The following is a 113,471-nucleotide window of genomic DNA, read 5'->3' as shown; positions in this document are numbered from 1 at the left end:
AGTTCAGTAGTTACCATTTCTAGAATCAGTGTTAGATTTTGAATCATATTCATACATTTTTGTCAACTAGCAACATCAAATTGAAAAAAATTCGAATGGGTTGGGTCGAACGATTATCTTTAGCCCTCCTGTATGTAATTAGGCTCGTGGCACTTATAAAAATTAGGGTCTCACAGGCCTAATTCATTCCCCATAGACTCATGTGTTAAATTGGCACTTTAAAAAATTCATAAAAAATAAGGATGAAATTCGGGGGTCGAATGTTTACTACCAGTGGATAGGATTTATATCTGGCAATCCATATCTGACCAGAAAAGGGTCCCTCGACCGGCTCATTTTAAAAATAAATTGGCGTGTTTGAAGACACCGTCGGGGGGAGCAGATTCATCAACTCAAACAGCAAAATAGCCGTAATCCTTCCGCCAGTCAAAATATAGTCCAAAATTGGTGATATTTCTTCCCAATTAGGGAAAAGGAAGTTCAGTAATTACCAAAAATAGAATCAGTGTTAGATGGACAATCATATGCATACACTTTGTCAATCAGCCATATCAAAATAAAAAAATAGCAATGGGTTGGCTTGAATGAATATCTAGGGCCTGCCACTAGTGATTAGGCCCGTGAGACCATAGGGTAATTGGCACTGATTAGAGATTAGGAGTCATGTTCCCTCTATGTCAGCTTTGGGAAAGGGCACTTCCAAACAACAAGGTCCAATCTGGACTAGCGTATTATGTGCTCGCCCCAGCGACACTCTTGTTGAAGTCTTTACATATTAACACTTAATTGCTACTGATTTTGGTTTTCAAAAATGTTCATAAAGATTGTGGAGTAAACTGACAATTAGGTAGCAACGCTATACAGTTGATAACCCTGTTTGGTTGCCGAATTGACGTTGGTATATATATTCTCAGCGATATATCCTCACGGAGCCATAGCTGCAAGGTCTCATCAGCAAAACCTTTGCACTAAAAGTAATTGGTGAGAAAGATGGGTCGAATATTATAGGAGGGCTAGATTTAGGGATTGGGGTTATTGTAAGGCTTTCCATTGTGATGGTAAACCACCCAGTCTGAACTTTCGGGATCATGATCCGTAAGGTCGGGGTATCTCTGTCTTTATTATAGCTCAACTGAGGCAAACTCCGGGCGATTGGGTGTAAGTCATTGATGGTTCCTGCTTCATATGAAGTTTCAGATTACGTGCGATCGAGCTCGGGGATGGATTGATATTCATGCAGACCTGAAAACGAGGTATAGTTTAACTTTTGAATTATAAAAGTAGGACTCTACTACTGTAGCATTGTGAAGATTAATGTCGAGTGTGAACACACCAAAATGCATCTGAACCCCAGAAAAGGGCAATTTGAAGGTGAAGGATTCCTAAGGGATATAGGACCGACAAACAAATATTTTTTCCACAGTTTTTAAATGGTTTTGGAGACTGAATGGCAGAGCAAATGGAGAGATAATGTAAGGTCGAGAATATTGAGCTGTCCTGGATAGAGAATCAATTTTTGTCAATTTTTAGTTACATATTTGTTGATATTTTGAATAAAGGCAGGTATCGGCCTGTCACTAGTTAATTGACTCCGTACGTAGAGCTCAAGCTGTCAGTAGGTTCTCGATAGCAGGAGAGAGTCCAGTGTACCCACGCTGAATGGAGCAAGTCGATCCTACCCCTTGACCAATTAGGACATAGGCGGATCCAGGGGGGCCCGAGGGGCCCGCCCCCCCCCCCCCCCCTATTTGCGGAGCAAAAAAAAAAGAAAAAAGAAAAAGAAGAAAAAGAGAGGAGAAAAGAAGGAAGGCAAGCTTAAGAGGAGGAAGATGAGTGAATAAAATACGATGAGGGGAAGACTTTTATTTTCCTGTATTTCATAAAGTTCTCAAAATATCCCTATTTAGGTCAGATTTTCAAAACGTATCAGCACGCTCGCATTTTGATTAGTGAGTTATGTATATCTCAATATTAATTCTAAAACAAACTACTTAAAATCACCATTAGATGACAATTAATCATAGATTTCTACTTGCGATTTGCGCTCGCATTGATAGATATTAAACTCATGCATCTTATGCATAATTACAAAAGTGCTTTAAATGTCCAGTTTTCAGGCCATAATATTAATAGATTTCGCGCTCTCATGCTTAGGAAGAGAAATAGGAAGATATTCATCATTTTCTTATGACATAATGTCCTTATAGAATATCCCGGTCCTATGTCAAAACTCAAAGTAACAATGATGAAAAATATCACCTCTGTTCACCTCACAATTTTTCCACAAAGTGCTTGCAATACAGAGCTTAAAGTGCCCGGGGGGGGGGGCACTCAGTATATAATGCATAGTGGGTATGTGCCGCGGAGGGGACCCCCATTTTTACACTCAAATTTCCGTTCCAAGGCATAGCATTTTTGCCTTGTTGAGAAAAAGAACACAGAAAGCCGCTCCAAGGTATAGCATTTTCTTCTTATCGAGAAAAAAGAAGAGAGAAATCCGCTCCAAAGCTTCGCATATTTTCGTTACGCCGTTCCGATCGCGTTGAATGAGCTGCAATTTTGGTGAAAAGCGGCCGCAGAGCTCCCCGGCGGAGGCCGCGCTAGCTGCATCATGCACGCATGACCGTTCCGTAGGGAGGCATACGCGCTCACACGCTGGCGATCCGTTCCAAGGACCCCCGTTTTCACAAACATTTGTCGTTCCGAAGCCCGTTCCGAGGACCCTCCTTTTTACAATAAGCCCGCTCCAAGGCCCCCGTTTTTTGTCTCGCCCGCGGCACACCCCCACCACTTTTTTGGTCGAGTGCCCCCCCCCCCGGGTTAAAGTGACCCCTTTTCAGATCGGAATATCATATATTTTTAGCTCGCGCTTTGCGCTCGCTTTATTGATTGTTATGATAAAAAAAAAGGTATTTAAAATACCCAAATTCTAGGTCGAAATCTGAAACACACATTTATTTAGATACGCAGCTTGTTCTCCATTTAAATAATTATCCAGTTTTAGATCACAATATAAAAAATTGTCTGCTCGCGCTTTGTGCTCGCATTATAATGTATGAAAATTTCCAATAACTTAACCTTTTCATGATTTACAAAACATGAATAGAGTGTCCAGAATTTTTCCGCTTGCGCTTCGCTCTCGCATCAGTAATGTTAAGTTTTTGTCTTATCCTTTCCACGATTACAAAAACTGCTTAAGATTTCCATTATTCAGGTAGAAATGTCAAAAATTTTCAGCTCGCTCAGCGCTCGCAATATTTGAATGTTGAAATATGTAACGTCTTCATGGCTAAGTTCAAGCAGTCCATAACAGGTACGTTTTCGATCAGCTCAAAACGTATATAAAAATTTTCCGCTCGCGCTCTGCGCTCGCATTAATAATGTAAGGAAGATCCCCACTTCCTCATCCTTTTCATGATTTACATAACTTGAATAGAGTGTCTCGTTCAGTAGGTCTAAATCTCGATTTTTTTTTTGCTCACGCTTCCCGCTCACATCAATAATTTAGTTATATATACCTATTCTGTTAAGTTACAAAAAGTGCTTAGAATTTCCATTCCTTAGGTAAAAATGTCAAAAAATTTCAGCTCGCGCTTCGCGCTCGCATTATTTGATTTTTTTAAATATGTAACGTCTTCATGGCTAACTGCAAGCAAGTCCTTAACAGTACCTTTTCCATCAGTTCATTTCTGCTCGCGCTTCACGTTCGTAATAATTATTCACTTGCATATACATCTTTTTTCAGAATAACAAACATTGCCCAGAATGTACATAAAAAAAGTACATAAGATTTCCCCCCCCAAAAAAAAAAAAAATAGCTCGCGCTTCGCGCTCGCATTATATGAATAAGGATTATGGTATTATATATGTTTATTCATTAGAATAAAGCTAAGAAGTGAGTAATAGGACTACCCCTTTAAAGACTGTTTCCAGAAGAAGAAGAAAACAAAAATCCCTGCAAATGTCATATTCAAGTGGCCGATCGGAGAAAATATGGCTGAAAAAAAAATTCCGCCCCCCCCCCCCCTATTGGCGAAGGCTGGATCCGCCCCTGTAGGATGCAAGAATGATCTTGGAATTTTAAATGAGTTGAGAGTTGCGTTGAAATATTTTGACCAATGGAAAAGGGTTTTGCCCTGCAGCGGCGTAACAGGGGTCGGTGGCCAGGGGGGGAGGAGGCAAGAGCCAAAAATTTCCCGGTCAAATAGTATACTAACCTCGTACTAGTGAGGGTGGGTCATATCATGGTATGAACAGGCGTAATGGTGTAACGAGGCGACGATTTTTGAGAGGGCCAGATATTGCGTATCGGGCAGAATTTATCTTTAAAAAAATTGCGAGCGAGCAAAAATTTTGACATTTTTATTACAAAAATTCTATTTTGTGATAGATTTTGACATGATATCCAAATAAATTTATTTCAATCTTCTCTCTTTCCATTCCTTTTTTGTTGTTGTTGTCTGTACGCCACGTACTGTAAACAGGATTTTTTGCGGCAGTAGCGTGAAGAGTAAAAAAAAAACGAGGGGCGCAGTATGGCGCATGTGCTAAAAAGCTGCTTAATATAAATCCCGAGCGAGCGAAGCGAGCGAGAAAAAAAATCACCTTTTCATGAGAATCTAACTTTGAGATAGTTTTGACATTATATTCAATAAATAAAATCATAGTCCTACACTTTTCCTTTCGTACTTTTTTTCTTGTTTGCAGAACTTTTGGGGGCCATGGCCCAACCCTTCCATGCTCATATATGGCAGTGCTATGCGGTTGGGGTCCTGGGCGGAGCCCCCGGAACTTCTTAATATCAAAGCCATTTAAACCTCGCAGATTGCCGCTATTTTTAATTAAATCGCGGGTATATACAGGATATAGCTTCTACACAACAAATTTATTCAAGCTAGTTGCGTAATGAACCAAATATTTTGAGAAGGCATATCTTTGCACTTGCATAAATTTTGCCCCCTCTCTTCTTCTTCTTTCTTTCTTTCTTTCTTTCTTCGTCTTCGTATCCAAATGGACTCCCGAGGAACATGTTATTAAAGTTAAATCAAAGTTTGTCCTGCTACAAATTTTTTTTTTTGAATTTTTTTGTCGTCTGTGTCTTCGATTCGCTGAGTGTTAAAAAGAGCAACGAAAGACTATGATTTCGCAAAGCAATAATCTTTAGTTCAAAAGCCTCCAATTTTGTTCTTCTTTACTAATAAGTCCAGTAACGATCTGCAACAAGTTAAAGCGCTCCAAGTGATAGTGAGGAATGAACACATTTTTGTTGATCCTGCATGGTGGAAACCGGAGTGGAAAGGAGCTGGTGAACCGACTGTCGATTGAGATGGAGGAAACGTCCGTTACGTCGTAGCGAGGAACGTCGACCGAGAGAGAGAGAATCCAGAAATCAGCTAAGTAGACAAGTTTCTTCATATAAAAAGCCTTAATCATACAATACAACGATAGACATTAAAAACTTACGGCCCACTGATAATTAAAAAATCTTTCTTTTCTCCTTGTCCCTTTACCTTTTCCCTTACTAACAATTTGTGAGATGGTGTAAATGTACATGTCACTTGTTGAGCTCATAATTCACAGTGTGTCTTGGGTAATGCTATCTAGAAAGTATATGTAAACCATTTTAATGGATTTTGAGGAAACCAACTTTTGAGAAAACCAAAAAAAATGTAAACATAAATTTTTGATATATATATAATAAACAAACGACCAAATTAGACATTTGAATTATTAATGTCGTCTTCGTGTTGACTAATCTCCCCCCATGCAGCTTTTTACCCAAGAAAAGCGCCCCTCGATCATGAACATGTCCCCGTTTACCCGAGAAGCCGTTTAATGCCGTTTTTAGCACGTGCCCATTTGCCATCATATAGGGGCCGGCCGGCTTCTCGGATCATGTGCCCCTTACCCAAGAAAGTGACCCTCGCGAACGTGTTCTGTACCCCTTTTACCTGAGAAGGACCGCTTTTATGTCTGAGCAAGTGCTCCCATGCCTCCTTGTAAGTGCCCTTTTTCGAATCAGTGTATGCCCCTTTTTACCCAATTAGAAAAGTGCTCCTCACGAACAAGTTCTATGTGCCCCTTTCATCTGAGATGAAGAACCTGTTTTATGTGTTAAAGATTGCCCCTTTTCCTTCTCATATAGGTTCCTATACTTCATATCAGATAAGTTGTCCTGAAAACTATTCTCCATGCCCAATGAGCGCCCGATTTCTTTATTTAGCGCTGTTCTGCTATTTAAATTCTGCAAGCCTCCGCGCTGATAATGAAAAAAAATGTAAAAATAATCCTACATGCCTTAATAAGTTTCATGAGTTGTAAGTGGGGGAGATAAGTAATTTTTTCATTTGTTTTTAATTGAGACCATGGTAGAAGGCAGCGGGGGGGGCAGTCCCCCTCCCCCTTCCCCCGAAATTTTGAAAACTCACATTTTTTACTGCAGATTTTCACAAATTCATTCAAGTATACACAAAATCCATCAATTTCACTTAAAGGTCAAGTCCACCCCAGAAAAAAGTTTATTTTGTTAAATAGCGAAAAATCAAACTAGCATAACCATGAAAATTTCAACAAAATTGGATGTAAAATAGGAAAGTTATGGCATTTCGAAGTTTCGCTATTTTTCACAAAACAGTTATGCACAACTTAGTGACATGCAAATGTGTCAGTCGATGTGACTCGATGATGTCCATCACTCACTGTTTCTTTTGTTTTTTATTGTTTAAATTATACAATATTTCAATTTTTACAAATTTGACAATAAGTACCATCTTGGCTGAACTATAAAATATCAAAACAATGGTAATACAACACGTTCAGGGAGGATTAAAACTTTCTTCCATTATGACAACAGGGAGAAAATTTGAATATTTCATATTTCATATAATAAAATACAAAAGAAATAGTGAGTGAGTGGTAAATGTTTTGTGAAATTAAGCGAAACTTAAAAAAGAGTATTTGGCCGGGGATCACAATAAATGCATAAAAAATTACAGTAAATACAGATCTTAAGTTGAAAATGAAAATTGTTGTGACAATAATTATGTATGGAAGCTTAAAAGTGCCACCGAGATGTTGAGATAATTATCTTGGGAAGTCGACATCATGATAGCAAAAGTTCAGATGACAAGATCCTGGATCTCATCATGTCCACATCTTTCAGAAGAGATGATCAGATGACAAGATCCCGGATCTCATCATGTCGACATCTTGTAGAAGAGATGATCAAATGACAAGATCCCGGATCTCGTCATGTCGACATCTTATAGAAGAGATGATCAGATGACATGATCATGCATGGATCGAAGATCTTATCATCTGGTCATCTCTTCTAAAGGATGTCGACATGACCAGATCCGGGATCTTGTCATCTGATCATCTCTTCTACAAGATGTCGACATGACGAGATCCGTGATCTTGTCATCTGATCATGTCTTCTACAAGATGTCGACATGACGAGATCCGGGATCTTGTCATCTGATGATCTCTTCGAAAAGATGTCGATATGATGGGATCCGGGATCTCGTCATCTTATCTCTTGCTATTATGTGTCGACTTCCCAAGATAATTATCTCAACATCTCGGTGGCACTTTTAAGATTCCATAATTATGAGACCGTTTTTTGTGAAATAAAGTCAAATTGTTCTGTAGTTTGTGAAACTCAAAAAGAAGCTGAAAAGGGGGAAGGAAAAGGAGAGGGAGAAGAAGAAGATCGAAGAAGACTGTATGAGAAGGAGACTAAGAAGAAGAAGATCGAAGAAGAAGAAAGAAGAATGAATGAATGAGTCTTTATTTCGTTTCAAATCCGATAACAAACAACAACAACAACAACAGTAAATCAATGTGATACAAGCAAATAGCCAAGAACAAAAAGTAATTATTACAGGATAATATACATAATACATGCATTACTTTTTATATAATATACATGTAAGTAACACCCATGAGAAAAGATGGAAATGGAAGGAGAGATTGGTGGTGATTTTTTTTTTTACTCAAAACGTGGTGACCTACTAAAAAGCTTAGCTTGTGGACCATAAGCCACCAGAATATTAAAAACTTACATTAGCAATCATTTAAAACATCATAGAACAATTAAGGAAACAAAAAATTGTTGTAACCACGGTACAGATATACATATTTACAAAAGATACACTAAAAAGTAACAGAAAGTGAAATGCAGAATGCAAACAAATCCTATTAGACCTAAACTATAAGAATCTAAAATTCAAAAAGAAGAAAGAAAATAGGCAGAGCTCTATTGTGGAAAGAATACAATTTATAAAGTTATAACAAGCTGCTCGTTTACTGATCTAAGTATTTCTTCAGTAAATCGGTATTTAACTTGTTTCTAAAAACACTGAGGCTATACTGATTGCTTCAAAGAAGAAGGGAAGAAGTTCCATGATTTTGGCCCAGTATAAACAAATGTATTTAGCCGAAAACTAGTTTTGACCAATGGCAAGTGGAGAAAGGAAACTTGTACGTCTTGTATAGTAAGAATGGATTTGGTCATTTCTAAGAAGAAGAAGAAGAAGAGAAAAGGAAAAGAAAAAGAAGAGGAGCTTCTCATCCTCTTCCTCCTCGATCCTCTTAATTATTCTGGCGAGCTACTTGAGAAAGAGAAACGATCGACATGCCAGAATGTGCCGGGAGACGGTGTTAATTTCTAGAAGAAGAATTGAGCCGAGATCGGCCTAGGGTCGGTCCACAGTTCAGTAACCCCATCGGTATTCAACATGGCGCAGACCGGTGTACTTCCGTTTGTGAGGGGTGTGGATCTCAGTCGAAACGATTTTCGGGTATGTTATTGTTCTTTGATCACATTTATATAAAAACTAGCATTTATCGACAATATCTTTTGTTGTTTGGTATTACGATTTAGTAAGATTCATCGTGAGGACGTGAAGTATTGCTCGTGATATATCTAATTAGAGATCAAATTACCTTGGGTAGTCCCACATGCTAAAGTTAACGTTAGCTCTAACGTAGACAGCTGGCGCTGGCATGGCAGCCGTCTGCTTGATAATAATAGACAGCTGGCAGCCGTCTGTTTCGAGGAGTTTTTTAAAATTTTTTAATTTCTCCTCGTCGACAGACGGCTCGCTAGCGTGTCCCCGCCATTAGGCTCATCGATTTTTAACTTAATGAAAAAAATATATATAAAAAGAAGCTTACCAAAATGTAGACCAAAAGCTTCGGTCTCTGTTATGTTGGTTGTTCAGCTGAACTTCGTTGGCTTCACTCACCAAATACATAGACCGAAGTTTAACCGTCGTCTGTACGGGGGCTCAATGGCCATGGCTAATTTCTTGTTTTTCTCCTCAATACCGTGATATTTTACACAAACAGTGCATTCATATGCACCTTTAGGTGATAATGTTTAAGTGACGACAGTTTCTTACCCTAAATTCCCGCTTTGAAACTGGCATTCAGAGGATTGTCTCTAAAAGTTGACACTTGCCAACGGTTTTAGAGGGTTGAATTAGTCTGGACGCAACGCGTCCATAGAGGGCGGCAAAATCATGAGCAGTGCCAACCTAGATTTTAAAAGATACTTGCATCGGCTGGTAAATATCATACATTTCATGATTATATTATATTCATACACTTTGGTCAATCAGCAATATCAAATTGAAAAAAAATTGAATGGGTTGGGTGAAACGAATGTCTTTAGCCTTCCTTTTGTAATTAGGCTCATGGAACCATGATTGCAAGGTGTCTGGGGGGGGGGGGCATTGCTTTGTATTGTGTTTGCATGTGCAAGGAAAGGTTATTCCCCATGACATTTTTTTTTTGTACTGTCTAGACTAGCCTGGGGGCTTGTGGAGAGTATCTACTGTACGTAGGCTTACTCTCCATGAAGCCTGGGACGGATTACCATTGCTCCCTATATACCGTAGGTTTTCCCTCGATGAAACTAGACCTAAATCACACATTTTACATATCGTTTTGAGCACAAACTAACGTACATGAGCCAAAACAATATTTACCCCCCTTATTTGATAACGTTGCATATATTTATTCAATAAATAGTAGTAAATTTAAAAAATGATTAAGAGCACGAACATTTACTTACCATTTTACTTACGTCGCCATCTTGCCGTCTTTGTTATCGATACCTAGATACCACACGCGTGTATAGCTGCCAACTTAGATTACAGAAAAACTTGCATCGGCCGATAAATATCATGAACCGTAAAATACTTGCATCGGTCGATAAATATCATAAAGAATGCTCTTTTATATTTATCGACCGATGCAAGTATTCTACGATTCATGATATTTATTGGCCGATGCAAGTATTTTTTTTTGTGATGAAGCGATATTTGCCGACTAGAATAGAAATAGCAGACTAACCTCGTACTTGTGTGAGTGACTATTTGTAAGCTTCTGGCACTAAAGAGACATATTTTATATTAGTGTTAAACATAAAATTATAGAAAAGTAGAGGAGCGTTACTCACAGTCTGTTATTGTCGCCATCTTGCTGTCTTTGTTGTCGTAGCCTAGCTACAAGATGTGTATAGAGGGCAATAATAAAATGAGCAGTACTAACTTACGTAAAAAAAAATACTTGCATTAGCTGATAAATTTCATGAATCTTACCTAAATTTAAGGTAAGATTCATGATATGTAATTTAAGTTCATTTATTTTTCAAGTTCATTTATTACATTCACCATAAAAACATGAATACATACAAAGGAGAAATATTAATTATTATAAACAATTAAAGGTAATAAGAACAAAAGAAAATACAATTACATAACAAAAGGTTTTATGGGAATTGAGGACGACAAAAAGAGCTAAAAGCCTTATAAACGTTGACCTCTTATACAAAGTTAAAGCAATGCATTGTATATATACAGAGTAAGAACAGCAAGAAATAAACAGATGGATGGGGGGGGGGGGGTAAAAACAAGAATTGTATCTATTAAAAAAAGGAATTCTCAAAGTCATGCAAACTCAAAAGATGGGTTTTGAAATGTTTTTTAAAACTCTTTGAAGAAGGGATATTTCTTATATGCATTGGGATATTATTCCAAACTATTGGACCTTTAAAATAAATTGAATTTTTTGCAACATTTGTTCTTATCTTGGGTAAATGAAAATTTGTGGCAATGCGAGTGTTATATTCATGAAAAGTATTATTGAGAGAAAATTTAGAAAGTATATATGGTGGTAATAATCCTTTGGAACACATAAACATAAATGAGGCAATATTGAAAACATTTGTGTCATATACGTTCAACATGTTCAACTGAATAAAAAGAGGTGATGAGTGGGCATTGTAAGGGGCATTACAACTTATACGAATGGCCTTTTTTTTTGAAGTATAAATAATCTAGAAATAAAATAATCATTCCCACTAGCCCATGCAATATTACAGTAATTTATGTGTGATAGAATCATTGAATAATACAACAAAATTAAAATATATCGAGGAAAGTGTTTAAGTCTGTAGAGAACACCCACACATTTTGCAATGCGATTGCACACGACACCAATGTGCTCATGCCAAGTCAGTTTATCGTCAATATACACACCAAGAAATTTAACCACAGAAACACGGGATATGTTTTGACCATTGAATCGTAAAATTGGATTATTAAGGTTAATTTTTCTTTTTGTGAATATAATAAACTGTTTTTTTTTTTACATTTAACGACTAGTTTATTGTTGATCAACCAGTCATTCACATTGATCAATTCATTATTAAATGTATCTATCAATAAATTTAAATTTGGACTTGACATGAACACACTGGTGTGAAGAACTAATTTCCGCCGATTTCTGAGGAGGGTTTCTTTGGCTTTGTATGAAGTCATCTTGACGATGATTGCACGAGGTCGCATTTCTGTAGATCGAGATACCTCAGCATATGAATGACTACCTTCAGTATTAGATGAAGGTCGCCGAGAAACACGGTGAGATCTGTCGATATCTCTTGTGTAAGAGATATTCCGATACTCTTCGCGAGATCACAAATAACCTGATCAGTATTTTCATTCGGTGATTCTTGTATGCCTAGAACTCGAACGTTATTTCTGCGCGAATACTGTTCAAGGTTATTCACTTCACGGGTAACGGGATTCATTTCATTTTTCAACTTTTCCGTGGACTCTATCACAGAACGGAATTCCTGAATTTTTTTATCAACCGAAACTTCCAACTCATGTAGTTGACCAAGCTTCTCAATAATATCGGAAAGCCTAGACTCACGCGTCTCCATGTTGCTTGTAAACCGTAAAATTTCCTTCTCCATTGCCTGCTGAACCGCAGTCTGAACAGCATTGTCGATGCACTTCATGAACTCGGCGCTTTGCAGAAAACGATCTGAAGAAGTACCTGGGGGCGTGTTGGTGGGTGTGTCAGGGGGTGTGTTTGTTGACATATCACGATAGTCGGCTGATGTTCCGGATGAATTATTCGACGGGGTGGCTGGTCTTGTTCCGAGGTTCGGTTTTGGCATTGTAATTGACTAAAGTTACGTAACCTAGCTTTCAACTGAATGAGACGAGTACCAGGGTATCCCAACAATAGAATACGGTAACTAATGCTGTATAGGTATGCCAAAAGAGTAAATTAGGATGAAAAATGCAAGCAAAGTTCATAGTGACGTAGAATTGGAATTTTAATGATTAGCAATCCAGGTCACAGTACGGGCAACAAAGAAATGTAAGATGTGTTGTGGCAAAAGCAAAGACATCGATTCTTGTAGATGGGACCGTTCTGTAAAAACCATCGGAAAAGCTATCCGAATCAAAAACATAAAGCTCAGAAAAAACTTACTGAAGATTGCTGGGTTCGGCAAGAAATGGCTTCCGATGATAAGAAACAGTATCTGCTGCCTAGTCCATTATTGCACACATATTATCACCCACGATATTTCCATCAAGATAAGAAAGATTAAAGAACCAAGTCGGTAGACGCAAGTTGGTCCGACTCCATTCATCGGCAGCAACATTTAGAAATACATGTTTGAGATATGTTTCATGAATTTGATGTCTGATGATGTACCTTTGTTATGGTGTTAATTATTATTTTGAAGATATGAAATAATAAGATAATAGACATAATGAGACAATAATGATAATGAGACAATAATAAAAGTAATAGCGAGACAATAATAACAGACCCCAGTAATAATTAATATTATTGTAATAATCATTATAAAAATAATTATAATAATCATAATTTTAAACAATTATTGAGACAACAGCAATAATAATGACAATGAGACAATGATAATGTTATTGAGACAACAATAATTATTGTTATTACAATAATAATTATTATTAAAAAATAAATTATAATTATATGCCTTATAATTATTGAGACAATAATAATAATTATTATTATAAAAATAATTATGATTATAATGATAATTGTTGAGGCGATAATTATTACAATAATAATGAGACATAATCAATTATCATTACAAAATCATATGCCAAATCAATCTGAGTACTTTTAAGCCATCCAATTTCTTAATTCGCTCATCAATAGCAATGAACCCTAAAAAACACTTTGTGCAATAGATAACCAACTTTCTCATTGGGCACATCCATCGCACCTGATACCATGGTCACCTGTTTGAGGAGACAACACTGAAGGCGGGCGTGCCACCGGGCACAAAACTTGGCCCCATATTTTTTTTTGTGCTTTCAAATGATGTCTTCTCAGACAGCAGCCTAAGATACTGGAAATATGTAGATGACATGACACTGGCAGAATCGAGAAAGAGGGGTGCAGCCAGTAAATTTCAGTCTACCCTAAATTCACTATCAAACTGGTCCACGAGTAATAGTATGAGAGTTTGGAATATATGATCATGTCCCAGTGCAAATGTCTGTAGATAACCAAACGTTGAGTGATGTATCTCTGATGAAAATCCTAGGTATCCTCATTCAGTCAGACTTGAAGTGGGATGCCCAAGTGAACAATATGATTCGCTAATGTAATAAACAAAAGTACATCCTTAGATCATTGATTCCATTCAATGTACCAATCAAAGATCTTGTCATGATCTACAAAGGATGCATTCGCCGCTTCTTGAATATAGCATACCCATTTAAAATATTGTTCATTTTGACTAAGGAATTTGTGCAGTGCCCTTGTAAAGTTTTAGAAGTTTCTTTTGGAACCCAGTTTAGTTATTGATACTAGCAATCAGTTGCAAATTTGTAATTAAGAGCAAGATTAATGATTGATATTGACTTGCAATCAATTGCAAGTTCCTTGCAACACTCCAAAATTCTGATTACTCGTGCGTATACCTTTCTGTGATTGATAATTGATTGGCCATTAAGTGCAGTACATGTTATTTTTCACTAATGATATGCTTGCAGGGAGATGTCTTTCCAAATGCCGTGGCTGACATGTCTGGCCTTCGCTGGCTACGACTCAACCAGACCAACCTTGAAATGCTTCCAGATGAACTATCACAACTCAATAAACTGGTATGTATTAACTAGCCAGTCTACAAGTCACTGAGAACCCCCGTTCCCACCGAAGGCTTTGAGACCAGCTCAAAAATATGATCAGCAGCCTTTCTATTAAACCTACTGAAGCCATGTGTTTTCCATGTGCATCATGTACATATGTGTGATGAATTCTTTCAGCATTCTGAGATCATGCTTTAAAAATATTTCTGTTTCAATAGCAGTTCAAAGACAGATTACCCCAAGGTCTACATTCCATCAGTGAGCTTATGCTTTGAGGATATTGGTGGATACTACCAAGTTGCATCCTTTTGATTGTAACAATGCTCTATCATATTTTGCTCATACATGTATTTCTTGAAATAAAATTTAGCAGTTATCTGGTGCAAACCACTATATGTACATTTACTCTTTTACAAGAAAATATGCAGAGGTTTTTGTAGGTCAGTCCACAGAGTACTTTGTACCCCATATATTTGTTTTAATAATGCCTTGCATTTTGAATTCTCTCCCACATCTCATCAGGAACACCTCCACATGTCGAGGAATAACCTGATCCAGATCCACGGAGACCTTCCCACAATGCAATGCCTGCGCACCTTGAACCTGCGTCACAACAAAATCCGCAACTCTGGGATTCCCAACGATATCTTCATCCTAGAAGACATGACTGTTGTTGTAAGTTATGGGCCAAGTTTTAAACAATTGAAAATTACTGTCTACAGTTTTGAGCTCCTAAAGTGGAGAAATAATAGGCTGAGAGCCAATTTTTCATAAAATGTTAACATATTGGTCCGTATTCTGAAGTCGGGTTTAACTTAAACTCAGGTTTAAAGTTGTGGTTTAAGGATGGAAGGCCAAAAGTATCAAAATTTCATCAAATTGTATGTTTTTTTATGTTTACTGTGCTATTTCCTGATTAATCGATGATGAAGACAATCATTTATTTTATACTTCCTACACAATTAGTAAATGATTTGAGAACCGAATGAGCTGAAGTATGATATCTTTACTATTAGTGATTATGTGACAATTGGCTGTCAATACTTAAACCACAACTTTAAACCTGAGTTTAAGTTACACCCGACTTCAGAATACGGCCCAATGTCTCAAATGATAATGGTTTTGTAGTTCAGAGTGATCAGGCTGCTGAACCTCACATGAAACCTATGATATGAGGTTCATTTGACTACTTTCAGATATATGATAGTTTTAGAAAGAGATATTTTTATACATACCAGTATTAAGTCTTTTGATATTCAAGCTGAATCCTACTACGCTGGGCTGTGTAATTGTCAGAATCTTTCTGAAACAAAGTGATTGTCTTTGCCACAATACCAGTTCATTGGGAGAGGAGGCCCGGAGACCTTCATTACATACACACCCCCTCCCCATGTTTGCGAAATGATATTTCCTCTTTCAAGTCATTTCTTGCTATATATTTCAGCCACAAATTTGTTTCGATTTGTTGTAAATCCGTGAAGAAATCTTCGGAATTCCCTCAATATCTGCCTATTTCTGGAGACTAGTCCTTATTTCTTATATTTTTGGCCACGATGTAGGTAATTAGAACAGATGAACAAAGAAAACACATAACCCTGTACGCGGTAATCTGAAAAATTGCATGGGACAATCATATTGCCTTTTTTGTGAGAAATTTTTTGTAATAATCGTGTAGCCATGTATATTATGCAGCCCTAATTTTTACAAACCTTTAAATAGTAAAATGCATGTTTAGCCTTCAGAAATTCTGTAGATTGCAATCATGTGTTTGTTTGTTTATTTCCAGGATTTTAGCCACAATCAGTTATCAGCCATACCAGAGGATATGGAGAAGGCCAAATCCCTTCTTGTCCTCAATCTCAGCTTTAATAAGTAAGTGCTTATATGAAAAGTGAAAATGCTTATATTTGGCCTCCAATTTGTGCCTTGACATAGCAGCCCCCCCCTTGTCCAATCTTCACAAACTTGTTGCAAAAAAAGATGCATGAGACTTGTGAGATAAAGTTGCTGTAATCAAGATTTTTATGCAGGGGGATGAATTGCCAGCCCACTATTCTATTAGATGCTTTGTTAACATAGAAAAAAAAAATGTAACAAAGAGGGTAGATGACAGAGAGTTTTGTGTTTAACGATAAGGTCTATAAAACAAACATGGACTATTCTGTACTTGATGACATCATTACTCCCGTGGTGCTTTTCATACCTTGTCTTTCTGTCACCCCTCGATGGAAGGGCTTGTATCAAAAGCATTTCAGGTGTGATTCGCAGTTATCCTCTCGAGCAATCAGTATTTGTATAATATAGTGTTTACCTGCATTTGTGCTATGCCAAGGTGAATTAATATTAAAATGGGACTTTCCCAGCGTGAGGGCGACGGGAGATATTGCCCTCATGGCAGCCCAAATCGCCCTTAAAATTCCCCCAAAATTAATGCTTTGGGGGCGACCATTCTTTCTAGAGTCGCCCCAAGATCTGTCATAAACTGTATTCAAGGTTAGTTAGAAAATCAATATTGTAACTTTGGCAGAATATTGTTATTTGCTTTTACTGCATAATTGCTTGTAACGCCTAATAAGTAGTCCTTCAAATGAAAGAAATATCCCCCAGAATTCTGCAATCGCCCCCCCCCAAAAAAAAAAAAAAAAATTTACCCTGGACTTACCCCATCGCTGTCATTTTATTAAAAGTACTATGACTGATCAATCTTTCTCTCGATCAACAGCATCAAGGAAATCCCTTCCCAGTTGTTCATGAACCTGACCGACCTTATCTACATCAATTTCAGCGACAACAAACTGGGTGAGTTCACACTATCAATATCCCAATAGGTGATTTCAAGTACGGTGTTCGATGTTGGTGTTGAGAGCATAAAAAGTCTGCTGAACCGAGCTCCAACACCGAGCTGGGTTCAGAGGAATGATACCGGTTGCGTTTATCAATAGCATATGACGTCACGCCTCTGCGCTGCTAAATCATCTCAACTTCATGCGAGAAGTCTCGACGACGAAAATGAAATCGGAGAGAAATGCATTAAATTCTCATTGTACAGAATACCAATGCTTTAATTAATTCAAGAATTCGAAAGAGTGAACATTATTCTTCATTAAAATATATAAAGCTCAAATAATTTGAACTCATCTTAACTGTAAAAGCTAATTTTACAGGGATGTTTCATCGTGTTCGCCGCCTGTTCACGAGCTCGAGATTGCAAACACCAACACCGAACTTGAAATCATGATTTTCCCAATCCCTGGGGGTTGGTGTTGGTGAATGGGGAAATTGCACGTAGATCGTCAACACCAGCCGCAATGCTGGGTTTAGCAGACGACATTCAGCACCATTCTTCAACTGCCGGAAATACCTCATATTTTTCGAGGTCAATCCCAACAGCCTGATTTCAAGTATGGTGTTGTGGCTGGTGTTGGTGTTGTCACAACACCAACACCAGATTTCAACACCTTACTTGAAATCACCCAATGTCTGCTCAATCACACATTTACAGGGTGTTGCAAGAAAGTATTGCCTCAAATGCAAATTTTCTCTGCCAAATTCACTAGTGAAAGATCAATTTTCACGATAGCGAATCAACTTATCTTCTTGGTTCAAAATCTAGATTTGCAATTAATTACAAAACTTATAATTGAATTTTGTGACCCCAAATAGACCTGCAATTGAATGCAAGTTTCTTGCAATAAATGATTATAAATGTTAAATATATATGATCTCTCTCTCTGGAAATCAAAAACTTCTTGTAGATTTTTCGGAAGATGGAAATTGCTATTTTTTAATCTCTCAGGGCTTTGCTTATTTAAAACTTCACACCTTACTTATACTTTTTTTCAGAATTGACCTTCAGTTTGGTTTTAAATACACTTTTAAGCATATTGAACTATACAGCATTTTATTATTTGTTTTGTTTGTGATTTTGTACATGCCCTTAAAGGATATTAAGGTCTTTCACACAATGCTCATACTGATTTTGTTATTTTACTTTTCCTTGTGCATCTATGGGGATGTAAAAGGATCCGAATCAAATTAGAAAAGAAAACACAATATTTAGAATTAATTTGAAATGTAGATGCATATTTATGCAGTTCTGTTTTTCATTTTTATGATATTGTGTTTTCCAACATCGGTAACCCTCATTGGCAATGCCTCTAATTACATCAAAAACCATAAAATCCCCTTCATGGTGAACAATTACCATCACTGTTGGTAAAAAAAAATTTGGGGAAATTGATGGGTATTGGAGAAAGTATGAGCTTGCCAAACCTCTGAATAAGAACAGGAAATCAATGGGTGAGACTTACAAAGGGGAAGTCCTTGTCATGATACTTGGTTTCCTTCCTTAATATCATTATTGCAAAGCATACACCTCTAGTTATGATAAATACATAGAATTAGATCATCACTCTGCAGTGTTTTGCATTGTCAGGTGATTCCTCTAAATAGCTTTTTAAATCAACTGGGTTTTTTTCCTGAAGATACCTACTGTTTTTGATTCTCTGCAATTTTAATTTCAGAAATTTTACCACCTCAGATGCGAAGGCTGACCAACATCCAGACTCTGATCCTCAACAATAATCCGCTGCTCCACTCACAACTCAGGTGAGAATTTTGTGTTGGTTGAATGTCAATTTTTTTTTTGTTAACTTCCTGTGGCCACATCTACCCTAAACCAGGTGGGTAATTCATAAAGCTGTTCTTATGTTAAGAGCGAATGGTAAACCTTTTTTGCATGCTAAAATAATCACCAATGAACATTTTTAATGGTGAATATTATTTACCACAAGAAAGGATCACTAGTCGTTCTTAAAGTCACTCTTTCTTAACTCACGAACAGCTTTATGAAACGGCCCCCAGCTGTGATTATACATGTATTTGATGATATTATATGTACAGGTGGTTGTTTCATAAAGTTGTTTGTTAGTAATTTGTGAACGACTGGTGATCCATTCTTGTTGTAAATAATTCACACCAGTTTTCCATTGGTGTTGATTTAGCTTCTAAAAAAGTATCACCAGTTGTTCATAAAGTCACTTGTAACTTACAAACAGCTTTGTGACACACCCATCAGGTATCTTTGAAAGGTCAACTTATGCATGTTTAGCAGCACATACACGTACATCCCAAGTCCCTGCTTATTGATACTTGTACACTATAAATGTAGTAGTATTCAGGTATCTTGTCAAAGTGGCATCTTTCCTACAGGAATCCTGCAAGCAGCTTTTCAGTACCATTCCTCACATTTGATCACACAAAGTACCAAAGAATGCAGGAAAGCTCCAATGAAAAGATTCATAGGGGGATTCCTGTGGAGCATTGTGGCCCAGTGGATTAGTCTTCTGACTTTGAAACAGAGGGTCGTGGGTTCGAATCCCACCCACGGCGTAATTTCCTTCAGCAAAAAATTTATCCACATTGTGCTGCACTCAACCCAGGTGAGGTGAATGGGTACCCGGCAGGATTAATTCCTTGAATGCATGAGCGTTGAAAGGCGGCTTGAGCTATGGCCGGGGTAATGATAATAACAACGCGCCTCAGAATAGAATATTTCTAGATATATGGCACTATATACATGCCTATTATTATTATTCCTGCAAAAAGATGGCACAGACTTATGACAAGCTGCCTAACGTTAATTCTGCTTTAAATGTAAGTGATCACTTTCCCCTAAACGACCACTCGTAAAGGATTCATCTTCTAATATTGCCTCTCTCAGGCAATTGACGTCTATGACCCAGCTGCAGACTCTTCACCTTCGCAACACCCAACGGAACCTGACCAACATCCCACCAGTGCTGGATGGTCTGGTAAACCTGGCTGATGTTGACCTTTCATTCAATGACCTTGAGAGCGTACCTGATGCTTTCTATGCTCTCTCCTCTCTGAAGAGACTCAACCTCAGTAATAACTGCATCACAGAGCTGTCGGTGCTAGGTAAAGGATGCCTTTGATTATTTTCTGTTTGTAACAAAAAATTCCAGCCATGGCATGTTTTCCTTCAGCAAAAAATTTACCAACATTGTGCTGCACTCGACTGATTATTTTCCAATTTATTATCCCTAACAGCAAAGGTCTCCAGATGCAATTTGCTCAAGTGTCAGTCTTGTTAATTACCCGCCAATTTGTTCCAACAGGAACATGTGGTCCAGTGGTTAGAGCATTGGACTCATAATCGCAAGGTTGCGAGTTTGAATCCCTTCTCTGCCATTGTCTCCACTTTGATAAAAAAAGGTCCGAGAGTAATTTCTGTCGTTAATAAGGTCAGCCACTAGGATTTATTAACCTACACATAAAATGATTCCCAGGTAATTGGTTATATACCAGCTTGGCGTTTACCAGCAGAGCGCTGTCCTGCCAAGTTCCTATGGGAGTTACCATAATTAGAATCAGAAACAAAGAGAATGACACAATTTCCTGTCGCTTGTATCAGGAGTTACAATTTTGATATAAAAGTAGGGATCCCTACCCTATCATCAAATTTGTTATCTTACAAAGCACTTATTTCCTGTCTTTTTTTTCTGGATATATAAAGAAAAATTGTTGATATTTTCTTCTTCATATTTTCAATCCTTGTAGTATTATGATCTCTTTCTATCTTTCCTCTCTTGGGGTTGCACAGACTCGTGGACGAGGCTGGAAACCCTCAATGTTGCTCGCAACAAGCTGAAGTCCCTCCCTCCTTCCCTGTGCAAGCTCATCTGCATGAAGCGTCTCATCATCAGCGGCAACCAGATAGACTTTGATGGCCTTCCCACTGGTATCAGCAAGTTGATCGCTCTAGAGCAGTTCATAGCCGCGGATAACCGTCTGGAGTCCGTACCCGAGGGGATCTGTCGCTGCCCCAAGATTAAGAAGTTGATCTTGACCAAGAACCATCTATATACTCTACCTGAGGCCATACACTTTATTACAGATCTTGAAGTGAGTTTCCTTTTGAAAGATGCTTGGGAAGATTTATTGTCAACAGTTGGGGGATATTTTTTTTTTTTTTTCATTAAGTTTTTATTGATCGATAAAATGATTACACAAATATCAAAATACAATCGAAATCAAACACAATAATAAATAAAAAAAAAAATAACAATCATAATGAATCAAAACAAAGCAGTATTACATGGAATAAAGGAGCTCAGCTAGTAAACAAGTACATCTAATATACAAGCAGTTTCTTACACAAGTACAGTGTACATCAGAACACATATTTCCACTTCCTAAAGTGGAGTGCAAGAGTACCTTTCTTTTTGGCAATGCGATATTCTGTTTCCTTACAAGTTTTCAAATAGACTTTAAAACCCTGAAATGAAGGAATGTTATTTTTGAATTTACATAAGTAAATATAATATTTGAATATCAGGAAAATATAAGTGATAAATTTGTCATCTTTAACTCCAAAAATCTTTTCAAAGGGGGACGGATTAAAAAGCTTCTTGGTATGTCGAGAAATTTCAAGAACTATTTCGTTCCAAATGATTTTCACAATTTCACAATCAATAAATACATGGATAATGGTTTCTGATAGGGAGTGACAGAATGTACAATTCGGAGAATCCTTCCTTTTAATTTTATGTAAGAAGTCGTTTAAGGAGATAGCTTTATGAAAGAGTTTAAAATAGAAAGAACGTATATGCGAGTCTATTGAACATTTGAAATTTCTCAAATGAATCTTATCCCACTCTTCAGAGTTTGGGGACAAAGACAGTTCTTCCCAGAAATCAGTGTGTTTTGTTGGACTAAAAATCCCGAGCAAAATAGGGTAAACATACTTTGGGACCTTCTTTGCTTGACATAGATTGTTTACCATTTTATGAAAAATTTCTTAATTGTCCCAATCTGACATATTTAACCAAGAATTTGGAATATTTTTCATTAAAAAGTTGAAGTTTTTCCTTCCCCTTGGAGAAATGTCAAAGTCAAGAATAAGTTCTTCAAAAAGCTTGCTTCCTGGGAGTGGGGGGTTCAATAAATCGCTAACAAAATTTATTCCGCAATCAAACCACTCTTGGTTAAAAAAATACTGCTTTGTCTTGGATCTAATATGTTTGTTATACCATAAACATTGGCATGACCCCATATGTGAAAATACTGTATTAAACTCCTTCTTCACTGCTTCCTCCCTGTAAATATACCATGTTCTAATACACTCTGACAGTTGAGAACAACGAAGACTTTTCAAAATGGAATCAGGAGCATGGGATTTCCACAAAATATCTTTGTTTTGATTAAAGTTTTCTAGTACTGACAATTCAATTGTCTTCCACAGACTAACATATTCTTTATCAAGAAGAAGTTTCACCCATGCCATTTTCTGAGACAAAGCAAAAACATAAGGGTCAATCATTCTCAATCCACCTGAACAATAATCATTATAAAAACATTTTCTTTTTACCCTATCTCTCCCACCACTCCAAATAAACTTAAAGAAAATCCTTTCTAACTCCTTGAATAGCTTGGTTGGAGTTTGTATACATAGCACAGAAAAAAGATACAATAGCTGAGGTAATAATAATGTTTTAACGACACAAACTTTACCAACTAAGGATAAGTTTCTACAACGCCAACAGTTAAGGGTTGCCTCTATAGACTTCAGTTTAGGTTTATAATTAAGATCAAACATTGTCCTGGTATCTAATGAAAAAACAATTCCAAGAGTTTTGAATGTATCGGTTTTCCAATTAAGACCGTTTTCAGAATAGGGATTCACTTGTGAGCCCCTTTTAGCCCCCACCCAAACAGCCTCAGATTTAGCTATATTAAGTTTGCAACCAGAACAAGCTGCAAATTTCTTAAGCAAATCAAAAAGATTGTTAAAAGAGTCAAGTGAACCATCAAGAAAGCAGGTAGAATCATCAGCTAATAAGGATATTTTTACCTCTTGACCTTCTACAGGGATCCCTTTTATGTTTACATCTTGTCTTACACTAAGAGCCATTGTTTCAATAACTAATAAAAACAAATAGGGGGAGATTGGACATCCTTGGAAAATTCCTCTTTCCATCATAACAGCTTTAGTAAAAAATCCATTATTAGCAACATAACTCTTGCGGTTACAATATAGAGTTTTAATCCAACCAATGAACTTATCCCCAAAATTGAATTTTTTTAAAACTTTCAACAAAAATTCATGATCCACACTATCAAATGCTTTCTGAATGTCTAATAAAAGAATGGCACCTGGAATGTCATGAAGTTCTGTGTATTCTATCAAATCCATAATCAATCTTATATTATTCCCAATATTGCGACCCTTTAAAAAGCCAGACTGGTCTGGGTGAACAAGATCATTGAGACATTTCTTTAGTCTATTTGCCAGTGTTTTTGCTAAAATCTTATAATCCACAGTTAACAATGATATGGGCCTATAATTTTTCAAATAAAACTGGTCCTTGTCTTTCTTGGGAAGTAAAGTAATAATACCATTTCTTTGTGATGTAGACAAAAGGCCATTTTCTAAAGAAAAATTGAATGAATCCAATAACAGATCAGATAAATCTTTCCAAAAAACAATGTAAAACTCTACCGGTAAACCATCATACCCTGGGGTTTTGTTATGCTTCATAGAGGTGATTGTCTCATATAATTCTTTTTTAGTAAGAGGATGCTCCAAAAATGATTTGTCATTATCGTTTAATTTTGGCATTTCGAAAGACTCCAAAAAGGTGTCTGTACTGTACAAATCTTGTGTATCTTGTTTTCTATACAAGTTTTGGTAAAAGTCATTAATTTCATCTAATATGGATTGGGGATTTGAAATTATTTCATCATCAACATTTTTGATTCTATGAATGGATTTTTTCTCACCATGTCTTTTCTCTAAATTGCAAAAATATTTGGAGCTTTTTTCTCCTTCTTCTACCCAGCGCAATTTTGATCGAATAATTAAGCCTTGAGTTTCATATTCTAATATCTTGTCCAAATCAGTTGGGGGATATTGAAAGCAGACCTTCATTTTTGAGGAGCACGATCGCGCCGGCGCTCCTACCGCGCTCCTTAAAAAAAATAAGGAGAGCAAAAAATCGCGCTCCTCAAAAAAAAAAAAAAAAAAAAAAAAAAAAAAAAAAAAAAAAAATTGCTAAAATTTCACATTTCACATCTTTAAATCCATGAAATGGCCTTCTTTTTTCCATAATTCCTTGAAATTACTTTGATTTAGTTGAAATCTATCAGAAATATGAAGAATATTCATCTCTTTCCCGACTCTGATTTTAATTTAATCTCGATAAATATTGCAGTCCCATGTAGTCCCATATGTAGATTTTCATGGCAACACCATGGAAGTCTACATGTGGGACTACAATATTTACCGAGGTAGTTTCAAATCAGAGTCGGGAAAGTGGTGAATATTCTTCATTTTTCTGATAGTTCTCAACTAATTCAAAGTAATTTCAAGGAGTTATGGAAAAAAGAAGGCCATTTCATGGATTTAAAGATGTAAAATGTGAAATTTTAGCAATTTTTTTTTCAATTTTTTTTTTTTTTTTTTTTTTTTTTTTTTTTTTTTAGCAGGAGCGCGTACGACATCTTGTAAACGTATTGACGTGACCCAGGCCTATTTCCACCACAGATTAATAGCTAACACAGCTATTGCATATATATATATACAATGTTTAGGGACAGTGATTTTCCGTTTCAAAAAATTGCCTTTTCCGTTTCAGAAAATCTCAAATTCCGTTTCAGCACGTCAGGAAACGGAAATCCCGTTTCCCCATAGACTTTGTAAACACGGAAAAGTGACAATTCCGTTTCCACATTGAATAGCAAAATTACACGTACACTCGCACTAGTCCAACTTTGTATCTGCTACTGTACCAACAACACAATAGAATCCGTTCTAATCGGATCTATGCGGGTGTAAATAATATTTTTACAAAGACATTTAGCATGCATACATCCTCACCTCTCATATCATTAGCATTATTTCACGGTGAAATGATTTTTCATCGATAATTTGGGGGTTTTTTTGACATCGTTATCATCTGTCAACGGCTTTTGCCGATCCGCCATCTTGGATTTTAAGACCACGGTATCGTGCTGTTACATCTTCAAACGTAGAGGGCAGCAACGCACGACCGTTCATCGTTGGAACGATCTTTGGTACAGTGCAGTGAAGCCCAACCCGGCCGGCAGGCCGGGTATGTACGGGCGTGGGGTACTGTACAATCGAGTGTGCTGATGTCGGGTGCAGTCATGATTTGTGAATTGTCGTGATTGTAGCGAAGTGAGATCGTGTTTTCTGGGGTTTTGTGGCCATTTAATATTCTCATTTTGTTGTGATTTTGGAGTAATTTCTGTTGCTATTCTGTGTATTTTGAGGGAAAATGCGTTTTCCGTGATTTTCCGTTTGAAATGCCACTTTCCGTTTCAAAAAGCATTTTCCGTGAATTCCGTCCGTTTTCCGCGATCGCGGAAAATCACTGTCCCTAAATGTTAAGAAAAATCTACAATCTATCATACATGTATTGTAATGAATTGATTTGAGCTCCTCACACAGAGCGATTCTGAGGAGCTCAATTGAGCTCCTCAAAAAAATAAGGAGAGCGATTTATTGAGCTCCACGAAATTATAAACGTGAAGGTCTGTGAAAGCTACTATTTCTTTATAAGATTGCGCCACATTCTTGCAATTTTTACTAAATATTCTTGAAGTGCCAGGCTATTCACTGGCAAATTAGTTGTTTCAATATTAAAAGTCAATTACTCTATTTTTAAGTATTTCTATTTTATCATGCTGGTGTGATTTGTTGTTGTTCTCTGGTTTTTATAGTTGCTTTCACTGTATGTTGTATGTAATGTTTTACTCTTTTACATTGTATGATATTGTAATATGTTTGTTAACATTTAACAGGGCTCTCTTGCAAAGCAGTTGTATACTGAAGAGACTACCCTGGGTAAATAAAACAAAATAAATAAATAAATTAATTAATTCATGTATACCGTTTCTTAAACATGTTATTTTTTGTGGCATATTTTACATATATAAACTGATTACATTTCTGCATGTATGCCATGGTCTAAACAGACACTGGATGTCCGGGACAACCCTGACCTGGTGATGCCCCCGAAGCCTATTCCACAGCAGATAGGAAGCGGAGCAGAGTACTACAACATTGACTTCTCCTTGAGCCACCAGCTGAGGCTTGTTGGCGTAGTGCCCCCTTCACAAGCAGGAAGCTCACCAGGTAAAACAGCATTTTTTATCCATTTAGGGGTTTTCCTTTAGTTCCTCCGTCCCGTTTATAGTCTTTCCATGTATAAAGAACCATATGATGGAGCTCCTATAGGAGTAAAATAGTGAATTTGTATTCAATTTTGGTATCGAGGTCCAAGATCACAGAGATCATATACCAGAAAGTGTATCGCTTTCGAGATCAGATAACCATATGTAAAGATTCAAATTTGTGATCTAATAAGATTTGGGGGTCAAAGTGCAGAGTGATATTATTTGAAAATATTAGAGGTTAATGTGTTCCTGATCTGGCAATGGTGGAGGCAGAAATCCTAAATTTCTATTTCATGCAGTTAAGCATCTAGTGGTTTCTGTAGTAAGAGAATTACATGTAATAGTACTGCATATCTGTTCAAAAAACGTTTTTGGTCTAATTATGTAGTCATGGCGTCTTACAAAGTTTTGGCCTGCATATGTGTTTGTCAGTTGTGTTTTGTCATGTGAAGGCACTCAAAGAGCAATCCTTGGCAGTAGAATGATGCGTAGTAATTTGAAAGTTCACAAAACTTTGTTTTCTGCCTATCCCATAACTTAAAGATAAATGCCAGTTGTGGTAACGATCTCAAAATAAATTTGTATGTATGTGTTTTTATTAAAGATAAAGACTGGCTCTTGAAGAAAATGTGTAATTGCTATGAAATTAGCAAAGTAATCATGACATTTCCATTTTCCAACCAATACTGATACACTGTCCCACATATGCTTTTCTGCTTTTATGATTTCAGATTTCATGTTTTTACAAAATTAAATTTACCTTGATATACCAGGGGAGTGTTTCATCAATATTTTTTTCTGACAAGTTGTCAGATCTGATTTCTTTCCTAGATTTTGATTAGCTGAGAAAGCACTGTTACCCTGGAAACTGTCAGGTATTAAAAACAGGACATGTCTGATGAAAAATCCAACAAGATCTTTCATGAAACGCTCCCTAAGTCTAGATACATGATAATATTGTGACAGTTGAGCTTGATTTAAAGATTTTCTTGTGAATTCAGTGTTTATTGCAACTACTTGGGTGATTCTACGTGTCGTACGGGACATTTAGAGAGCATTTGACAGTTTTTGACAAGAAAAACCAAAAAATATTCCAGTAACTATAGGTGGTCATCAACTACTACGAGAGTGTAAGAAAAACCAAGACTTAACATGACTTGAATTCACATCCTGTATAATACAGATTAAAAATAGTAATGTGTCGTACGGACGCAGAAAAAGTGGCTTTTTTAGAAACCTCAAGTTTGTACTCAAAAGTCTGTGAGTTGGGCAGATAAATTTCATAGAAACTGAACTCAAATTGACTCTCAATTACCCACGAACAAACACATTTATAAAAGAAAGCAAAATAAACATTCATAAATAAATAAAGCAAATTATAATTTTCGAGAACATTGTGGCGTACGGGACACTCAAAATGTGTCGTACGGGACATCTCTAAATTGAAGCCAAACTTTCTTACTTTATGTCACTTTGACTTCTTCAATCACATTATTTGGCTGATGATAATGATAATCCTATCAAACTAAGACATTCATTAGGTTAGAAACCGCTATTAGGTGAATATTTCTGTCAATATATCATAAACAAAATAATGTGTCGTACGGGACAATTGTGTGTCGTACTGGACACTTCTGTGTCGTACGGGACACTTGTGTGTTGTACAGGCATTTGCGTGTTGTACTGGGCAGCCTGAATAAATAAATATGAACTTTTTATCAATCAGAAGGAGCATTGCCCCTAAATTCTTGCTTATTTATGAAAAATCTTTTAATAAGTAGTCATTCAGGACAATACAATTAAGTAACCTCAATATATACAATTGGGAGCAATATGTTATAATTTTTCATGATGGGAAATGTACAAGTGTTCACAGCATGTTTACGAGCTGAAAAACTACAGGTTTTGTGTGAAGTTATATTTTAGGGAATTACTTGATGATTTCCAAACACTAAACAATGAATGAATGAATGAAACTTTGTGTAAATTATGGGGCTAAAATGTTATATTCTTTTAAATAAAATGTATATCTACATGATATATGTCACAACTGTCACTTTTTTGGCTTTTTTGGTCACAATTTTTTTTTTTCTAAAGAAATGCGGTTCTACTTTTCAAACCCATCTGCATTTCATGAAACCATATTGTTTGTCTTATTTTCCAGATTTTTTTTACAACTTGAAAAAAGTAAGGAGTTTCAATACTGTATTTAAGAAATAGTGATCATCAAGGGAAGTCCAAATAGATAATCATGATGATTGATATGTATTTTTTTTACATCTTATAATAATTCGACATTAGCATGCAAGAGGAAGTCATCTTCCAGGCTAGGTTGAAATAATTATAAAAGTTTTCTTTTCATGCTCAATGAAAAGAGATTAACCTGCTCTGATCAGTGAAAATCACCAGTTTAGCTGAAGGGATTCACAAAAGAATAAGCCTACATGAAATCAATTAAAATGTTTTAAATCACCTATTTCATGTTCTATGGAGATAAACAAAGTGCTTTTTCAGTTCACTTTATGTTAAATCAATTAAATGAATTTAAATATGCCTACTATTTTTGGTTTCTGAATCCAAATCCTGCAATTAAATGCATTATTATATTGTGTGTCGTACGGGACAACTTTTAATAGGACAATAATTGAAAAATGAAGGGCAGTAATTAGATCCTTATGGGATAAATCGATCACCCATGGGTCAAACAAAGAGAAACTGATTTTATGAAATTGCATCATCAAAAATAAAATTGTAGGAAAAACTTTTGCATTGTCATGTGTCGTACGGGACATTGCCAAAAATAGGTTCGGAAAAATCAGGGCTGCCCCTATTATGGATCATGAAAATGTTGTAGATATTATTTGGAACCATCAATAATATATTATTCTACTGACATGCAATATTTTCAATCTTCTCTTGCTTTGCAAATAATTGTTTCGGCGGAATTTGTACTTGACTATTCAATGAGCAAAATTATTGAAAATTTAAAATTCCATCGTTCTCCCCCCAAAAAAACTATATCTGTCTTCACTTTTGGTTAAAACTCATAATTTTCATAAAATTTAGGTATCATAGTAAAATATTACACTACGTATGACTTACTGAAAGCATGTTGAAATTTATGATGTTTTTGAAGTTCTAGTGTGGAATCGCCCACTTTCATTTATCTTTAATGGTTAGCTTTATTTTGTCCGATATTGTGATGTGTTGCAGCTGCTAAAGACGCTCTTGCACGCAAGCGGAGACTGAGAGAGAAAAGAATCCAGATGCAGACTGCCAAGGCACAAGCTGCAAAGGCTGAACAGGCCAAACAAGATCAAGTGTTGAAGGTGAATATTGATTGGCTTGATAAATGGGAATTATGAATTAAAAATCTGAACTTGCTTTTGTTAAAACTCCACAACATTTCGACAGGCTTAAAGAAGCAATCATAGAAAGCACAGAAAATACTAACTTGATGAAAAAGGTGGACTGCCAGGTTTCCACTCTGAAAGTTAGGTATTAGAGTCAATGGGAGATTAGTCCCTGCTTTATATCACTATGACCTCACCAATGCGGCCAATTTGATGTCTCCCTGGGTTTAGTGATTACAAATTTTTACAGCTTTTAAAAATTCATAATTTTCTTTAATGTTTATCCAATATTGTCCAAAGTGCACCTGTCTGCTTGTCTGATTTTTCCTTTTCCTCTAAAAACAACTTTTTATTTGGGTTGGATTACCCTTTGATTATTAACGACTTGGTGAAATAAGTTTCCAAAACGTGATGTCAAAACATGGTTGAAAGTCAGTTCTGATTTATGATTTGTAACTATCAATTTGTTGAATTTGAACTAAGTGAATGATAATCTTCATCATGCTAATAATTGGCTTGCTCATTCATGGTGAGACAATCTGATCTTTTTAATTTTAAAGTTTAGCAATATTTTGTGAAAACATTTATAGGCATGCCACCATGAATATTCAATAGGTGGGTTCATGATGTGGTGATTGTGTTTTATGGCATTTTACTAATTCTATATTTAAAAAATTATCATTTTACCACTTTCTAGTAGGCAGTGGACTAATCTGTTTACCAATTAATTCTATGATAACCATAAGCTCTGTACTGGAATAACCTAGTTTGAGAAATTAATCCTTTACTCAGTACAGATAATCCATTGAGGCTGAATTTGCTACTTTACACATAGCTCTCCAGGGATAACAATTAAGGGATCCCTCATTTCTAAAGGTGCTGGGTCCATTGTTATCAAGAGTATCCCTGAAAGAAATTAATCTAGGTGTTAAATAGTGACACCTAATCCTTGATCTATTCATCTCAAACCAAAAGGTAACTAGAAACACTGAGTCTATTTCATTGTTTGTGTTGAGAAAGCTGACTGCGGGGACCTGGAAGCTTTTTTCATATCTCAAGTATAATCTCAAAGATACATGTAGGAGTGTGATATGAAAAACTATTTCACTTCTGGAATATTGGAAGTTTGTACAGTATGAAGGTGAGCTTGGGTGGTTTATGATTGACTATCTGTTCATGGATAATTTGTGATTCCACACGAGTGTGGTATGAAATTTTTTTTCACTGCTGGAATATTGAGCTTTGTACATGCTGGTGAGCTTGAACTTTGTTAGGTGATTGTGTTGATGTGTGATTTTGGATTTCACAGACCTGTCAGAAGGCTAGTGTTAAACATACACGTATGAATCATACAAGATAAACAAAGTTTCAACATTTTTTGGCAAACCACAATCTTAAGACAGTGGCGTAGCTCACTTAGTCAGAGCGTGTGTTTTGGATGAGGTTGTATAATCTTGACGTGAGTGGGTTTCAGTCCCACTCATGCCGAAAGATTTTTTTTTTTTAAATGATGCTAAAGCGTTACATGATAAAGAGGCCTCATTGGTGTATTCAGTACAGGTGTGAATGTTGCTGGGAAACACTCTGTCCATTGGACAGGATGCAATTGTTTATAGTCCCGTGTTACAAGAGTTACAACCTACGTGTATGCACTTTAAAATTCAAACTCAGAAGATCAGAATGCAGACAATTTATTCATATTTTACTATCGGGGGTGTTTCATCAATATTTTCATCCGACAAGTTGTCAGATCTGACAACTTTCCTGGATTCTGATTGGTTGAGAAGCACTGTTACTATAGTAACTGTCGGATAAAACAGGACTTGTCTGATAAAACGTCTGACAAGCCCTTTCATGAAACGCTCCCCCGTTCGTTGAGATTGAAGGGATAAATGTTGTACAGTCTAGTACATAGTACATTAACCTTTGACCTTTACATTTGTACATGTAGGGTATGAGTGACCTTGCAAAGGAGAAGAATGAAGGGCCTGCAGCAGATGGGGAGGAATCAGAAGTCAAGTGAGTTCAATCCTAACATTTCTCTGTATTAACAAAAATTAAACGTCTCCAATGTTCATTTACAAATATATATTCAAAGTTTTCTCCGTACTGTACCTTCTCTGACTGACCTCTCTTACAATCAATACATACTAAGCTACATGTACTATTTGTGCAGGATGTCTCTGCTGATCTCCAAAGCTAATGGAGGAAGAAGAAGAAGTTGACATATTAAATCTGTGCTTTAGAGTTTAGACTGGAAAAAAATGAATATGTACCGTGTACATGTACTTGTCAAAGGGATGACTGTAACTTGCAAGTTAGATACAATTCAGCAAATACTTTTGAAATCTGTAATAACTGTTGGTATTAAAGGTTTTCCTGCAGTAAGTGCTGTTTCTTAGATTTTCTGTAATTAATAAGCAAACTTTTCAACTTTTTGCCTGCTTTGTTTGATTAGAGGAATAAAGGAGGTTTCCAACTGTTGATTCCTGTCTGATGTCCCTCACAATTCACATGGAACAAATGTACACATGGTCACCATCCATTGAACCTGTGTTTAACTGATCTGTTTACATATCACATTGTGATTTTTTTTTTAAAGTCCGCTCTTGCAAATATTCTAGCTTGGATAAAATATACCCTTGGATGTGGAATGTATAGTTGAAAATGTCAAATTCTATCACTTTAAATTAAAAAAAGTGATGTTACTGGCAAGGTTATTGATTACTTTACAATATAAGTATGCTAATTTTGTCCATCAAAAGTTAATGCCAATTGAATACATGTAAGCAGAGTATATGAAGATTGCCATGGTGACACCATGCAAGTAAAGGGGTGTGCTGCACTCAACCCAGGTGAAGTGAAAGGGTACCTGGCAGGAAGAAATTCCTCAAATGCTTGAGCACCCGATCAAGCTAGCCATGCTTTAAAAGTCAGGGTAATAATAACATTGTCATGTTAAGCAGGGCCACTTCATTGTTTGGAACTGAAGTGGTTAACCAGGGTAAAATATGACATTATTGTTGTTATCATTAAAATGGCACAAGAGGGATCATGCATACATGGCTAGCAAAGAGTTAAAAGTGTATTTATTTATGTCTTTCATTATATTCATAACTATCAGTTTTGAAAAAAAAATCTTAAAAATTTGGATTTCAAATAATTTGTCTGTTTCCTAATACCTGTGACATAGAGCTTTTTTATTAGTGGCTTTACATGTAAGTTGGCCACTTTTTCCTGAGATACACAAGCATTCCTTACATCTAGTACAGTCCGACCTCTCTTATCTAGACACGTTGGGACCAACACCAATCCGGATAAGGGATTTATCTGGATCTGGGAGACCCAATATTAAATTCACGCAGCTGCCTCCGCAATGGTACACGTAGCTGCACATAATCTATTGTAGGGGGCGTACACAGACAGTATTCACACAGTGTCAGTGCAAATTATAGGCAGTATTTTTATGGAAATTAAATCAATTGGTGGCCAAAACTCTTAATGATTAAGGTATAGATCAAGCCTACCTCGAAAGAAAGAGGATGACTTGATGAAATAATTTGATCATTGCAGCGGGTATCGCAGCTTCACAAAGTCAGCCATTGTTAGGCTGTAGGCTCAAACATGAAAGATGGCATTGTGGTTTGAGGCCTGGTGCTAGCTAGCGAGACATGTGTTGTTTTTCCTGGAAATAAAAGAGAATGTGATTAAATGGTTATTGCGCTGCACCCTGATTTACTGGAAAATTATCTTAAGTTCTTTTGGTGATTTGGGTGAGATATTTTCATAAAAAAAAATTTGGTTGTAGGTAGACTACATTGGAAAATGTATGTAATCAAAGTGAGTTTCCGTAGGATCTTTGAGTATATATTGAAATCTCATATTCCCACGTACGAGATGAAAAAAAATTTGGCAAGTGTGCGTCCAGATAATGGAGAGATCGGTTAGAGGAGGCTGGATATTAAAGAGAGGTCAGACTGTAATCAAATTGAAATAGTGACATACATATACATGTACACATTTGGGGGAGATTTAACAAAACTAAAGATATACTTTAACGCATTGTGTTGAGTACACTGTTGTCAACAATCTCTCCGGGAAAATATTACGAGATTAAATGATTACTTAACAAGTGTATTCTTCATTGTGAGTTTGTAATTGTTGGACATTGTAATGAGTTTATCACTGTAATTCTGTCGCTTTCCAAATAATCTACCAATCCTTCATAAGGATGCGAAGAAGACGCTCAGAGCAGGTTGTAGTTTTCAGAAGGTAACTAATATGCATGAAAGTGTTCAGATTGTTCCACAGTGGAGCTTGAAATATTTTCAAATATTTGCACAACTGCACAAAGAGATACGAGCTAGTCATTATCTTGTACTAAGGCTGCACGATATGAGAATGATACTGGAATATGGAGGAACCTTACAGAAAAGCAAATATTGTCGTGTCAGTGAAAAAGCGCCCTTAGGAAATATTTTCACGCACTGCATCGGTGCAAAAACACCCTTACGCACTGCCGTTATGTGTGCTGCTATTAAGGACGTTTTTGCACACAATATGCCCAAAAGTGTGGTGTTAAGGGTGTTTTCACTGACACAAAGATATTGGGTGCTGTGTCACCTCTAAAAGAATTAAAGAAAATTGTTTAAGACAAGAATGAAGATTGTCAACCTACATGTAGACTAACTCTTTCATCTCTATACATTAACATACTTTGTTAGGTTTTGCTTTAAATAGAGTGGCATTGCTCTTACAAATTTTATTCTTGGAGGATAATACATCTATCACTTTTTTCACGGTATTAAAACTGGTGATAATATCGCAATATCGTGCAGCCTTGTGTTGTACAGGGTTTATCCACAAAATTGTGTTGGTGCCTAAACTATTTACTTTTGGTCAGTTCTAAATATATTTGCAAGGATGATGAAATACAAGTGGCATCCCTTCTAAATGTTGCAAATTGCTCTGTGTACCATTATTGTAAAATAAGTTGTTTGAATTGAAATTCATGAGCAAAATTTGAATGTATGCAAGAATTCTGTGTAAGTATATGATATCTTGTGTTTTTTTTTCTCCTAGTGTACATGACTTGTATTTTTAATCAGCTACATACTGTATGTATAAGAATTTTCCGTACTTTTTTTTCGTTAATTTTTTTTTCAGAAAGTATTTCCAGCTTTCATGTATGTTGTTGTTGCTTTCATTTAAAAAAAATGCATTTTGTGTTGTACTTTTTGTATTGTATATTTGTTTCACTTTTGTAATTATTCCACATGTATATTGTCTCAGTCAATATTGTATACTTGCATGACTGAGTAGTTGCCAAACTGCATGATAAATTGTATTGTATTATATTAAAAGCATTTGCCTCACATGGGCAATCTTCAGTGCTAAAACATATCATGTCTGATGTTCAAGAATATTTTTGATAGAAGTAAGGTTCACAAAACATATTTTTATAGGGAATAGAATTAACCCGAAACCAAATAGAGGGGTCCCCCCCCCCTCTGCATAAATCTGTACCTAATTACTATGCAACCTTACATGGAGGGGGGGGGCTTTATGTATAAATTGATTGAAAATATTAATACCTTAAAGAAATTAAATCCAAATACACATTTACACCAATTGCTGAAAAACTTAATTTACTTCAATAACTCCATACATCTACTTGATTTGCTAGTTCAGCCCTCTGGACTGCCATACCCGAATAGAACTCCCAAGGATTTAAAAAGCGCGAGCGCGCCCTCTCCCGTTCAGGCTTACTACCCATGATCACCGCGCAACTAGCGTCCATCTTCCTCTTTTGCTTTCGGCAAGCCACCTGTCAAGACGTGCTCAGATAAGTCTCCTAAGAGCTCAAATCTTTTTGAGCTTTGGTATATTATTTTCGCTTATCTGTGGTGCATTCTCCCTTTTAATTTCAATCTTTCCATTTGTGTGTAAGATTGTGTTCAGAATTTACACTTGGCGTGACTTTTTAGACGTGTTTTTGGTGACACTTAAATTGTTTTCTAACGTTTGAGTTCTCGTCGCGCCGCATCGCTAGCGCGTTCGCGAGGCACCGGGCTTGGCCTGCCTACGTGGCAGCAAGCCTTCACCACCTGTCATGGTTATTGTTCTTCACGTTCAAAGCGTGGTGGCTTTTGGTGCCGTTTTTTAATTAAATTCTAGACAGCCTCTACACTTTGTTGTCGAGGGTGTTATTGTTATTTCTTTTTGCAGGTTGGGATCTTCAACTCTGTTCCTTCCTTGCTTTCTGGAATTGATTTATTAAGATTTTCGATTGATTATTGATTGATTAATTCTTCAATTCTCTTTCCTTTCTGTTCTGAATAAATTTCTTAATTGATATTTTATTCACAGGCGGATCTTAAAGCTCAATTCCTTTTTCCTTCTGTTCTGAATAAATTTCTTGATTGATATTTTATTCACAGGCGGATCTTAAAGCTCAATTCCTTTTCCTTCTGTTCTGAATAAATTTCTTGATTGATATTTTATTCACAGGCGGATCCTAAAGCTCAATTCCTTTTCCTTTCTGTTCTGAATAAAATTCTTGATTAATATTTTATTCACAGACGCTTCGGGGATTGTTTAATTCGGCTTACGCAATTATACCTGATGATTGTTTGGTTATTCAATCCCCCCTAAAAAAAAAAAAAAAAATTTTTTTTGTTCTTTACAGGTGGGGTCTCCTTCCTGTTAGAATTTTTTTTTGACCTGTCCCGGAATTGTTTTCTTCGTTCAATTCCCTCTTCCCTCCTAGTCTTATATATTTTTTTATTTCGACAGGCGGGCTCTACGATTCCCTTTGAGGATTTACTGTGTCGTTCTTCCTCTTGGAATCGTTACTAGAGACGTTCCTCCTTCCTCCTGTTCTGAATTTCTTTACCTTTCCACAGGAGGTTACTTTTTTTTTTTTTCCTCTTGGAAATTATCGTAAAATTTCTCTTATCTAGGAATTATTTGTCTCTCAATCCCTTTTCTTCCTGCTCTGAAATGCTTGTTTTTGTGTTTCTTCGCAGGTGGAAACTTCTTTCTCTTCTGAACTTGCATTCATTTTTGAATTTTTGTTTCGAATTTTTCCTTCGGGCACAAAAAAAAAAAAAGAGAATATAGTAGGGGAACCTTGTAGGAGTTCTTTTTTCAAAGTCTCCGACCTCCTTTTATTTTCTTACAGGCAGATACCTAAACTATTCTTAGGTTCTTCTTCCTCCCTACCCCTCCCCTCTTGTTTTGTTCTGTTTGCTCAAACAAACTCCTTTTAGGAGGAGGGAAAGACCACTCCGGTCTCCACTTTTAATCTAAGCGAGATCTTTGTAAAAAAAAAAAAAAGAAAAAGAAAAATTCTTGTTTTTCCTTTTTCAGGGTAGAGAGAGGTATCTTTGAATGGGACTAACACAGCCCCAGAGGACCTGGTGCCCTCCACGGGGACCGTCCCGATTGCAAGTTACAGAAGTCGGCCGCCTCCAGGCGAGCAGGAGGGACGCCGCGGTGAGCGCCCAGCGGCGGTGAGTATGAGGGTGCGTCGATCAGCATTCCGAATTTGCGGTCGGATGCTAAGAGAAGGAAGGCCAAGACTGTGGTGCCACGGTCTCGGACAAAGGAAAAAGTGGTAGCCAAGGCTTCCAAGCCTAAACTAGGTCCTGCCGCCGCAGCACCCATAGGGCTATGCGACCCACCGGCTACCGGGTCACCAGAAGTCCGGAGGGAGAGTGCGGTTCTCTCCCCCGGCACAGGTCAGGATCTCTGCCGTATAAGTCGTCCTCCGTTGACAGCATCGGGAGAGATCGCCCAGCCCCTGACCGCGAGAGGCGTCACACAGACTGTAACCACAATCTGATCGTGACCACAATCTGACCCCGTCAGATTCGGGTGAAGTTTCGTTGTTGGCGGCCGCCCTGCCAGGGGCGGCAAATCGTAAGAGATCACCCGTGCCTCTTGTGCCTTCTTCTGCTCCGGCCACGCCGGCGGAGCCCGCAAAATAAGAAGAAGAAGAAGAGGTCGAAGGAGAGGTCGGCCAGCCCTGTTGCCATGGGCATTCCTCCTTCAGACCCTCTTATCGGTGGCCAGATGTTACAGTCATACATGTTATGCTGCTATATTCTGCTACCGCGAGAGGCGTCACACATCGGGCTGTGACCACAATCTGACCCCGTCAGATTCGGGTGAAGTTTCATTGTCGGCGGCCGCCCTGCCAGGGGCGGCAAATCGTAAGAAATCACCCGTGCCTCTCATGCCTTCTTCTGCCCCGGCCACGCCGGCGGAGCCCGCAGAAAGAGAAGAAGAAGAAGAGGTCGAAGGAGAGGTTGGCCAGCCCTGCTGCCATGGGCGTTCCTCCTTCAGACCCTTGTGTCGGTGGTCAGATGTTACAGCTATTCATGCTGCTACATTCTGCTACCGCGAGAGGCGTCACACATCAGACTGTGACCACAATCTGACCCCGTCAGATTCGGGTGAAGTTTCGTTGTTGACGGCCGCCCTGCCAGGGGCGGCAAATCGTAAGAAATCACCCGTGCCTCTTGTGCCTTCTTCTGCCCCGGCCACACCGGCGGAGGCCGCGAAGAAGAAGAGGTCGAAGGTGAGGTCGGCCAGCCCTGTTGCCATGGGCGTCCCTCCTTCAGACCCTTGTGTCGGTGGTCAGATGTCACAGCTATTCATGCTGCTACATTCTGCTTTCGAGTAGTGCGGGTTCACCCCACCCTCGACGTCTACTCACCCCGCTGATGCCCCTGAGCATCAAGCGAGACAAGTGGGCAATAACCACCAGACACCCGGGAAATCCTCGAGCGATTCTGTTAAATCGCCAGCCAGTGCACCGACTAACCGGGTGCCCCAAGATCGCGTGTGCTTTCCAGCATTTTCGTCGATCTCAGAGCACGTGTCCCAGCCGACACGCGGGGCCACCCCGGCGCTTACTGGACAACCTCCCGGTTCAGTCCATAGAGCGAGACTCCCTTTACGAGGACAACCCCTATCCCGCGGGCGACTTTTCAGTAAGCGCTCAGGCGCTGCTTGACAAGTATCTACCTCACATCTACCCTCCGAGCGGGGGTATTGATGAAGCAAGGGAGTCCATATTTTCTCGCCCCGCCTCTTCAGGCGCTCCGAGCTCAATCGGCCGAATTGGGGGTCTCGGAGAGTGACGGGGTCGCTCTAGACGAGGCGGCTCCTACGACGAGGAAGCCGCCAGCTCCGTGGGTGTAAACCCACCCCCGCTCTGCTGCTGCCCGGAAGCGCCAGGCTCCGGCGCCGCCGTCTCGAAATTTTCAAGCCTCTCGAGGCTAGCGAGAAGGCAGAGGCAGGGGGGGGGGCGATTATTATGCAGGTACTCCCGAATTCGCCCTCTACGTCAAGCTCACATACGGCGACGACTCCTTCAGCGGTAACCCTCTCCATTCTTCCCCCTAAGCGGGCCCGTAGATTGGAGGTATGAATCTCTTACATACCGCATGCCGCACTTCTCTCGTGAGAATGTTTGGCTGCTTTGAGAGGACAACCTATCACGTCCGCGGACCGTCCGCCCAGGCGACGGGACCGTCGCTTTTCTGGCCTGAACCTCACTTTCTATTCGAAAGTAAGGGTGCCCTGTCTTACTTAGCTCCTACCCTTGCAACGCCAGAGTCAGGGCTATAGTACAGACACCCGTTCTCCAGCGATCGCCGCTGAAGAGAGGGCGACTCTGATATGAGCACCATCACCGCTCAGCGGTATGTCTCACTATCTCATAGCTCTCCGAGCTTATGAGTATGTATATCGGATCTGAATGTCACGGCGATTAAAAGTTCTCCTGTGCTTAATAATCGCTATGCCTTCACCACCCGATGCATTATGGTTATGTTAACCTATTTGTCTCGTATTCGGGCGGCTCGTACGAACCCTGCCCGAGCTGCCATCACCGGTCGTCCCCCCGGACACCGCCGGCAGCACCCGCACCGAATACGTGGAAGGAATCAGCTTTTCATATGCTAGATATCCCTCCTGTTGACATTCACAGCTGTTCCCCGAGTCTTTCCCGGTTGGGTAAACATCATCTCGGAGGAAAGTAACCGCCGTACATCTCATGAGATTGTTGGCTATGTACGTGCGTTCAAACTTGTTTAAAGCCCCAGGATTCTCTGTCGGCATTCTATGCCTACTTTCTGGGCACACCCACCGTACCGGGTCGGCGAGTTCACACCAAACTGTACACCGCCAGACCATCGGTCGAGCTCTAACTGTCTATCTTATAGACTGCCCTCTATGTGGGTCAATCTTGCGGGCGTCTCCGCCGCTCCCTCCTTGTGCGGAGTGGTCTACGGTGGATGTCTTTACCGTGCCCGTTAGTCGAATCGGCTTCTTTCTTAGAAATTTTTTCACGGCACACTCGAGTCGCCCCGCATGCTGCTTTCATCCTCCTTCCATGCAAGGCATGTGGCCAGGGTCACCGCACGACCGAGGATGATGTAACAGTGGATGGATGTATGCTTATGCCTTCCTAACCACGATCACTACGACCCGCCTTCTCTCGGGCCGACTGTGGATGAGCCTCTCCATGTAAGTGATTTACTTCACTGGAGTTCTTCTTTTAGAAATTTAGATTCTCATCCCCCGCTGCTTAGGGCGTCATTTTTGCCGCCCCCCCCCGCAGCTTTTTGGAGCTCCTTATCTTACCGATATCGGACTGTTCCACGCTGCCGCAACCGGCGCCGGCGGTGCTCGCTCTTACGATCACCTGAGAAACAGGCCTTGTGACTGTTTTCATAAACAACTGGTTCTCACCGCAGACTGATGGAAATTTTGTGATTACTTCCTCAAGTCTCCTTCGCTTGTTTCTTCAAGCGAGAACTTCGACACTCTTAGCCAGTTTCCGTCCCTAACTTGATAGGACAGGGCCGTTGCTACCTCATTCGATTCCGTTGGGAATGTAACGGTTGAGGTATCATATCTGGCGTTGTCTGTTCGTTTAGAGCATCTCTTGATGGTCGTTTACACGTAATATCGTGACAGATTTTTTTTCGCCAGCTCCCTCTGGCGTACACTTGCTGCTGCTAGGGATTCCCCCGCCCAGCGGACAGCCATCGCAGCCTAGCCTCACGGGCTCTCTCGGCGATGGTGGCTTGAGCCAAGCCACCTCTTCCACCGCGGGCACTGCACCCTCAGATGGGTGCTTCAATCAGTATGGGAGAAAGGGGATCCTGAGTTCTCTCTCGATCACTCGGTCTAACACACTTTTGTCGTGATGTGTACCGCGCTGTATCCCTGACACGCCCGGTTGAGCTGTTTTGACCAGACTGCTCTATTCTACATAGGCAACATGTCCGCGGCATTCCTTATTAACAGGATGGCACTCAGTCGCTTTCTCGACCCTTGTCTGCCTTACGAGTGGTTTTCTTCCTAAATCCCTACTGTCCGTCGTTCCTGGTCCCCTTCGGACCGCTAGTAACTTTTTACCACAGCTCTCTATCAGAATTCTGCAGATTTCTGCCCTCACGCATTTGAGACAGATATCGAATTCTGGGCGTTTTCTCCCACGCGGAGGCTTCCCCTACAGAAATTTCCAAGCTTGCAGGAAGCGTGCGACTAGCTTGCGCAAGCTTGCGGCATGCTAGTAACTAGTAACTAGCATGCGGTTAGCTTAATAAGTGTGTGATATGCGTGCAGAGTAATAGTTAAGCGATCTTTTAGCGAGCAGGGACTGTTCGCTAGCATGCACTCGCTTATTAAGCGAGTGCCCTGCTAGTCGCATGCTAGTTACTAGCAAGCGGCACGCTTAAATTTCGGTAGGGGTTCTGAGATATCTCGCCTTCTCAGGTTGGTCGATTGATCACTTACTGAGCCTTAAAAGCTTCAGTTTTCCGATCACGATTCTTGTTGAAATTTTCAACAAATTTCGATTCTTACGCTCTAGTCAGCAGGTGATGTTGTTCTCCTGACACTAGGCCGAGGGCCCATGATACTTAGTATTCCTGAGTATACAGGGCATTCCTCTCGAGGACATTTTTGAGGGCCGCCTTTTGGCGCTCAACTAACTCCTTCACTTCTTTCTACTTGAAGGACATTCCGTCCAGCGAGGCGAGATTTGCTGCTTCGGCGCTTAAAGCAGCTGCGGCTTTTTCCCCCTCTCCCTAAATTTCGTTGTTTTTGTTTTTTCTTTTAAATTTTCTTAGGCTTACAATTGAAAACATGCCTCCCTACGGCAGTGTTGTAGTGCCTTGATGCTCGGCCTTGGCCTTGAGGCGCCTTAAGGCCTATTTTTTCAAAGCCTTGGCCTTGAACATTCAAGCCTTGGCCTTGAGAGGGCCTTGGCCTTGGCCTTGAGGATTTTGAGCCTTGAAATTTCAAGGCATTTTCAAGGCATTTTCAAGGCTTTTTCAAGGCATTTTGTATTTTGTACTTTCATTTGTTTTATAAAAGTAATTACAAATGTTTCAATTGTTCTGTACATCTACTGACACTAAATACTACCAGTCAGCAGCAGCAGAAGCAGTAAGTGTACTTAGCAGTGCCATCAGTTGCAATTATCATCACATAATTATGTAACAAAGAGAAGTGATGAAAATTAATATTGTTTATTGGTAATATGATGTAATCATGACTAATAAGGATAATGACAATATCAATAATAATGATAATAATTATGATTATGATTATAGTCAGTGGCGTAACTACAGGGGGAGCATGGGGGCACGTGCCCCCCCCCCCCCATCGGCTGACTAAAAAAAAGGAGGAAAAGAGGGAGAAAGGAAGAGAAACGTAGTGGGAAAGAAAACATTAATGTTCATTATAATGTTATAATTATGTTATGTTACATTACATAAGAAACATTTTTTTCATATAAATGAAACATAATTGGCTCAGGGCATATATGTCTTCATTGTTCCTGGTGCTCCCATTTTCTGTTTACCGAGATATATAATCCTGCTATACTAAAACCTCCCGTTTTCAAGTCAATATACACCAAACTACCAAATATATTTCCTCGCACTTCGAGTTATTCTTTTACATGTACAATAGTATGCTTTTTTTTCATGAATACTTTAAGTGATTGTCCCATTTTAAGGTCTTAATATAAAACATTTCCTGTCTGTGCTTACGTTCGCAGTAGTGGATTGGTGAAAGATGTCTGCTCTCCATCAATTCCTAGAATGATTCCTTAAAATGTCCCTTTTTCTGTTTTCTGATCTGAATATCAAAAATTTTCAGCTCGCGCTTTGCGCTCGCATCATTTGGTTAGTGAACTACGTAAGGTCTTCTTGAATTCTTACAAACAAGCCTCAAAATGCCCCTCTTCAGGTCTGAATTTCCTAAATTTTCAGCTCGCGCTTCGCGCTCGCAAGATTTGATTAGTGAGATGGGTATGTTAATCATGATTACAAGTGCTTTATGTGCATGTTTAGATGTAATTCTAACAAAATCAGCAAGTGCTTATTGGCACTCCCATTATATGACTATGGTGAGATGTGTATAATCTTAATAGATAAAATATTCCTAAAATATAGTCCTTAAAATCTTCCTGTTTGGGGTCAATATTTACAAAAATTTCAGTTCGCGCTCGCATTATTTAGCGAGACAGGTACGTATCATGATTACAAGAGATTGATTGTAATGTCCCTTTTTATGTTTGAATATCAAAAATTTTAAGCTCGCGCTTTGCGCTCGCATTATTTGACTAGTGAGATACATGTCCGTACATTGGCACTGTCCTTATAAAAATCTCTATTAGGTCAGTATACCTGGCAACTGGGCGTGCTTCGCGAGCTCACTAGGCAGTTCCAGGTTTTTGCTGGTGCCCCCAATGCCGTGACCCACGGTACGCCACTGATTATAGTGATTTTATGACAGGAATAATTCTGACAGATCTGACTGCAATTTTGACAACAATTTTCATACTTTAAAAATAGCTTACTTACTAAAGAATGATAACAAGGTTGATTTCTATTCCATTAGGTTTTCCTTGTATTATTTTCTTTGACCAACAAGAATGTTTTAAGTCTTAATGATATTCTGAAAAGATTCGGTAAACTTGAACACAAACTTCAATTTCGTCATTTCCAAATGGGCTATGGCATCAATGGCATGATGAGCCAAAAATTTTGAGGGGCCAAGCATGGCATACAGAGCAAAATTTTAGGTTTCAAAATCAACAAATTTTGGATTGTGCTTGCATAAATTATTGTTAAGTAAGGTTCGCATTCAATTTACACCAAAAAAAAAATGCTTAGAATGTCTAGTTTTTAGGTCGGAATATTACAAATTTTTGAGCTCGCGCTTTGCGCTCGCATTGTTTGATTGGTGAGTTATGTATCCTATTTATGAGTCACTAAATGCAGTCCAGAACAGCTTCCTTTTCTGGTCAGTAAAAATTTCAGCTTGTGTTTTGTGCTCGCATTAATTTGTTTAGTAAGTTGCACACCTTTTTCATGATTACGAAAACAGCTTGAAATATTTAAATTTCATTTCTTATTACATCTTATTACAGCATCTCGCAAGGATGCCCTTTTAACAGTGATTAGCACCATAATTGACCCAAAATCGAGTTTTACAACTTCAAAGTTGATTTTTTTTTCAAAACCACTTGCTCGCTATGCTTTCTATATAAGCCTAAATCAAAATACCTGTCTTATCAATTATAAATCACTTAAAAAAGCTTTGCTGAACTGCACCAAAATTCTCATTTTGACTTATATTGTAAGTGCATATTTGGCTTTGACCTCCCCCCCCAAAAAAAAAAAATACATTCTGCCTCCCCTGTACCAGGTAGAGGAGAAAGACATATGTTGAGAATGGGCATGCCAGGATCAGATCACCTTGGTAATAATAATTATTGCAATGTGAATCGCCTAGAACAATAATTAAATGTTTTATGTCTAAATCTAATACAGGATCTATCATGAAATTATTTTCGTTTTAAATGTACAAGGGTCAAAAATTTTGCTCGCTCACACCTTTTATAAATTTGGTCCTGTGTGTCATGTATGCTGCCTAAGCATTGTTGTCTAATTTTTTTTCCATATATTGTACAATTGAAATGCCTTGGCCTTGGCCTTGGCCTTGAGGTTTTCAGGCCTTGGCCTTGGCCTTGGGTTTCCATGCCTTGGCATCAGCCTTGGTTATTGAAGCCTTGGCCTTGGGTATTAAAGCCTTGGCCTTGGCCTTGGCCTTGGCCTTGGAGGTTTGAGCCTTGACTACAACACTGCCCTACGGTTTGAGTCCGTGCTGGTCTAGCAAATCAAGTAGATGTATGGAGTTATTGAAGTAAATTATGAAAATACTTACCTGATTTTCTTATTTACGAGATAACTCATACATCTACTTGATACCCTCCCACCGACCCTCCGCCTTGCGTAGCAACATGTTTCAACGTATGGGCTTGCGAAAGGTGAGGAAGATGGACGCTAGTTGCGCGGTGATCATGGGTAGTAAGCCTGAACGGGAGAGGGCGCGCTCGCGCTTTTTAAATCCTTGGGAGTTCTATTCGGGTATGGCAGTCCAGAGGGCTGAACTAGCAAATCAAGTAGATGTATGAGTTATCTCGTAAATAAGAAAATCAGGTAAGTATTTTCATATTTCAAACCTTGTGAGAATAATCAGAATAAATATGTGATTTGTTTTCTGCTGAACCCTAGTTCAATCTATTCACATTCATAGGGAAGATAAATGTAGATGAAATTCAGCCATTTTTCTTCGCAATTTGCTCTTTAATAAACAACTTGAGTATCTTATTAAATTGGAAATTGCACTGCAGTGTATCTCTTTTCCTATATGTATGTATACATTTAAATGTACATGCAATTGTGCCACATTTATATTTTTTCCCTATAAACACAATCAAGATGTATATACATTTTCTCTTATTATATAAATAATTCCATTTTTGATTTCATGATTTCCTCCTTGTTTAGGCCCAAGAGCTGGATGGATGCCTTGGAGAGGCCTCAGCTAGATTACACTGATTTCTTTGCAGCCAATTGTGGAACCGAACCAGGGCTACATATCTGGCAAATTGAGAACTTTATCCCAATACAGGTAGAAGAAGGTAAGTTGAAACCAAAGTGGGATATGTTTGGTTTTAAAAGATTTCTAAAGGGGCAGTCATTCGGGGGCCCTGTCTTGCAAAGAGTTATTATGCATCCAATCAATCGCAATTGTGGAAAGCCAGCAACATCTAAAATGCATGTTTGTTCAAGATATTTCCCGATATATGCTGTATATTCATGCACTTATCCTTTTCTGGAATATTCAGTGTGTGTCTCTTTGTTTAGAAAAAATTATTACACTGATCGATTTCCATAGAGTTGCGATTGATCGGATCAATTGTAACTCTTTGTCAGATGGGGCCCAGGGTTCCATCTTACAAAGAGGTGCAATTGATCCAATCATTCGTAACTATGGAAAGCCAGCAACGTTACCATCTAAAATGCATCCTTTAAGATATTTTCTACATAAGATGTGTATTAATGCATTTGTTTTCTTAACATTTCAGTGTGCTTTGTTTACAAAGTACATTGTGTAAATTTCTTGTAGAAGGAATTATGACGTTGATGGAGTACCATACAGTTGAGTTTGATTAACTCGTAACTCTTTGTAAGACAGGGCCCTGTACCAACTGCACGGAATCATTGTTAGTGCTGACATAGCCCTAACAGTAGGCCCAGTTAATCTTTCAAATTGTGATGTTTAACATTAATCCAACGTGTAAAGAACATGTTCTTGTGACATTAGGCATCGCTGCAACATTCAACGGTCTAAAAGCCTGTTTTAGTGCGGCAGTAAGGGATGTTTTAGCCAGCGTATGCCAATAAATTTCCTCATTATATCCCTTCCCTTAATAATTAGAACTGCCTTTTCTTAAGAACGCAGAGTAATTTCTTGACATGAAGAATTTGCCTTTTTTTGTGTGTGTAAAATTGATACTATTTAAAAGTTTTTGTCTATTTACACATACAGTTTTCGTATCAAAGATTATATGCAAATGAGTGAAATATTTCCCTTTCTCTCCTACAATTTGAATTAAATTTATTTTATGATTAAGTATAATTGAAAATATAACAACTTCATAAGCAAACAACTTACAAATGAATCAAGAGAATTCTGACTAGTAATAAAAATCAAATGATTTGACTACTCTATAAACTTATAATAAACTATTGAGAGCTTGTTTCTTATCAAATTACATGTAAATTGGTCATAGTATTAAATACACATAGAGTAAAGTACAACAGAAATAGTGTATCACATGGATTTGGTTTTAAATCTACTCTCTCTCTCTCTCTGTCTGGTGTAGCCTTGTACGGCAAGTTTTACGAAGCTGACTGCTATATCATCCTCCAGACCTTTCTTGATAGCTCCCAGAATTTGAACTGGCAGATCTTTTACTGGATTGGACAATCCTCATCGGTGAGATTTTAATGTAGTTTGAGTCGTATAGATATCGATCAGTTACTTAGATCTTGTTAAGAAAGAAAAAAACCCAATATATTTGAACACGCAAATACCGTTTTTACTGTGCTCCGTACCTCTGATGGAAAATTGGAAAAGGCTAATTTTATTTAATAGGTGATAAAGAGGGATGTAACTGTTTGCCCATTTTATGATGGAGCTGTCTAGTTTTTATTTCTTGTGCAATTTAAACCATGGCCCTCACACAAAGACCAGATACGGTGAGCATGCGTTTTCTGTTGTTGTCCCTGCCCTGTGGAACAAGCTCCCAACCTACATTCAAAATACTCCCTCTATTGAAATGCTCAAATCCTCATCATCTTTTTTCAACACTAGCATAGTGGTTTTTTTTTAATGTTATGTTATGGATTCATTGTTTACATTAGTCATCTTAACTGTGCGCTTTGAAACTCCTGCATGAAGTGCCCTATAAATATTATTGTTATTATTAATATTATTATTATTAACATAACAGGATAGATGGAATAGTTTGCTCATTTAACGTCAAGCGTCTGTAAACAAGAGAGATTTAATTGTTTACCTATTTATGATTGAGGTGTCTAATTTTGATTTCTTGTGCAAAGTGACAAGAGAGATGATTATGTTTGGCCATTAAATCTCAAGCTGATCTCTGACAATCAAGGCTGGATGGTAAAGCAGGGTTCCCAGTCCATCAAGGAAATCAGGGAAAATTTTAAAAAAATTCCAGTCAAGTAAAAGTCAGGGAATTGATAAAAAAATACCTCAAATCAGGGGAAAATGCCTCAAATAAAGGAAAAATCAGGGAATTTTGATCGTCCCCAAAGTCGAAAGCATGGTAATCAGTCGGACTGTGTTATATTTTGTTGCATATCATAACATCATCCATTGAATGACTGGTTATGGTTGTTTTTTTTTTGTAGGTTTTTTTTACATGTAATTCACTGCAGCATCTTAGAAAACATGCACTGGGACTGGGTTTGAATAATTAGGCAATTGTTATCCTTCATCAGGGAAAAATCAGGGAATTTTGTTTTCTTGAAAAGCTGGGAACCCTGTTAAAAGGAATAAACAAGTACACCTCTCTTGTAAGAAATCAATATGATTTTAAATCGAGCTGTCTAATTTTGATTTTGGTGCTGCTTAACCAGAGAGATTCAAAATATTTTTTCCTATTTATGATGGAGCTGTCTGATTTTTATATCTGGTGCAGCTTGACAAGAAAGATGATTACACTGTATCTTTGCCCATAAAAAATCGAGATGTGTAATTTTGATTCCTGACAACCAGCTGGATTATAAAGCGGTTAAAAAGTACATCTGTCTTGTCAGAAATCCATATCATTTATTATTGAGCTTATGTTGATGTTTGTGCTGCATAACAAGAGGGATTCATCATATTTTTTGCTCATTTACGATTGAGCCGTCTGATTTTGATTTCTGTTGCAGCTTGACAAGAAGGCCTGCTCCGCCATGCATGCTGTCAACCTGCGTAACATGCTGGGAGCCAGGACACGATCCATCCGGGAGGAGATGGGTGACGAGAGCGATGAATTCATGGAGCTCTTCGATCACGACATCGCCTACATCGAGGGCGGTACAGCCAGCGGCTTCTACTCTGTGGAAGAGAATACCTACATTGCTAGAATGTACAGGGCGTCAGGCACGCAAAGTCTGCACCTTGAAGCGGTAAGACCAGAGACCTCAGTTTTGTCTACAGGCGCCGCTTTTCCAACATATATACAGTGCTTCAACTAGTACTGATTTTCAGTATTTAGTACTGAGAATGAGAAGAATACTGTGGGTTCATGCAAAATACAGATTTTCAGAACTTCGAACTGTAACTGATTTTCAGTAGTTAGTAGGGGAAGGCGGGGTAAGTTGTGACAGTTTTTGCTGTTTGCATGTTAGAATTGATATGATTAATAATCTTGTCGAAATAAGTACCTTGCCTTGAAATTTAATTCTTCTGAAATATTTTCCACCTATATATAACTTTCTATCCCCAAACTGAAAGTCATCGTGACCTTTGAAAAAAACGATGTCAAATGGCTCAACTTGCCCCATATATGGGGTAAGTTTGAGCCACCTTCTGGGGTAAGTTGAGCCACAAAAACTATGTACAAAATGTATGGGGGAGAACCAGCATGTCAGTTTTTTGTTTAAAGTCTTTTCACTTGCTAATTCTCTATAAATACTAACATCCTGTAAAAGGAAAAGAGCAGTCATGTAAATTTGCTCATTTTAGCCTGCATTTCAATCAATTTTTATGGTTTGTTTGTTTTGCCATAGGAATTACCATGGCTCAATTTGCCCCATGCTGTTTGGCTCAACTTACCCCAGTCCGAACTTAGTGCGATAATTTTGTATCCACACATTTATTATACATCCATCATATAAAAGACTATGACAAGAACGACGATCCATACCTGGACTAATAATGTTGTTATCATGTCTTTATTATATTTAAAGACGTGTGTGTTTATAAAGCACTTATCTATTTCACACTCTTTTTTACTTTTTTGGCTGAAATTCATATTTTTCCCTCTAAAAAACTACTTTTTGTTTCAAAGTTGGAAACAATGTGGTGGGGTTAGGGGTTATGCTATGGGTCATCAATACATGACACCACCACAATGTCTGACTCATTCATTATTGGCCTGGGGCTGGTGGCTCAACTTGCCCCTATGCTCAACTTACCCCGCCTTCCCCTACTGAGAATGAGAAGAATACTGATGGTTTCATGCAAAATAGTGATTTCTAAAATTTCAGTTTATGTGTTGTCCTATGGTCCATGGTATTTTCTTAAAATACTGATTTCCTCAACAAAGTACTGATTTTCAGATTTTAAAATAGTGAAATGTTCTTGTTCATGTTGGCAGCTCTGTACATAGGCATATTTTTGTGTACCATTATTGAGGTTATTTTCATATCACCATTAATCTACTGCAAAAATATGACTCTCCAACCTTGATACATGTCATTATAATTCCATAATATTGATTATTTACCCTTGTATTAAAATTCACATGTCATGTTATTGATAATCTCAGTTTATCCTTCATCTCAGGTTCCAATGGATCATGAATCGTTAGATACCAAATATGTGTTTGTCCTGGATAATGGGATGGACATCTACATCTGGTACGGTCAGAAATCAAATCCTATCACAAGGTCAAAGGCCAGGTATGTTCATCTAAGATTAAATAAGATTAAATTAAAAAGTGAAACGAATGCTAAAAGAGACCTCTCCACTCCAACATCAAGTAAGTTCTACTGAAAACGTAGGAGAGGAATTGATCAATGGATTTTCGAAAAATACAAATATTTTGTCTATTTTCAATGAATTATTCTAATCACTTAAGTCATGTGATCTTTACTTACGCCTGTCCGACAAGCTTGGCGCGCAGATGAATTACTCTCATGTGCCCTATGCTGGCCAGATATGAGTAGATGAGGACTTGAGGTGGCGCTATTAAGGCGGCTGCTTGTTGTTGCTTTAAACTAAATAACTGTTTGAGGGATGATCAAATTCTTACCTTGCTTACATGTATGTCTGCTTATGAAATGAGAATGAATTGATAAGGTTGTTGGGTTACAAGGTCAAAGTTCACAGACGCCATCATTTGAATATGATTACCATTAGGAGTAGCTGGGAAAGTGATTTTTATTTTGAACCCATGTTAAAGTGACCAACAGCCTGTAATGTTCATCCCCTTTCCTATTCATCTATGTACAGGTTGATGTGTGAGAAAATCAACAAGATGGAACGCAAGAACAATGCTAAGATCACCATGATGTATCAAGGTAGTGAGGTGGAGGATTTCTGGGAACCTCTTGGAGGCTACAGGGAAGACTTTGTACCACAGGTAAGGTTTAGTGAAGGATTTAAATGTAGGGAGGATTAGATCTAGTAAGGGAGAGCATTTAGGCACAAGAGATTTAATATCACCTAAGTTCGCGCGCGTTCGGAATGCGCTCTGAACGGGGATTAAAAAAGTAGACAATAGACCCCGTTCGTTCAAGTTCACTCACGTTCAGAATTCTACTGAAGGAGTGAGCCGAGAAGAGTATTGATTTTCATTGTCTTCTCGCACAAAAGGGGGTGTCACTGAACGGCAAAGCGAACGGTCGGATTATTAATGAATGAATACATGCGAACGTGGTGATTAATTCAAGCCTTGATAGAGATTTCTTACTACAACGCTGAGCATTTCCCGAATAAAAAGGGATGATCAAACTTTGAGCACTTCTTAAGTTGGACGAATAAACACGCATCCTTGTATTTATTCATTCATATTGAAAGTTTATTATCAACCTTCCCCTTTTTAATTTCGACGGGCGTATTTGTTCATTTATAACAATTTTGACATTCAGTACAGATCGTTTGTCGAGAATTTTAAGACATTTCCCGTGTATAAAGGAGTGTCCAAACTTTGCGCTTTTTTATTTTGACGGACTATATTTTTTTCATTTATATTTAAAGTCAATAAATCATACATTCCTTACAAATCGTCTAACAATGATTTTAAGACATTTCTCGAGTTAGAAGGGATGTCCAAACTTTGCGCTTTTTAATTTTGACGAACGTATTTCATTTTATTAAAAGTTGATAGTCAGACAACTTAACGATGTCGGCGCTATCTCTGCGACACCAGGTCCGACGAGAAAGTCGGCCGCTAGTTCATCCTTGACATTTTTCTTCCCGTGGGTATCATTTATTTCATACTCTGACATCGTTTACGTGATCATAAAATAGGTTCTGACGTCAGACAACTTAACGATGTCAACGCTATCTCTCCGACATTAGATCAGGCTCGGAGGTCGTCCGCTAGTTTATTCTTGATATTTTTCTTCCCGGGGGTACCATTTATTTCATACCCTTACATCGTTTACGTGATCATAAAATAGGTTCTGACGTCAGACAACTTAACGATGTCGGCGCTCTCTCCGACATTAGATCAGGCGCGGAGGTCGTCCGCTAGTTTTTCCTTGATATTTTTATTCCCGTGGGTATCATTTATTTCATACTCTGACATCGTTTACGTGATTATAAAATAGGTTCTGACGTCAGACAAAACGATGTCGGCGCTATCTCTCCGACATTAGATCAGGCTATCTCTCCGACATTAGATCAGGCTCGGAGGTCGTCCGCTAGTTTATTCTTGATATTTTTCTTCCCGTGGGTACCATTTATTTCATACCCTGACATCGTTTACGTGATCATAAAATAGGTTCTGACGTCAGACAACTTAACGATGTCGGCGCTCTCTCCGATATTAGATCAGGCGCGGAGGTCGTCCGCTAGTTTTTCCTTGATATTTTTATTCCCGTGGGTATCATTTATTTCATACTCTGACATCGTTTACGTGATCATAAAATAGGTTCTGACGTCAGACAACTTAACGATGTCAACGCTATCTCTCCGACATTAGATCAGGCTCGGAGGTCGTCCGCTAGTTTATTCTTGATATTTTTCTTCCCGTGGGTACCATTTATTTCATACCCTGACATCGTTTACGTGATCATAAAATAGGTTCTGACGTCAGACAACTTAACGATGTCGGCGCTCTCTCCGATATTAGATCAGGCGCGGAGGTCGTCCGCTAGTTTTTCCTTGATATTTTTCTTCCCGTGGGTACCATTTATTTCATACCCTGACATCGTTTACGTGATCATAAAATAGGTTCTGACGTCAGACAACTTAACGATGTCGGCGCTCTCTCCGACATTAGATCAGGCGCGGAGGTCGTCCGCTAGTTTTTCCTTGATATTTTTATTCCCGTGGGTATCATTTATTTCATACTCTGACATCGTTTACGTGATTATAAAATAGGTTCTGACGTCAGACAAAACGATGTCGGCGCTATCTCTCCGACATTAGATCAGGAGAACAATATCATACTGCTAAAGGCGACCTCCCCCTTTAACAATTAAGTGCCCAAATCTAGTTACCAACAATGTGTATAGCTTTTTCATTTATTTGAATGCAGGATAAAAGAACACTGCGGATTAAATGCCTTGCTCACGAACATAGGTGCCGCGGCCGGGGATTTGTAGTGATTCTTAAAGGTATAAATGAAATCAAAGTGTATGTTATTGTGAGCGAACATATGAATCTCCTTTGACGCGGATTCGGGTCATAATTGTTTGGGTTTTAACAGAACTTCTAATCCAGTGGGTAGAAGGGGGGGGGTCGAATATATTTGAGCAGGATAAATCCCACTAATAACAAGTATACAGAGAAAAGCGAGGGAGTAGGAGATAATGATCACTCATTTATACATAGGCATATCATTGTGACCAATGTTTTTTTCTTGGGATTTTCATAACCATGATCGTTGTTGAATGAAACCATTTCCCCCCAAAACCCTAAAATTCGACATTGCTGTTTTGATAAATTCTTACTCCGACATCGGAGGATATTTTAACGACATGTAATTTGCATTGGGAAATCATAGTCATCTTCCATCCAAATATGAGTCTCGCTTTAAGTCTCGTTAAGTTGTCTGACGTCAGAACCTATTTCATGATCATGTAAACGATGTTAGGGTGTGAAATAAATGAGTACCACGGGAAGAAAAATATCAAGGATAAAGTAGCGGACGACCTCCGCGTCTGATCCGATGTCGTAGAGAGAGCGCTAATATTGTTAAGTTATCTGACGTCATAACGATCATGTAAATATTGTCAGAGTATGAAATAAATGATGACCACAGAAAAAAAAATGAAAAGGATGAAATAGCGGACGACCTCCGCGCCTGATCCGATGTCGTAGAGATAGCGCCAACATCGTGAAATTCTCTGACGTCAAAACCTATTTTATGATCACGTAAACGATGTCAGGGTATGAAATAAAGGATACCCACGGGAAGAAAAATATCGAGGATAAACTAGCAGACGACCTCCGCGTCTGATCCGATGTCGTAGAGAGAGCGCCGACATCGTTAAGTTGTCTGACGTCAGAACCTATTTCATGATCATGTAAACGATGTTAGGGTGTGAAATAAATGAGTACCACGGGAAGAAAAATATCAAGGATAAAGTAGCGGACGACCTCCGCGTCTGATCCGATGTCGTAGAGAGAGCGCTAATATTGTTAAGTTATCTGACGTCATAACGATCATGTAAATATTGTCAGAGTATGAAATAAATGATGACCACAGAAAAAAAAAATGAAAAGGATGAAATAGCGGACGACCTCCGCGCCTGATCCGATGTCGTAGAGATAGCGCCTACATCATTAAGTTGTCTGACGTCAAAACCTATTTTATGATCACGTAAACGATGTTAGGGTGTGAAATAAATGATTACCACGGGAAGAAAAATATCATGGATAAAGTAGCGGACGACCTCCGCGTCTTATCCGATGTCGTAGAGAGAGCGCTAATATCGTTAAGTTATCTGACGTCATAACGATCATGTAAATATTGTCAGAGTATGAAATAAATGATGACCACAGAAAAAAAATGAAAAGGATGAAATAGCGGACGACCTCCGCGCCTGATCCGATGTCGTAGAGATAGCGCCAACATCGTGAAATTCTCTGACGTCAAAACCTATTTTATGATCACGTAAACGATGTCAGGGTATGAAATAAAGGATACCCACGGGAAGAAAAATGTCAAGGATAAACTAGCGGACTACCTCCGTGCCTGATCCGATGTCGTAGAGATAGCGACTACATCATTAAGTTGTCTGACGTTAGAACCTATTTTATGATTACGTAAACGTGTCAAAGTATGAAATAAATGATACCCACGGGAAGAAAAATATCAAGGATAAACGAGCGGATGCCCTCCGTGCCTCATCTAATGTCGGAGAGATAGCGCCGACATCGTTTTGTCCGACGTCAGAACCTATTTTATGATCACGAAAACGATGTCAGAGTATGAAATAAATGATACCCACGGGAAGAAAAATGTCAAGGATAAACTAGCGGACGACCTCCTCGCCTTGTCTGATTTCGTAGAGATTTAGCCGACACCGTTAGTTTTCTGACGTCAGAACATATTTAACAATCATGTAAACGATGTCGTGGTATGAAATAAAGGATGACTTAAGGAAGAAAAATGTAAAGGATATTACTAGCGGACGACTTCCACTCTTGATCCGATGTCGAAGAAATAGCGCAGACATCGTTAAGTTCTCTGACGATTAACTTTTAATTAAATGAAATACGTTCGTCAAAATTAAAAAGCGCAATGTTTGAACATCCCTTCTGACTCGAGAAATGTTTTAAAATTATTGTTAGACGATTTGTAACGAATGTCTAATTTATTGACTTTCAATATAAATTACAAAAATGTATATATATATATCGTCCGTAAAAATTAAAAAGCGCAACGTTTGGACATCCCTTCACACACGGGAAATTTCTTATCATGAACTCAAAACATCTGTAATTGATCACCTTTTAAAAAAAAAAATGAAGAAATACGTCCGTCAGAATTAAAATGCGGGAAGTTTTGACTCGGGATATTTCTCAAAATGATCACCAACGATCTGCAATGAATCCCAAATCCATACACCGGCAAACTGCTTTTTTTCGTCACATTAATCACTTGGGAAAATCCCCCTGGACCCGGCTGTATCTGTTTCTAGCTGAGCAGAACCATTCTCCGTTCTGAACGGAGTACTTAAGCGCTTTCTATTGACTCCTTTGTTATTAGTAATCCTTGCGTTCGTGGGTAACGTGAACGGAGTACTTCAGCGCTTTCTATTGACTTCTTTGTTTACAGTAATCCTTGCGTTCAGGTGTATGCAGGGGGCACTACGAATGCGTTCGTTATGGGGATTAGCAAGACAATAGAGCATTCCGAACGCGCGCGAACTTAGGTGATATTAAATCTCTTGTGCCTTAGGAGGCTAAGGTCTGCGGTCAGGGAAGACTTTTCTACCACAGGTAACGGTTAGTGGAGGATTTAAAGATAAATTCCAGTTTTGGTAACGATCTCAAAATGACTTTTGACAGAATCTAATATAATGACCACCCAAGTGTCTGTTTGTATGAATAAAAAATATGTGCCAAAGGATTCTGGAAGAAATTGTGTAATTGCTGAGAAATAAGCGGATTCGGTCACTTCCGTCGGGGCTTTATTCCAGCAATATTAATACACTGTCCCACGTGTGCCTATCTGTGTTGGTGATCTTCAGTGTGAACAATTTTCAGCGTAGATTTCTGGATTTCACAAAGTTCAGCTTATGTAAATGTACTAGATCTAGATCCTCGATGATATTCTGACAATTAAACCTGGTCTTACAGACTTTCTCATGAAATCAGTGTTTACTGCAAAATAAGCGGATTCGGTCACTTCCGTCGGGGCTTTATTCCAGCAATATTAATACACTGTCCCACGTGTGCCTATCTGTGTTGGTGATCTTCAGTGTGAACAATTTTCAGCGTAGATTTCTGGATTTCACAAAGTTCAGCTTATGTAAATGTACTAGATCTAGATCCTCGATGATATTCTGACAATTAAACCTGGTCTTACAGACTTTCTCATGAAATCAGTGTTTACTGCAACTACTGGCATTTCTCTTTAAATGTAGGGAGGATTAGATCTAGTAAGGGAGGGCCTTTAGGAGGCTACAGGGAAGACTTTGTACCACAGGTAAGGGTTAGTGGAGGATTTAAATGTAGGGAGGGTTTAGTGTGGTTTGATGAGTTTTTAGGAGGCTACAATGAAGACTTTGTACCAAAGATATGGATTAAGTGGATGGATTGGAAATGTAGGTGAGTTTGGCACACCTTTCGGATGCTACGGGGAAGACTTTGTGCTGTACCACAGGATAAGTGGAGGATAGAAAACTTAGGGGGATTAGATATTGGAAGGGAAGGGCTTGGTGAGTTTGGAGAAACTTCTTTGACACTACAGAAACGAATTTGTATCATAGGTAAGGATTGATAGGTTGCATAGAGAGGAAAGGGAGGTTTAGATCTAGGAAGGGATGGCTTCGTGCGGTTTTAGGATGCCTCTACATGTAAGAGACTATATATTGAAGATACAGATTGATAGTGTGGATAGGAAAAGAAAGGGGGAGGGTAGATTCAAGGAAGGGAGTTTAAAGTGAGTTTTGTGAGGGTCTGGGATGCTACCATAAAGGTTGTCGTACAGGTAAGAATTAGAAGTGGGGAAATATAAGGTAGGGGAAGGATGAATTTTAAGGAAGGGAGATTACGTATTGAAAGATAGTGAGAAAGAAAAAAAGAGGAGAGATGAAGGGGAGGAGGGAGAGGGGGGACAAAAATAATTGTTGATTGGTGTTAGATAGTGAAGTAGGAATGATAGAAGAGAGAAAGAAGGGAATATGAATACAGGAGAGAGAAAGAAGGGGGTGGCAGGATCGCAGAAATAAAAAAATGATGTGGATATAGAAAGATGAAAAGGTAGTGATAGCGAGAAAAACGATCACCACTCCACTTATTTGAGACAATACATGTTTTTTATTTCATTTCACTATATTACAGGACTGGTTAAAATCTTTTGTCCCTGAGAAACCAAGACTGTACAAAGTTGGTCTTGGAACTGGATACTTGGAACTACCCCAAGGTATGTAATAGTCATATTAAATCAGCCTTGGTATCACTGATGGCTTATGTGTGTCTTGTTGTGTTTTCATCATTCAGGAGTGTTGAGGAGAGCTTGTCCAATGATATTTCAACACATTTGATACACTGTGATTTCTCTTTACTCTTCTTTTTCTTTATCAGCCCTGATACTTTTGTTTGTCAACACATCCAAGAACGATATAAATTATTTACATATAGTACCTTTGAAAGGTCTTCAGGTCATCATTATTATCATCATCATCATCATCAATCATCGTCATCATCATCTCCATCATCATAGTCCTCATTGTTATCATTATCATCACATTTCTGCCATCATAATCATCTTTGTTGGTATCACATCATTATTATCTCATTGTTATCATTATCAACACATCATCATCGTAATCTTCATCATCACCACCACCATCATCACATTAATGTCAGTCACCTTTATTGTCATTACCAATGCCATTACATCTTAACTTTGACACTAATTTAACTGGTTAGACACTAGGTTCTCATATTTATCTTACATTACAGTCAAGTCCAAAGTTTTATTTAAATCTGGCTCTGTCCCCATTGAAGAGGTGTGATCAGATTCACCCCACACCCAAGACAATCACTCAATTTTTAATCATTTGTTTTTGTTTTACTTTCAGTGGAATTACCTAAGGGAAAACCACACCAAACACTTCTTGAAACCAAGAATGTCTACATTTTGGATTGCAATGCTGATGTATTTATATGGTGAGCTCATTATTCATTTATAATTTGTTCCAATGCATCTACATGTACCTATTAATTGGTATGTTTGGTGAAATTTTATGTTGTTAATGTTAAGATAATATTCTTTTAAGATCCACAATTTAGAAACTCTACACTATGACACTTTCAGGTATTTGTCTTAAACCAGGCACACACTACATTGTAATAGCATTGGTGTAAATATTTCTCCCTATGAAATCACTAACATCAAAGTTCTGAATAGTCAAATGAATATTAGAATCAAAATCCCAGTCTGTTTCTAGCCTCCCTTTAGAGATAAAAGTAAATCCAATTCCAAATTGTAATGACATCATCATCAGCTGCGACTAGAATCCAATTTGGACTTTACTCCGACCACGAGGCTTGCAGCAAAGTAGAATTTTAATTTAAGTATTCTAAGCATTATGTCAAACTTTGAATTAAATGATTTTACTTCTTGGGACTTACATATGTAATGTACATTTAAAATGCAATTTGTTCAAAAGTCGTGTGGCAACGGATAGTGTGCGCTGGATTTTTGCAACAATTGGTTCTTGTGGAAGGATTTCAACCCATGCTCCTCTGATTAAGAGACACAAAACAGATATGACATGTAACATATCTTGCTTCCAATATGACAGGATCGGGAGGAAGTCAAGTCGTCTATGGCGAGCTGCTGCACTGAAGCTATCCCAGGAACTGTGCTCTATGCTCAACAGGCCTATCAATGCTACGGTCATCAGGATACTGGAAGGGTAGGTATACATTCCAGGGGGACTGTTTCATAAAACTCTTCATGAAGTTATGCATGATCTTAAAAACAGCACAGTTATGGAAAGCCAAGAGGGCTCTCTTATCATTTTTAATCACATTAATTTAATGATCCCATGCAACTTTGTTGTACTTCTCAAAAGCATCAGAAGAAGAAAAAACATTTTGATACTTCTTATTTGTTCACAAGCTTTTTGTGAATTCATGCATTTATAAATCCCCAGAACTTGACATTTTATTGTTTGCAAGGACAGACTCAAATTTGACTCTTTTACCAATTATACCATGTCTGGAGTAAAGACTAGACTCCAAACTCTCTCTCTCTCTTCACTATATTAAAAGGTAGATGCAGCAACAGTATATATTGGATCTTGTCTTACTACTCCAGACTCTGCATTGTACACAATGCAAATTTCAAAATCCAAAGGTCTGTGGCTGGAGACTAACGTTACTATGTGTGACATGTTATTGAACATTCATTCATTCTGATTTCCCTTCATTGTAGTAGGGGTAGCATGTGTGAGGTAACATCCAGCATTCTTCCAGATACCATCATAGATGCTGAAAGAGGTCCCATTAGCAATTTTCCACTTGCAGTGATTGCAGGACTTTTTATTGTACCATATTTCTAGAAATATTTATCCTTATGTGCTCTTGTGCTACTGCCCATGCTTTAGCTAGAGCTGCTGGCTCCATGACTCTGTGCATTTCAGGAATTGATTTCTGCCATTCACCTCACCTGGGTTGAGTGCAGCACAAAATGGAAAAAAAATTCTTGCTGAAGGAAAACATAACATGGCAGGGATTTGAACCCACGGCCTACTTTATGAAGGATGAGAGTCATAACCACCAGACAGCAGTGATGAAGCCTCTTTCTTTCTTTTCTCTCTTGAAATCTTTATATTTTACAGTCTTTTAGTAAATAATGTTGGTTTTAAAATAAATTTTGACACACATTTTAATGATTGTTGAATTCATGTTAATGCCTTTTGGAATATTCTTTCAGGGTTCCGTTGCATAAAAGTTAATAATGATAACTTTGCCATCCAAGTGTAACTTACATGGAATTGCAATATCTACTGCATATGACTTCTTGTTCATTGCATATGCCTGCACTTCCCTCATTTCTAGGGATATGTTGTTTGCTCCATCAATCATTGTTTTACCATGCATGTACCGGTAAATTGTGACACTGGTGATAAATCTTAATATCTTTAAAATGTGAACATGTTCAGGAGGTTTTTCACAAAGAGTCATGTGTGGCAGCACACTTAATTGATTTTATTTCTCAGATTAAAGGTAAAGAATGTAGTTGCAGCAATCAATTATTTTGCAAAAAAGTAGGCCTGGATCATTACATTTATTTTCAAAATGGTTTAAATGCTATTGATAATCACCCAAAGTTGCTTAAATGTCACATTTTGCACCTTTGCATCCATGAAATCACCATTTATTTTCATATTTCCTTGAAATTGTTTTTATTATGTAGGAAATTATCAAGAAAATTATTTTTTTCTTGACTCTGAAAGAACGTATAATGATGGTTCACATGGTCAACACCATGAAAGTCTGTGTGGGACTACAAATATTGGCATTATTGTGGTCCCACATGTATTCTTTCATGGTTTTGACCGAGTGTAACATCAACTGAAAAAAAATGCAAAAATAGACTTCTCATTTTTGTGTTGAAATTATGAGACTGCTATTTTCTTTCAATTTGCATTCATGCTTTGGAACTAGCAAATGAACATGATTCTGAAATACCTTTTTTAGTTTTCTTTCAGCAATTTCCTATTTTCCTACATTTCCTGTGTTTTTATTTCATTGGGTTTTACACTTCATTATCATTTTTTTTCATTTGTACTTTCCATGGAGCCGTGATTTCCCCCTTTTTTCAGCTTAATTTCAGCTTATTTTTTGCTTTCCTCTGTGCAAAAAGTAGGGGAGCTCTTTCTTTTTCAGACTTTTTCTACACTCTTCAGCTTTTTTTCAGATCTTTTTATTTGTGACCACTCACACCCCTGCTTTCAAATCCCTTACAAGTAAACCCTAGTTCAAAATCACTTGATCATCACCAAAACTAACTAATAATCTATTGAAATAAACAGTGAAACCAATTGTTGCTAAAAATTTTATTTGGGTATTTATCAACATTTTGTTATTAAAATTCAATAACAAGCATTTGAAATCTGGGCCAAGCTACTCTCATGGGTCTATTTGCTGGTAATCTGTTATTGATATGAAGGTGTAAAGAAAATTTCTTTGGATTATTTATGTTCCCTTAAAATTAATTCTAGTTGTGAAAATAAAAATGAGTAGAAATTCAGAATGGAATCCAATAAAATGACCAAGGATGTTTATTTTCAAATAAGAATTATGTCCCTAGTGAATCAGATAGAAAATGCATAATTGCAAAGGAAATGAGCAAAATAATCATGGGTTCCTGCATTGGGAACAGAGTCTCGAGTTGCCTCAATTGCTCAAATCTGGCCTGATTTACAACCCCTAAAGCAGTGTTGTCTTGTAATATACATATATGCCCACCTGAATGAGAACACACAAATTTGCTACTCAACACATTCATACCGCACTAATTATTTCATTGAGTAGCGAAGCAAGCACTTGGTTCTCAAAATATTTTAGTTGTTAATTATTGGTTATTCTCTGTAGTATAGACATTAACCTCAAAAGGTATATTTGAAGCTACTAGCTATTTAAACACACAGTCAATAAAAGACTTTACACACTGTAGTGAGTTCGCTCCCACTTTGAATACAATGAAGAATGAATCAGAATAGATAATTTCTTTTTCTTTTCATCCCTTCATTATGTGTTTGTAATTTTTGTGCATATGATATTAAGTTTTTGTTTTCTTTGAAGTGACATTGGCAGGCAGCGCTCAAATATTTCTTCTGAGACAAATTATTGTTGATTGAAAAAGGGATCCTTGCCGCTTTGTTTAATAGTTATATCAATTAAAGATAATGCCAATGTCATTAATATTAATTTTTTTATTTTCAATCATTTGTGCATTCAAATAATTTGATTAATAGCTCTGACCTCATTTTTTATCAGTGTATGATTCTTTTATTGTTAAAGTTATAATAAAATATTGGATTTTATATGACTTCAAGTAACTCATCATAGCCTGTTATTTTAATTTTTCCTCTTTTGCCCTTTCTTTTCTTGAAATTTCTACTTATATTGTGTGATTTGTTGATGTTTATGTCATTCAGATTGAAAATGAAAGTTTTGAAACTTATATTTTAAGTTGCCATTCTTTTATTTGTCACGTATATAGTGTTGTGCAATTAAAAGTATTGATTTATCTAATGATATCCTTGTATCCCTTTGATACATGTAGCTTTTTGTTCCAGTTTTATTTGTTTTTAATTTACACCCTTGTACATTTAATCTCTGTATAATTGAAGGACCCTCGTTCTAAAAACTGAGATTTTCTTCCCCCTCCAAAGTTACGAGCCTCAGATGTTCAAACAGTACTTTGAATCTTGGGATGAGATCCTAGCCGTCGACTACACCCGCACTGCCGAGGTGGTGATCAAGACCATGATCACGCAGTATGGGCAGCGCGGCCCGGGATCGCGACACGGGTCCCGCCAGGCGTCGCCCTGTCGGCTGCCACCTGGAGGAGGTCAGGGGTAAGGCAGGGGTCACTCGGGGTCGTGACGAGACCGAAACTGTTGTTAAGCATCCCGGTTGTGAATTTTTTTTCCTTTATTACTGAGGAAAAGTCTGCTGCCTGCCAATGCTTGCTATCATTGCATCGTCACCAGCATCGTCAGAGGTTCTGCATCGTCCATGCTTGTTGTTTATGAATAGTACCTAAATGTATACAGTGCATTAAATGTGTTGCATCAAGTTCATTAACCCATTGGCTACACAGTTCTGTAATTCCTGTAGTATATTTGAGGTATCAGGTATACTCCCTGGCTCAAACATACTGTATTACTCATCGAAGAAAAAGAAGGATGTAATAGACGGTTGACCTACATATTATTTTCTCAGTTTAACCCTGCCAAGATCCTAATAAGATGTGGGTTTCTGATTCAACCCTCCCCCCCCCCTCCAATCCCCAGAGATCTGTAGGAAAATGTCATTGCTTATTAATTATGCAAAGTTTATGCTTAAAATCAAAGGTTTTCTCTAATTAAGGAAGTAAAAGCTAAAAATATTATTTTTTCAGTTTTGTTTTTGATAATTTTTCATTGGAAATTATCATAGACACTTTTCCAATCATATGCAACATGAAATAAATTTGGTTTAATCAGTATAGATAACATACTGATACATTTATGAATTTTGGATGGAAACTCACTGGTAATTTATGTTGGGTTGGTAAATATTCATGTGTGAGCTGGGGTCTTATGTGCATTTAAAAGAATGTTGTATATTTTTGGAATTGCATATGGTAGACTGAAACAGAAATTAGTCATGAAATGGCTTGGCTCACATTGTTTGCATTACAGGTTTGTCGCAAATATTGTGAGGGGGTTGAATCAGCTCCCCTCCCAACACCTCCATGTCCTAGTGCATTTTTGTCAGCATCATCTGAAGATGAAAATTATATACTAGTTTCTAACTGGACTTGGTATCCATTGTTTTGTCATCTGTGAATGTACTTGTACATGTTGACATACATTTCATCGGATTAATTCAGAATGTTTGTGTTGAAGTGATTTTGTGAATGTAAACAGAATAGCAAACTAATCTGCAATTATTCCAGTTTTTGCATTTAATCGTATCCTAAATGTCAATTTTTCAAAAGTAGAAGGAAGAAAAAAAATATATTTTCCAATAATGTTTAATGCATGTTTTTATACAAGATTAAAAAGATTGCAGTGTACCAACATAACTGAGTGCAGGATAGAGTGGGTTCAACTCATATAAAATGTGATGCATACAAGACAATGTACACCTTATGCATACTGAAAGTCTGGTAATACATGTATGCAATTCCAATGGTAGTCTTTTAAGTGACAACTTCAAAAAAAGCGATAAAGATGGCAGACAAATAAACAAATAGCGAATAGGCATGAGTGCAAAATCTCGCACCACTGCATGAATAAGAATATTCGCTATTTGTGTTGTACAACGCCTCAGAATCTAGCAATGATATGAAAAAACAAGAGTTTTTTCCCTGCAGTAATCTATGAAAAGGGAGCAAAAATATTGAAAAAGAAAAGCAAATCCCACAAGCCGGGCCCACAAGCGCACATGATCTTGGACAGCATTGCGCATTTAGCCAGCGGGCTATACATGCATTGCATTGTGACATCGCTTCCTAAAACCATGCAACGGTACATTTTGGATGGAACTTTTTGCGTGCAACAGTACGAATGTGTGACATTCAGCCTCCCATTTGCTCGCGTACAACAAGCTAAGTAGGCGTTGTACAATAGTTATTAAGTTTATTAGATTGATTACACTGTAGATTGTATGTTGTTTAGATTGAAAGGAGAACTGAGCTTGACTCCAGTGGCTGTAGTACAGTGTCAGTCATGTTGGCTATGTTTGTGCCTGTCAGGTCAAAGGATAGCTAACAAAGATTATATATATTTGCATACGTACTGGTTATGTCCAGGTGATAGTGGAATCCATTTGTTTGAAAGTGAACATTTTCTTCCTAATTTTTAAGAATTTTGCAAAGCCAATAACTGACATTTTTCATGTTCAGTCAATAGGGTGTACCATTGGATCCCTACAAACTTCAGGGAGGTTTAAAAAAAAGTGCAAATAGAATTTTATACTTACATGTATGGAGCTGATTACAACATGCCAGAACAAAGCTCAAACATTGGATTTTGGATTGCATTTTAGTACACTTACATAGAATAAATATGAAGTTTAGTGAATGTGAAGAGTCATTCATAAGATCATCATAGATCATGAATGAAAATCATTTAATGCAATAATTGTCCTTTAATGTCCTGTGTTATTGAGAAACTAAAAAAAATGATTAAAAAATTATTTTAAAGGAGAATGAAACCTTTGGAACAAGATAGCTTGTGTAAAAATAGAAAGATCAAAGAAACAGATCAACGAAAGAAAAATTGGATAAATAATGAAAAAGTAATGAGCATTTCAATATTGCGATCATTAATCCTCTGGAGATCCTCAAATTGGCAATGCGTCAGAGATGTGTGATGTCACTTGTGAACAACTCTCCCCATTACTTTAGTATATAATTCACTTAAATTGCCTCTTTTATCACATCTATCAGTAGATCATGTGTTCTTTCTATAGGAGGGCATGTAATACAGATTTTTAAAGAATACATGGATAAAGAGTTTGTATCACCATAAGAAAAAGAAAAACATTTTGAGGGTATTTTATAGTCGATCAAAGGGAAAGTTGTTCACATGTGACATCACACATCCTTGTCGCATTGCTAATGGGCGGATCTCCGTAGCATTAGTGATTGCAATATTCAAATGCTCATAACTTTCTCATTATTTGTCCTATTTTTCTCAAACTTTCTTTGTTCTTATTCTTTGATATTTCTGTTTTGACTCAAGCCTACTTGTTCCAAAGGTTTCATTCCCCTTTTGACACTTTTTTACATTGCCTTTCTGGATAAATAGCATGTCAGGACTAATAGTGTGTTGATTTATTGTATTAAAAGTCATAACAATTTGTGATATTTGTTAAACTATATTGTCCTACCAACCCCCACTAACCGATGACTTTTTCCCCCTATTTTTTTCCTGCAGGATTCTTGTATTTGATTTGCTGTGTTCTTACTAACATTTTCATTGTAGCTGCAGAAATCATATACATATATAATTATGTAATGATTAATGATTATAAAATGATATATATATTTGTACTTGTAGTAGTCCTCAGTATTGTTTTGCCTGTGTACATGTACATAACACATTTTTTTAGTTACTGCCGATTGTTGAAAAATTTGTGAGAGTTTATATTTATGTTCCTGCAGCAGGTATATATTCTGTATAAAAATGTTTATACTGGATGTTTTTTCCCAAAAATATTGAAAATTTGCAAGTTGTATGTACATAACATGTTTCGGAATGTAAATTTTCATATATGGTGTACTTGTTAAACTTACTGGAAAAATTAAAACAATACTAGAAAATTACATAGAAAGTGATTTAAAATACATTTTTTATGAGATTCGGAATGGTTAACAAAATTCCTAACTTTTCATTTTTTATTTGTTGTTCTTCTCCACCTCTTTGTCATCCTGCTCTTTCTCCTCCTTCTTCATCTTCTCCTTCTCTTTCTTCCCCTCCTTCTTTTTCTTCTTCTCCACCTTCTCATCCTCTTCTCCTTCTCCTCCTTCTCCTCCTCCTCCTCTTCTTCTTCATCTTCTTTTCCTCCTCTTCCTTCTTCATCTTCTCCATTTTATTCTTAATACGGCCACTTTGTTTTTCATCCCCTGTCCCTAGTATATGTCTATCATTCTATCTCTTTCATCTCTCTTCTGCCTCATATATATTCTATTTTCTGTCTATACTCTTTGTCCCCCCCCCCTCTACCCCCACCATTCATCATTATATAATGGTCTGTCATTTATTCTCTCCTCTTTCTGTCTGTAGAAATGAAAGTCAAGTGTTCAAATCTAAATTCCCTGGTTGGGATGATGTATTGGCTGTTGATTACACCAAACGAGCTGATCAGATCCACAAGAAGCCAGCCATTCAGAAGGTCAGTTGGTCAGAGTAAAAATTGATTTCAAAAAGAAGGAAGAATCCAGTTTAATGGTCTTCATTGATACAATAAAGTGATTCCTTGCAGCCCGATTCTGAATTATAAATTACTTGAAGTGACGTAAGGATGTGCAGAAATGTTGATTATTTTTATTTGAATTGTATTTGTAGAATAGATATCAGGTCAGTATCAATGTTGCAAAGTGCACAATTAAAATAAAGATTTGAAATATCAGTGTATGATGGACATGGCATCAGATTGATCTAAGAAACATGGATATTATCATTGGAACATAACATGGTAGTAGAAAAAGGAAGGGCAAAAAATATTGCACTGATTCAACTTGATACATGTACTGTAATAAATCAGAATGAAATAAAGAAAAGAAACCTACAATTTCAATGGAAGCAGCTGTGATAAATGTTTGATTCAGAAATTCAATTTGATTTTATACTTTAAAAGGATGTACAAGAGAAGGAGGAGTTGAAGACTGACCTGTCGGCATTGTTCATGCCCAGACAACCTGCCATGTCTCTCACAGAAGCTGTAAGTACATAACCATTTGATACTTTTTATACCTGCTTCACTAGGCTATATCTAAAGTTATGATTATTTCTGTTCAGGGGGCAGTTTCATAAAGCTGTTTGTAAGTTAAGAGCGACTTTAAGAATGACTGGTGAACCTTTCTTATGCGCAAATAATCACCAATGAATATTAATGGTGAATATCATTTACCATAAGAAAGGATCACCAGTCGGTCTTAGAGTTGCTCATAACTTACGAACAGCTTTATGAAACACCCGCCTGGTGATGTTGGAAGGTTTGTATGGTGGAGTGGACAATCACAGAAGTGGTTTCAAGTACACCATGTGTGAAGACCCATAAAGGACTGAGATAGGTGGATAGAGGTAGAAATAAAATGGAGAGGTATGAGAGTGGTGGGTGAAAATTAAGAGTATCTTTTGGAACTGAGTGTAGTCCTTGAAAGGATTGTGAAAGGATTGTAAATCAGAAAGATTTGAGAAGCTTGAGTAGTTATAGAGATGAGAGGAGGCTGGCTTGAGTTGGAGAGTTGAGAGAAATCTGGTTTGAGTAGGAAAGATGGTAGATAGCTGGCTTGAGTTGCAAGTGGAGTTGTAGAGCAGGAGCAAGAGAAAACAACGTTTTGGGGCAGGTTATCCAGTCATTTTAAATATTTGAATCATGTAATTGAAGTGAAATTCGTGATTAAACAACTGTTCTAACGATTCTTATTATCACAATTTGATATGAAATGAATAGTTTGTTTAGTTCAGCGATAATTTGTGTCAACAAACTTCATAGGATTCTATTTCAAACAAATTTTGGTTTCAGGGCTCTCGCAGGTAGAGCAGTTGTCTTGAAAGGTGTTAATCCTCGTACCATGTTCCAAGCAGTGGTTCTAAAATTGTTCGATTGAAGCATTCTTCTGAATGTTTCCATGGCGAAGAAAGAACGAGTGTCGAAGTTTCATGGTACACCATGTATTCTTTTGTGGGCATGTGTTGGTTGTGGAAAGGACCACCCGAAATCAACGTTTTGATGAAATGTGAGAATTGGTAATGAAATTCCACCTGCAGTATTCCCTCACAAAATATGTGACTCTCATATTTAACATGGTAAGATGAATAATTTTGGTAACAACTTTTCTTTTTCTATAGGATCAACTGATGGAAGAATGGAACGATGATTTGGATGGCATGGAAGCATTTGTTTTGGAGGGACGCAAGTTTGCCAGACTTCCTGAGAATGAGAAGGGTAAAAAATTGAAGATCGCTACCTTTCTGAGTAAAAATTAAGCTTCTTTACAGTTGGAACTGAATAAAATTTATTTTGATCCAGTTCGATAAAGGGCATTTTATCTGACAAGTTCAATTTTATCTGACCGACACCATAGTAACATTGCTTCTAAGCCAATTAACATCAAGGAAAATTGTCTGATCCAACAACTCGGACAAAATTGTTGATGAAACACTCCCTAGATTTTTCTTATTCAAGAAGAGATAAGATGATCTGCACAAGGCGCTGCTAGATTTCTAGATACAAAATTGTCATAAAAATTGAGAAAGTTACCTTAGTAAAAATTGTTTTGGTCATGTGGAACCTGAACATTCTTATTCGCCATTCCGACGGCGGAGGCGGCGGGGTCATTGTCAACATGAAAATCTTAACCATGAGTAAGTTTTTGACTGTCATCATAACTTAGACATAGAGTAATAGTGTATCACTGAAGATCCTGCCTGTGTTACAGGTCACATGAGGAAGATCAAAGATCATAAGGTCAATGGACCTTGACCAGGGTGGGGGTATTTGTTGAATTGGCATCATAACTTAAAAAACTTTTTGGATCTACACATGTAGTTCATGAAACATAGACATAAGGGTTATCAAGTGTGTTTTGCACATGTCTAAGGTCACATGATTATTGTCAAAGGTCATGTTGGGTCAATGGACATACACAGTAGTATTTTATTATCATATGAATGTTTTCTTTTATGATTAATTATTCAATAGCTGTTTTTAAACTCAGCACTCTTGCTATATTGAATTGCGTAATGCAGGTGAGACTGCCATAGGCATCCCACTTGTTATGCTGTTTAGTTTGAATTATTTTCTTTGTTACGTTTAGATGTATTTTGATGTTTATCCTCTATATTCATGCTACTGTTGTTTTATATGCATGTGCATGCATGTCATTTTTAAGGTAAATGTATTGAAGAAATCAGAAATATTATTGAGATTGGAGAATCCTTTTGGAATTCATCTCAATGACAGGACACTTCTACAGCGGGGACTGTTATGTGTTCCTTTGCCGTTACTGGGTACCCAAAGACCTCCCAGAGGGAGAGGAGGAGGAAGAAGAAGAGCAGAACGAGGAGGAAGATACCGAAGAAGACTTTCAGTGCACTGTTTATTTCTGGCAGGGCCGTGATGCGAGCAACATGGGGTGGCTGACGTTCACCTTCAGTCTTCAGAAGAAGTTTGAGTCACTCTTTGGTGATAAGCTGGAGGTCGTCAGATTGTGTCAGGTATGGAGTGAGATGAGAAGAAAATTTAATTTCATTTCCTATTTGAAATTCATATTTCAATTTCAGTTCCTATTTTAAAATCAATATCACTTTCAATTTTTATTCCAATTTACATTTTATTGTCAATTTCAATTCAGATTTCATTTTCGATTCCAGCTTCAATTTCAATTCCCGTTTTATTTTCAATTTCTATTTCATTTTCAATATCATTTTAATTCCAGCAGTAGTGAAAGACTTCAAAATACAGTCATAAGTAAATTTTCATAAAATAAACTTACAAGTAAAAGACCACAAAATAATATAAAATAGAAATAAATATAAGCACATGGGGGGGGGGCTAACAAAAAAAAAATATGCTTGTCTTCGCTTTCCACTAAATTATCAAAGTATGGATTTGTAAAATGCAGGAAGTGATCAAAATAATATGAAAACAATATTTTTTAAACATTGTTTAAGAAGAAAAGGAGGGCAATGGAAAGAGGGCAAAATCGAAATAGGAGGGAATTCATTGATTTTTTAAAGTTTTCTCTCATTGAATGCGTTATATATGATTTGTATTATTTAGATCACCTTGAAATATACATTTTAAAATTAATTTTAGTAATTCAGGGAATAAACGGCAAGTAGCTTATAATTTTATTTGTGTAGAGAAACTATTTTCTTTTAGGGAGAGCAAAAGTATGTGTTTTTGTCTCACCTGCGAAGCAGAGTGAGACTATAGGCGCCGCTTTTCCGACGGCGGCGGCGGCGGCGTCAACATCAAATCTTAACCTGAGGTTAAGTTTTTGAAATGACGTCATAACTTAGAAAGTATATGGACCTAGTTAATAAAACTTGGCCATAAGGTTATTCAAGTATTACTGAACATCCTATTAGAGTTTCATGTCACATGACCAAGGTCAAAGGTCATTTAGGGTCAATGAACTTAGACCATGTTGGAGGGATCAACATCGAAATCTTAACCTGAGGTTAAGTTTTTGAAATGTCATCATAACTTAGAAAATATATGGACCTAGTTCATGAAACTTGGACATAAGGTTAATCAAGTATCGCTGAACATCCTGCATGAGTTTCACGTCACATGTCCAAGGTCAAAGGTCATTTAGGGTCAATGAACTTTGGCCGAATTGCGGATATCTGTTGAATTCCCATCATAACTTTGAAAGTTTATGGATCTGATTCATGAAACTTGGACATAATGGTAATCAAGCATCACTGAACATTTTGTGCAAGTTTCAGGTCTCATGATTAAGGTCAAAGGTCATTTAGGGTCAATGAACTTTGGCCGAATTGGGGTATCTGTTGAATTACCATCATAACTTTGAAAGTTTATTGGTCTAGTTCATTAAACTTGGATATTATAGTAATCAAGTATCTCTGAACATCCTGTGCGCATTTCAGGTCACATGACCAAGGTCAAAGGTCAATGAATTTTGGCCGAACTGGGTGTATCTGTTGAATTACCATCATAACTTTGAAAGTTTATGGATCTGATTCATGAAACTTGTACATAAGAGTAATCAAGTATCACTGAACATCCTGTGCGAGTTTCAGGTCACATGATCAAGGTCACAGGTCATGTAAGGTCAATGAACTTTGGCCATGTTGGGGTTTTTTGTTGAATAACCATCATATCTCTGTAAGTTTATTGGTCTAGTTCATAAAAAGTGGACATAAGAGTAACCATGTATCACTGAACATCTTGTGCGAGTTAGAGTAGTATTCAAAGTCAGCACTGCTGCTATATTGAACCGCGTGGTGCAGGTGAGACGGCCAGAGGCATTCCACTTGTTGTAATCTGTATCATGATTATTGTGATATGAATGTACTGAAAAGTGGGTTATCATGCTATCATTCATTTGGTCTGAATTACTACTCTACTCAGAATGATTAATTGTGGGTAAATTAACATTGCCAGATATGAGAGAGAGGCAAAGAGTTGTCATGGTAACAATGTCTTCCAACCTATTCTCCATCAGCAACAAGAGAACCTCAAGTTCCTTTCTCACTTCAAGAAGAAGTTCACCATCTACCGTGGGCGCCGCCCTCTCCCCAATGCCTCACCTGACGCGGAGCAGCCCAAGGACTTGAATCCCAAACTCTTCCATGTGAGAGCCAATGGAGGTCCCCTGTGCACTCGCTGTATTCAGGTCCACCCCACTGCGCAGTGGCTCAACCCAGAATTCTGGTGAGTGCCCTCATATAGTGTCCCTATAAAGCACTCCAATAAAGTGTCCCCATAAGGTACCATCTTAATGCCCTGCCCCCCCCCCCCATAAACTGCCCCCACAAAGTTCCACCACAAAGTGCCCTTGTATTACCTTTGGGTATATCTAAAGAAGATTCCATTTCAATATTTTAACTATTGTCAACTTGAATGTAAGATAGTATCAAAGAACACATATAGTATTGAATATGATGATCTAAGTATGAGGTATGAGAGTGAAATGTCTTAATTTGTTTCATGAAATAATTTTGCTTGGTACATTTCACAATTCATCAGGACTTGCCATAGGAGAGCTTGTTGTAATTTGATATCAAATTCAGTTGTAATTATGCACTGTTTTATATATACCCAATTTCTGGTACCCGCTGTACAAAAATTGATTAATATCAGTCGATAACATGGTATCATCTCCAACCTTGGCATCATGAATTATCTGTGATAGGAATGATGGTCTTTTGCAAAGACGTTTTCATGAATATGGGCCTAATTTATTATTTTTTTAACTTGTACAACCATGAATATTTCATCATTTTTTGTTTCATTCTTTTTTTTTCAGCTACTTATTAGAAGTTCCATTTGATAGTCAAGATAGTAAAGGTATTGTCTATACCTGGATTGGTTCAAGGAGTGATGCAGACATGGCCAGGATAGCCGAGGAACTTGCATATGAAATGTTTGATGTAAGACAAATCTTCATTATGTAGTTAGTCATCATTTGTCCAGGCTCCTTTATTAATATATTGTGTATAGATATTAAGGATAAGTATTTATAGATTAAAGTATTACTAGGCCTATTAAATTCTCATGTCGATACAATGCTTTGAAACATTTTGACGGATATTTTTGCACCATAAACCTAATTTTGAGCCCATTTTCAAGAACCAAAATGAGGATATTTAAAATCAGAACAATGTGAATTTACACCTTTAAATCTTCATTTCTTTCTCCATCCCCATTTTTACACTTTCTTGAGTAATTATTGGTATTATTTCCTCTTTCAAATTAAATTTGGTTTGTATACATGTATCTAGTACTTAAATGATGTATTGTATATTAAGCAAAATAAAGAATAATCTATATTATCACCCGTATCAGACATCTGAGCTGGTCATTTACAAAACCGTATTGCCCTACATTTTCTGAATATCGGGAAGGGTAGGTATGTTGTTTGTATTTTCCTCGGTCTCAATGCGCGTATTTACTTTGCATGCAGAGACGAAGCAAAATATACCTTTGTATTTTCCGTGGTCTCACATCCGGGCATTTGTGGATGCGTATAAAGAGATACGCTTCATAAGGATCCGCCCACCAACAATATACGTCATAATAAAGACAACGCTGAATCCGAGCGCTTGCAAGTACATCATAATGGTTAAGTGCAGAGCCTAGACCGATATTAACATGACACAATAGAATTCTATTTTTAAAAGAAATATCCCCATTATCATGATTTTTGCTCTAGATATCTGATTTGGATGATAATGAAAATATTGACTGGCTCTTCTTTCGGGGAACATCAAATATATTGCCCTTAAATGACCCATATTGCCCTCGTCTAAAGACTCGGGCCAATATGATTCATTTGCTGGCAATATATTTGATGTTCCCCTCAAGGCCAGTCAATATTATATAATTATATCCTACATAAATTAAATCCTGTATGCTGATTGGTTTAAATAGCATCATGTGATCAAACATATTCTCACTATTTTGCGATGATGTCGAAAATAAAACGCCCATCGAAGAAAAAGTGCTATTCCGTGATGTCAATGATGGAATAGTGGACTATTCCATCATTGACGTCACAGGTCATGATGGCACAAGCACTTGTACGCGCACTGAGCGCGAAGCTAAGCGCTTCAGGAAAAGTAGGTCAGTCAGCGCAGCTGGTTTGATTCAGATTAAAAAAGGGATGATCTAAGAGTACAAGAACTAGATTATCAAGATCTATTTCTATAACTTACTAAAGTAGGATATAAAACAAATATATCAGGCCTTTATTTTGAGAGTATAGAGGGAATTATTCATCCTCGGTTGTACTGGCACAATCACTATTTTTTCCCTCGGGGCGAAGCGTCGGAGGCTTCTCCGCAGGAAAAATAGTCATTTCAGTGCAACCTCGGATGAATAATTATCTATATACTAACTCAAAGCCTGGTTTATTTGTATATTGAAACCATTTGCTCCTATTAACATTTTTGTCATACAGTTTTTATTGAATGGTAAATCATTGAATCAATTTGTATAAGGTTTTAAGCTCTCTTTGACCCCCCCCCCCCCAAATTGTATACATGTACTTTAATAGCATTTGTTTTGTATACATGTACATACAGTGATATTATATTACATGTACATGTATGTCATGTGATATTTTTTATAATGGAAATAAAGTGTAATTAATTTTTGCTTTCCAGGGCCATTCAACATGAGAGATGTGATCAGTTGTGTAATTAATCTTAACTATAAGACTACGGCATCCATGTACAAAAAGTTATAATCTATTGTCAATATTGATCGTATCTCTTTGTGATTCACCCCCAGGACATGTACAGCCATCAGCTTCTCTCTGAGGGTTCCGAACCAGAGAACTTCTGGTGGGTGGCTCTGGGTGGTAAGAGGAACTATGACCAAGAGGCTGACTACATGAACAAGGCAAGGCTATTCAGGTGTTCCAATGAGAAGGGGTTCTTCACCGTGTCAGAGAAGTGCTCAGACTTTTGCCAGGTTAGCTCAAGTTGAATTTTAAAAGCTTTCCTTTTGTGCATCACTTTCATTCTGTAGGGCTGTGATGTCCTATATGTGCAGTTGTGCTCAAAATTTGGTGAACCCCACCACAGAAATGCACTCCTTCATGCTGAGTGTTTTAAGTAGACAACAACGCTACAATGTTCAGCGATCCCAGAGAAACAAACTTTATTGTAAATGTACTATTTTATCACCAGGGGCCCGTTGCATAAAACTTTTGCAATAAAAAACTCTGGCAAATTTTTTGCCAGAGTCTGAAAACCATTTAAATATATTCATTTTCTAGTGGGGTTCGCCAACTTTTGAGCACCACTCAATCAATGGCTGATATCTGGAGAATTGAGGCGTTCCATGACATGTTCTCCGGCGACAATTGCTCCGATAGAAAATCTGCAAACATAAACCTAACATCCAAAAATAAATAAACCCGTATTGTAATCATCGTATTATGCTGAACCAAAATTTGTATTTCAACCCTAACTTTAACCCTATGCCCTCTGACTTATCAATACTGGAACAAATTTTGCGGGAGCATATGTTGCGCCACAGGTTGAGGATCATCCATCACTCCTGGCCATCATGTTTTGAAAATAGTCCCCTCTTTAAAGTGTTGATATACCAATTTAAAATGAATAGAATTAAGTGTGTGATACATATTAATAATCTGGAAATTGCTATGCTTTATAGATTGTTCAAAGTGGACAAACATTCTCAACTTCTATCTCAAATTATTTCTCAATTTATTGAACAAAACTCTGTTCCCAGTCATCCTTCCTTTTTGTGATAAATCGTATTTAGCGGTTTCCAATTGCCTTAACTTTTTGCTTTTGTCTTAACTTTGTAGTAACCTTTTCTGGCAATTCAATTTTGATCTTTTATTCAATTGCATTGTAATGCTTATTATTTTAATCTGTTTTAATACTTGTATATGCCATTTTGATTCACGTATTCTTTTTAAATATTGTACATATTGATTTTTTTATCTCAGGCCCCTCAAGGACAGCAGTTTGTAATGAGGCCACCCTGATTACATAAAACTGAAAATAGAAATAAAATAAATATCTATTTCGTTATTTTCTGTAGCCCTACATCAGGGAAGAAATTGCACAGGGGCTCATGTGCTCAAAATAGCCCTTGAAAATAAAAAATAGCCCTAAAATCCCCTTCCACTGTAATGTTAAAGAGCTTATGCAAGGTTGTAGATTTAGGCAGTAATGCAAAGTTGTAGATTTAGGCAGTAGGTTGTGAAAAAATAATCCAGAAATAAAATATCAAATTCAGGAGGCGCGATAGCTCAGTTGGTAGAAAGGGGTTTCGTATTCTGGTGACCGGGAATAGATTCTCAATTGGTGCACTAGTGCCCTTTGGTTAGGTACTTAAACCCTCATTACCAGGTCCCTCGGAGAGGACCCGAAGCCGTCGGTCCTCTGGTTGCTTGCTTACAAGCATTCATGCTTTCTTAGCAATCAGGTAAAAAATCACTACCATTTACCAATTTTTGCCTCATCTGCATATATGTTAGTGTTCCAGGTTTTCATTTATTTTCAGGTGTAATGGTTATAATTGATATATCTTTGATATTTATTGCCAGGATGATCTTGCTGATGATGATGTGATGATTCTTGACAACGGCCATGAGGTCTATCTATGGCTAGGACCAAGCTGTAGTGATGTGGAGAAAAAACTTGCCTACAAAAGCTCGCAGGTAAACTTTGTTTGTTCTTTTTGCATTACATGTTTTAATGATCCCATTGTATACAGTATTGAAGCAATGAAGTCACCAAAAGTTTTTTTTTTTTCATTTCAGCTGGGTTTTTTCTACCATTTCTCAGCAGATCATGATAAAAAAAATCTACAACTTGTATTTGGTATTAATCTGGCAGGAACTCAATATTTTACCTGAGATTGTGGACATTTATCAGTCGAGTTCAAATATTTTTTTAAAGAAAGGAAAGTTTCAGAGATTTTGTCCACTTAAACATGTTCTTTAAATAATGTAGATAAACATATCATAAGCTATGTTTGCATATTTTATGATGTTGAAAGTAGTAAGAGACAGAATATGAAATGATTACTTCCAGATTGATGATGCTGTATAAATGCTTGATATTATTATTTAATTATTATTATAATAATAACTATAATGATGACAATGTGGTGAAATGATTACTTGTAGATAGATGCCATTATATAAATTTTCCATTATTATTTATGATATCATTTGTATTTGGGTTTCAGGTATATGTTCAGCATATGAAGAACAAGGAGCCAGACGCCCCTCGTAAATTTTCTGCAGTTAAGAAGGGGAAGGAACCCTGGAAGTTCATCCGCTGCTTCCACGGATGGGGACTGTTCAAGCCAGGTGCTAAGTATTAGACAGTCACTTTCACAACAAAGCAACTCAAAACTTTTTAACTTGCTGCATCCTCAAAGAATGTACGGAGATTACTTTCATGAGTGCAAAACATTGATTTTACGTGCTTAAGAGCTTCGCCAAGGAAGGTGCCAAGTTTTAGAAGAAGACCTTCACTTGGTAGCTTAGACCTAAATTCGGTGCATGTACGCTTTAATAGGGATGATGGAGAGTACAAGAGGACGACTTTCACAAGGTAGCAGCACAAAAGTTGATTTTCTTCTGCTAATAGGAGCTTCAGCAAGGTATTAGAGGACAACTTTCACAAGGTAGCAACAGAAGAGTTTGGATTGACAATCCATGCACGTAGTGGCACAAAAGTTTATTTGCTGCTTCCATTCGTAGTGATTCTTTGGTAAGGGGTGGAATGCAAGAAAACATATTCAATAGGTAGCAGGTCAAGAATTCACTATTTCATTTCACGATTGGTAACGTTTCAAAATGCCAAATACCAGCAGATTGGCAGCAGTGTAAAAAAAGGAGAACAGCCACCAAGTATTTTTTTGTGGATATTGAATGTATGCTTTTAGAATTATCTGCTCTTCCCGTTAGAGATTGAATGATTTTGCTATATAACCCATGTTTTCCATAGACTCCGGCCCACATTTATGTGGGTTCAGTGCGATAAAACTTTGCCAATATGGTAAATGACTACCATTTTTATTGGCCTCTAAGCTCTGTTACTTTTACTTGGAGGAGCCGTGTGGAGCCGTGGTGTAGTGGTTCTGACTCACGCCTTGTAAACAGGGTTGTGTGTTCAAATCCCACCGCGGTCTAGCATCCTTTGGCAAGGCGTTAATCCACACTTTACCACTCTCACCCAGGTGCTAAATGGGTACCCGGTAGGATGTGAAAGTCATTGTAGCTTGTCCAGTACTGACTGATTGAATCCGATGTCCGGGGTAATGATATATCTGTAAAGCGCTAGATACATCGTTTTGATGTATTAAGCGCTATATAAAAGCAGATTATTATTATTACTTCTATGACAATAGGACAGAACATGGTTAAAATCACTATTTTCTTTCTATTTATTTTTCCTTTGTGGATGGCATTTTAGAAAACAATGGTTCGATGATGAAGGGCATTCTTGGTGCTTGATTTGAAGTTTTCGTAGGTCGGAGAGTAAATGGAAATCTGTAGGTGCAATAACTCAGTGTAGTTTTCTTGAACATTACATTTGTTTTTGTAAACAAATTGTACATGATTGTTTCTTTTTTATTGAAGTGAAAATCATATTGAATTTAGAATTATTTGTGTATATTGATATGAGAAATTTGGGAAGGGGATATTAAAGTAAGACATATGAAAGTAATATTGATTGACTTATTGAAGAGTGATGAATAAAAATAGACTTACGGATAGACTTATGAAGACACAGTTGCATTTAAATCAAATTCTTTTGTTTCAAGATTCGGCTATTGTGATATCTCCTCATGTCTAAATAAAATTGTTTGTATTGGGATACAAACTAATCATGCTTGTAGACCAATCAATGAGCCTGAGGTATTTTGAAAATGTTCGGCATTATAAATATAAATTCAAATCGCAATCATATGAGTTTGTAAAGGGAAATCTGTTACCTATGAATTTAGGTTAAAGTATCTTATGTCTTTTAAAAAGCTATTCGCAAAAGAAAATATTTCATTTTTAAAATGAAAATCATGCTTACCTTTGTACTTTTTCTTTATGCTGTACATGTATAATTATGTACATGACATTTATTTATTGAACTTTTAAATCACATAGAGTTTTGTGTTTTCTATTGCATAATCATTGAGTAACAAACCTTGAGAAAAATTATCTTGAGTGCAGGATGATCCAAGATCAAGACAAATGTGCTTTGAGGTATTATTATGTACCGTAAGGGCACTAGTTTTCAACCAGGCAGAATTCAAAGATTTTGACATATTCCCCAAAATATTTAGAAATAGGGAATTTATCTTAATTTCATACCTTTGTTATTTCCAGGGTAATCTGTTGTCTGTATTTTCTTTATCAATCTGTCGACTGTATGCGCGGAGGATCGAATTATGCGGCGATGGCCTTTTGCACTGAATGGCACTAGTATTCAACCTAGTGAGGATAGAAAGCAAATCTCAAAAGGGTTTAGATTGCTGAATTAGATCTAGAATTATGTAAGTCTTTGGCTTTGATTAATTCCCTGTTTGGTCTCATCTAAAATGGTCTAGTCTATAGTCGGATGGGACAAGGGCAGATTGAGAGACAGGGCAATCTTTCATCGCTAGGTTGAATACTAGTGCTGACGGATTGAATACTAGTGCCAAAAACCGTCGCTGTATAATGTGATCGCCCGTACACACAGTTGACTGGTTGAAGACAAAAATAATGGAAAAAGAATAACCAGCATTTGCTCTTGGAAATAAGACGGGTCTGAAATTCAGGTAAATTCTATATTTCTATATATTTGAGGAAACTCTCCAAACGGGTTGAATACTAGTACCCTTACGGTAGTTATACAAAATATCTTTTTTTGCAATGGAAAGAAGGTTCCATCCATAAAAAATCTTATGTTATTTTGTATTGTACATGTAGAACAATTTGCTTTTATATTATTTTTTTAAATCAGATGCTGTGTATTCTTTCATGTAAAGCTTGTAATGTTTATATTGTTTTGAGTTTTCGCTTAGCGACCTACAGAGGATTCAAAAACAAAAAAAATTTGTTGTCGAATGCTCCGTCAACGACAAAGAACACCAAAGAGATCTGTCAAAAATTTGTGAGCCGTAAAAGCTTTTTTGTTCTAGATTCAGGGTGAATTGATGGATTTTCAATTCTTTGTCTGGTCTGAATTTAGGACAAAACTGCTGATCCATTTCACTATTTTTTTGTCAAGGACTTCTTAATAGGCATCCTTCATCTTTTAATTAGCATTTGACAACGCATTCATCTGATATTGAATCTTCCGTAAGTCGCTGAATGAAAACAGAATATTTTTGTTCTTCAACATCTTCCAGTACTTCATAAACTGATAAGAAAAGGATATCCTTATCTGCAAGGAGAAGATGCTTAAAAATGTCAGATGTTTGTTTACTTTGTTATAATGATCAAGACATGTTGGCCTTGAGATGTAATTATTGATGATTGATTATTTCATTTGTTTGAAATTCTAATCTAAACATCGAATATGCGTTCATATTTGATTTTAATTGTCTCATGAAATATATTGAGACATATATACCTCCATGCTGATACTAAGGCTGGTCCATCTAATTTGAGGTCAAGATTTCAAAGTTCAAGTCCACCCAAACAAAAAGTTGAGTTGAATCAACACAAGAAAAGTATGACCGTGAGAATTCCATCTAAAACATATTTAGAATAAGAAAGTGAAGGCACTTTCAATTTTTTTCTGATTTTTTTCTATCAGCGTGCATGGGTCGAATGCAAATGAGGAAGGCCATGATTCTACACACTATCTTTTGTATCTTACAGTTTCAAATATTTTATTATTTTCTTTCAATAATATGACACTTTGTTTAATTTCTCATGGAACATGAAAAGTCATCAGTATTAAAAGTTCATTATGAATCGATTGAAAGCTGTTTTACTAACTCAGCTACATGTAAAAGAAAATAAGAATATGTGATATTGTATTAAAATAAAATGTTAAAAAATATTGATTGAGTGTGTGATGTGATCGGCTCGGACAAGGATGTCATATTACTGTCTTGTGAAAAGAAGAAAAACATTTAGATAATTTTCATCATTGTTACATGTACATGGATTTTGGTTTGGTTTTCTCTAATAGTCAAAGCGACTTCTTGATTGGGTGGACTCTGATCTAATTTTTGTTTTGATGTCTCACCAAAAAAGCCAACTCGATACCGATGAAATGACATGCCATTTGTCATTCTGTAGTTGGTCCTTTTGTTGTGACAGGAGCATTACCTTACAGTAGAATTAACAGCTGTATGGTATTTCATTGGCTTCTTGTTATGACAAGAGTTTACCACAAAGAATCTCAAAACACATAACTTTTATCACCTAATTACTTTTTTTTCCTTTTCTGTGTGGTTCTGAGAGCAAGGGTAAAATAAATGAAGTACTTTTTTAACAGTAATGAGCATGCTTGATAGTGATATTATCTTTTGTGATTATTGACCAATTGATGTGGTCTTAGGGTCACTGTATTTATATGTATTTTAGGATTATTTCTGTCACAGGTTTTCTTCCCTTGGTTTGCAAAATGTGATATTTACATTTATTTAAAGATTGCAATAAATTCCACATCGTGGATTTTGATTTCTATATTCTGCTGTCAGATTAGTTTCTGTTCGGGCTTCCACTTGTTTTGTATTTTGTACTACCATTTTGCCCCCCTCCCCTATGAATCTTTCATCCTCTCTCCCTCTCATTTTCCCTCCCACCCCCCCTGTAGCACAGTAAAATAATGTTATTTACATCGGGGAAGTAGATGGTACCGAAAAAATATATATTCTTAGGTCGAGAAAGTGATCCGATTGTACAACTTTTTATATGCTGGCATGCAAGTGAGCAATACACATAATATTCTACATTTTTGAAGAAAAAAAAGGCATAAAAGGTAAAAATATAACTAAATGGCAAAAAAATTTAAATGAATGCATTGAAGTAATTATCTTATCACAAAGACTAGACCACTAGCATGGCTTATTAGGTTTTGCTTATAGTGCTCCCACTCTGTGTAATGCACTCTCTTTGACACTATGCTATGCCGAGTCTGTAGGGTCATTCAATTAAAATCTCAGACAAATTTATTCTTATAATGCACCTCTGAATAGATAAAAGGCATTTTATTTTTATCATTAATATCATTGTTATTATAAGGAGATTTTTTGCTTTCTGTTGATGAATTCCTATCCCTGCAATCCTTGCATGATAATTTGTAGTACATTTAACTCCATAATTTTGTATATTTTGTTTGTGAGCTGAATGATTTTCATTATGAAAACTACACGGCTTAATCATGGTATGGCTAATATATAATTTTCATTGTGAACGTTACAAGGCTTATTAATGGAGAAATTCAATCACAGATCTTCCCCTGACTCCTCTTATCGCCCCATCTGACGAATACAGAAAACATGGGGTTCACTCAATCATGTGCCATCTACTGAATACAAGTTTCATTGGGTAAGTTCATCTATCATCTTCTTTCTCCTTATTCTTCTTCCTCCTATTTCTTCTCTCTAGCTCTCTGATCTTGATAATCTTCTTCTTTTTCTTCTTCTTTTTCATCTTTTTCTTCTTATACTTATTTCTTTAGTATCTTCTTTTTCTTCTTATTTTTCTTCATCTGCTTTCCTCTCCTCTCGGCTTACTTTTTCTCTTCCACTGTTTTCCTCTCCTCTCTAACTTACTATCAACATTTTCTTGTACTTGTGTTATGTAATGAATTTCTTCTACATTGTGTTTGAAATTTAATGTTGAATATATTCCGCATATACGAGAAAGGGGGGGGGGGTGTTATAGCAGCGTACAGCCCTTTCTCATCATCCACATGCATTATGAACTGTATTAAAGTACTATGTTTGGTTATGTAAAGATTTTAATATTGTAATATGATGTAAAATTTATACTCTTCATTTTTGTGTATATTTATTGTTAAAGCCATTGGAAACAAAATTTCTTTGTATGCTTACATCATAGATATGTATAATATCTCTATGGCGTAGGCCTACATTGACCAATGAAAGAATCTTTGAATCGATGAACGGCTCCCGCTATCAAATTTCACGCACGCAGGGTGATTCCCCTGATATGACGTATACGGAAATGACATTGCCGTACCGTACCTATACGTATACAGCATGCAGCTCAGCTAGCTGCAGCAAGAAAAATCGTATCAAGTCGAAGCTAGAACTGAGCTCAACAGTTTTTTTCGGAAACTTGTTTGAAAGGACCTGGTGATATTGACATTGCATCGACTTGATCAAGTACCGTAAGTGTCATTTCGGCTTGTAATCCGTCATTTTATAGATTTAATTATAGGCCTAACAAATGATTTGCTTGACTTTTCTGACAATCCTTTCTCTAGTCGAGTGTCTGTGTTGACTGTTTTGTGCGAAGACTGGACTAAATTGATCAATGGAAATCATGTAACGGCAAACGGTGATTTCCTTCATGTGCAATTTGAATACGTTTTTCATGAATTCTTAATAGTACTTGTTCTCCTTTGTACATGATAAATTGCACGCGCCGACAATAGAGAAAGAAGAGCTGGAGGTATAAATCTAAAATATTAGGAGAAGTACGAGTGGAGATAATTTGGAAGTTGAGGAGTGGCCTAGACAGCTGGCAGCCGTCTGTTCATGCTGTTTCGAGGAGTTTTTTAACATATTTTTTTAAATTTTCTCCTTGTACACAGACGGCTCGCTATCGACTATCGTGCTGCCACCATTGATTAGGAATTTAGGGGACTTGCAATGCAAAATCTCCCTGTCGGGGCTCTCCAATTTTTGTCTTTAAAGGACAAGTCCACCCCAACAAAAACTTGATTTGAATAAAAAGAGAAAAATTTAACAAGCACAACACTGAAAATTTCATCAAAATCGGATGTAAAGTAAGAAAGTTATGGCATTTTAAAGTTGGCAGTGTATACAGCCACACGCGTGTGTCTTTACCATCCAGCCACACGCGTGTGGTTATATCCAGAACACCTATCTGTGGATACCGCCACACGCCTCCAGTAAAACGCGTATGTAGGTCTGACCGTCTATATCACGATCAAAATAACCTCATTTCTTCATTAAATTCTTACATTCTAAACCACTCTGATTTCTTTAAATCGTTTCAATTTCATTCTCACCGTCTGTTAAGGCCCTAAACCGCAAATTGCACCTAAACCGCAAATCGCAGCCTAAGCTTGTAGAAAAAAAGTATTTTTGAAACGAAGGACCTTGGATGAGTGGTTTCACTCCCCTGGTAACATTTAGTATTAAAGTTTGAAAATTTTTGAAAATAAGCTACTATTACTACTACTACTACTACTCCTACTACTACTCCTACTACTACTACTACTAAAACTACTACTACTACTACTACTCTTACTGCTACTACTACTACTCTTACTGCTACTACTACTTCTACTACTGCTACTCCTCCTCCTCCTACTACTACTACTACTACTACTACTACTACTACTACTACTACTACTACTACTACTAATACTACTACTACTACTACTCTTACTGCTACTACTACTTCTACTACTGCTACTCCTACTACTACTACTACTACTACTACTACTACTACTACTACTACTACTACTACTACTACTCCTACTCCTACTCCTACTCCTACTCCTACTCCTACTCCTACTACTACTACTAAAACTACTACTACTACTACTCTTACTGCTACTACTACTACTACTACTACTACTACTACTACTAAAACTACTACTACTACTACTACTACTACTGCTACTACTACTTCTACTATACTGCTACTCCTACTACTACTACTACTACTCCTACTACTACTACTACTAAAACTACTACTACTACTACTCTTACTGCTACTACTACTACTACTACTACTACTACTACTACTACTTCTACTACTGCTACTCCTACTACTCCTACTCCTACTCCTACTACTACTACTACTACTACTACTACTACTACTACTACTACTACTACTACTACTACTACTACTACTCCTACTCCTACTACTACTCCTACTACTACTCCTACTATACTACTACTAAAACTACTACTACTACTACTACTACTCCTTCTACTACTACTACTAAAAATACTACTACTACTCTTACTGCTACTACTACTTCTACTACTGCTACTCCTACTACTACTACTACTACTACTACTACTACTAAAACTACTACTACTACTACTCTTACTGCTACTACTACTTCTACTACTGCTACTCCTACTACTACTACTATTTCGTACTGATTATGACTAAAATAATATGAGTACATGGCTTCATTACCCTCGTAACATTTTGTATTAAAGTTTTAAAAAGATTATAATAAATATTTAAAAAATTATTTATAGCGATTCTTTCTTTATTTTCCGCCTTTCATTTCTTCCCTTTTCCTTTTCCTTTGCTTAAACCTACAGGCGTTAGATTATACTAGGGGAGAATTAGGGATACACAAAAAAAAAACACAAAAAAAAAACACACAAAAAAAAAACGGCACTATGTACAGCCCAAGTTGCCCAACTCCCACCATAACCAAGAGTCCAAAACCAACAAACAAGAAGAACAATAATGATAGCCTTTTAGGGCCCCATGGGAGACCAACTTTATGTTGAATGAGCACCCTGGTAAAATATTTAAATAAATAAACAAATAAATAAATACGTGTATCAACAAAGGGATCAACAACAACATTTCTCATAAAAATGAGATCAGCACCCTAGGTCTAATTCCTCACTTTTCAACCTCTATCCTTCTGCGATTTATGTTTGCCGCCCTCTGTGTTCACGCCTCTTACGCGCACACGGTATATTAACAAGGACCGTAAGAGGCGTGAACACAGAGGGAGAAAATAAAGAATCGCTATAAATAATTTTTAAAATATTTATTATAATCTTTTTAAAACTTTAATACAAAATGTTACGAGGGTAATGAAGCCATGTACTCATGTTATTATAGTCATAATCAGTACGAAATAGTAGTAGTAGTAGGAGTAGTAGTAGGAGTAGCAGTAGTAGAAGTAGTAGTAGCAGTAAGACTAGTAGTAGTAGCAGTAAGAGTAGTAGTAGTAGTAGTTTTAGTAGTAGTAGTAGTAGTAGGAGTAGGAGTAGGAGTAGGAGTAGTAGTAGGAGTAGGAGTAGGAGTAGTAGTAGTAGTAGTAGTAGTAGGAGTAGCAGTAGTAGAAGTAGTAGTAGCAGTAAGAGTAGTAGTAGTAGTAGTAGTTTTAGTAGTAGTAGGAGTAGTAGGAGTAGTAGTAGTAGTAGTAGTAGTAGTATAGGAGTAGGAGTAGTAGTAGTAGTAGTGGTAGTAGTAATAGTAGCAGTAAGAGTAGTAGTAGTAGTTTTAGTAGTAGTAGTAGTAGGAGTAGTAGTAGTAGTAGTAGTAGTAGTAGTAGTAGTAGTAGTAGTAGTAGTAGTAGGAGTAGCAGTAGTAGAAGTAGTAGTAGCAGTAAGAGTAGTAGTAGTAGTTTTAGTAGTAGTAGTAGTAGTAGTAGTAGTAGTAGTAGTAGCAGTAAGAGTAGTAGTAGTTTTAGTAGTAGTAGTAGTAGTAGTAGTAGTAGTAGTAGTAGTAGTAGGAGTAGGAGTAGGAGGAGTAGTAGTAGTAGTAGTAGTAGGAGTAGCAGTAGTAGAAGTAGTAGTAGCAGTAAGAGTAGTAGTAGTAGTAGTTTTAGTAGTAGTAGTAGGAGTAGGAGTAGGAGTAGTAGTAGTAGTAGTAGTAGTAGTAGGAGGAGTAGCAGTAGTAGAAGTAGTAGTAGCAGTAAGAGTAGTAGTAGTAGCAGTAGTAGTAGTAGTAGTAGTAGTAGTAGTAGTAGTAGTAGTAGTAGTAGTAGTAGTAGTAGTAGTAGTAGTAGTAGTAGTAGTAGTAGGAGTAGCAGTATAGTAGAAGTAGTAGTAGCAGTAAGAGTAGTAGTAGTAGTAGTAGTAGTAGTAGTAGTAGTAGTAGTAGTAGTAGTAGTAGTAGTAGTAGTAGTAGTAGGAGTAGGAGTAGCAGTATAGTAGAAGTAGTAGTAGCAGTAAGAGTAGTAGTAGTAGTAGTAGTAGTTTTAGTAGTAGTAGTAGTAGTAGTAGTAGCAGTAAGAGTAGTAGTAGTAGTAGTAGTAGTAGTAGTAGTAGTAGTAGTAGTAGTAGCAGTAAGAGTAGTAGTAGTAGTAGTTTTAGTAGTAGTAGTAGTAGTAGTAGTAGTAGTAGTAGTAGTAGTAGTAGTAGCAGTAAGAGTAGTAGTAGTAGTAGTTTTAGTAGTAGTAGTAGTAGTAGTAGTAGTAGTAGTAGTAGTAGGAGTAGGAGGAGTAGTAGTAGTAGTAGTAGTAGTAGTAGTAGGAGTAGCAGTAGTAGAAGTAGTAGTAGCAGTAAGAGTAGTAGTAGTAGTAGTTTTAGTAGTAGTAGTAGTAGTAGGAGTAGTAGGAGGAGTAGGAGTAGTAGTAGTAGTAGTAGTAGTAGTATAGGAGTAGGAGTAGTAGTAGTAGTAGTGGTAGTAGTAATAGTAGCTTATTTTCAAAAATTTTCAAGCTTTTGTTACCAGGGGAGTGAAACCACTCATCCAAGGTCCTTCGTTTCAAAAATACTTTTTTCTACAAGCTTAGGCGGCGATTTGCGGTTTAGGTGCAATTTGCGGTTTAGGGCCTTAACAACCGTCTTCTTTCCTTGCTTTTCTTGTCTTGTTACAAAAGGCCGCCTGTTAAATAGCAAATTTCCACACTTTTTCTACTTGTGTCGATTCTCTACTGACTCTAGGCTATGTGCGTGTACGTGCGTACGTACGAAACTCGGGATTCGTGCATGCTTAACGCTTGGTACGAAAATTATTCGTACCAAACGTAAACGTAACCCAAACTGTGTATGTCTACTGCGCTGCGCTAACGCTGTATGGGTCTGCCACCGTACCGCGAAGGAAGCCAGAATCGACACAAGTAGAAAAAGAGAATTTGCTGTTAAACAGACGACCGTTTGTAACAAGACAAGAAAAGCAAGGAGAGAAGACGGTGAGAATGAAATTGAAATGATCTAAGGATATCAACATGATCAAAGGGGTTTAGAATGTAAGAATTTAATGAAGAAATGAGGTTATTTTGATCGTGATATAGACGGTCAGACCTACATGTGTTTTACTGTTATTACTGGCGGCGTGTGGGCTGTGGCGGTATCCACAGATAGGTGTTCTGGATATAACCACACGCGTGTGGCTGGATGGTAAAGACACACGCGTGTGGCTGTATACACTGCCTTTAAAGTTTTGCTTATTTTCAACAAAATAGTTTAATTAGTTATATGAACGAGCCATTACATCCAAATGGGAGAGTTGATGACATCACTCACTATTTCTTTTGTATTTTGTTATATGAAATATTTCGATTTTCTCGTCATTGTCATGTAAAATGAAGTTTCATTCCTCCCTAAACACGTGGAATTCCATTATTTTAACATTTTGTGCCTCAGGCAAGGAGGTCCTAATTGTCAAATTCGTAAAAATTGAAATATTGTATAATTCAAACAATAAAAAACAAAAGAAATAGTGAGTGACATCATCAACTCTCTCATTTGGATGTAACTGGCTCGTTCATATAACTGTTTTGTTGAAAATAAGCGAAACTTTGAAATGTCTTAACTTTCTTATTTTACATCCGATTTTGATGAAATTTTCAGCATTGTGCTTGTCTGATTTTTCTCTATTGATTCAAATCAACATTTTTCTGAGGTGGACTTGACCTTTAATGAATAAAAATTTTGAAAATGAACGTGACCAAAATGCAAATTAATATTCCCTCTTGGCATTGATTGCAAAAAAAACGAGAAAAATCAAGTTAAAATGAACAAAAACAGTGACTTACCTCGGCTGTCGTGCAAATTCACTTCCCCATTTTATACAATCTTATTAAGTACATAAACATATGGCCATTGAGTCCCCTGTACAGATTGCGCTAGAACCTCGGTCTCTGTATTTGGTGAGTGAAGCCAACGGAGTTCAGCTGAACAACCAACATAACAGAGACCGAAGCTTTTGGTCTAGGAGTGGCCTTACCATGCTTACTCTAGGCTTAGTTGAAAATAATGAATTTCTTTTGGTCTAACAGTTAGATCTATTCTGAGATGTGATTTACTGTGATTGATTATTTCGACTCTTGATCTTCATTAACCCAGGGAGTTCATGGGCCGGAGCTCCCTGGGTTACCGGTTAGATCTTCATTGGCCAACAGGAAGAACAACAAAAAAATGGCCTGCCGATGAGCATGTCATCATTCTCTGATAACTTGACTGCTAAAGATTTAGTGCAACTGACGACACAGTCTCAATTAGTTTGATGAAAGTTGAAATATGTTTTAGTTCATTGATTAGATCTAAATCTCATCTTGTGATGATCCACATTAGGGGTGTCGACCTGAAAATTCAAATTATATTATTTAGATGTTCAAGACTGCCAGGAAAAAGATTTAAAATGACACCAAGATGGTCAAAATCTGACCAGTGTTTGCCGAGGTACAGCTGATTCAAATTTCCAGAAATGGGAGATTTTCTGCCAGAGAATGGTCAAAATGACAAAAATATGTTTTTTGCCATTTTGTTAACTGCCTATTTTAAAACTTGATTAAGTGTAGAGTCCGGTCTTTCTTGGGGCATCTAACATGCAAACCACCAACAAGTACCTGAAAAATCGGGTCCCAAATATTTTGTGTTTTCCTGTTGCACTGCTTATAATCTAAATATTTGACACACATAATATGGACATTGTTTCAGTCATTAATCTTAGTCTTTTCATCATTATTCTTGCAAATGTATGCAAATTATACACTGATTAAGTATCCAATTGTTCAATTTAGATTTCGATGACAACTTTTCAGTGTCTGCCGATAAGAAAACAATTTCATTACCAACCCTTGTACTATTTTCAATATTCATGTAATTTCTGAAGCCATTTCTTAACTCATGAACATTTGCATACATTTAAAAACACTGATTGGTCCATCGTGCAGATTACGTCATGACCACATGGTCATCAAAATAATTCATTCAGGCCGTGTGTGGAAGTATCGCTAGCGAGAAGAATATTCAGTCTTATGTACATGAAATAATCTTGGTTCGTGATTGGATCACTCGGTATAGTCTGTACTAAAAAATCATTGAGATTCAGAAATTTCATGCATATTCATTAGGCCCGTTTTGAAAGTCCATTTTTGATGCACGTGTACACGGCGTGTTTTTCGGTCGTGTACACGTGTACACGTTGTAAACACTGAGTGCGAGTTCTGTTTTCATGTCGACACGGACCCGCATCAATATGTCATAAAAAGGGGTCTATATAGCCTAAGTTACGGTTTTAAAGCTTACCTGAGAAGTTTGAAGTATCAATCCACAAAAATTGGTGCAAATTAAAAGTTTACTCGGCTTAGCAGCGCATTAAATTAATAAAGAATGCAAAAGAAAATCAGTGCAGGGCCCTAGCTATCGCCGACGCTCGGTGGATGCGCATTTTGTATACTGTACCGTACATCCATGCACAGATCGCTGCAGAATAAGTGTAACTGAAGTTATCGATTAATTTTCATTATTATGTTGCCAATTTGAAGAGCGTTTGTTTGTAGGCTTGTGTGCGAGCGTATAACACGTAAGTTGTAGTAATGATCGCTATCGCAATTGGTGATTCTCAAATTGACTCTGAGTGTGATTGAGCAACGCTTTTGAGACCGGAGCAGACCCATTTCGTGCCGATTTCGTGGTACAAAAACGTGAGTCTCCAGAAAGAATGTGGATTAAATTGGCGATTTTGGAAGTGAACTCACTCTGGATTAATTGAAATATGTTGACATATTAGTAATTAAAACATGTGCAGTGTCTGAGAACTAAGATTTAATGTGAGGCTGTGAGCTTGTTTATGCAGATGCTACCGTGTACACGGTGATGGAATTTAGTACACGTGCACTGACTTGACCGTGCGTGTACACGTGTACCCGAAACGGGCCTAATATTCATGCAATGCTCCGAAACTCGGACATCAATTGATTTTGTGCATGTTGCAACAGATTCTATAAACAAATTTACTATCAGCCAATCAGACTTAAGCGTTTCAGTAACTTTTAACTGTTGTTGCATATTAACAAATTTTAATGAAGCAGGCCCCAGTTTGACTTACACATATAGGAGATGTTAAGAACTCAATTATTTTGTATACATGTATTCTGGTCTGAAATCATACTTCCAGTCAGGCGATTAATTGACTTGGGACGGTCGACTTGTGCAGTGTCTACTGTACTATTAAAAATAATTTGTTAAATTAAGATATAAAGTACATGTATATGTGCAGTTATTTTCAGATTCAAAATCATTTTTTTCACTTCTCTTTGAAAATGCACAATAATACCAAAATACAAATAAAATGCTTACTGTACAACAGAATAATGAACAATGATCACCGTTGTATGGTGAATGAGGAAGAAAGACAGAAAGCCATTGGCCTATCGAGGTCTAATCCCTAAATACCATACCATGGTAAAAATACTTACACAATTTACCGTACTAACAATTTACCAACACATAGAAAAGGGAAAATAATAGAGTACCTTGTTTTAAAACAGTGATCCTTTCAAATTTGATCCTTAGATTTGCATCAGACAGGTAGTGAAAAGAAAAAGTGTGCATCATGCCGAAGCGGCGGCAAGGACTGATCCTTTATGACACAATCTCAGTGAAATCCCAAAGCGGTGACTGCAACATTCAGCTCTGTTTTGGGGACATCACAAAACTCAAGCAAGAGGATAAAGTGGATGTCATTTTTGTGTCTTCTTTTGGGAGTGAGTATAAAACATTACCAGAATATGTTATTCATAATGTAACAGAGGTTTTGTCAAAGGGATGTTTGTTATGGTAATTCAAGCAATTGAAGACAAGTTCATAGATCTGAGGATCTCTTTAAAGGATCTTTGTGTATTTATTTCATGACATTATTAAGTAGATTTTTATGATTATTATCTAATTCAAATATAGATTTTACCTGCAAAATTTAAAGCTGAGAAAAAAAATTGTGAATTTGTATGTCATATGACTATAATAATAATAATAAGAAAAAGAATGTTAGATTTATTATGATCTATGTTGAATGTACCCTTGCCACTAATGTAATTTATGTAGAAAGTGAAGTCCTGATTATCAGTGATTCATATTGCATGCAGATTCTTGATCATCTTTGTTCGAAAATCAGAACTTATTTCAACATTAGCTTTTCTTTTTTTATGACAGTCTTAAACTTTTAGCCCCAAAAATGCAATAAATTTCACGAATCATTATTTGTATGATATGTGTAATAAAACGACTAGATAACTCATGGTGGCCCAATCAGTCCACAAAATTTATTAGTTTCTTATTTTTGGTGGCCCGCAAAGCAAATATGGTGGCCCTAAAACAATAGAAAACATTGCAATCTATCAAAACTTTGGGAGCCTAACTGTGCCACCAAGTGTGGGCTTTCACAAAAGTTTGGTGGTCGACTCTCTTTTTTTTGGTTGCCCTTGGCCACTGGTAATGTCAAGCCCTGCTTAAAAGAAATTTGAAAAATAAAACATTGTCTCGATTATACTACTTCTAGCCCAGCTATATATTTATAAACACAGCAAGTGGCAGTGCTGAACCTCCATGCTATCTATTGGTTCATTGACAATTGATAATGGTTTGCACCATTGCAGGATGTCAATATTATAAAATCATTCAGTCATATTTTCTTATCTCCTTGGTATTATGTTTTTCTATTTTCATAATGACTAGATAACTATGATAAGATGCCAGGCACCGTTATTGGTGCTTTGTATGAAAACTTGGGCATTGATGTAAGGAAGCTAGCTGACGATAAGGAAGAAGACCTCAGATCTCTTTATTCATGCTGGTGGTCCAAACCACTACCTTCAAAGATACCCTACAATAGACTTCTTTGCTTTGAAAGCAGGAGGTAATAACCTTTTGTATTATTTGTAACATAAACCAGTGAAAATATCTCCGCCTACTACACCATCATCACCACCATTATCATCATTATCAACTTAATCATCATGAACATCATCATTTATCACTATCTTTTTCATTACTATCATCCACATCATCATAATTGTTATTTTTGTGGAGTGTCTTTCTAGTATATTCAAGGAGAGTATCAATATCACCACCACCACCATTATCATCATCATCATATCATCATCACCATCATTAAATTGTCATCATCACCATCATCATAGTCGTCACCATCGTCATCATCATCACCATCATCTCCCTTCATCATCATAATCACCACCACTATCATCATCATGTTCGCTTTTTTTTTTTAAACAGTCTGATTCTGAGTGCAGATTGCAGATGGCATGAAGAAATTGAATACATTTATTAAGTTGTCTATGAGTATTTTGGCCCATATTCTGAAGTATGATTTTACTTTTGGCCGTGTTCTATTTTATGTGCCAAAACATTGTGGGAAGCTGAATACATCCAAATATTTTAACATATTAAAAAACATATTTACAGTGTTATTTCCTCAATATTGAAGAAAACTACAACATATTTCATAGTAGTTCCCCCCCCCCCCGACAGTTATCAATGGGCTGATGAGTGAGGGCTCAATCAATGTAAAATAAACACTATTAGAGACTTTTGTTAATTATGCCTCGTTATAGGTAAAGCCCAAACTTAGACCAGAAAATTAAATTTAAATGGAGTTCAGAATAAGGGCCTAAATTTTTTACGAAATTTTATTTCATTCAAATACAAATCATTCTAGTTTTCAGTTTATGGTAGAGTATTATTGTTCTCTTTGATGTGCTTCCAATTTTGTATCTAAAGGCTGACAGATATAATTAATAGAAATAAATGGTCTATGCATTTTCCTTCTATTTTGTCATCAGACGTCGTGCAGGGCGCCCTCAAGAGTTAGTCGGCCATGCCTTCCGATGCCTGGTCCCTATCCTAAAGAACAAAGATGCAAGTGTCATCACTCCCTTACTCAGCACTGGCAATCAGGTATTTTAGTCTTGTATTTCCACAGGGGGGGGGGCTCGCATGTTTTCAACAAATTTGCATGATAAAGTAGAAAATAATGCAATCTTTAGGGCTGTGCAACTAATTCATTAATGAATCAATAGTATATGAATTTTAAAATTTGGCTGTAAATCTGTAATCAAGACCACAAACTACAATTTTTTTTAAAGAGACTCTAGGGGATTCTGATCAAATGTACTTGTACATGTAGCCTACATTGAAAAATGGAACCTTATCAAAATGTTTTATGTATCATATTGATTCTATATCAACAATTGGGTTTTTGTCAATGATGATTTTCAGCCATTTTATTTCAATCATGAGCAAAAGAAAATATTTTTTTTACGATCAATTTTTGAATTGCAGTTGGAATCGAACATGTATGAAATCATGTTTTTGAGCTATTTAATATAAAGTCTGACAAACTTTTAAAGCTGTCGCATAACTTCAGAACAGCATACTTAGGCAACACAAAGTACATGTACATGCATGTCTCAAAAGTTTGCTGAAGAATTCAAAGAAAAAAGTTATGAAACCAGTGCTGTGTTTAAGCACATCTGAATGACCTGAATACATGTACCTTGTATTCATTAGTGCTCGTTTCCATGTTATTTCCTGGCTCAGGATGTACAATCAGTGCGTAGATTAAGTAAACGGTGCACGTATCCGGCTAGCAGGCAAAGTCAATCAAAGGATGTAGATGTATAATATGTTTACGGATGTGAATGTGTTTTGTAAGCTCCTGTCTGACCCACCAGTCCTTGATTTATTGTGTACATGGTCTCTAATAATCACTCGCTTTACCACAATGAAAAATAAAAACACAAATGCAATCTAAAATTGGTGATTTATCAAATAAATAATTATGAATGTCCAAAAAAGACAATTTCTTACACAACACCAGCATTGCAAATAAAATGAATGATAGTTTTAAAGCAAATAATCACTGTCGTGAAGGAGATGGGCAAACTATCACTTCCGAGGTAAGCTGGATATACATTTAGCTATCTTTATGAAACGAAGCTGACGGAAGATAGGAGTACATCCAGCTTGCCAAGAAGTGATAGTTTGCCTTGTCACCTGAAATCAAGATCTGATTTGCTTTACATGTATATTCTGCATTTAGAACCCCTATAAACTAAGAAACTAATAATCATATGTCTCTTATTTGATTTAACACCTTAAGAGACCCCCTGCTTAAAGAAGAGCCAGAAAATTACAGGAAGTGATTCATTCTGAAACCATAATGATAATTGAGATGAAGGTCATTATTATGCATGTGTCATGGCGATGCATGTTATCCTGTTGCAGTGTTGGTTTTTCATAAGTGTAGTAGGCCTACATGTATATGTTGATTTGAAAATATTCTTTAGCCAAATCAATATAATCCCGCAAAAAATAAAACAACCATAAATGAAAAAAAAATAGATGAAGAAAACGGAATAAACATCTCCTTGAATAAAATTAATTAAAGCCATACAGACCAGAAGAATTGTGATGATTTTCTTCCCCCTCTGTCTTTCTTTCTCCCCACCCACCTCCCACTTGGCTCTATCTTTCCCAGATTTCCACTATCTATTTTTCTTCTGTCATTTTGTACTTCCTACATGTATATCCTTCAAGTATACAGTTATCCTTCTTTCTCACCCAATACCTAAATTCTTGAATTGTATATCTCACTCTATCTTTTTTTTCTCTTTGTCAGTCTGTCTCTGTCTCTCTCTCTCTTGTTTCCTCCCTCTTCTCTGTATTTTTCTTACATTTATAATGTGTTAAGCGTTGTGAAACGATGATGTATTGTAAGAGCGCTATATAAATGAACATATTGTTATTATGTGATTATTATTTCATTCTTGTTATAATATAGTTAGTTTAGTCTGCCATACTCTAGTGTAGTTGATAGCCTTGCACACACCTGTATGGCACCATTTTAAAAGTCGGAGCCACTTTTACCTTCAGGAATCCTGCAAGTGGCTTTTATTTTCCACTCTCATTTCATCATAGACAAAGCAATGTTTACTTCAGGAAAGTGTCCATGAAAAGTCACCTACCTTGTTTAAGGTAGGATCCCTGCTGAAAGGTTTTGCATGATAATAATGATAATAACGGTACATTTACCCAGGGTAGCAACTTCAGTTCCAAAAACTGTTCTCCCAGCTGGCCCTGCTATTATTATTACCCCGGCTAAGCTAGGCTACCTATTCAGGTGCACGCAGCTTTTTGAGGAATTACTTCCTGCCAGTACCCATTTATCTCACCTGGGTTGAGTGCAGCATACTGTGGATGAATTCCTTGCTGAAGGAAACTACAGTACGCCGTGGCTAGGATTTGAACCCACGACCCTCTGTTTCAAAGTCCAGAGACTAATCCACTTGGCCACGACGCTCCACATACCGTAGACTTTTGACAAGTTGCTTTACCTCACTTCCATCCCTTGACAGGGCTATGACCCTCGGGTGATGTTGGAGGGGATGATCCAAGCAGCGATCAGCTGGGTCAAGGCCGGACTTCCCATCAGGCTCCTCAAGATCGTCGTCTACGCGACCATCAAAGATGACGGAGAGATCAACTTCCTCCGAGGGGCGGATCGCGACATCCTGGACAAGTTTGAAGAGCTCAAGTCGAGATACGAGTCTGCTAATCTTATCCCACAGGTATGATTAAGAAAGTGATTACCCTTTTGTCTTTTTTCACCATTTCCCCTCTACATGTATGTATTTCAAATAAGGTGTAAGACTCAAAACAAATGAGCAAGGAACCTTTGCTCATTTACCCTCTTGTCAGCTTCCAAAGAGTTCCCATGCTTTAAACTGTTTGTTTGGGGTTTTTTGCAGGAGTTTTGCATTTTTATTCATAAATCAATAAATAAATCAACATCTTCATATTACAAAATTATGACTGAATACATTCTAAATATTAGAGTCGAAGAGATGAATAGACAGAGACTGATAATATATTATACATAAATCATGTGATAAAGTAAGTTGGGTAAAATACGGTAGCCACCTATTATGAGCACAAAGCGGCTTGAAGTTTACAATGAAAATTAAATTGTGACATTTGTCTGCTTCCCATAATTATAGCTCTGATTAAGACCATGGTCTAAAGTGAAAACCAGACTTCGTAATACAGGCCATGAAATTTTCCTAACATGTCAATGTATGCAGGAGGTGACCTTGGAGTACGATGTGTACCTGTCCTTCAGCGACAAGGACCAGGAGATTGCTGATAAGATCCAGGCTCAGCTCCTGGAGGAGAAACCAGACATCCGTATCTTCACTGCCAGACAGAAGGTAGATACAGAGGTCTTCTGGCAGGAGCAGATGTATGAGTGGGTCTCCAAGTCTGCCAGAGTTGTCACAGGTGAGAGTCACCGTGGGGTGTCAGTATATGGAGGGTCCTGTCATTTCCTCATGCAATTATCTAGTATAGCCATCTTCTATTGGAATTTTCATGTGTAGGTTTACATTTATTATACCGGTCTGTTGGCTCAGTTGGTAGAGCATCTGTCTCACAACCGGGAGGTCGGGGGTTCAAACCCCGGCCGCGTCAGACCAAAAGACGTTAAAAAAATGGGAGTTGCTGCTACCCTTTTTTGGCGCTCAACGATTAAAGAGATAGAGCCTCCTGGATCTGGTGCTGCACAGTGGCTGCCGGGCCCTCCATCAATTGGGCAAAGCAAATTTTCAGAGTATTTCATTTTATATTTTGAACAATAAAATATGGATTTTCATCATTTTTCATAATAAAAATATATGTATATGATGATATGTGCTGGACACATGGAGAGCTAGCTTTGAGCATGGATGCTCTCTCACAATCATGCTTTTTTCTCTCTCTCCTGTCACGGTCATTTCTCATGGAGGGGGGTTACATGTACATAGCACAGCATCTGTGTGCCCTAATAGGCTTACTGCAATCTCATGTGTCCAATAGTGGTGGAAGGCGAAAACGGGTTGAAGGTTTAGATGCTGGGTTATTTCATCATGAATATAAAAAAATGAATATATAAATATGATAATTTCATCTCAGCCATTTATTTTGGGAAATTGTTAGATAAGCAGAATAAAGTAGCATAGTACATAATTGCAAGTTAGGTTCCACCAGGCATTTACTTGATATTTCACTAGAAAGCTGTATACCAGCATTAATAACCACCTGTTCAAGTCTGAGGCCTTGGGAAATCTGTAAGTTGAAATGTATATCTTTATGCTTTATGAAGCTCTGATTAATGCTGGTACTTATAAAGATGCCAGATAGTACTATGTGAGGCGTCAGATGGGCTGGCACTGAATTAAGAATAATTCATTTATAAGGTCAACTATCCCATATAATAATTTTTTTGTGTGTGTATTACCCAAGTTTCTCCAGTTTTTCTTTACTTCATGAATTGCTCAAGTCATGAAAATCTGAAAACGTAACAAATTTTCATAAAACTTAAACACAGAGACAAATGATTTCAGGAAGGACAAAGAGATTGTCAGGTATAGTTACTTAGCCCATGTTGTGGGTTTTATATGTGGTTTATTTATATATGTGAGTTTTGTGGATAAAAACTTCTTCAATTTTTTACCATGTTATTGTTTGAGGTTCTGTTAGAATTTTTAGAGACCCACTTTTCTCTTTAAAGAAAATGTTAAAAAGTTGTTAATTTTCAGATTATGAAGATCATTCATATGTATGTACAATAATTCGGGTAGATTCGAAATGATTAGAAACCCCTGTAAAGTATGAATCGCATATAACATTAATGCATGCTTGCTCTTTGAAACAAATTATATACTCTCATACATTGTTCCATTGCAGCTCAAACTTATTCACTATAATTTGCTTGCATGTTCCTTTTGTTTTCACCCCCAAAGTCCTCAGCTCCAACTACCTGGCTTCAGAATCCTGTTTGGAACAGTACAATATAGCCCTCTGTTGTAACAGGCAAGCGCATCGCAATCTTCTGGCGCCATTTTTTGTGGAGACCGTGACCCTCCCGACTTACATGGGTCTTGTGCAGTACGCAGACTGCAGGTATATTTGTTTTCGTATCAATCACTGTTGGGATGTACATGTATAATTTTTTAAATGCATTTTCTTTTTAATCCTTTAAACCATTTAAAATCAATGTGAATCAATGTCGCATGCATTTTAAAACAAAATATTTTTATTTTTCAAACCCTACAATTGATGCACATTATTTTTGCGAATTAAGGTTATATTTTTATTCGGCTGTTCAGTTTATAGTTAAGAGTGGAAAAAGGGTGATCTACACATGAGACATTCATACCCTTCTAGCTTTCAGTAATAGTTGGTGATGTTACAATGTATGCCTTGTCTATGGCCTGTAATTTTGAAGGTGAATTGTTACATGTAATCATCACTTTCATGAAGAAATACACATGGGGTCCGCTTTGATAGTGCAGTCTTTTGATAAAAAATTGGATTGTTTGACAAATAAGTGCATTGGTGTAGTAAGATATTTGTGTGTATATTGCACCATTGATGATGTATTATTGTGCTTATTATGCCACTTCCCTGCCCCCTACACTCATTTTTTTCTTCAATAGAAAAATGATTTATATGCACTTTTATTTCTGACCGTGTAGTCTTTTAAAATATTGTGCCTTTCAATTACTGGTTTCTTTTTTTTTCTTAAAAATTGCATGCCAAATTCTGTGCTTTTTAGCACCCATATGAAAAAGTATTATTTTTCTTTAAAGCTGTTTTTCTTTGTTTTGTTTGTTTGTCTTCATTTTGTGGCCCGACTATGACATTGCACAATACAGGGAAAACATGGACTCTAGCATTGCTCAGGCATGCAGACAATTGGTCAAATCACTCACGGCCACAGACAAAGTGGTCAAGGTTGCCTCTACGGATCCCTACCACTACGATGTCTTTGTGTCGTATTGCCATGCCGACACAGACCGGGCCACGCCCCTCGTCAACCGCTTGAAGAAGCTAAACCCCAAGCTTAAGATATTTTATGACATACAGGAGCTGAAGACTGGTGAGGGTTTCCTCCTCTGCACTTTCCTCTCTCACTATATCACACCAAACATAACCCATGTTAATAACGCATTTCTACTTCAGTCTTTAGCCATTTGCATTCTGTAGACTACATGCACTTGCTCACTCTACATGTTCCAAATGCACATGATATACTTAACTTGTCTTTGGCCCGCATTCTGAAGTCGGGTTTAACTTAAACTCGGGTTTCAAGTTGTGGTTTAAGAATGGAAAGCCAATTGTTACATAAATCACGAACAGTAGAGATGTCACATATTTCAGTTCATTTGGCTCTCAAATCATTCATAATTGTCTAGGAAGTATAAATATATGATTGTCTTCACCATCGATGAATCAGGAAAGAGCACAGCAAACATAAGAATTATGCAACTTAATAAAAATTTTGACACATTTAGCTTCCCATAATTTTAGCGCAGTGTTAGACCATGGTCTAAATTAAACCTGACTTAAGAATACAGGCCTTTGAGTTCAGCCTTGTATACTTTTCATACCACTCGTAGATTTTCAATGCTCCTCTAATGCAATTCTCCGTATGCCTGTATCACTGCTTTCATCCTGCTATCTTCACCAACTGCAATAATTGTTGTCTCTGTTTTAATATTACTATTGCCTTTCCAAGTGGAGTTTGTTTTTTGCACATGCACATCTAATCCATTTGTAAGTTTGCGGATTCTTTTTTCCCTTTCTCTTGTCATGTGTGTTGCCGCCAATTCTGAAAATGTTTTACTCTCCATTTGTCTTTTTCATGATTAGTCTTTTTTCACAAGGCACAACCATTTGTGATGCAATTGATAGAAATTTAATTTGATGCATTGGATATATTTTGTATCGACCCCCTTCTTCTTTTCAGCACTGTATCACAAATGTTAGTGATTGATTGAAGAACGCTTTCCAATTGATTGTATTGAGCAGAATGTGCGATCATCATTGCTAAAAATCAATTGTATGAAGACTTGCTAAGCTTTGTGTAACAAGACCCATGTGCATGATAATGCATTATGTTGCCTACATGTAATTGCTTTTAAACATGAAATTAATCCATTTTCTTTTATCTTAAACAGGAGGGGGTGCTCTCTCTCCCTCTCTCACTCTTTCTTTCTTTCTCTCTCTGACTTTCTCATTCTCATTATGTATATTTAAAAAAAAGCAGAGGACCGTTTCATAAAGCTGTTCGTAAGTTACATGTACAAATGATAACCATTTCTTGTGCTAAATGATCTCCCTATGAAACTGATTTAGCACCTATAAACAGGTTTCAATCATGTGGAAAGTTGTGCATAACTTTACAAACAGCTTTATGAAACACCACCCATATGTCTTGGTATATCATCAATGCATTATACCTAGATTACATCACACTATATCACGCTGTTGCAGCATATGAAATGCGTGAGGATGACGGGTGATTTCGTCCTCGTGACATCCCAAACGCCTGTGAATTCCCCCCAAAATGCATGCTTTGGGGCTACCATTCTTTCTAGAATCGCCCCCAAGATCTGTCACAATCAACATTCAAGATTATGTTCTTACCATGGCATGATAGTGATATTTCCATTTACTACATAACTGCTTGTTGCCCTTAAAATGAACAAAATACTAGTAGCCCCTAAAATTCTGTATTTGCCCCATTTTGGAAAAATAGCCCCTAACAAGCAAACATTATTTCCTACCCTGCTTTGTTGTATATACATGTGCACTTTCTTCTAATGTCATTACCCTATGCACTTTCTTTTTTCATGAGTTATCAATTTTATATATGTATGTCTTGTGGTGTTTTGTATTGTTGATGAAACGTAATTGCATTTGATGTACTGGTATCTGTATTCTGTTTGTGTAATAGGATCAAGAGATTAGTGGCTGTCTCAGAAAAGTTGGACATTGTAAATAGTTACAGGTTTTTTTGTGTGTCTTTTCTAATCTCGTCTTTAAATGAGATTTTTCAAATATATTATTCATACTAGAGGATGGAGGTTCAAGAAAGTACATGTATCTTGATACTGTATGATTCCGTTTGAAACTTTGCATACAAAGTGTCTGAAATTGATGCAATCATCGTGTGAACTTTTGACAAATAGAGACATGATATTATTTGAGCTATAATATTTTTGATACCTAATTTTGTGCAAATCCATAATGTGAGGGGTAAGAATATGGGGGATCCAGGGAGTGTTTCATGAAGTAAATTGTATTTGATTTTCAGACGTATTCATCCCGAGCCAATCGGGTTCAAGGATTTCAGTAGCTTATAACAGCTTCATGAAATGTTCCCCCTACCCCTGTTCTTGTCTGCCTCCAATGGACAAAGAATCCATATATTTAGGGGTGGTATGATCTAGTTGATGTCATTGGACTGCAGAGCTACCAAGTCTCACAGATTATGCCTGAAACTCAAGCATTTTGGACTCTTGTTCAGCCCCTCAAATCTCTGTCTCACGCAACTACCACAGCCTTTCCCCATATACATTGTACACAATGTCTGTGATCTCACTCAGATTCACAGAAAATCTCACGCGTAGCTGGTCTTTGAACTTGGCCTTTCTGGGACTGTAGATCACAAAGTTCAATTTTGAATCTCGATGCAGCATTAAACATCCTTTGGCAAGGCATTGTTCTACATATTGCTACACTCAATCTATGTGGGATAAATGGCTTCTCAGCAGTAATGTATTTCTTGATATGCTAAAGCTCCTCATCAACAGCTATGGAAAAGCTGGGGTTTAGCAACCGGAGTTTCTTATATAGCCACTATTACATTTATGAAGCTTGAAAATCTGGAGGCTAACCCAAAGTAAACTCCAAATCAAATCCTTACTACATGTACAGTACATGTAAACAGAAAGAACCAAATTTGGTAATAATAATATAACATATTTGTATACATGTAGCACTCATATCCACCTTGTAGGTACTCAAGGCACTCTTACATGTATATTTCCCTGGTTCAGCTAATCTACCGGTTCTGGTACTCATAGCTCTTTGAGGAATTACTTTTGCCGGTACCCATTTACCTCACCTAGGTTAAGTGCAGCCTATTGCAGAAGGAAGTTGGATAATAATAATATGTGACATTTATATAGCCCTCAATACAAATCCTGATCAGACACTCTTGCATTCAAGGAATACCTTCCTACTGGGTATCCATTTAATACACCTAGGTGGAGAGTGGCAAATGTAGATAAACTCCTTGCCAAAGGATGCAAGTGCTGTGCTGGGATTTGAACCCCGGACCTCGTGGTTCAAAGTCCGGAGACTTATCCTCAGAGTTACAACACCTCTATATTGTTTTTTTTATCTGTACAGGTCATGAATGGCAACGGACACTGTACCACTCTATTGATGGGTCATCCTGCATGATCGCTCTCATATCACCCAAGTATCTCAGATCAGCTGTGTGTATGGAGGAGTATAGTCTAGCCCAAGTCAAACATCTCTCACAAGTAAGTGATGTGTTAGGAGTCGTAAATTGTTGTGACATCATTCATGTAAAATATATATTAAATATTTAAATTCTCATCCATGGTGTGTTCTATATACACTTCATATACATGTAACTTGTCGACCCAGCACACAGGCCCCACACAGGCCCGTAATAAATGTTGGTGGTGCATGAATTATGAAACACACAAATTGTTGACCTGTTCAGTTTCCAAAGACATGTTACATTATTTTGGGTTCTCTTCACATGTAAAAATAATAATATGCAATTATATAGCGCCATCTGTCTACGTATAATCTATTCCGAGGTTTATTATTATTATTATTATCCCAGCTTTAGCTCGAGCTGCACAGTGTGGGTTAATTTCTTGCTGAAGAAAAACATGCCATGGCTTGAGATTTGATCCCACGACCCTCTGTTTCAAAGTCTGGACACTAATCCAGAGGGGCATAATGCTTCTTTGTGGTAATGAACATTGGTGGCATGTGACTTACTAAACACGCAAATTGTTGGCCCCTTTAGTTTTCATGTGCGCAAAAATGCCCTTAGCAGCATGCATGACAGCATTGCATGAGGTAGTTTTTTGCACCAATGCAGTGTGCAAAAATGTTTTGCTAAAGGTTGACAAGACAAAATATGGATGAATCATCCCCTTGAAACCTCAAATGGACTTTCATTTCCAGTCCTCAGAAACATTGAATGATTTATTATCACCCACAGGATCCTCTTCACCTGATACCAGTCTGTATCTGTGACGGCATCGAGGAGGACTTTGCCAAGATATCACACATCCCCATGTTAGATGCTCGCCCTGGTGCCTATGACGACGCTGTCAACAGCATCTGCTCTGCTGTGGTGTCTTGGCTCGATACCAGCTCATTCCTACACCTTGACACACTACTCACCAAGAATCCAGTTAGTTTCCTTCTATTATCACAAAGGTGGTTTCAATTTTACCTTGGTACAATTGAAACCACCTTTGTAAAGTTGAGCCACTATGTTTGCTTTAATGAATATTTCAAGAACTTGCCTTGCTAAATATTACTTGACAACTGTAGATGCCATTTGCAGACCATAGATTTGAATAATTTCATGGCAAGGCCATTTTTCTATGTTATGCACATATACATGTAGGTAAAAATTAAAAGGCACAACAAATCTCCAAGGCCAATAGAAGGGGCATGAAGGGCTGTCAGCAGGGGCACCCATCATCATAGCCTTCAATGGCCTTGGATTAACTTAATCTTTTTTTTCGACTGATAGCAATCAAATTTTCACCAATCTGCTCCTCTTATTACCTGGTATCTCCCAGAACAACATTGGAACGCCTTTGATCTGCAATGAAATATGTCCAAGAAATATAAAACAATAACAAGACAAGAAAATCTATGAATACAAATCGACTAAAATGAAGTCTTTTTATACATTATCTTTGTTATGAATTGTGAATGAGAGATTTGTAGCCGCCCAAGTGTTAGTCCAGATTGGACATTGATGAATGAAAGCTCTCTTTCCCAATGCTAACATAGAGTGCCTGCTTAGTCCCAATCTATAGTCCAATGCCAATTCCCCCTCCCCCCATCTCCTCTGGCACTGGCCCTCAATGTTAACTTAGCTTTGGGAAAGAGAGTTTCCATACATCAATGTCCAATCTGGACTACCCAAGCGTTAACTGAAATCCTTGTCGTTCTGTTTGTAGTGGTAGGTATAGTTTTGAGATACCACCAGATGTATATAATGATTCTGATAGCAGATTTGTTCATATTTTCTGTAGGACAATCAGGTGAACATCCCGGATATGATGGAGAAACTGAGAGCAGCACGGTTCTGGGCTGAATACAGGAAAACCATTATATCTGTGAAGATATTCCCACCTACGATGGATAAGCTAACAGATGATGAAGATAGGACCACGGCCAAAGAAATTTGTGAAGATGCAGAGGGAGAGAAAAAGAACAACAAGGAAGAGGAAATGAAGGAAGATACCTGCATTGAAGGGGGTCTAGATGGCAAAGAAGAAGCTAGGAATATCTGCAAAGATCTCCAGGGTCTTGAGGTGAAAGATGGAAAGAAGGACACAGTGAAAGATGAAGAAAATGAAGCACTGCCCGATGAACAGGAAAAGACGTTAGTGAATGTTGGTGTTGCTGAGAAAGCAGACATGGCTGTTAAATCTGCACTCACGCACAGTGGTGCTGGAAGTGCAACAAAATCAGAGAAGACTTCCAAGTCGGAAACTGTTGTCATTAGCTACCACCAGACTGACATCAAGTTCGTCCACTTCCTCAAGGAGCTCTTCAAGACGTATGTCCCTAACCTTGTTCTCAAGTCTGAATTTGAGACAGAGCAGATGAGACTTGATAGCCTTGAGGAAGCAGATGCTATCATCGCTCTCCTGTCGCCGCAGTACATTGAGTCACCACAGCATGTCGAGGAGTTCCACATAGGTCTTTGGAGGCAGCGCGTAAGCCCTGAGGAAGCACCTCTCCTTGTTCCGGTCCAGGTGGCCCTCCTGCCAAAGCGGCCCACCTACTTCCAGCTGGTGGGGTACCCAGTCAACACCTGGGACGCCATGTGGGCTGATCTCTTGGGGATTCAGGACATCAGATCACCTGAAGGAATTGACAAAATACGCCATGATATTGGTAAAGCCAACTTGCCAAAGGTGTCCCCAGATGAGCTACACCCTCTGACTGAAGCTGCTCAGGTTGTCATATCCTCGATCAAATCAAGGAGGTGAGTAGATTGTTCAATAAGCACACTAAAAAAATTGATATCTTTTTTTTACAGTGAAACCTGTCTATAGTGGCCACACAAGAGAAGCACAAAATATGGCCTTAAAATGCAGGTGGCTGCTATGTTCTTACACAATCTGCCTCCATGAGAGTCAGTTTTAGTGGTCACTATAGACAGGTGGCTGCTATAGACAGGTTCTTATGCACACAATCTGCCTCCATGGGAATCAGTTTTAGTGGTCACTATAGACAGGTGGCTGCTATAGACAGGTTCTTATACACACAATCTGCCTCCATGGGAATCAGTTTTATTGGTCACTATAGAAAGGTGGCCACTACCACAGGTCTGACTGCATTATTTTGGAAGATCATTTCAAGATGATTATGCTTGACTGTAATTGTTTTTATGTTATGGTTTGAGAATGTATCCCTGTATTAAACCTAATGAAATAGCAATAATAAACAAATGTTATAATTAAATTGCAACTTAATTGAAATCTTTTACTTGATAGCCGTCTAGAAATATGGAAAAACGGCCCTTTGGTGACACAATAGGTGAACCATTTGCCCGTATTCTAAAGTGTGGTGTAATTTAGGCCATGGTCTATTAAACTCTTGTGTTAAAGTTATGAGGAGTCAAAATAAAGTTATGAGGTGCCAAAAAAGTTCTGTGAACAATGTATGTTTCTAATCACCGTACTGTATTGTCATGCAATCATGGCTGAAAAAAACAATTCAGTTATTATTCTCTGACAGTTATGAGTAACCTGAGTGACAGATGGGCTGCTAAACGAACCCTTTTTATTTTATAGAGATTTGTGTCACAATTGGCTATCCATAACCAAACTGCACCTTTAAACCAGAGATTGAATTAAACCCGAGTTCAGAATATGGGCCATTGTGTGTAAACAATGGTTTGACCCTCCTAATGTTTGTCTGATGAAAACGATCCAGTACCACTGATGAAACATGTACCAAACTCACTTATTTCAGCAGATGTGTATAAATAAGTAGCTGGGAGAACTGCGCCTATCAATGATTTTAACAGAAACATGGCGTAATGCAAATGCTGTAGATCATTGTCATCATCATCATTGAACTTTAAACTTTAATATGTAATTGGTAATTTTTTTTATCATAGGAATATCACCGTTGAAGATCCACCTCGTGTTCGGCCAGCCCTTGTGAACACTGTCAAACTACAGAATGAGCTTGCAACTCTCAAAGAAGATTCTGAATGCACATCAGTATTAGATCAGGTTAGTGATACTACTTTGGCAAAGATTGTTTGGATGAAAGTTCAGATTTTTAAAACATATTCAATAATGAGTTTGATTTTTGTGATCTGTTGTGCCATTCTTATTCATGTGTCACTCCCTTCAAATACCTATGGTCAACACTAAATTTCAGTGTCAGAGTATAGTGCAACTTCAGAGATGCTCAAATTTGCCATTTATGATATTACCCTTACTTTCCTGCCTTGAGTAATCAGTCCAGGTAGCGGTAGAAGTATAGAAAGGTAATGTTGTGGCCAAGGATAATAGAAGCAAAGCTTCTGAGTCTAGCCTTGGCTGAACTTGAAAGAAAGGCAATCTGAGTGTGTGTAGGGTCATAAGACAGAGAAACGAGAAATGGGACAGCAGTTGCCCAGTCACGTTCGATTGGAAACAGGGAATTCATAACCAGGGACACCGCGCCAATCTGCAGTCATGAATAGATTACCCCTTAGTCAAAATTTTACTTCATTTTCACTTTTGTTTAAAATAAATCATGTTTGGTTGCTGTACCAATACACTACAACCTGTATTTTGAACTCTGGTTTAATTCAAATTCTTAATCTGTGGAAAGCCAATTTTTACTGGTATCTCTAACAGTACAAGTTCAGTTTGTCAGCCTATTTAACACTCAAATCATTCACAACAGACTGGGAATCTGCATAAATGGAATAGTTCTCGTTTTCAATTAGGAAAGAACCAAGTAAAGATAGGGAACATAAAATGTTGTAATGCAGTTCCCATAAATGTGACACAAAGTTAGACCATGGCCTTAGTTAAACTGGACTTCAGAAAACATGCAGAGAAATGATTTTAATAGTCATAACCTTGTTTTTGAATCCTTTTTATCTTTGTATAATTTATGCAGTATCTGGTTTCTGTGCCAATTTATGAAGGAGAGGCCTCACCCAGTAAGACTTGTACCATCTTGTGAAGAAAAAAAAAAGTGTATGATAAAAGGTGAAAGGTCAGCAATAGGTCGCTCATTGCACAGCCCTCGCTATGCAGCATTAGAACTTCATCATCGGGCAGAGGAAATGGCTGGCTTTTTAATCATGAATCCATTGTGATATTAATTGATATTGTAATTATATTTTGAATTGTTTGATGAGAGAAATGAGTTGAGGGAGGAGGAGAAGAAGGATTGGAAGACCACTTCAAGCTTTCCCATTACACGTAAAACTGGTTTCATCTACACTGGTTACCATTATTAAGCTAGTTAAGAAAGTAGATGAGGACCTGGTTATACTAACTGTTCAGAAAATGTGATGTGTTGATTTTTTCTATGCCACAGCTTTAATACTTTGATTGGTGCTCACTTAATATTATAAAGAGTGACCGTGAACTCGCCTTGCTTTGATCAAAACATGACTTCTAATTTACATGAAGTATGCATTTTCTTAAATTGTAACACGATATTACATATTCATGTGTCTATTTGATTGCATAACTGTATAACTGAACTTGACTGAAATAGATTTGATGACATATCTTTATAATGATTAGCATAATCATAATTGGTACATTAATACTCAAAGCCAAACACAAGTATGTTGTATACCTATATGAGGAGCAAACTGTCGTTTGTAAATTTGCTCATAACTTAAGAACAGCTTTATGAAACACCCACATACTAGGTTATTGTCATATATTTACTGAGAGTAGAAGATGGAGAGATGATGATTTCAAATGGGGATTAAAAGGTAAGAGAGAGATAGGCAAGCAAGTATCGTTTAGTGCAAGATGATTTTTTTGAAAAGGATTCAGTGACCAAATTTTACTTTCTTTTTTTAGGCTTGCAATGTCCAATCATAGTTGTAAAATGAGGAATAGCAATTTCATTTCTTTGACCAATTCTGCTATTGGGATCAATTCTATTGCATGAATATTGAAAATGTAACATTAATCATGAACATGTTGCAGTTTATAAAATGTTATTCTCTATTATTTGTCTTAGTGCCAAACTAACATAGTTAACCGGATACATATTTTGTGGAAATATTTTGAGGACTTTTATTTGAGAAGAATTGTATTTTTAGAAATTCTTAGAATTTTCTTGAAAAAGTTATACCAACTTTATTCATAAATCCATTGATGTTAACTTATACTTGTTGTCATAAGAGTGGATACCTTTCTCATATTATACAAATATTAGAGTTGATATTGTATGTTTTTCTTCAGAAGTATACTCATTTCAAAGTAAGGAATAATTTCTTAATCGGATAATTGAAAACTATGATTATACCAGTGAATCACAATGTAATATTTTTAGTGTGTCAGGTTTTGGTTACATTTTTGATAAATGTATGTATTTGTTTCTATTAGTTGTTGGTATTTAGTGCAATAACAGATTTTTTTATATATATATATTTAAAGTATATTTTTACTGTTAGTTAATATCTCAATTAATGTCAAATGTCACAATTAATGTTGATGTCAGTTAATGTCACAATTTCACTTTATTACTAGGTAATATGAATGTTTATGCCCTAAACAGTTGGGATGTAGAGGATTATGACTTGAATTTGTGCTTTTCAAGGTAAATTTTGCAATTTTACATAAGTAGTTTATCTTTATATATAGGCCTACATGTATACACACACATATATACCTATTAAATTGGCTGGAAATGTCAGGATGCAGTATTTGTCTCCATCGGTCTGATACCCACTCATGTGAAGTACATGCTCAACGGGCGCATTTCCAGAAGGCTCTAAAAATTATTGAGAAAGTATGATGAAATTGAAATATAAACAGAATTTCAAATTGTTCACAAATCTGTCTGAAATAAAAAAAAAACTTAAGGGATGGGGAAATTCGTAAATAGGTGTTATTAATTATAACAGGAAAGAAGGATGAAAAACATCTGGGCCGATGACACAAAGCTTAGCAATCATCGCACAACATTTTTATTTGCGATTGATTACAATGACTACAGTATACAATCAATTGTAAAAATCAAGCGTATGATTAATCACTTACCTTTGTGCTGCGTAACCCAAGGCTACATAAAAGGTTTACGATCAATCCCTATAGGCAGTGCCGGTCAAGATTACATGCTTGTTGCTTTCCAACGCTGACCAGAAACCAGTCAGAATTGTTTTTGTGACACAGGGCCCTGATCAGAGGAATATCACACCTGCCAACCAGTACGTTTTTACAACCAAAATACGGCAGCACGTTTTTTCTTTAAAAAATATTTTTGGTTAAAAAGATTGTAATTTATTCAGAAAAATCATCTCTATATGTCTCTGTTTCATAAAACTTACACAAATATGGTTATAAGATCAATGTAATTTCAGACAACTTGGTTTTATTTTCAATCATTTTGTTAAAACCAGGGTGAGATATACACATGTTTCAATGTTTTTTTTTCATCTGCAAGAGCAGTGCGCATTGTAGCTTTCATACAGCTTGAGCGCCACGCATTTTATTATGAAATACTCTTTTTGGGGGGAAAATACAGTTTTTTTTAACACAGAATACAATTTTTCATTCCCAGAGGTTGACAGGTCTAGAATATCATAATATTTAATGTTATCAATCTTGCTGCATAATTTGCTCCAAGGCAATATTTGAAATCAGATGTAAGCTAGCTTTCTACTTTAATGTACCTAGAGATCCAGCAATGATCCTCATCTATCTAATAATAGCTGGATTTTTAAAGCGCTGCTAGTATTACATCGGCTATAGCTGTACTGCCTACTGGTGCTTTAGCTGGCATTGGAGGAATTGCTTCCTGCCTGGTACCCATTCTCCTCACCTGGGTTGAGTGCAGCACAATGTGGGTAAATTTCTTGCTGGGGAAAAATACACAAACAAAAATTGGGTGAACATTGTAATTGTACTTATTTATAATGCATATCATCATTGCATAATTGTGTTTTACATTGTACCTTGTACTAGATGCTGAATTTCAGGAAGAAGTAATAAATTGTTTTTAAGGGACCAGAAAAATATAGCAATTAAGGCTATGAAATTATATATGTAGCAAAATGAAATATTATGCATTCAATTATGGAACAAGTCATTTGTACAGAATGCAATTACAAATTTATGCAATGTTTTTTAATAATATTTTATATAGGGTCTACAGATTATGTATACTGTTAACAAATTTATGCAATTTTTTTAGTGATAATATTTTATATAGAGATTCTGTATAATGTTTTTGCTCAGTGTTCTATTTTCATTCTTTGTTTCCTTCGTAATAATATTCAATAAAATGTTCTCTTTGACAAATACATTGAATCCTTTTCTGAACTTTTAAATTGTACTTTTTTGTCTCTCACCAATAGTTAGCTAAATTTAGCTCGTTTTAATGTTGGATGTATAATCTTGTAATTTAGTTTGTCATGTGTCATTGTTATTTGGGCTCAGCTTTCAAATTCATCTTGCAAACGGAATAATTAAGTAGAAGAGATAACTTTAAATGTCAAGTCCACCCCAGAAAAATGTTGATTTGAATCAATTCAGAAAAATAAAAAAAAACAATGCTAAATATGTCATCAAAATCGGATGTAAAATAAGAAATTTAACGCGTTTACTTATTTTTCACATAACAGTTATACATTATAGGCACAACTCAGTGATGTGCAAATGAGTGTCGATAATGTCCCTCACTCACTACTTATGTACTTTTGTTTTTTTATTGTTTGAATTATACATTATTTCATTTTTACATTATTTGATGACAAATACCAACTTGACTGAAACATGAAATGTTAAAACATTGGTAATTCTACATGCTCAGGTAGGAATAAAACTGTTTGACATGACAATGAATACAAAATTTTACTATGTCATATTTCACATAATGAAATACAAAAGAAATATTGAGAGAATGACGTCATTAATCCCCTCATTCACATACTGACCAGAATGTGCATATATCTGTTTTGTGAGATTAAACAAAATTTTAAAATGTCATAACTTTTTATTTTATGTCTGATTTTGATGAAATTTTCAATGTTCGGCTTAAACGTTGGATTTTTCTCTTGTTATTCATATCAACTTTTTATTAGGGTGGGCTTCAACTTCAAAAGTTACACATTCCATGGCTGTGAATTCCCCCCCCCCCCTTCTTCAAATATAGATATTTATTGTCAGTTTGGTGCATGTATGGGTATTAAAATGTTCTCTAACTCAGCCCCATGAATTTCAATGACTGCACATTCTTTTAGAAATACTTTTAGCAGTATAAACATCCAGAACTTGTAAAAATATTTATCTGTATATTTGGTTACCATGGGCAACATATTACATGGGGTTTTCATTTTTTTAAATCTAGCTCGCAAAATAATCCTCCAAATGGAGGATGATGATTGACGATGTTGCAGCCAAAACAATGATGATATTGATAATAATAAAAAGAAAGAAAATGATGAGGGTGCCGATGATCATCATCATCATGGCCCTAGCTTGGGAAGCAGGGTTATGGGGATGCTGATGGAAGCACGCGTAGCCAGCCTCCACTGGGGTCAGGGGCGGCTCCAGGATTTTCCAAAAGGGGGCATGTTTTTTTGAGGAAAAATTTGGCAAGCAAAAAAAAAAGTCTTCCCTCTCAAAAGGGGGCTCATGGCCAGCTGCGCCCCTTGGGTTGGGATTTTGTTAGGCCGGTTGGGTAACGTTATAGGGTTATATACAGTGCGTCCCAAAAAAAACTATACACTTTTGAAATGGCCGCCAAATAAAAAATCTAGCACTTTGGGGAAGAA

General features: G+C 37.1%; 2 protein-coding genes across 3 annotated transcripts; both read left to right on the top strand.

Moving 5' to 3' along the window:
* The first annotated feature begins 8,694 nt into the window (after window positions 1-8,694).
* LOC121422801 (protein flightless-1 homolog) lies at window positions 8,695-77,760 on the top strand. Its single transcript, XM_041618005.1, has 28 exons — window positions 8,695-8,801; window positions 14,352-14,462; window positions 14,970-15,122; window positions 16,234-16,319; window positions 17,170-17,246; window positions 18,971-19,055; window positions 20,170-20,387; window positions 21,073-21,374; window positions 26,469-26,628; window positions 29,883-29,998; window positions 31,974-32,041; window positions 45,910-46,043; window positions 47,292-47,404; window positions 48,874-49,113; window positions 50,495-50,610; window positions 51,164-51,293; window positions 57,896-57,977; window positions 58,639-58,726; window positions 59,365-59,478; window positions 67,075-67,183; window positions 67,649-67,732; window positions 68,866-68,962; window positions 69,980-70,233; window positions 72,213-72,421; window positions 73,017-73,140; window positions 75,002-75,184; window positions 76,797-76,910; window positions 77,444-77,760. The coding sequence occupies exons 1-28, from the start codon at window positions 8,739-8,741 to the stop codon at window positions 77,579-77,581; spliced, it is 3,768 nt and encodes a 1,255-aa protein (XP_041473939.1). The 5' UTR covers window positions 8,695-8,738; the 3' UTR covers window positions 77,582-77,760.
* A 5,665-nt stretch (window positions 77,761-83,425) lies between these two features.
* On the top strand, window positions 83,426-111,549 carry LOC121422331. 2 transcript variants are annotated; one of them, XM_041617298.1, is made up of 13 exons: window positions 83,427-83,559; window positions 91,874-92,064; window positions 93,032-93,212; window positions 94,156-94,270; window positions 96,730-96,942; window positions 97,456-97,651; window positions 99,151-99,310; window positions 100,066-100,289; window positions 103,610-103,746; window positions 104,466-104,660; window positions 105,520-106,481; window positions 107,622-107,739; window positions 108,623-111,549. In XM_041617298.1, the coding sequence occupies exons 2-13, from the start codon at window positions 91,914-91,916 to the stop codon at window positions 108,686-108,688; spliced, it is 2,718 nt and encodes a 905-aa protein (XP_041473232.1). In that variant the 5' UTR covers window positions 83,427-83,559; window positions 91,874-91,913; the 3' UTR covers window positions 108,689-111,549. The 2 variants fall into 2 exon arrangements, with proteins under 2 accessions (XP_041473233.1, XP_041473232.1); XM_041617299.1 differs by lacking the exons at window positions 99,151-99,310; window positions 100,066-100,289 and having other exon boundaries at window positions 83,426-83,559.
* The last annotated feature ends 1,922 nt before the right edge of the window (window positions 111,550-113,471 follow it).

Source organism: Lytechinus variegatus, chromosome 10, assembly GCF_018143015.1.
Source record: "Lytechinus variegatus isolate NC3 chromosome 10, Lvar_3.0, whole genome shotgun sequence".
NCBI classification, from domain to species: domain Eukaryota; kingdom Metazoa; phylum Echinodermata; class Echinoidea; order Temnopleuroida; family Toxopneustidae; genus Lytechinus; species Lytechinus variegatus.
Note: the sequence above shows the minus strand (reverse complement) of the source record. Positions and strands in the feature narration are given on the sequence as shown.

Bases quoted from the DNA above. Each gene is read 5' to 3' on its own strand.
- LOC121422801 (XM_041618005.1), top strand. From the start codon at position 8,739: ATGGCGCAGACCGGTGTACTTCCGTTTGTGAGGGGTGTGGATCTCAGT. The intron at 14,463-14,969 runs GTATGTATTAAC...ACATCTCATCAG, and splicing joins TATCACAACTCAATAAACTG to GAACACCTCCACATGTCGAG. The intron at 51,294-57,895 runs GTAAGGTTTAGT...ACTATATTACAG, and splicing joins GGGAAGACTTTGTACCACAG to GACTGGTTAAAATCTTTTGT.
- LOC121422331 (XM_041617298.1), top strand. From the start codon at position 91,914: ATGCCGAAGCGGCGGCAAGGACTGATCCTTTATGACACAATCTCAGTG. The intron at 92,065-93,031 runs GTGAGTATAAAA...CATAATGACTAG, and splicing joins TTTTGTGTCTTCTTTTGGGA to ATAACTATGATAAGATGCCA. The intron at 96,943-97,455 runs GTATGATTAAGA...CAATGTATGCAG, and splicing joins CTGCTAATCTTATCCCACAG to GAGGTGACCTTGGAGTACGA.